Genomic DNA, 140233 nt, shown 5'->3' on the forward strand with positions numbered 1-140233 from the left:
GAAAAAGCCTGAGAGAAGGAAATCATTTAATAACCTGTGATTGTGAATGCATAAACCATGTGTAAATATAAATTATGAAGACATTTTTTTCCTCAAATTATATTAAAAATCCCTTTTTTCTAAATAAAGGCTACTTATTTATTTTATTGCCTTCTTTTTCACTGCACTCACCTGTCAGGACTGTTGCCAAGCTGCTACGCCCATCCACTGTCTTTGAGAAGACTCTCTCATTGAGGACTATTCCCACTGGTGCCAGTTCATCAGAGATTTATGGCGTCAGTGGTCGTCATTTAGGGGAGCATTCATGTCTGTGTTTATCTGTTTGTTTGGTCAAGTTGTGACTTGTGCATCTGCTGGTCCAAATAACATTGAGCAGTTAAGCTAAAGTTTTTGCTCTGATGGTCCAACATGGGGGCAACATGTGTAAAACCTCTACGACAGTATTGATTATTTCCTGTCAGGTAATTTCATGAGTATCATATTGTTTTTGGAAGATCTATGAACTATTTATGGATAAGGATTGTCGGTTTTGACTGATCCATTGAATTCACAACCTAAGAAATAAAGGTAAATTATCACAACGATACAAAAAATAAACATATGATTTCACAATATTGCCATAAAAACAGTTCTTCTAATTGTTTTGCAGCTTTGGGCCCAATTGTCAATATATGGTCATATCGCTAATCCTGATCCAGGGGTATTAGCCATTTGGATAAAGAAAATTGAAGACACAGTTTTAAATTGATTTATTAACTTCCTCTTCATATCCTGATTGACCACAGACAAAAGTGAATAAATGATCATAAAGCATGAAACAGTTTAACTAATAGCTATTTGAATGACTGAATATTTGAATGCTTTTGACAAGAAAATGTTATCTGTTTATGTGATCTTTTTCATTATGAACCCAAATAACATAAACCAGGGTGTTTAAACATACAGTATACACAAATCTTGAATCTGAAAAGTACAGTATTCAAATACATTTTAGTCACTCAAAAACGTCAGTGGTGCATATTCATACTGGGATTCATTTCCAAGGATCGATTTGAGAAAAGGGACAACTCTGAACAGATTAATGTGGAAATCTCTGGAGTTCTCATCTGACTCAACAACACCACCACCCGACTTGCACAAATCCTTGGTCCCCCAGCTGACCAATGCAACCTGTGCAAGAAATCCTTGGTTAATTAATACAGTCAACAAGAATTTACATGGTCAAATTACATTACGTCATTAATTTCATTTTATTTTCCTGTTGCCAACAGGTGAAACTCATTGGTGATATACTGTTGGATACACACAAAAAAATGTCTGTGTACCTGTATTGTGCGATGCTCATAGTTCTTGAACACAGCGCCTCCAGAGTCACCTGTCCAAACAAACAGAAACACATTGTTACACCCAAAATCCAACTTGAATCCTTGAATACTTGAATCCTTGAAAAAAATGGACATCAGTAAGTGTTCTGTTGCAGGGATATTCCCAGGTATTTAACTAATATACCTTAAATCAGACAAAGATGGTGAAATAACCGTATCATACCTCAACTCAGAGATGTTTATGGGATGAGAAGCAACTCTCTTGAAGTAGAGAAATAACTTGTAATGAAGAGAACATACCGTTACATGTTATATGATCCCTGTAAGGAGACAGACCACCAGTGCACAGGAAGTTATCAGTCACGGCTTCCTTTGGATCAAGAGTTGTTATGCCTGGTGCCTCCAGTGCATGTTTGATGCACTCGCCTCTCTGCATTGGTGAGACAGAGGAAGAACCATAGCTCAAAGTGACTTTTAGGTTTGGAGAGAATAATGAAGACACACAAAAACACACACAAGGCACAACACAGCTCAACTCACATTATCACCCAGCTTAGCATGGGCCTCTTTTAGAGCTACCGTGCTTCCTTTCTTGGTCAGGAAATTGAGTCTTTCCATATGAGTCTTGAACAGAACCTGCTCTGTAATAAGAGAACAAAGAAATACAGTAAATTGAACCTGACGCTGTAGAGATTATTTATTTCCTCTTTTTTATATTTTATGGTAGAATAAAATCAAACTCAGATCTTCCTTTTTTTATTGTAATACTTATTTCCTCTATACTGCTTTGAAAGAACAACCCTGTATGTTTTAAGTGTTAGCCTTCACATCTTGTATGGATTGCCAAGTTGTGGATGCAGTTTTTTTTCTCTCTGTCACAAGTTTTACAAGATTCTTGTTTAAAAACAAGTCAGCTGGAAAATTTGAATCTTCAACCAACTAATCAAGTTAATATTAGTTTAGGCATATAGCTAGCCACAGCTGATAGGATCTGCAAACCAGCATGTTAGTCGAGTTTCCTCACCTTGCTGCCTGCAGGTGGATACGCCAACCAGTTTAAGAGCACCACTGGTCTCCTCAGTGCAAGGTATGCAAATAGGTCTGGACGAGACACCAAAAACAATATAACATGGAGAGAAAAGTACATAGCTTTTAACATCGATTGTTCGTTTATAAAATACAATGGGCCTATAACATTTTCCCGAGGACAGAATTCACCTCTTTACTAGTTTGTGCATGTGTGTTTTATTAATAAAACCCAAGGCAGGACTGACAATGTAACATCAAGATTGACAGGGGGAAAAAATTCTCACCTAGCAATGTTGGAGATTTTAATAGCTTCCTTCAGTTGGACGAGAGCCACATCATAGTCATAGAACTCCTTCACACCAATAGCCACTTTTTTTTTATTATTGTATTCAGGGTGTAATATAAAAGTTTTAACTTGTTTCACTGTAAAAGAGACACAATCAAATGTTTGTATTATGGTTGCTGTCGACAGGAGTGGATTGCAGAAACATTTTGTCAAAAACAAACATTGATCATTACCTCTGCCCTGTCCATCATCAATCTCAATTGTGACGTGCTCAGGTAAATCTTCAAATTTGAAGCAGTGAGCAGCAGTCAAGATAAACTCAGGGCTAACCAGAGAGCCGATGCAGTAATTTGGCGGTCCGTCATTCTTAAAGTTTAAAAGGTAGATACAAATATAATATAGTTTATGACACAGAATAACACCACTTTAAAAAAAAAAATTCTTCTGACGGTCTTTCTCCACTATATTGTCCCCAGGCTAATAACAAATATATTCATTTTATTTGACTGATTGCTGTGGTTAAGTACAAGCAGTAACCATTTTTTGGACATTCTCAAGCCTAAATCATTATGTAAAGGATTGTGATTCACATATTCAGCCGTGCAAACATATTTCAGAGATGAATCATAAAGTTAAATGAAATACTGAAACATTCACCTGGACAGTAATGAATGCCCACCATGGATACATTTTCCTCGTGCTGTCTTTTCCCGTTGTTTCATAGTCCTTGTGAAGACCACATAGACCCTTGACTTCTTTCTCATCTGCATAAAGAAACAACAACAAACCCAACCCAATCAATGTTGCTCATGTCAGTATATTTATATGTTGGTGTTGAATGTGACTCACTTTCTTGTTTGTAAGTGCAACACATATTTTCACAGATATATTTCAACCTTTTTTTATTCAACTGCAAAATCATTAGCAAAAACATGTGGATGTTTAACAAGTCTTATGTTTACCATGTGAGTTTATTAGCTTATTAGCACTAAACATTAACAGATATTTTACATGTTCATAAGCAAAAATACTGGACAAATAGAAGTTTTGACCCTATGATTGCTCTAAAGAAAAAGTGAATATAGTTATTACAATTCATCATGAGGTGAACAAGAATGTGCTTGTGGCACTGAAGTTGATTCAGGGGATCACCATAGAATTCAACCTCAGGGGAACATGAATGTCTAAAATGTCAGGGCAATAGTCTTTTAGCTAGTCTGTATCTCAATGGAGATAGATATACCATACCCTTTATATATATATATATATCTATATATTTTTTTTTTTTTCTTAAACCCTTATCCGCAGCATTCTTCCATCAATTTTAAAAGAAGACTTACCAATTATGTCATCAAAGGTCTCTTGTAAATTTGTAATGTCCTTCATTCTGAAGTAATGCGACTTGCCACCAACCCCTACTGTGAGTTTCTGCAGGTCATTATCAAATATCTCAGCTCCAATGGCAAAAATATAAATGTCTGCAACAGAATGAAATTTAGCAGCAAGTTAGGCCTTATTGCATACCAAGGAAATGTCACTGACAATATAGCATGTGTGCAGCTGAGTGAGGAAAATCTAAAATAAAACTCACCCAAAAAATTCTCTCTTGATTCTTCATCCTCCTGTTGACCAGTGTGGTTCATGTAGACGATGTTCTTTATTTTTGCCACAGTTGGTTCTGGTGATCCGCCCATATTATAAGCACCTGCAATGAAACGATCCAGTGTGTTCAAATTATGTGCAGCAGCTTTATTTGATATTTAATAATGTGTACTGCTTTCAGCTTCTTTCAATGATACTTTAAGTAACTTGCATATTTAAGGACCATGATTTGAAATCAGAGCTGATTTGATTGCACATACATTTTAAATCAAGGGAAGCAGCAGAAATTATAACACAGTAAAATGGTGAATTGATGAATATTAAAGAAATAATGTGACATATTGAGAAATAAATGTATTCGCTTTCTTGCTGAGAGTAAAATGAGGAGATTAATAACCCTTTCAAAGAAAGCAAATAAGCGCTTTTTCCAAAATGTTAAACTATTCCTTGAAAGTACTGCAGCATGAATATATAAATCCATAATTTGCCTTCAGCGCAAGAAATGAGCAGCTTGAAGTAATTTAAAATACAAAGTGGCTGATATTACCATCTGTAAAAATGATAAGGACATGACGATGGTCCTTAAAAACCTTTTCTCCAACTCGTAGCTTCATGATAGACATTCTCTCAAGGAATGTCCTAAACAGGAGGTCCAGATCTGTTCCAGTGTTTTTGTCTTTGGGTCAAAACACAAACACACACACACATACACACACACACATACACACACACACACACACACACACACACACACACACACACACACACACACACACACACACACACACACACACACACACACACACACACACACACACACACATACAGTAAAACATAGGTCAAGCTGTGTATTCAAACAGTATTTTCACACAATATATTTAATTTATTTTACTCACGTCCCACTTTAAATTTTTCCAATTCAGCTATGATGGCTTTTAGGTCTGCTTTTTTATCCAAAAAATTAAGAATGTTGACAATCTCGTACACTTCAGAGGAGAAAAAGACTATTTCATAGTTTGGAGACACAGAAAAGGATGAAATCTGTGGAGAAATAAAGCAAATCAGTTATATGCAAGGCGGATGATTTTCAGTATTTCAGTAATTCTGACTGAATTCTGATTTTGTAAACACAAGCAAACTTGTCAAACTGCTGTGAAATATTTTGTCGATGCAACACCTCATAATGCATCAAACTGCTTATGGTTGTTATTTTGTTGAGTAATTGATTCATTTATCAGCAGAAAGAGAATCCCATAGTGTGCATTGACAGCAAGCCAAGGCACTCATGCCAAGAGGCATCAGTTAAGATTATGACATGTAATTCATAATGGAATCTACTTCTAATGGGCTGTTGTGCTGGCAGCCAAATGGTGTGTTTGTACATGTTATGTGCAGTGTGCCAAATGTGCTTCTAAAAGTGTCTCACCCTCTTATGTTTTGTAAAAGGCTTCATAAGTCAGCCCACACCAAATTGTGATACAGTTTATGGTTTAGAATTTGGAAACCCACTACCAAGCTGTATTATGACAGTAACATATAAAAAGCTAATGCAGTAGAAAATAATAGAAATGTATTTATGCGTGAAGTGTAGTAGTAAAGTAATAAAACTGTCTTCTGCAGATGTATGGGGCCAAAAGAGTAATGCCTTCAATAAATAAATAGGCCATTAAGACATAAATAATAATAATTTATTTGAATAAATGCAGTAAATATATATAATATAGTCATGAGAGTGTGAAATAATGAATTACATATTTCAAACGCAGTTCATTATTATATGTTAAATTGTCATATCAAACTGCTTCTTTTTAAAATATAAATCACTATTTCAAAATTAAACTAAAAGTCTGACAATCAAGAAAAACAGCGCAAAGGGAGCTATGTGATTGGCTGTTGATTTTTATCTGAATGAGCAGCCACTTAGTTTGTTCACAAGCAGAGCATTTGGGTAGAAATTATTTTAAGATATATTTAAAATATCTACATGACATATCTGACCCATAAGTAATACTATACAAACTCTAACATGTCATTGTATTACTTTAAAGATCAAGTGATTGTTCAAATGTCAAGAGTAGACAAACTAACTGTTATATATCCACATGTTATATTTTACATGTTTTAACACCTCAGCAAATTCATTGCCAGCATCAATCACCAGTCAGTACTTTCACCCTATGTGCATCCTCTAAACTGAGCCAATGATCAGCAAAAACAATATTACATCTCCAGTGGCAGCACGATGTTGCTGACTTTTGCAAATTCTGCATTTTTGATTGCACTCTCACTTAAAAGAATACTGTACAACTTTTAACATGTACTGATATAATATCATTTTGAAAAAACTCTCTCAGCTTATATCAAGAGGAAAGCTGCTTGTTTCTTACCTTTGTAATAAGTTTTATGACAGCATCTATTGCTTTATTGACGTGTGTCTCTTCGATGCTCTCAGAAATATCCACCGCAATATAGATGTTAAGTGTCCCATTTTTTGGAATCCTGATTGATCTCCCCGTCTGTATGCCATCTGAACAAATCCACAACAAATGCTGTTATTGGGCCATACATATTAAATTACATTTTCATATATAATTGTTTCTATAGCTATAATAATATATAATATATAATTATAATGCAATGAAAGAGAGAGTTAGATAGATATATAGAGAATTCAAGCAATATGTCATAGAGTGTGTGAATCAGCTTTGATGGAGTTGACTAAAAAGTATAGATCAATTATTAAATACATATTATAAACGAAATGATATATCCCTCATTACAAAATATGCCGTAATAGCAAGACAATATTATATAGCGTTGCTATTAAATAATGCCAATAATTTGATTAGCTCCAGGAACTTACCTATGGGCTCTAAAGTGGTGAGGCTGTCTTTAATCGAGCTGCCAAATGCCTCTGAAACCTCCAAAGAAGTGTCATAGGTGTGTCTGTCTGCATGAAGCAAAAGTCAAAAGAACAGAAATGTGTTGTAATTGTGACTCTGTGAAGTGGTACTGAAAAAATTAACACCAAAGGCCATATTCCCACCACATAACATCCCCTCTGCTTAACTAAGCATCTTATACCGTAAAGCAGGGAAATCAAGGGTCATACAGCAACATCAAACATGTTTACCCAGAAGACCTCACCAGTTTAATTACCTACAATCCCATTCCAGTTCCCACTCTGTCACTTCTAATGATCTAAATAATAATAAATTACAGTTTATCTTCTGCACTCAATACTTTATGCCCTATGGACCTGTTGTTTATAAGAAAATGTATTTTAACATTGTAGTCCGTGGCACTGTGTAACAATGGTTTGTTTACCATCTTGCAGACATGACACATTTTGTTCAGATTCAGAATTATCAGTCAGAATACTCCACCGTGCAACATGGAGTTCCACAGGGTTCAATGTTGGGGCCACTCCTGTTCAGAACTGACCTCCTCCTTCTTGGCCAGTTCATCATTGTTATGCTGACAATACACGGGTTTATGTGTCCACAAAGCCCCCTTCTACTCTCCCCTCCCCTCACTGCCTGTCTCCATGGTATACCAATATGGATGACAAACAACTAACTAAAACTCAACAGTAGTATAACTGAGATACTTCTCATTGTCTATAAATTTACACTCTCAACAAAAAAATATTGCCACCCTCCCCATTGCTGAAGCCACCACACAAGTCTCCACACATGTTAAGAGCCTTGATGTTGTTAGATAGTATCATTTCTTTCTCCGGTCATCGAAACAATGTCTCCTGGATTGTCTTTTTCCATCTGCAAAACATCTCCAGACTATGCCCTGCTCTAACACAACACACTCCATACTCTGGTTAATGCTTCGGTCATGTCACACATTGACTGCCACGATGCAGACCAGAGTGTGAAGGCGATTTGCAGATTATGAGAAATGGTTATTGTGGTGCTTGAAATATTAGTACTCTCAGGTTGGAGCATTAAGATCATCACATTTGACCTTTTGGACCAAGGTATTGACATGAGGTGACGTTAAACATACAGTGGGGGAAATAATTATTTGATCCCTTGCCGATTTTGTAAGTTTGCCCACTGACAAAGAAATGAACGATCTATAATTGTTATGGTAGGTTTATTTTAACAGTGAGAGACAGAAAAAGAATCCAGAAAATCACATTATATAAAAGTTATAAATTGATTTGCATTTGATTGAGTGAAATAAGTATTTGAGCCCCTACCAACCAGCAAGAATTCTGGCTCCCACAGACCGGTTAGATTAGTCCTCTCACTTTAAGAAAGTACTCCGAATCTCAACTTGTTACCTGTATGAAAGACATCTGTCTCAATTCATTACCTGTATAAAAGACACCTGTCCACAGAATCAATCAATCAGATTCCAACTTCTCCACCATGGGCAAGACTAAAGAGCTGTCTAAGGACGTCGGGGCAAAGATTGTAGACCTGCACAAGGCTGGAATGGGCTACAAGACCATCGGAAAGCAGCTTGGTGAGAAGGAGACAACTGTTGGTGCGATTATTTGGAAATGGAAGAAACACAAAATGACCATCAATCGCCCTCGGTCTGGGGCTCCACGCAAGATCTCGCCTCGTGGGGTATCGATGATCATGAGAAAGGTTAGGGATCAGCCCAGAACTACACGGGAGGAACTTGTTAATGATCTCAAGACAGCTGGGACCACAGTTACCAAGAAAACCATTGGTAACACACTACGCCATAATGGATTAAAATCCTGCAGCGCCCGCAAGATCCCCCTGCTCAAGAAGGCACATGTACAGGCCCGTCTGAAGTTTGCCAATGAACAACTGAATGATTCAGAGAAGGCTTGGGAGAAGGTAATGTGGTCAGATGAGACCAAAATCAAGCTATTTGGCATCAACTCAACTCGCCATGTTTGGAGGAAGAGAAATGCTGATTATAACCCCAAGAACACCATCCCCACCGTCAAGCATGGAGGTGGAAACATTATGCTTTGGGGGTGTTTCTCTGCTAAGGGGACAGGACGACTTCACCGCATCCAGGGAAGGATGGACGGGGCCATGTACCGTGAAATCTGGGGCGACAACCTCCTTCCCTCAGCCAGGACACTGAAAATGGGTCGTGGATGGGTCTTCCAGCACGACAATGACCCAAAACATACGGCCAAGGCAACAAAGGAGTGGCTCAAGAAGAAGCACATTAAGGTCATGGAGTGGCCTAGCCAGTCTCCGGACCTTAATCCCATAGAAAATCTGTGGAGAGAGCTGAAGCTTAGAGTTGCCAAGCGACAGCCTCGAAACCTTCAGGATTTGGAGAAGATCTGCAAAGAGGAGTGGACCAAAATCCCTCCTGAGATGTGCGCAAACCTGGGGCCGGTATTTCAAAACTTGTAATCCAGATCAGAATGATCCGGATAACCAAATCCCCCTGTCCTCAGCCACGGATCAACCTGATCTATCCCGGTATTTCAAAACTTTGCTGGATTGGATCAGAGTGATCCTGATACCGGCAGATTGGGATGTCCAAATCCGTCCCGCCCCCTGGATCACAGACAGGAAACAGGAAATGGAGCCAACATTTTACAGAAAAAGGAGAAGCTAGCTCAACTATTGTCTCTGAATTAAAGTATAATCTTAGCCAGTGTTGATGCGTCCTCAGACTAGATGAAAGGCAATCATTATATTGAGTTAACCAATTATGTAAATCAGCACAAAGTTGAAAGAAGAGCTCGGCGATCTCTAATTAAGCAGAGTTCGCGCTAATGCGAGCTAACGCTGCTCCATTGACTCCTGTGTTAAGGAGCTAACAAGCTAGTAAATAGGCTAGCGTCTGTATGTCGCGGTCCACAGTCCATTTGAATGCATTCACTCGCAAGGCATTGTGTGTAGATTTTAAAATGTGTTGTACATATCTTTTTAGGAAACAGTTGTTAACAAAGGGGACAGCCCTAAAACCTTAATATTAGATTTTCTTTACAGATGTCTGTGGGAAGAGACTTGCACAGACTTGCTCCAAATGGCATTACTTTTTGAGCTTTGGCTATGAAAATTAAGTGTGTGTGCTGAATGCATGTGAATAAAAACATACAATGAACTACTGAAGGTGGAAACGGAACGGGCTCAGCAACAAATAATTCTAACAAATGAACAAATCAAACTAACACTTCTTAAACAAGAAGAAGTGAAGTTAAGAATTCAGTTGCTGGAAAAGCAGTTAAAAGACTGAAATGTATACTGCATAGTTTAACACTGTTTGTTTAATAAATCACATTGTTTTTCCTTCATAATTCCTTGTTAATTGGAGTTTGTAATGTCACTTACACGCAGTAGTGTAATGTTTATTCTGTGTTGCACTTCTGACGCCGATTTGTTAAAGCATTGCAGTGAACAGCGTGCATGTTTGCAGAAAAAAAAAAGGAACGTGAAAAGGAAATAAACATTGATCAAACAGCAGTGAAGCTTAGTTGTATTAAACAAAGAACTTTGGGAGCAGTTACACTTCAACTGTTCAAATCTTAACATGTAATCTCCCTCAAATCCACCTCTGAGGTGGGATCAGGGTGATCCTGATTTTTAGGATCAAACTGATCCAGATTTCCCACTTAAGTTTTGAAATACTCAACAGCAGCTTTTAATCCGGATCAAAGGCAGGATTGGATTGCCAAATCTGAATCTGAATCTTCAGGATCAGATTTGCTTTGAAATACCCGTTTTTAGGATCTGATCAGGATTTAATCCAATCCAAGTGGATTAATCCTGTCGGATCATTTTGAAATACCGGCCCCTGGTGACCAACTACAAGAAGCGTCTGACCTCTATGCTTGCCAACAACGGTTTCTCCACCAAGTACTGAGTCATGTTTTGTTAGGGGATCAAATACTTATTTCACTCGATCAAATGCAAATCAATTTATAACTTTTATATAATGTGATTTTCTGGATTTGTTTTTGGATATTCTGTCTCTCAATGTTAAAATAAACCTACCATAACAATTATAGATCGTTCATTTCAGTGGGCAAACTTACAAAATCAGCAAGGGATCAAATAATTATTTCCCCCACTGTATAATCTGTTTCATGTACACAGGGAGATTGCTTCACCTGGCCTGTTTACCACGGAGACGTCTCAGCTGTCTGAGTCACATTGGCAATTACTGACTCATTGACTGTCTTTAAAAAAATGTGGGATGAGTAAATTAAAACAAAAAGCAAACATTGATGCACATTAGTTGTAACTTTTGAGTGTTTGACAGTTCTGGTGACATTAACTCCTGCAATGTAATCCTTTTCATGGCAAAACTCTGATCAAATGACCCAGAATGTAAACTGTTTTTTGTAGGTATCTTTCTTACAGTAGCATGCTGGCTCTCTGCCAGTCCACTGGCCGTTCTCCTGACACACTCTTTCTTTTGACCCAACCAAAAATAGGTTGCCGTTGCAGCTGTATTTCACTCTATCGTCAATTCCAAATATGTCCCCTGTTCTTGAGGCGCCAGCTGGGATACCCGGATCAGCGCAATTGTCCCCTGCTGTGGTAACAAAAAAGACCAAAGATGAGTAATAAAACGATCGCCAATGAGGATGTGTCCCAAACCTTAGTAGATGGCTGTTCAGGACTTACAGTCATGGCTACAGATGGGAGTGCGGCCACTCCACTTCCCATTTGGTAAGCATACACGTTTTGATGAGCCTCGCAATGTGTATCCAGAGTAGCAATCATACGTGGTCTCATTGCCCACAAAGTACCTTTCCTCAGGAGGGTTGACGCTTCCGTACTGCATCACATTGGGGTCAGGGCACTCAACAACTGCAAAACAAAAGGATTTGAGTCATCATGAAGAGCAGGCAGCCTGAGGCAAAGTGAGAAACATCATCATCACATTACTCACCCCTGCATCTCTGAGGGGAAAATCTTTTGGGTACTGGTCTCCAGTTGCCATTAGCCTGGCACAGGCGGGTCAAATAGGGGTGAGGATAGTAGCCATCAGGACAATGGTAGATCAACATGCTGCCTGACTCCATCTGCTTAGTCAGTGTGTAATGACCCCCTTCAATTTGCATTTTATCGTCTGTGCAATTACAAATAACTTCACTTCCTGAAAAATAAAAGGCCGTTTTGAGGCATGGAGGTGTAGTACAAACTTTAAGATATAATAAAACCCCACAGAGCTGAGTAAGACATTGTATAATTGATTTCACAAATTGCCCCTTTAACACTTAAATCTCTATAGCCCCTTCAGATGAAGAAAACAATATTTATGCTGTTTAAAGTTTGCACTATAAACAACACATGAAATCATCTTACATCAAGAAAAATTAAGCAGACAGCAAAGACTTTATGGTAACTTTAAAAAAAAAAAAAATGAAAATCCATTTATAGTAACCGGAAGAACATATTCTAACTGGAGACAAAGTACTCAATGTATTTGTCCACTGGAATTCTACTTTGATAAATGTTTTCAGTAGCAGTATTACATTTCGAATTGTCATATGTATTTTTGTTATTTCCTAAGCTTTTAAAAAATAAGACAAAATAGTTTTGAAAAATTCTGTTGTGAATTATTTCAAGAATAAAAGATCTGAACATTTAGATGTTTATTAGTTCTAACAATTTAACAAAATCCCAGATTGGCTTTTACAGCAAATATAAAGACATGTACATTTTGGACATTTTTGAAAGTATAAATTACATATAATATATAAATTCTACAAAGTAAATGCAGCTCACCCATACAGAGGAGACATGAAAGTGCAGCGAGCCAACTCCAGTGGACCGAAAACCCCATGTTGAACCTTTAACTGGGGAACAATATAAAAGTGGGAAGATTTAGCAGGATCAGTGCATTTATTTCAAAATGGGCAGTGATGTTCAGAGAGAGGGACTTGGATAACAAAGACCATCTGTTACTGATTAACTCCATGACAAATAAAAGGAAATCAATAGTATGTGTTACAGAAACTGTCCCCACAACTTAATTCTCAGTCAACATGACTAATAAAGAAACAAGCAAGGGACTTTTTATCAATGATATAGCAATAACTGATAATAGTTTTTGAATATCAAAACTATAACAACTCTTAGGTTCATACATCCCAATACTTGATTCTTCTGAAAGTCTCTAAATAAATAAACAAATTCAGTTCAGTTATTGACCTTAAATAGCCAGGTTGACTCCTGGATTTTCCACAATGTGTACACACACTGTCACATGTTGCATAAAAAAACAAGAGTTGTGAAAATGCAAACATTTGCTTCATCATTTCCCAAAACCTGCAGTCACTGTTGGAATTTGCTTATTGACACATTTATTCAATTATTGATCGAACAGCCAGTAATACCGGACTGGTTTAACTGATCTTCAGTAATTTGTTCAGCTAATTACTCAGTCAGCAGACTTATTTGCCAGACGTGACAGACTTTTTGTGAAAGTACTTTGAATTTGTAAAAAATAAATATATTTGTGAACTGAAAGATCAACAGGGGACAACATGTACAAAGTAATTTGTATTTATTTTGTGTCTCTTTTTTTGGTCATATTGCATTGCTTTGTGGTCGGACAGAAACAATTAAGAGGTAAATTTGTCTTTTAAGTTTTGAGTTGTGAAGTCAGTTGTAATAAATTAATGATATCTTATTGTATTGAGTAAACTCAGGTCTAAAGGGAAAACATTTTCCATGTTCAACACTCACTGCAGTTACCTGCTTTCTGACTAAAGTTTTAATTTTACACTCACTTTATCTAATAGGCCGAATTCATCCTTCCAAGGATGAACACATACATCCTTTGACTCTCCTCTAACACCACCCTCTGGACAAACCACAACACTGGCAAGGCCTTTTAGAAAAGTGGCCAGTATTTGTTTCATCCAATATATTTGTGGCATATAATACTATAGTCTGTAGGAGGTTTACACTGTTAGGTCCTTAGCCACTTCAAGCGGGGTACCTCAAAACGTATTAAGCTTTGTATCACTGCAAGATTGGCCATTTTGTACATGTCATTAAAAAAAAGGAGTCATGTCATTTTTATTGCAATTCCAGTAACTCCTATTTTTCCCAGATCTAGATGCAGATTTGTTATTTGCTACATCTTTTCTATTATAAGAATAAGACATTTTGAGGATCCTGCAGATGGATGGTTTGCAATTGTATATGTATTAGTATTAGTGAGTATTTATTACATTTTTATTAAAAAAAAAATGCACACTGAGTCACAATTACATTATAATTACAATTTGATGAGGAGCTGTAAAGGGCATGGGAGACTAAACATAAGAAAGAGGATTTTGTATTATTTTGTATAGGAGGCGACAGTGCAGCAAAACAAAGAGCGAGAGAGTAAAACACACGAAGAAGAAAAGAATGCGGAAATGACGTCATGGAGGAAGTCAACGCCGGTAAAACAACAACGCGCCAAATTTGTGCTTTATTCCCTGTTGTCACAGTCGCAGACGCATGAAAAAGTTTGTCTGTGCAAGTATATTTGGAAAACACTGCTGCACAAGGAAGACTGTGCAGGTGAGAGAAATATTTAATAATATAAATATAAATAAATATTTAACTTGACAACATGTTTCTGTTTAACTTGTTTTGTTTCGTTCCTATCATGTGAGTTAATGACATTTAATAGCGCAGTAAACAGTTTGACAGATACACATTAGGCTGGAATATATATATATATATATATATATATATATATATATATATAAAAATGAGTGTGATATGTGTTTGTTATTCTGTGCCAGCCTGACAAGGACTGTGTGTGTTTCTGTTTCCAGCATGGCTGTGCCTTTTGTGCAGGACTGGGACCTTGTTCAGACACTTGGAGAAGGAGCCTATGGAGAGTATGAATCCTCTTCTATCAAATTTGACTATAGCCTTATGTTTTTACTGTAAAAGTTAAGTAAAACTGCTGCTGAACGTCTTATCTGTTTTCCTCACATAACCCCCTTCCACTATTGGTTTTGTCTTGGAGATATATATATATATCTATATACCTACTTACCCAGTTAAAACGAGAAACCTTTTTATACCATATAATGTCTTGTATGCAGCAAACATTTTTGTGACATTTGACATCTTAAAAACACTCACCAGACTTCCCCTCTTTAATGCTCTAATCCATCTTTTTTGTGTGTTCATGGTTGCAGAGTGAGGCTGCTGGTGAACAGACAGACCGAGGAGGCGGTTGCAGTGAAGGTGATCGACACATCTCAGGCCAAAGAGTGTGCTGAAAATGTCAAGAAGGAGGTCTGCGTCCATAAGGTAGGTCATTCACCTTTGGTTAAGTTAGTATGAGATAACAGAGGTATTAATTAGCTTTAACTGCCCATCAGAGTAGCTGAAACACAAGGGATTTACATTTGCTAGTAGACGACACATGATATATTACATGATATATACTTATTGTAAGTCGCTTTGGATAAAAGCGTCTGCTAAATGACTGTAATGTAATGTAATATATGGTGGATTGAGAAAATCACTTCTCGTCCATTACATTGAACTGCTTGTAAGAATTTAAACTGGAGCTTAATTTCGATCTCAGGTGTGAACTTGCACAACTCTACCACAGTGCAATTAGTTGAACTATTGGTAATATTATATGTGTATATATTAACATGTTATATGTCTATATTGTACTGCTATAACCTTTTTAACTGTTAGTTAACTTGTGTGTTAGTGTACGTGCACTAAGTGACATTTGCTACTGTTCTGCTAGATGCTCAACCACGCCAACATCGTACGTTTTTTTGGCCATCGGAAGGAAGGTACGACTATGTATCTCTTCCTGGAGTACTGCACCGGAGGAGAGCTGTTCGACCGAATCGGTGAGACACACAACTGCAGGGGGCAAACAAATAACTGCTTTCTTGAAGGGCTTAACCACTAGTGGTTTTAAACCGTCTGATGAATAAAATATTAGATTAAAGTCAGCAATATACAACTTCATTTTTAAATCATCTCTTTAAACGTAACGACTGTCATGCCAAGAATCACAAGGATTCTGTTTGAGACCCACAAAATAAACTTCAACTCCACGTTGATACCAGACTTTAACATTTAATCTACTATGCTTGATTTATATTCATTGTAAAAATGCCATTAGAAAAGGTGGCAAATAGACTTGATATAAATGAAATGTCTTTGCTTACTCACAGGGACTTTTATTTTTATTTTTATTAATTACAAAGGACTCTCATATGAGAAAGATATTATGATACAACAGCCAATAGCTAATTAGTATTTTATTTGTATTTTTTGATAACTACAATTTAGAGTACACTCGACAATTAGATGGAAGCATAGCTTTATATGTTTTTGCTCCTTAAATGAAAATTGATTGAGATAGCTCAAATGTAAACATGACATACAATACAGGCAGTATGGCAGTATTTGGATGGTGGTTAATCATTTAAGTTATTTCAACGTTCTCTTTTATTTTAGAGCCTGATGTGGGGATGGCGGAGAGAGATGCTCATAGACTTTTCCTGCAGCTAATAGCGGCGGTGGTGAGTGAAGCAAATCTGCGTTTGGCTGTGACCTTCTGCACCCGTTTCAGCTGTTATGTAATGCGCTGTTGGACTTTTACAGGAATACCTCCACGGTGCCGGAATCACCCACAGAGACATAAAGCCAGAGAACATTTTGCTGGATGATAAAGGTGAGGAAATACAATGTGTATCCAGGTGTAGAATGAATAACTTTGGTTTGTGTTTATAATAACCATCATCTGCTGTTGTCTTTTACCTTTTCAGATAACCTGAAGCTGACAGATTTTGGCCTGGCCACCATGTTTCGTTTCAGAGGACGAGAGCGTCTCCTGAGTCGTCTCTGCGGGACTCTTCCCTACGTGGCTCCGGAGCTTCTCGGCCAAACAGAGTACAAAGCTCAGCCTGCAGATATCTGGGCTTGTGGGATTGTCCTCACTGCCATGCTGGCTGGAGGTAAGATCACAAAGTCTGTGTTTACAGAGGAATCGTAACAACTTCTGCAGTCCAATACATCACAAAACCTCTCTATTGTGATGGTTATGATGTTGCGTTGTTGCTGAGACTTTGAGAGGTTCAACTTATTTCTAAAGCTGTAATGTGTGCTCGTGTTGAAGAATATTGCATTGCATTATACAGTATATTACTTACTGTATGTGTGTGTACTTCAGACTGTAACTATGTAAAATGTTGTTTATCAATGCACCACTACTTCTCCCTGCTACCTCTTAGAAATAATAGAAAAAAAGAAGCTCTTTATAAATTCAGAACTTGCCTGACAATCATCACGTTTATAAGTTCTCTTTAGTGTGAAAGTGATTAAGTAATAGTTGTCTGCACATCCATTGGAATATTGTAAACAAGAACTGCAAATAGCAAATTCATTGTTCCATAAGTTATGTCAAATTGCCAAAATGAAAACAAGTATAGCCTTAAAAAATGGGGCTTAAGTTGTAGCCAACAGCTAACTAAGGGGCTACATGACAACATTATACTTCCTGTTAAAATACCTATAGCCCCCAACTTTATGTTCCAAAACTTAAAGCATGATTATCCCCCAAATCCCAGTAGGACAAATACTATGAACAGGACTTAAAATCCATGAATATGAACTATCTTTTATGTTGAACTATCAACATTTCTTTGACTTTAATAAGGAGTTTCTTATAAAGAGGTTTTGAGTGACGATGGTGACATACAAGAGCTCAGCAGAGATGTGATTGGATCCTGATCCAGGGTCGGTTTTTCACACTACATTATTGAGATAGTTAATGTTTAATGAAACAGTCAGACTAGTTCAAAGGCCTCTCCATACCATTTAACTAAAATGGGTTAAAAAAAACTGAAACTATACCATCATGTTTTGTTTTTTTAGAGATGAATATGTAAATCGTTCAAAAGGCTGAATTATCGTTAAAACACAATAGTTATCGCGCATCTGACAATAATAACCATTTCATTAGTGATCTGAGCTCCCTACATCTATGGTAAAAAGTATAACAGATGCTAATGCAACTGTCCTGCAGTAGATGTGTGGAAACATTTCATTCTTTGTGTTGCCTCTTTTTCAGAGTTGCCATGGGATCAGCCGACTGAGAGCTGTCAAGAGTTTTCAGACTGGCTTCAAAAGAAAACATACCTACCTCCTTGGAAGAAAATACAACCAATGCCTCTTAGTAAGTCCCAAATTATACTACAATTTTGTTATAGTCTTGGGGTTACAAAATCCACTAATATCAACTAAGCTTTTTTTAAATTCACATTTAATTTCTCTCCTCAGGTTTGTTGTCCAAATTACTGCTGGCCAGTCCAGATGCACGCATCACAATATCCGACATACAGAAAGACCGCTGGTTTACTCAAGGCAAGTTTAAAAATCAACTTTGTACAATCAATTTAAGTTTAATCTTCATCGGACTGATGTCTATCTGTCGATCTCTGCAGGTGTAAAGCAACCGCCTGCAGGCTCACGAGGAAACAAACAACTTCGGTCAGACGGTGGACTCATATCCCGCACCAACAGGTCAGAGCACTGTGTCTTTCATATTTCAACTCAAGTGTGTGTTTGTTTTTGTGCCTGTAATCTTAATACCATGTTCCTCCCTCCGCAGTGATGACAGGATGCAGTTTTCCAGCTCTCAGCCTGATTTTGCAGCAGGAGGCTGGGAAGCCATGTTAATAATCGGCCAAAGCGAGGGCCAAGTCAGCTTCTCTCAGCCAACCAAGCCGGAGCACATGCTGCTGGGTAGTCAGCTGCTGGGCACACCGGGAGCCAGTCAGGTAATTAGCATACCCAGTGCTACATTGAATAGTCATTTCTTTATATGATATATCTCACAAAGTGTGGGAAGTTTTAGCAACACAGGATCAGGGCAGCCATGATTGATGATGATTTTTTTTTTGTTATTGTCCTGTTTTTCTACACAAATTTATGTTTTTGAAATTCTTCTTCAAAATGCTGCATTAATGCTTACTTCTTCCTTCTGTGTGCAGACGCAGTGGCAGAGATTAGTGCGGAGAATGACTCGTTTCTTCACCACCGTGAATGCTGACGTTTCCTTATCTTCCCTTAAAGACGCCTGTGACGGCCTGTCACTCAGCTTCAAACTCACCTGCACCAAACAGGTACAGATCTGTGCTCAAGTATGCAGGATTCAAAACAGAAGTTAGGAACATTATTTGTTGGCTAGAGAAAAGACCTCCTGCGCCACACAGCCAGGCTACCAGTTGCAGCACACACACACACACACACACACACACACACACACACACACACACACACACACACACACACACACACACACACACACACACAAGCACACAAGCCTCTTCCAGCTGCAACAGACCATAATGCACTTGAGTCTAATGAGCCTCCCTTTGCCTTTAGGTGACGGTGAGCACACTGGACAAACGCAACAACAAACTCATCTTCAAAGTCCATTTGCTAGAGATGAACCGGAGAGTGCTGCTGGACTTCAGACTGTCTAAGGTGAGTTTTAGCTTTTCAAAATGGTAAATGTAGTTTTTCTTACATGAACAATATATTACTAAATTAAAGCTGAGACATAAGTGTGATTACCACTCGAACCTGAGACACTGAAGTGTGATACTGAATGACAAAAAAAAGAGATTAATGGTAAAGGTAAAGCGAAATCCTTTTTCTGAGAGAAAGCAGCAGGGTTTTTGGGAAATGTAAACGATAAAGCAACTGCAATGCAGCAATATACCAGTATATTTTCTTTAAGTCAGTGGCAAGTATATACAAACTCCCTCATCATCTGATATAAATATGCATTTTTCCTTAAAAATATATTTATATGTAAAATTAAGCTGAATCAAGTGACAAACTACAAGGGAAAACAACTTCACTTTTCATTAATGGATCAGTATTGAGAAAAGATAAAATGCCCATGGACATAATGTTTTTGTCAGCAGAAAGGAAAGGTACTTTATGAAATGCTTTTATTTAAATTTTACCCTGTGGGTCCGGTAGAGCCAAAGATTCAGGGTAGAGTCACCAAAACTTTCCAATCGACGATTTACCTTTTGGTCCATAAGACCTCATGATCACACCTCTTAGTTCATATGTAGGAAGTTTTAGTTTAAAAAACAAAATGTACCAGAACTGAAAGACGCAATGTATATTTTTCCCCTTCGGTCCAAACCAAGTGAACTAAACAAACCTTAACTGTGTTTCCAGGGTGACGGTCTAGAGTTTAAGCGTCTCTTTGTGAAAATAAAACAGAAGCTCGGAGACATCATCAGCACTCAGAAGATTTTACCCCCCATGATATGAGCAACCTCTACATACAAATGCACACTGCTATGGACATTGGAGGGAGAACCTGTAGATATTTAGCTGTTCTACAGATATTTAAAATGTACCCTGCTGTTCTCGTCAAGCATGTGTGTGTGGACTCTTGTTTTCTTGCACTTCTATTCTCGTGAGAACCGGTAAAGTGTTTGATGCGAGGAAGGTGGACATTTTTAAAAACTTTAAAGGGTTAAATCGTCACTTCCTTAAGGAGTCGTTTTTTTCAAGGATAGAAGAAAGTGTTTGTGTGTGTGATTTGTTTTGATTATGTTTAACATGATATAGTCCAAAGTCTTGAATAAATTATTTAAAAAAACAACATGGTATGCTAAATAATTTTTGATAAATGATGCATATACTGATGATGAACACTAACTAAAAAAAGAAAAGTTTTAGAGTTGGATTTGGATTCAAATATAAAAGCCTTTTAGTATGAAATAGATGGATAAGGAAACAGCAGGTTCTGTTTCAATGCTAAAGAGAAAGGGTTTCCTTGTTAAAAAAACACTTGTCTGAGCAGTGTACTTATCATTTAATGTAGAATTCAAATGATCAAAGTTATGTATTGAAAGATAAATGTGAGGAGAGCTTTTAACTGTTATTGAAGTTGAGTTGGTAACAAACTGTCTACAAAACTATTAAATTACAACCAAAGAAGTCTGTGCTCTATATGTATGACTACTCTATGATCCTGTAGCTTTGACAGTGATGGTGACGCTGACGGGCTCATTGTCGTCTCCAGGGGGAGGGGCTTGGCTGGCGGTGGGGGTGGCAAACGAGGGTGAGGTGGTGAGGGGGGATGCTGCCCGGGGTAAAGCCAGGGTTGGACCTGGAAAAGAGAAACATAAGGTTCAGCATCAGGACTTATTTCCACAGTTTTAAAAGTATTTTAACAAGTTTTTCTTTTTAAATTAACATTGCTGATGTCAAAGTGAAGCTGCTTACCAAATCGCATTTTAGTACATTCTGCAGCTGCCCTTACAAAATATGTACTATAACAAGCAGTAAGCATTCAATTAAGATATACAACTTCTTCATAACATTGCACCTTGACCTTTGACCCTCTTGCTCATATAATTGCTGCCAAGAGAATTGTGGGTCAGAATAACCATTAAAGCATGTTGGCTTGCAAACTGCAAAATGCAACCGGATACAGTAGAACATCCTGGTATTTCTGGAATACTACATTTCACATGTATGTATTGGGACATACCAAAAAAAGATTCCGGCTTACTAAATAGTCTGGTAGTATGGGTAATGAAAAGTGCATCCACACAACAGAGTTATACTTCCTCAGGTGTTATTAATTTTGCCTGATAAGACTGTTTGCTGGTTCAGATTTGGTTTTTATCTCTTTTAATCGCCTGTTGCACCTGTAACAACTTCCGCTTCTGACCTACACACATGTTTTACACAGAGAAAAATACTTTGCTTTGAATAACAATTTTAGTTTAATATGATTTTTACTCAAAAGTGTTTGTTAAATGTGGAAAATTTCAAAATTTTGACTACTGGACAAACGGCGTCTCCTACTTTTAGTTAAAGGTCTGATCTCAGACAGGTTTTAAGTCCCTGCCTCACTGAACATGACTCATTCTGCACAGTGAAGCTCAAACACTCAAACATCTTTAAGTCTTGTGACCTTTGATGATAGAAATCCTGACAACGCTCTGCCAAACTTCCACCTGAGCAGAGGTCTAATTAACCAGAATAATAAACTCCTGGGTGGAAGTGCAGGTTCTTTAAATTTAACATACATTCTTTACTAGGAGTCAGCTATTTTTACTTCTCAAAAACTCCAAAATTCTGATTTTGTTTAATTTTCAAAGTAAGTAACAGCACTTTAGTTTCTGAAATTATATTCATTCATCCCCTTTTCAGGCAAAAGTTGTCATTTTTATCATAACTGTATTGTTAATAATCTTTAAAAAGGTTTTGATTCACCAAAAATCAATTCGGTAACTCTGACATGTAAAGCCCATCTTTAGGTTTGCGTGAATATGTGTGTGGTGTGGATTCATCTTACCTGGGCTGGATGATCCACTGATCTCTATTCCTCCCTCCAACCCGCCTACCACTTCATCCTCTGGAAAGTTGATGTTTTCCCTCGACTGGCTGTGCTGTCTGAACACAGCAAAAAAGAAAAATATTTAATGGATATGTCTGTACAAAGAAACTGTCTGCCGACATGATTATGCACTGCGCATTCTATTTTTATTGCTGGTATTGTATATAGACAGTAAAACAGATACTCACAAACCAAACAGCATGTCATGTAGTCCTGGGAGAAGAAACACAGAATATTAATGCAACATAATGGGACAATGGCTTCATTTATTCGAGTCATTAGGACTGTGTATGGGACTCACGGGGATTGTTGTTGCGGTTGCGGATTATGTACACAAGCAGCAGCGCTGTGAGGAAGGCTGCAATGAGCATCCCGCCTATAGCTGCTCCAATCACAGCAGGGTACACATTGTAGCGTGGTTCCGCTGCAACACATCACAGTTACACATTGCAAAATAGTACACTTCTGAGACAGTTGTGGCACTTGATGAAGTGTCTCACATTGTTTTTTCTTCATGTTTCAGCTCCTTGTAGTGGTTCTCAACCCATGTCAACTCAGTTCTTGTACAGTTATTTATTGCTCGGAGATGTTATCTTCACTGAAAGTGTTCAAATATAATAAAGTTCTGAAAGAGGAATTCACATTCTTCTTCTTACAAAATTAAAAATAGAATTCATAAGCAATAAAATGGCCATTACTCAGTTTAATATTAAATGTGGTTTTGCTGCTGCAACCTTATTTGGTCTGGTATGACCGGTAGCTTGTGGTGGCTAATGTTAGCAAACTTTTGCTGTTTAACTGACATTACTGAGTCAGGTCACAGATTTATGACTTTTTTTTAAACTTGTGGTACTGCTACACTTTGTTTTGGCATTTACAGTGATCCTATAGGCTAATTGTCACTTCTGGCCACCATTTCTGCTGTTAATCAAAGGTTACATGCGCTCGCTTTTATGTTGAATTGAGGGTAGTTTTGGAATAACTGAAGCACTGACAGTACAGGGGTTGAAAACCACTGGCCTATCCTTCCCTGACACCTGACCTACAAGCCTTTCTACACCCTAAACAATCACCTGGCTTGGTTAAAGCAGTCAAATCCTTCTATAGATGAAACAATAAACACAAAGAATACACAAGAAGAAGCACACAGGTCCAGTTAAAGCAAAGGTAAGGAGCAGAGCATGGAAGAAGGTAAACAGGAAGTGAGTGAAAGGTGTGAGGCTGTGAGGTGTGTGTATAAATGTATGTGTTGTTATTTGTGTATGAGTTTTTCACCTAAATGGATAACAAAAAACAAGAAAAAAAATGTTAGACAGCCAATGTTCAGCAATCCCAACAAGACACCAGCATCAACTATGTTTGAATAATCACCTAACTCACCTGTCACCTTTTTAAAATGTCTTTTAAAACTTAAAACAAAACTTTTTGCTTCTCCTGCCTTTTCTGCTTTAATAATTTATAGTAAATCATCCCTAACTTAAGCACCTGTCCTTTGCTCAGTTTTCTGCCAAAAGTTCCCTATCTGATCTAACTTTTCCCCACTCCATTCACTCACTATACCTGGGGTCTTTGCTGTAGAAGGATGTCCGACGGTGCGGTGGTTGACAGGTGTGATGCGGAACTGGTACGTAACGGTCGGTGTCAGTTTCCCTACTGTATGCCTCCTCACTTCTGGGTCCTGGATGATGTTGGAGTACCAGACCGGTGGACCGATCCTGTCCTCTGCGTCCTCCTTTGAATCATTGTTGGTGCCTCTCCTCCCTGGTCGCTCTGACACCCATATGTGCTGCAAGATAAAACCTGTCCAACCTCCTCCTTCTTCGTTCTCTACATGCCACTCCAGCTCCACCTCGTTACGCTGTCGGCTGTTGTACATCACGTTGACCAGGGTCGCATTGGGCGGCATGGGGTGCCCTGATAGAGACAAAACACAACCAGTAAATTAGTCTGTTAGGTAAACCCCTGTATAACAACAACTTGATGTTTAAAAGTTTGGTTTTGCTGTTTTCCCTTGTGTGTTTATGATTATCAATCTTCTCGTCTAACTAAAAAATAAAAAATAACTTACTCTTAACCACTAAAGTGACATTGATTTCAGTTCCTCCCACTGCGTTGGAAGTGGAGCACCTGTACTCTCCACTGTCATGTGACTCATCCGTGTCTCTCACAGTCAGATTGGACCATGCAGATGTTTGCAGCAGTGCGTACTTGGAAGTGTCTCGAACACCCACACCCTGATTGTTAAACCAGGTAATTTCACTGACGGGAAGGTAGTTGTCTCTAAGGTTGCAGGTGAGCTGAACATCGCTCCCCTCGTATACGGACACAACTCTGCGCTGCGTCAGCAGTACAGGAGCCTCTACAGGTGACAATGTATACATGAGTTAATTAACAAATCACATCTGCTATTTTCCTGTTGTGTGTGTCTGATAATGTGCACTGACCCAGTGTGAGCCTGCAGGTTCTGGTTTGGACCAGAAGTGGATGCTTAGCATGGCAGGTGTAGGGTTTCCCGTCGCGGGCAGTGCCGTAGCGAAGGATCAGGATGTTGGAGCTTTCTTCTCCACCTTTGCCCTGGCCACCCGGGCCCTCCCACCACACCAAGGCTTTTGGGGCCCCCCCATCCCAGGAGCAGGACAGCATCAGATACTGCTTATTGTTAGTCACATAGGCAAAACACACCGGCTCTGCAGGGGGAATATCTGGAGGAGGGGAAAGGGGTTTAAGTGAGATGTGGACAATGTGCACAAAATACTTCCTGTTATTCTTTCTGTGACTTACATGTGCGTGTGCTGCACTCTGTTGATTGTTTGAGGGCCAGGTGGGAGCCTGTGCAAGTAAACAAGCTGCTGTTGGAAGTCAGGCTTTCAGACGGCAGCAAGATGGCGGTGTTGGTCAGTGGATTTGTTTGCTGCCCTGGGTCAGCCTCGTCTTTTCCGACTTGAGTCAAGGGTCCGGTCCAGTGGAGGGAGGGGGAGGGTAATCCACCGGGCCAGGAGCAGAGCAGCCTCAGAGAGGTGTGATTCAGAGCCGGCTCCACAGAACAGGAGGGGGAGCCATCGGGTGGGTCTGTGGGGATAAGATACAGCGTAACGAGGCAGTGATGTGCACAGTGGGGTTTACGTGAGGTCATCGGCACAAGAGTAAGTGCCAATGGGATTCCAGTATTCAGGATGTTGAAACATAAAAAAATATCATATATATCATAAAAAACTTAGAATTATTATCTAAATGTTATTAAATAGATTTTTTACATACAACCTTCTGTTGTGATAGAGCTGGATGACAAGTCAGTACTACAAAGCCTGTTTTCTCTAATGTGAACGATGTGAAATGCTCTCTATCTCTCTTGGGTGATGCATAGGTAAGACACATCGACTGATTATCTAGAAGAAATGCAAAAGAAAACAGAAGAGTAGAATGACAAGCATTGGTCCTCTAGCCAACCAACACTTGCCATGGCTGTGACATCACAGCGAGGTACCTGCCAGAGAGTTCCTTCAACTTCCCAGACGCCCCGAACAGGAGAATAGGTCTGCAGCACTTCCACACTCTGCTGTGTGTGTTGGTGTGTCACTGTGTGTGTATATGCATGTTCATTTGCAAGCTTTCTGGTCTGTCTTAGTGAGTCTAAGGAGGTTGAAATATGAGAGATAATGCAATAAATAGAGTACGGGTGAGTAAAACAGAGGAAGCAAAGGCAGTTTCTGCATAACACTGAAAACAGGAGAGGTTTAGTTAAAAGTGAAATGATCAGGGAGTTGTGTTAAAGTAGGAGATTCAGTGTTAATGAAGATGAAAATCAAAGGCGGTTCAATCTCTGGATTTGTGTTTTCTTAGTCTTGTGCTATAAATGTCAAATCTCGTCTGTTTTACACTCGTTGCCATTTGCAGCACCAAGACAGAAGAACACAGGTTAGGACTGAGTGGAGAGGTTCACAGAGGAGCAGGGACTTATGGCATGGTCCGAGGTCAGAGGTCAGAGGTCACACTCACAGTAGACAGTCAGACTGATGGTTTTTTTGGAGCGGGTGTTGAGGTAGGTGTTCTGCGCCAAGCAGGCGTAGTCGCCAGTGTGCATGCGGAGGATCTTGGTGATGGTTAGCTGCGGCCCGGTGTAGACCTGGGAGTTATTGTAGAACCAGACGTACTGACTGGCCGGGTTGGACTGGGCTTGACACAGTAAAGAAACAGTCTCTCTCTCCAGGGCTGAATATCCCCGCTCTGTTATGCTGTACGGAGTCACGTCTATCTGAGGGATGTCTGGGCCGACTGAGGAGAAAGGACATGAACACAATCAAGATGTGAAGGACGCGGATATGTTACATACACAGCTGACAGGAGACATCTCCTTCTTTTCTGCACTGCAACAAAATATAATTTATTTTAGACTTTATTTGCCAATATGAAGGTCTAAATGCTGTTTCACAAGCCTTCTCAGCACCAATGAAAGTCAAAATTTGAAGAGGAAATGTATTTTTTTAGATTTTTTGTTGAATTAGAAGCAAACTAATTTAAATATGCTGTGGTCTAAAAGTACTGAAATGAGTGAAACAAAATTACCATGCATAGGTTGCTAAAATCTTTTGAAAAAATACTGAGGTCATGACCTCCTCCTCAATGGTAATTCCTGCCCTCTTTCTGTGCCTCAAATTCATACCACTGAAGTTCAGGTATTAACATAGACAGGTAAAAGCAGGTTTAGAAACACAAGCCAAAGCAGAAACAATACGTCTTTCAAATGCCAAGAGAAAAAATAAAAAAATAAATGGATGTTTGAAGCAGACAAAAGCTGACCTATGACTAAAACATGAAACAGCGTGAGTAATGATTTTTCAAAGTTATCATTCAACGCATGTTACATGGTGACATTTTCTGTGTGTGACACATAGCCTACTGAAGATGCATGTCATCGCAGTTTATTGATTACTCACATCAAATGCCAAAGAAAAGAAAGAGACATCAAGGATGAAAGGATTTTAACATTAAACTGTTGTCATGGTTTTGATTGGCATTTTAGGGTTGTTAAATTTGACAAAACCCACATTCTACCCCCAAAATACTCACAGATGGTGTCAAGCCATAACCGGTTGGAGCTCTCACTGTTGACGGGGTTGGTGGCCACACAGCGGTACCAGCCGGTGTGGTTGCGGTTGACGTTGGTCACGTTGATAACATTGGTGTTTCCCTGTGCAAAGGATGAAATGTTGCCGCTGCGCGTCTCATGCTGCCACACATACTGGATCGGTCCAGTCCCATTTTCCAGATTGCAGCGCATCCACATTGTAGATCCCTCCACTGGAGACACATCACTCATCAGGAGGTAAGGCTTACTGACTGGAACTGCAGACAAAGACACAAATGTAGGAATCTTTACTGTCTAAAACCCCACCTTCTAGCTACGCCCCTGCCTAAAGGAAAGTGTTTCAGAGTGCAGGAAGTCTTACCTCGGACATTGAGGTGCACGTAGTAGTAGAAGACCTTTGGTTCCTGATCTATGTCATAGAAAGCCTGACAGGTGAACAGGCCGTGTGCAGTCAGAGGCAGGTTCTCGATGCTCACAGCTGCACTGTTTGAGATGATCGTGAGCTGTCCGAGCGTCTCGGCCAGCTGCTGGATCCTCTGTCCTTTCCCCAAGTTATACACCACAGCCTTTATAGCATCAGTTCCAGGTTTGGTGAAGCTCCATATGTACATGTCTGGTAACGTGGTGCCGCACTCCAGGATCACCGCTTTGCCCAACACCCCATACACACTGGTGTCCCAGTACACAACCTCCCAGTTGGGATTGACCTTCACCTCTGGAAGAGGGAGAGGATACACAGAGAAGCAAACGTGTGTGTATGTGTGTGTGTGAAGGAAAAGGAGATGGTGGTGTCGTGTGCCCTGCCAGTGTTCAGTTTCAGGATTGATTACACTTTAATTTTCAGACACGCTGTAATAGTTTAATAAGGGATTCCAAAATAGTTAACCGGGGAGTCAAAGTGCTTTTTCCATTTAGTTTATCAACCATGTTTAAAAAGGTTTAAAAGAAAAAATAATTGGTTTTATTTATGATTATCTTAGAACTGATAAATTGGCCAGGCTGATGTATCCAATAATATGAGCTAACGGCAGACATATCGGTATCAGTGACAGGACATTGCAGCACAGAAATGCCAAATATATGTCAAATTTACAAACATTATTGCCAATATATGTTGTTTTTTTTCACAGAAAAGTTATTGATATCAATTGTAAATATCATGGTCAAAAATCTAAGTGATCCTTCTCAAACCATTTTGTTTATGTTTTCTTGGCATTCATAAAAAAGATAATTGATATTTATTGTTGTAAAACTAAAGTCTAAAATATCGTTATCACCCTCCAATATCAAGTATGTCATGTTATACTTCAAATCTTAAATTTGACCAACAGAATTAAAACAGATTCTACAGAAAGTTGATAAAATATAAAGGTTTTTTTTGTCCAGCCACCCTCCCTAATTTGTATATAATCATCATTTAAATGACCTTATATGGAAAACCAATTTTTAACTGCAACTGTATGAATCCAAAGGCAATCCTTACCTAGTGTTGTTGAGGTGACCAGGCTGGTAGGTAGAAACAGAAAGGCCAGCCCTAGCAGTTGGGCCACCATGGTATCATGATGATCTTGAGTCCAACAACCTCTTTACAAAAAAAAAATGAGGAAAAGGTAAAGCTTTTTTATGATCACAAAACCTGTCTTTTATCAGCTATCCTCAGATGCCCGAGGTCGCATCTTCTCCTCTCTCCGACACAGAAGTTTCTTGGAGAATCCAGTTGCAGGCAGTGACTTCATTAGACTGAGAGTAGGAAGGGACGGAGGCTCACTAAACTGATTTGGGCTTAATTATTCATGTGTTTTTCCTTTCTCTCTATCCCTCTATTCTTCTCTTTTTTTTCTCCTGCAGGGTTAGAATAACACGCTGATACCGAGCTCATCTATTATAGACGCATGGGCGGACAGGTAAGCCTTCCATACACACATGCACTTATGCACACACCTGCACATTAACTCATACAGGAACATTCCTCCACAAAGGCCTTTCATTTTTATCTGCACGTAAATTGTATTTATTCATATTCATGGTGTGCAAATTGTGAAAAAACATTTTCAACTGTTACTGTGGTGTTGTGTGACAAAAGTGGGAATACTGATAATGTTTCATGCAGATGTAAACAGTCATGTATTACAGACACACCAAAAAGAGGGATTAAAAGGGGTTTATATCATCTAACACTTTCTATTGCCCTTTGTTTGTTTCTGTTATGACAACAAGATCATATAGGTTACACAAACAAAAAAATTGGTTATATTTCCTTCTGTCTCTTGTCATCTTGAGTTTGTAAAAAAAATGAAAGGCTCCAGATTTTAATGTAAGAGGTCACGTGAGGACCGGAGAGCAGAGTAAACGCTACTGATGGGATTAGGATTAAAATAGATTTAGAAATCTGGCATCTCTCAGCGATGGTCTGTGTTTCCTCACAGCAACATGCTAAGACCACAACCCTCTGCAGACCAACATTTAAAGATGAAAAGTCGCTGTTAATAAGATGCGGATCCTGCATATACACACAATGAGGAACAATTATTATTATTCTGTGTTTTTAAAGAATCCTAATGTGAGTGATGTGTTTATAAAAGAGAAAAAAGAGCAGGAGGAACTGTTAAGTGGAGCCATGAGTATGTAATGTGAGATGTGTGTCATGAATGAATGAAGGACAGAGATCAATTTTCTTCACCTGGCAGAACCCTAACAGACACTGAGTCAGCCACAGTTTGAGAAGGACTTAGTTTATAAGCCATATACATATAAACAGCAATCAATTCACATTACATAAAGATGAAAAAGTTATCAGTTGGAATAAAAAGATGCAGTCAAAAGTATTTCTATTCAGAGGTTTATCATACTAGAATGCAAAGGAAGTCCCTTTTATTCTGATTTAATTTACATTAAAACCATAAAAGCAATGTCATATTTTCTTCGCTTTGTATTTTTAATTAATACATATTAAGTGAAATGTCAACAGTTAACAGATCGGCATTTATATACTGTTTGTTGAAGAGCGCTAATGTAAATGTTATGCAAAAAAAGAGGCAGGCTGTTTGTTCAAGCAAGATATAACCAGCAACTTTCTGGTGCACCATGAGGCGGCCTAATCCCTCTAATAATGATCCAACACTCCCCAATGGTTTGAATACAAAGCTCACTGTGCCATGGAAAGATGCTGCTAAAGAAAAAAGGATATGACAAAAAGGGAAGCTCGGGCATGCTGAGCTGGCAGCTGAAGCCAGAGCTGAACATCAAGGCTGGAAAGTCTGCGAGCGCCCCATGAGAGCTGGATGTGTAGCAAAGCGTTTGCTCGGGGAGTTGGGGATTCATTGTCAGAGATTTCATCAGCACACAAATGCAACATTAGACACAAAAGGGCAGCCTGGGACTCTGATTGAAACTATATATTATCCCAGTTTTGTAACACACAAAAAAGCATGCTTTGGGTTGCTTTAAGCTTGTAGGGTGGGAAAACTAGAACGCTGTAGGACCAGTAATTCAAACTTTATTTCAAACCTGCAGTAACTGATTTGTTTGACAATTTGGGGTCAGCAGACAGAAGCTGGAAACAAATCTGACATATTATCTCCTTATAAAGTTGATGTGGCAAACTTGCAAACATCTAGTCGCTTATGTATGCTATATTGCAACTTCAAATCTAATATTCGCTCTCCTTGGTTTTGGTCTCCACCAACTCCTGAGGGAATTAAATATCTGGCTCTTAAACTGCTAAATGCTCCACTCTGTTCACCAGCTAGTGACTAACTTCGGTGCTGAGCAGGTGGTTTATATTTGGGATTTTAGAGCAGTTTTGCTGTGAGACTGATCCAAACAGTAAATTTATGGGCCTGAAAAGCTAAACAATGAGCTGAAAGAATCTGTAACGCTCCATAAAGCTGAGGGTAACTGCTGTCAAGGTTATTTCTCTGTCAGTCAACTACAAGTGAACTATTTCACAAGGGTCATGTGTTCCATTATTGATTTCAAAATGATTATAGCCTCTCTAACGTTCTCTGAAGCTCCCATACTGACTTTTACCCTTTGTGAAATAGTAGCTAATAATAAAAAACCTTCCATTATGTGTTTTATCTATGTACCTTGCATTTCTTTACATCATCTTGAGCAACCAACTGTATATTAAATAGTAAACTGCAACAGTTTCTGTCTTACACTTATCAGTTTGTTTGTTCATCATATAAGCTGTAACCTTTACAAGTCAATATGATCTATAATGAGAACTAGGCTAAACAGGATGATCCAGGCTGCGCTGCTTCAGGCAGTGGACGGTGATTTTTGAAATCCATGAAACCTCAGTTAAACTGTGTGATGTGACCCGATGACTAGGTCAGGGTATAGCAGATTATATTTAATAGAATAACAATTAACTGCTTACAAAAAATGGTAACTATAATCCTGAATAATTAGTGCAACAAGGCTGAAAGTCTCCAGTCAAGCTAGCACCTCTGTGAGCTCACTGCTAACTTTAGCATGCTGGTATAATGTTAAACATATTCACCACTTTGGTTAAGTGTGTAAGCATGCTAATATTTGCTAACTGGCACAAGATAAATGAAAAAGGTCCATGGCAACTCATCAAATAGTTGAGATATTTCAGTCTGGATCAAAATGGCCATCAGTTGAGCGCTAGCTGCTAGTGAACAAACAAAACATAGTAGAAATAACTCTGATTAAATCACCAACAGGATCACTCTAAAACATTTCTGAGGAATAAATGTACAGTATATAGTTTTAATTGTTATTGAATGTTTCGTAGAGAACATCGTAATGCTGACTTTAAGATAACAAATACTCTTTTAGAGTAAAGAAAGAGAAGAAGATTTGTATTGTTTTGTAGTTTTCAATCACTGTTGATACAAGTTTACATGATCATTTTTATTTAAATGCTAAAAATTCAAGGCTCATCCAACAACCAGTGTCAATGAATACTTAAATCCACAAATACCACAAATAAAAACATCAACTTCAACAAAATGTCTTCAGTAAATAAAAATGTTTTTTTGATTTTTCTCCTTTACCAGAAAAACATAAACGATACAAAAATACAAGCACAGCAAAAGTATTAACAGGAGGTCAAACCAAAAGGTAAAGGTCTGCTGTTCCTCAGGGAAATGATTTTCAGTGTGTACGACGCAGGATAAAGAGCGGGCATTAGAGATAAAGTGGGGAATTATAATATTTTTTCTTTTTGTCTTACAAAATGATACAATAGAGGATACAATAAGGGGTCAACCACATCAGACATCACGAGATAATCCTATCCATTTAGTTTGGAGTATTTTTCAATCAAATGTTATACATCCATGCAATATCCTTTCTTCCATGACCTCCATCTAGCCTAAACAACTGAAACATGGTTCACAATGTTCCCTTTTCAGAGAATAGATAACACAAAAAAGACCAACCCAATGAAAAAAATGTTTCAAAAATTTGTTCAACAACAAAGTTCAACAACAAAAGCTGAATTGTCTTTTGACCTCCAGAGCCGTCCACAATGACGCAGACATCGTAGAAACCTTGCCTGATAGTCCAGGGTTAATCACATTTCCCCAGCCTCCTCTTAGGAATCAGTTTACATTAGGTTGTTTCATCTGAGATCGCTCGTGATGTTTGAGTTTGTGTCAAAGTATCGCTTCAGACGTACTGCTCTTTGGGAAAAGTGTACGCCGCCACTCCCGGGGGAGGAGAAGACAGACCTGGTACTGAGGGGTATTTAAAGATGGCAGTGGTGTGTGAAGGAGGAGAGAAGGTGTTTTTTGGCGTGTTGGTGCCGCTGCTACTGGATGCAGTGGGTGGTAGTGAAGACTGGTAGGGCTGTTGGGGCAGAAACGAGAGAGGAGGCTTGATGGGGGGGGAGTAGGGCTCCGGGTAGTCCTCCTTGTTGCAGGCCAGTCTGTAGCTAACATAGTCCGCCGTGTTTGGAAGCTCTTCATAAAACCGACCTGAGTGCTGTGGAGAAATGAGAGACACAAAGATGTACCCAAGTTAGAAACAAACAGATGTACTGTACATGCATGCATATAGTACTTGTACTTGAAGGTGTGCAATGTTTTTATGAGTTGGTCCGCCTCTCTCTGTTTCCCTCATAGGTCAGCACTGTTCAGATGGTTTAGAACTGGCCAACACTGCAAAATTCACATCCATGCAAAGCACTCTACAAACAAATGCTTTGATCTCACAGATATCACTGAAGTGAAGTGATTTCAAATAACATTTTGTAGTTGTAAACGCTGTTATCACCGAAGCCCTTACATAAGTAAATTATTAGAGTTGAGAGCTGTTCACAAAACTGCTAAGACCAACTTTGAGTAAGGAAGAAAGTGAGGGGTGGGTTGGTCTCGATGCTATGAATGACATCATGTTTTTGTGAGTAGACTCACTATGTCCACAGTGATTGTTTAACAGGTGACCAATCTGCATCGGTGAATGTGAAATAAAATATTCATCAATACACAGGACTCAATTAAATAAAATTTAGATAGAGAGATACTGTTGTTTTCTGTTGTAGTTTAGCATTATGTTTTATTATTATCAGCTATCAATGACTGCTGTATTGTACAGCTAAGACCGCTTCAACCAGCTGGCAGTAGCATTAATTTTTTTTCTCTATTATACTATATTGCAATTTAGTGTGGACCTGCCAAAAAAAATACCCACCTCAATTTAACAAAATGTGAGCAAACATTATTTCTTCAATTTATCACAATGGAAATTCTTTGAAAATTCAATAAGTTAAGGTACAAACAAAACCAATAGATTACCTGGATATCATCTGCTGGTCGTTTCCTTATCGGCTGGGACAGTTTTCTGGACGGAGAGTCATTTCTGAGCAAAGACAATAAAGGTTAGGTTGAGGACGTTAATAGAGGATGCAAAGCATGTTTGGACGACGGAACATTTACGTACGAGGTGTTGCCTTTTTTACTTCTTATTTTGAGCACCAGTACGGTGATAGTTATGCCCATGAGAACTCCAGCAGCCAGTAGTAAGGCGACTACGCTGATGACATCACCAGTTGCGATCTGCGGTAGAGGCTTTTCTAGAGAGAAAACACACGCAGAATTCAAACAAACACATTTCTTGTTTACAGTAGCTTTAGGGTGATTGTGAAATCAAATGACCCCAGACTCCAGGTAAACATACCTATAATGCTGACCTCCACAGAGCCTGATCGTGTCCCGATGCTGTTGGTTGCATCACACACATAGGTGCCCTGCAGGTCATACGTAAGCGGCCCTTTAAGGGTCAGGACGTTGTCTCGGATCTCAGCATTGCTTGGTATGGAGCCATTAACCCTGCAGAACATACAGATAATAAAACTCAAGTTCAAAATCAAGAAGTTCCCACGAGTTGTGAAACATTTTGTCCATGTGAATAACATTTTCAGCACTTTGTGGTATTTATCCCATTTCCCAGAAGATAGAATTAACAAAAGGGAACAGATAACAACAAAATTGTCTTACAGTTCTGATGAACAAGCTACAATTGCTACAAATTGCAACCTATCCATGTGTGACTGTTGCAGTATACAGCCAATTCAAACCAGTCAAACATAGAACAATAAGCCCATTGTATGTGCAGGAAGCCATCCATATCACAAGTACAGATGTCTAGGAGTTAATTGGGGGAAAAAATCAATGATAGAGGCAAAAAAATACAACTTTAAGTACAAACAATTCACAAAAAGAAAGGCAAGCAGAAGATGTGTTATTTGCTGGTTCATTCCTATAATTGAGGGCACTTGTAAAATAAACCCAAAATAGATTCTTGCTTAAGAAATGGCAAACAAAAGTTGCTGGGAAGGACAGAAAAAACAGATTTTGTTATATTATCATGTCTGATTTAAGTAAATGTGAGTGAAACACAAGCAGAGTTGTACTTACAGTCTCCACTGGTACAGAGAGACGGCTGGGTTGGCATCAGCTTGGCAGCTCAGCTGGACATTTTCTCGGTTCAGGTACCAGTTTCCATCAAACCCATCCACCGAAACATCTGGCTCATCTGGTGTCAACACATACAAATAACAAAAAATGAGCTTGTAATTACCTATAAAGTCATGAGCTCATGGGCCTCATTCACAACCTGTTTTTATGAAGAAATTTCTTCTTAAAATCTAATTAAAAAATAATAGTTTTTCGCATTTTGTTCATTTAATGTCGGCTCTTCCCATCATTGTGAAGCTGAATTCATCAATCTTAGGATTGTTAACGGTTGTTATGGTGTTCACTTCTTTCAGAAGTACCTCCACTTCTGAGCTATTGTAGTTTTTCTTTTTCATTTGTAGTCTGGTGTTCCACCCGCTTTAAGACTTTTGTTTGGGCGTTTCACTTTCTACATGCACACACAGCCCCAGGGCATTTACTGATTAGATTAGTGCACATTAACTTGCAAGTGCTTTCAATTTACGAGGACAATGGGATTCATCATCATAAGAACACAAGTACAAAAAATTATACGGTTTGCAAACATGTCATAAATCTGACATTGATTTTTCGTCAGACCTTTTTCAAGAACAAATTAAAGAAAAAAGCCAATTGTTTTGTGTGAAAATAGACACTTACACTGGATATCGAGGGTGACGCTGTCAGTGAAAACCTCCTCGTTGTAGCTGGTGACGCAGGTGAGCGTCTCCTTGTGTGTTTCTCTGCTGGGCACCAAAACATAGTCACTCTGAACAGTGAACGTCCCGTCTGAGTTCTTGTACTCTCGGGTGGTCGCTTCTCCTGGTACCCTCGTCTCCCATCTATGGGCACAGAGATACATCCATGTAGGCTGCTTTGTAGTTAACTGGGGTTCAAACAACTAGGGCAGCTCGGTACACATGCTGTAGTAAAACTCTTAAAAAGGAAGGGGGAATTCTCAAGAGAAGAATTCTCAAGAGAGAAAACTCTTCTTCTTATACTACAGCACACACACACGCACCTGATGGTACCGGCTGGTTTTCCGTTGGCAGAGATGCAGGTGGCCACCGGTGTTTTCAGATTGGATGAACGAGCCACAAGCGTCGGTGTGGACAGACTCATCTGAGTTGTTGGGCGGACTGAGGGAATGAAAATTAAAAAAAAGACATTAATCTGGCATTAGAATGTTTTTAAGCATGATAATAATATAATGTTTAACTCACGACAGCTGTACGAGGTGCTGACAGGTTAAACCTTTAACTTTGACTCTACAGTAAATATGAACAGTAGTCAACAACCCCTCTGAACTTTATTTAACAAAATACATTTGCACATATTTTAGTATAAGCTAATTTTAAAGTCATCACAATAAGAAAATATTTCTGGATTCAGAAAACTGTAGACAATATTTTTTAAAGTGTGAAAGTTTATTCTTGACCTGGGAAAAATGCAGTAGTTTGATAAATAAATAAAAACTTAACTAGTTCCTCAAATTAAACATTGCTAAAGTAATGAGGAATGTATTTGTCATTCAACACCTTAAATGAGACTTCATTTACATACATACATATACATACATTTTTGTAAATAAGCGTACTTGCTTTACATGCCGAGAGTTAAATTAGAAGGTCAAAGGCACTCTAAATCTACCAACTAGCACCCCTTTAAAACGTACTAATTAAAACGTTATATCTTGAATGTTTAGTCCGTACAACAACTGTAATGTCACATTTAACATCCTCCATCATTTTTGAAAAGGAAAATCTGTATTTCACATCAGGATCACATGATCACAAATCAGTCTTACCGTAGACGGTGAGGTTTACAGTGTTTTCTCGGTTCCCTGCAGGGAACGTGGTGTATTCACAGATGTAGGTGGACTCGTCTGAGAGGCGGAGCGAGGAGAAGGTGATGGTGGTGTCTTCCAGAGTCGGAGTTCGACGCTTCACTGCTACATTCTTGAAGGTGACACGGTCCCTGTACGGCGGGGCCACGGACACACCCAGGGACGGATTGGCGATCGCCACGTTCTGCTTAGTGCCGTTCACCAGCTTCTGCCATGTTACCTTGAGAAAGAAGAATGGATGACATGGGAGAAGTACATGATGAGAGGAAGCGTGTCTGATATGGACCAAACACACCTGAATGGTTATGAAGACAGGCAGTGGTCTCAGCCCATTAACTACATTGCATATTGCATATGAATATTTAACTATTAATGGCCATTATCAAAGGCAAACCACCTATTCTATCTGACCACACAGATGATTATCAAACTTTCATTTGTCATTGTTAAGCAGTAATACAGTTCGGTGCAGGGATTTTTCTTGATTTTAAAGCCTCACTGAAATTAAATAGAATTCCTCAACAGCGGGAAATCATGTCATTAGGAATCATAGCAAGTAATAATAAATATAGATAACTGGCTTATACAGGCGAAGTGCTGGAATGATCCCTAAAATGTATTCATCTTTCTATCCTGGGACACGTTCGATGATTTTGAAAGTGGCCTCTGTTTAGAGAGACTTGTTGATATTTCTTTAAGGTTAGGGCAGAACATGTTTATGTGCACTTAAATAGGTTGTAAATGATTTAAATCAATTTTTAGAAGGGTTATGGTTTGGGTTGCTCAATACCTGAGAGATTTTGACAGGCGGCAAGCTGTTGATGAACCGACATCGGAGATCCACCTTTGAGCCAAGATACCCCCACTTCCCATCATCCATTTCAACACTCTGGCCATTTATTCCTGAAGAAGAAACACAAGAGGTAAAGACGTTAAAAAAACTTTAACTTACGCTGGGCATACGCACGTCGTACGCACACATACACACGTTGGCAGCATCAGACATACGTGGTCTAAGCTGTTCACAGTCAGCACCGCATATCGGACTGATAGAGTGAGCTGAGCTGTCAAAGGTGATAGATTTCAGCAGCGTGAGAGGTGTGCTGAGGTTAAAAGGTTGTGGATTAAAGTGAGGTATAAATAAGCGTGATTTGTTTGGTTACTGTTCCCACTGACTTACTGATCCCCTTCGACAAATCCACAGCATGTACACCCACTTACATGAATCACGTGTGTTTACTTTTGTTCGGCAGATAAACTGTAGTAACATGTGTATTCTGGTAGGTTCATTAGGAATAAATGTATTGTTATTCATGAAGGAGGCTTAATAAATTGAACTAAACAGCTCAGAACAATGGGTGCTCTCATTCTCATACACACATGGGTGAACACACACACACACACCAACACACACACAAAGATACCTTTCATTCTAAATATCTCAATCACTATACATTTTTAATTAAACAATCAATATGTCTTTATCAATGCTCACCTTTTAAATGATGAAATCCTTTTACTTTTTATAGTTATTTGATTTTAAATCCCCTGTTCCTCTTTGCATGGCAGCAGCCAAAAAGTATATATTAAATATTAATAGAATAAAAGATAAGTTCTGAAGAGATGGAAATGCACTCATCCAAGTATAACTTTGGCATAAAGTTTCTAAGATATAAAGTAATTTCATCATATGTATTTGAAATGTAATCAGTTTTAAAGACTTTATTTGTAGGGTTTTTCAATTTATAGGGGAAAAATATACATTGTTAATACAGTCACATCTTTCATCCCAACATACTTGAAACCTGGTTAATACTGACTCATAATACCAAAATAAAAGCGTTGCAACATATAGAGAGGTGAAGTCCTGCCCCTTTCGATGGACCGCCATGGGACCTAATTATGGAAAAAATGAATAGAATAGTCAACAGCGAGAGAAAAATTATGTTTTGATCCCCTTAGGATTGTTCCATGAATTACACAAGTTTAAGAACATTTTGAAAGTCAATAAAGTCACATTTTGTCGTGAAACTGTTTAATTATAAGACTGTAAAAATACATAATTAGAAAGACTACACAACCAAAGTCGTGTAGCTGACTTCTCTCACTGAAGCTATGATGCCTTTGTGTTTCATACCGTGATGTACTAACACAACGACTGGTCTTGCTCGGTCTTTCGCTCCACGGCTGATAAAAAAAGTCGCTCGGTAAATGACATCCGGTAGAATAATGTAACAATTGTGCATGGATATAGATAATATAGACAATAAAGTCCCATGGGGGACTTAACCTCTCTGTAGCAATCACACACATTACCTTCACAAATGAGATGATCATGTGATCTCTTTTTTTGCTCCCAGGATATATTTGGCATCCCCTTTTGATAAAACAATAATGTAAAGTAGGCATCTTATCAGAGTCCCACAACGGGGAATGAAAGACAATAGGTTGCATATATAGAAATATGTAAGTGATGGAGCAGTAAAATGTTGGCCACTCAATAAATGTCATTATTGAAACAGCCATTTCTGACATTACTGTAAAATATGCTGTTAGTTTAGTCAGCTGGTCACTTTTAACTGGACTGGAAATGAAACTACATGAACACAAAGCTGAATTAGACGGTATGAGTGTAACCCATACCCAGGGGTGATTTCTATGTTTGAAATATTGTATTTTTAAATAAGCTGACACAATAAGGCACTTTAGTTCATGGTTCATCATGTAATCCAATATTTCTGTGTTATTGATCAGTCCATCAGTGTTCTCGGCTCTTTCACAGAGGCCACCGACCATAAACATCCTGGGCTGACAGCCTCAAAACTAAAGCTGTTCATCTCTCTGACACGGTCCTCTTGCTAAACAGGAAGTAATGCTTTCACCATAAACTTTGTTTTGGAATCCTAGTATTTCATTAAAAGCTGTGTAGAGGTTTATTATCAGGAAGTATACCAGTAGCAAATACATCATATATTTTTATGAAATATGAATTACAGTTACATGGTTTTTTTTCGTAGTTTAGCATGATCCGTCTAATGTTTTTCTTGTTTTGTTTCCCTTTGGGTATTGCTGGAATAGTTTAAGTAGGCTGAAAGTTACATGTAACATGACTTTTCATAAAAAATGCAGCAAAACGACATATGTTCACGTTTAAGTGACCGAAATGTCGGCAGTCGGGTTTCGTGTAATGTAGGCGGCGGGTATTGAAAAGGAAGAAGAATGTGTGAAATAAAAAAACACAATATCTCTGGTTCTGCTATATCCATTTTGATCCTTTTCTTTTTTAAAGTGTCTATCGTGAGTCCAACAATAGAAGTGCGATGCTAAATGTAAAGTAGTCAGATGATGAAATTCTAGATTTCTTTGTTTAATTTGAATAGCTTGTAAATAGCCTCGACAACAACACCATCAAACTACAGTATGTTTCCTCTCTCACTATCGTCACTATCCATGAGGAATGTCTGCACAACCAACACTCTCTCTACTGACAAAGCTTCATGTGGGGTGAGGGGTCAATTCTGGATCCTATCCTGTTCTCTGTGTACCTGATATGCCTCGGCCACATTGTTTCTTTATATTTTTTATCATTGTTGATGACACACAGTTATATCTCTTATTAAATCCCAAAGCAACCTTAGCGTTTCAATATAAATATAAGAAATGTAAAATTGACCCAGATTTTGTTAATATATGCAGAAATACCCAAACTTGACTCGTCCCATCACTCAAAACAATAAATCTACTGTTACAAATCTAGGTCTTCCTCTGAATTTTGAGCATAGTCGGAATTAATTTCGTCAGCCCAGCTTCTTTTTAGGAAAGTAACTTTACAATGCTTTTCCTTCAGCCTAAAACTTAGAAAAAAAACCATCCATGATGTTACCACATCACAGCTCATAACACCTGATTCACCTACTGGCTCGACTCCAACTGGTCCAGGTCTCTGCAGCAAGACTTTTCACAGGACCAAGACGTATGCCATACATTCCATTGATTCTTTCAATTGCCTACCAATTAGTTAGGATAGATATTTTAGATTTTAGTATTTAAATACAGGCTATTACAATACCAGGGCCCTGTCTACTTAAAAACCATTGGAACTGCTGTCTTTATATTAATCTTCCCTCAGTAATAATTACATCAAATTAGATTTTTAACTCGTTACACTAGAGAGAGACTGAGAAGAAGTCTGCAAAAATGTTAGATGAGAGCAAAAAGTTTGTTTAGATTTAGATCTGTAGACCATGACCTGCTCATACAGGGGTCTTGGGATCTAATGCAAGAAGTGGCATCGAATTCCTGAATCACATAAGAAAATCCTTCCACAATGAGCCGAATAAAGGTCGACTACAGTCTGAGCCTGTGCGAGAACAGAAAGCCAATCAGCACTGAAATAAATTGAAGAATTGAGATCTTTGCAAACTCTCGAATCTCTCTAAGCACTGGGCTGTAGATTGATTCATATAATTCAATATCCATAAACTGGGAAAGGTCAAACACCTGGGGAATCCGCAATTTTCTCACAAGACTGTACTTGTAAATTACAATAAGTTAAAATTGTTTTACTTGAAGCTGTCTTGAAGTTTAGTTCTGACAAAAGTAAACAGAACGCTATAGTTAATACTGTTTATTCTGTGCAGTTTGAATATCACCCTGTGCTCTTAAAATTGCAAAAACATTGCTTTGCTGCCACCTGCAAAAATAAAAATTATTTGAAAGAATGAGTTGATGATTTTGCTGGTTTCAAAGGTACTGAGCTATAAAAGATTTCAAGAAAAAAATACAAATTCATCTGATGGCAGACTTAATAATGACATTTATTCTAAATTGATTTTGAGACACGAAATGCACAGATTTACGGTGAAAAGGCCTGAGAAACACAACACGAAAACAAAGCCTCAATTAATTTATGATGATTAGAGAATGTATTATCTTCTACTTTAATAGATTTGTTTTGGCTGGTCTTATAATATGAATCTGTACAAAAACATTTAATATACAAAATCGTATTTGGTATATATGGAGCATGTGTGCAAGTTGTATGCATGCAAACATGCACACAAAAGCTTAGAAGTGTAGACAAACCTCTGAGGACCCATCTGCGCTGCTGACATCAATCATCAAAGAGAGCACAATCTGAGCCTCATGTATTTTGTTATATTAATGCGTTTAATAGTTTTGTATTAGAGCTGCAGTTCACCTAAAAATCATTGTGTGTGCTTGTGAGGGTCGTTGGGAGGGTAGGAGGCCAGCAGTGTGAGTAGATTACAGCATTTAGGATATTAAAGTGCATCTGCATCATAGTCCATTTGCTGCTATACATATGGACAGCTCCCTATTTCAAAATGTTTTTGTGGAAATACTTTGAAGATTCAGTCGTAACAAATAGGTTCTTGCATGTTTTTAAACCTCCATGCCTATGTGATCATCAGTGATATTGTTGTCAAGACAACCATTTAAAACACGTTTTTCTAATATTTACAAAAAAATTCATAGGAGTCTATTGTTAATTCTAGGATTCTGATTGTGCCACAATACTACATAAATACTTCATGTGAATCAAGTTACATTTTAGAATATAACTGAGAGAAGAGTTGCTGTTATGAGAGTCTGTGAGGCTCAGTTTCATCAGGTTCAGCCTTTTATTTAAGTAGTAATCTGCTACATTCTCAATTTGCTGAAAAGCAATCTTTCAAACTGTCCTTACTAAAACAGGAGATGGATGAATTTTTTTTGACATCTGTTAAAGATATAGTTTCACATTTTTGATAAATATGCTGAAAAAACATACAATATGTTTGAAGTTACAACCAGCGTCTGTTAGTTTAGTTTGGCACAAAGACTGAAATCAGCCTGTCTCTGTCAAACATTAACAAAACCTGCATGTTAGCATTGTGAGATTAATATGATAATTAATTAATATGGGGAAACATAAAAACATGCTCCGTAAATACAGATAACCCACAAGACAGTCTGTAATTTCTACCAGTGCTGCTTTATATCAGTTAGGGAAAATACCTTTCACTTAGGCCTGATTTCTTTGTCTTAACCGTATACTTAATACACAAACACACACACACACGTATCCCACTGAGAGTCCCCCCTACTGAGTTCACTCGCTGAGCTGATTATGGGCTTTAGATGGTAACTGAACAGACAGAGAGCCCCCTAACTATGACTAAAAATCACACACACACTTTCATATCTCGTTCTTCCCACATCTCTCCCACCTTCCTCTTTTCCACTGTGTCCATTGACATTCTTCTATTGTTTAGACGATGGGAAATGACCTCAGCCCTCATGACAATAAACTATAAACAGCAGCACACTGGCAGGAGACGACCATGGGAACGTAGCAAAACAATAGCAATATTGTTTCACACTTGAATGTGCAACATGCAAAAACGGCGGAGCATCACAACGTGGTGTTGGGCATTTTGTTCGTATCCTGAGTGGATATCCTCCATCTTTCTTCATCATTCTCATTATATGAGGAGCCATTTTGAACCTTTTCTTGTATGTGTGAGAGTTAAACTGAGAGCCAGTGGAAGGTTTTGTTGTAGGCTTTTTGGATTAAGAGTTAACAGATGCACCTATACAAATTAAAGATATGATCATTGTTTTATTTATCCTTTATTTAAGCAGGAAAGCCTCATTGAGATTAGAAAAATCTGTTTTTGTCAAGAGTGTTCTGGCCACTGATACATATATAAAAGATTTTACCCTGGAAACAACCTAAATGGCACCTGAACATCTCCGTTAGTTAGAGCTGAATGAAACTAAAACTACTGCTAACATGCTCCTCATTACAATGCTAACATGCTGATGTTAAGTAAGAAAACTAAATTCACTAAACTTTGCTCATTAGCACTAATAAGAAGTACAGAAGAGGCTGAAAAGAACGTCATAAGTTTTAATAAGTATTGGACAAATTTGTTTTTTTTTTACTTTATGATGCCACTACATCTAAGTCAAGTGGTCACTAAAGTAACTAAAATTCATCTTGAGGGGGACATGAATATGTAACGTGGAAATCCATAAAGTAACCCAAAAATTGGAGACCTGAAGTGTGGAGCTGGAGGAAAAGTCAGGGGATCAACAAGGTCAGTGAGCAATCCGTTAAAAAGTTGAGATATCTCAATTAAAGTGACCTAGACACAGGCACAAATAGACAAACATTATCATCCATAGACATTTAAAACTTGCCTTAAACAATGAAACTAACACATCTAGATCCCAAACTATCACTTAATCAGCAGCCATAGAATGTATTCAGACAGAATTAAGAAAGAATAAAGGCTTTTTAAAATGTATTCTTCATCTAAACACGGTAACCTACATCTAAAAATGTTTGAGAAAATCAAATCAACTGTTTTGGCACATTGGCACCAAACCAGTATTTCAATTATTTGCAAATATACCTCTTAGACTAAAAATATGAGGCTGACGTCATTATCCACAGTGGTGGTGTTAATAAAGATCATACCATTAAACTGCAAGGTTTCAAAGCTGAACACACTCACATTTACCTTCAGCAATCAAAAGGCCACGGATTTGAAAAAAACTGAACTCATGCGACAGACTAGAAAATGAAAAACCCCAGAGAGAGAAAGAGGAGAGCACAGATTAACTGTTTAATCTTTAGCCTTTCAAATCTGTGATTGATCGGGGATTACACACTGTGTTTATGTCTTTGGCCTTGTGACTTTGTACAATGTAGGGGAAACTGAAGCCCAGCGTAGACCAACTGACACACAGGCACAAAACAGACACAATGCTCAGACTAAAACTTTGCTGTTGCAAAACTACGTGCAGCCTGAAAGTGACAGAGATTTAGAGGCTTGTGATACGTCTGTATGCCCGTTTCTGCTATTAGGCTTTCATTTCACAAGACACATTGCAGTGAAAACAGGGGAAACTGAATTTTGGATATCCACTTTGCCAAATCATGTCTGCACCTCTCCATTTATTAAGATATACTCTGATTTTCCCCTAAATTGATTATGATCTATCATTGTTTTTGATTGGGATCTGTCTGTACATGCATGGATGCGTATGCGTGTTTGTGTGGGTGTGTAATCTCTGTGGCACTGTAGGAACGTGGAGTGTGCACTTGGCCGGTTTTCAGCGGGCAGCTCACAGGATTATGATGACTGTTGCTGCTGGGTCTGTTTTGGGACAGGGGAGGAGAATAAAAACCCAAGAGAGAGAGAGAGAGAGATGGAGAGAAATAAACAGAATGTCTGTGGAGAAAGATCAACTGATTGAGGGACAATGAAGAGTGTGGGGGGGGGACTTAAAACGGGCCGAATCTAGAGAGGGAAGTGCACAAACAACAGACAAACAAAAGAGGAAGAGGACAGAAGGGCTGTGTGTTTGTGCTGGATTATTTCTGTAGAGTAGCGTCTGTGTGTTCCAGCTGCAGATAGTGGATTATGCTAAAATTCACGAGGATGCCTGTCTGTCAGTCTCAGTCAGCCTTTTTTCGGGTCTCTCTGCGATGGAAGACTGCAAACTTATATGTGAAAACATCTCGATGATTGCCTGTGACAGCACTCGCATCACCCTGCTGGGGCACCCGCTGACAGACTCTCAGTCTGCACCTCCCAGGAAAAGACAGACACACTGCAGAGCAACAGTCAGCGGCCTGGGACTTGGCAGCGATCATGTTGTCATAGCCTTCCTGCTCCCTGTGTAGCTCTAATCCACTGCTCTGTCCTTTAACATGACAATCCCACACATGGCCCTGGCCTCACACTCAGAAATAACACATACACACATGTATGCACAGCAGCAAATTACTGCTCAACTATAGCACAGGGGAGGTGGTTTACCACTGACTGAGTGAAAAAAGCAATCACAGCAGATGTCACAGCGGCTAAACGCATCCATATGCTGCCACAATCGCTTTTGTCATTATGTAATATATATACCATCACCCCCCTTTTATTACACAGCCACAAGTTTGATGCTAGCTGCATGTTTGCCCCCAGCTTAGTGTGATTACACAGCTGCACCTGTTACAATGAGGCAAGAGTTACAGTCATTCAAACAAACACACACACACACACACACACACACACACACACACACACACACACACACACACACACACACACATAACAATGTTAGATGAGGGGATGCCATCTGCAGGGGCGGCCACATCTTAGTGTGATTACACCAGTGCACCTGCTGAAGGCGAGTTTAGTTTGACAACTGCAAGCGCCTGCTTTGACTTCTGCACTGATCGGGAGCCAAAGTCACATTGTTTCAGAGTTAAATAATTTGGGTATGAAGACGTTATGAAGTTTGATGTTCCTAAAACCAGCATAGTGGCTCTGAATTAAGCAAAATGGGTTGTAAGATGCTGACATGAAAACTGTAAAATTCACAAAAAGAAATTCAGGCACCTTATATGGGGTTTATAAACCGTAGCTATAGCTTTGGTTATCATTCATAAATCATTAGTTGATACTTCATAGATCAGTTGTAATAATAAGAACTATATCCCAAACCCAAAAGTTGTTCTTATTAATGGAGTGAAACTACAATAAATTATTTGTTAATACTTAATTCATTCAATTACAATCAATCAGTTACAACATATACACCATATGATTAATCAGAAAGTAACAAACCTTTTTTTTTGCCTACTGTACTTAAATGAAAAAAAGTCTTGAAATAAATATTTATATATGTAGCACTAATATGAAACTGACATAAGACACTATTAAGACTCATCAAAATAAAAGCCTAAATCTAAATACAACAATATAACTTCCATGCTCATAAAGCAGCAAACACCAAATTAAACTACAACAATTACGTTTTTATAATTATTATTCTATGATTTGAGTGTAACGTTACTCCCTTCTTTGTAATTGGTTTGGATTTGATACAGATAATTCTTTCACCTTGATTCACATGTCACATCACAATTAATTAACAGGTGTTGAGAAAACCAGAGCAACCTACCTGAAATAACACAAGTAGTTATCAGGAATATCCAAAATCCAGTGCTGTCCATGGCCAGACCAGCGTTGCCAGCTTCTCTCTGTGGTTAAATTCCCAGTGTGCAACTTGTTTTTACGCGTCCTGCCTCCCGGACTGAGCAGCGGGTTCAGCTTCAGGTCCGTCTGTCAGGGTCCGCTCAGGTCTCCATGAATGCAAAAAGCACACATTCCTCTAATTCACCATCAAATGTCTCTCAAACTTGACTCCGCACCCAGTGCCACTTTTTTTTTCCTTTTCTTTCTCCCACTCTAATACCGACTTCCCTAATGAAGCAGCAGTGTCTGTCTGGCTGAAGCTCGGCGGGGATAAAGCAGCTTAACGCGTGGGCAGATTATTTCCGAGATAGCCTTCCCCCAGTCCCGACCGACAGCTATCCTTCACTGTGTGAGGGCTGAGCCGACAGAGGGGGGGAAAGGTGCAGTTAGGTTCATTTAAAATGAGTAATATACTTAATATATGCAATTAGGGGCCCAGACAGGGACGTAGATACAGAAAATAGGTCCCATGGACTGAAGCCCCCCCCCAGACATTGTGGTGTTGAAGATATTATGATACCGGAAAACATGTGTGCAAGATTTAATAATTTTAGTGAGATAACATTTCTGATTGGGGCATTTGACTTAGGATAATATATATTTTGCCTCCGTCCCCCTGGGCAGGAAACGCTTCTGGCACAGCATATTCAGTCAGTAGGAAAATTTGAAGAAAATTTAAAAATAAACTTTTCCACAAGACTAGTATTACTAGGGGACCTCATGTTATTTAAAAATCACCCCCTACATCTGGGTTGTACAGCGCATAGTACTAGCGCATACTCAGATTTATTGACATTATGCCCCAGCTAAAATTCCAAGGCTCTAATTAACAATCCGCTTATATCAAAAATATTATACTATTTAATAATATAAATGTTATTATATTCTATTATATATGGCTATGTATACTCACGAAGACAAGTGCAAATGAGTCTCTGTGCTGATGAGGCTGCTGAATTTGCATCCAAATTGCTGTCAAAACATTCATTTATAACTGCCAACACAGCTTCCATTATTTTTGACCAGGAAATAGGCAGCAAAAAAAAAAAAGCTTGCCAAAAAAATTAAAAACAACCCCTCAATCACGTGATGCAAAAGTCATTAATTGTACCTAGAAATTATGTTTCTTCTCCATTAGACATCCCTGGCTCTGTAGATAATAAATGGATGGATGGAAAAGTCAATGAATACAAATTATAAAGCTGACACTTGTAGTCTATGTGGACAAATGGGTGTATTGCATGAAATTGTCCAAAATATGTTGAAATATCCAGCAATGTTGTATACAAACTGACATGCATTGAACAATTTACATGAAAGACAACATTAAGTGAGTATACTGTAAGAGTTTGACATTCATATGCACTGAAAACTACTGGTGAAAGGACATATGATTGCAGAATGGTTAGATCCTATAGCCTGCATGTCCAGGGGTTAGGTGATTTGAAGAGGAGGCGACCGCTGTAGGCAGGCGAGAAATGAAATGTGAAACTATAAATTTGCAGAAAGCTCTGGTAGAGTAGGAGGGAAGAGTCTGAGGCTTTGTCTGAATGTGCCTGAAGATGAAAGAGATGACATATGCGGCACCATGACAAAACTATCTGAAGCTAAAGAGAAATGTTTTCATAGCAGCATTCATTTTCCACACAAACATGTTGCTAATGCAAAATAGTTGCATGTTTATGACCATAATTCATATGAAACATGGTTATGATATCACTGGGGATCAGGGGAAGCAATGTTGTTAAAGGAAGCCACACAATATTCTTTATATTCACAATAAACTGAATAATTTAGCTGTATTTTTATTTGTTGAGGGAAGGATTACAGTTATTATGCTTTTTGAGAATATTGTATAAAAAAAGCCTTCTGTATCAAATTTGTCCCAGACAAAATTTTAACTTTTTAAATGGTATTATGTAACGTAATACTTTCAAAGATGGAGTTTACATGTTATCCCTTTGTAGGTTTCAGCAGGTTACTTATTCAGGCCACAGGCTGATGGTATTTTTGTGAGCAATCCACCTGAGTTATACTCTAGATTAACAAATAACCTGTCCAGATGTTTTCCTGCCCTCGTCTCAGAGCATTCTGGGAAAGGTGCAGTGCTCTGTGAGTAGGGCAAAAAAATATCTAATTGCTATTATTTTGACTGATATTTCCATTTTGATATGTTTGTGATATAATAGAGAATTATCATTTAAAAATAATTATTAAAATATTCATTATGGTGTCATTTTTAGTAGGATCTGTACCAAACAAAGATGTTTTCTTAAGTCTGTAGAATATTATGTGTAGACCAGGACATCTCTGCAGAAAGACACATTTTTTTTTGAAATGGTATTTCCACACACATTTTGCCTTTAATAAATATTGTGCCTCCTGAGATTTTAACATTGCACAAGGCCATATTGCGGTTTTAATAACATTTTGATAAATTTTGCAGCAATAAGTGTTGCTGGACTTATTTGAAAAATGCACGATAAATGAGGAGTCATTTTTTTGTAAGACATCATACGAACTGTTATATGAGGATACATTAAGGGAGTGATTACATTTTCCTAAGATTATAGGAAATACATATAATGTTCGACTTTATTCAGACATTTCATTACTTTTTTTTCCCAAACATATTTTTCATCTGTGTTGTTGTAGTATTTAGCTCTCTCACTTTCAAAAAAGTAGACTCTCATTGATGATTTTAGTAATATTCCTCCACATACAGCAACCGCTGAACTTCTCATGACCTACAACTGGCACCTTGTGATGTGTGCTGTGAATCTGCATCCTTCTTACTTTGTGAATTCCTATTACTGGCCTCAGGGTGGAAACACTGAGCCATTTTTACATGAGTCATTTGGTATGACAGTGCTAGAAATTTCCAGGGGATCACAAATTCACCCTGTGATGCATGCTTGTACTGTGCAAACAGTACAAAATCTCTTTATGTTCTCTAAAAATAATAATGTAAGGAGGTTAAGAGTTGTGTAGAGTTGGGTGCTTAAAAGACCACTCTAATCTCATTTATATTGTATGAGAGTAGCTTTAAAATTGGAAACCTGGGGGTAGCTACCACTTAAGGAAACATAAGGGAAAATCAGGACAGGAGTGGAGCTCCAGAAATGAGACAAAAGTGAGGAGAGGACCAGAGAGGAAAGGGAACAAGGTCATAACATGCCGCCCGTGAAAATGATGATGCTGACAGAGTTTTGCAGCCCTCCTGCTGCCCTCCGTCAGGCACTGCAGAGGAGCAAGACGAATCAGCGTTCTCTGGTCTCAGCCTCATCCCGCCCACTCTCTCCCTCCACCTCCCTGTTTCGCTCCCTCCTTGTCTCAGAAGTGTGATACTCTGCAGTGCTGCACACTGAAGCCACCAGCTGTTTATCCCCCACGCCGGACAAGAGCACGCAGGCAGGAGCTGCTACATCATCCAGCCCTGACAGGAGGTAAGACTCCTCACAGATGTTTAGCTGCAGCTCGGGGAATAGATATGAGTACTAGGGTCATATCAAGGAGACAAGGAATATGCTAGAACATTTTAGGTACGCATGGCATGACAACAGAAAATACCCACGTGAATTGTAAACATTAGCCTATGACTTTACATTTAAAACTCATTGTATAATATTAGACTTTTGATACCGATAGATGCAAAAGTGTGTAAAGGGAATCGGAAAAATGTGAGGAATAGAATAACAAGTGAGCAGAAAGAGAAAACATCTGTGCCCTCTATCACCTCGAATCATGTCCAGTCATTGGATTGGGCCACAGTTGGGCTCAGATCAAGTTCTGGAGGCAACTAGACGGACATTTAGATCAGATCATCCGAACAGTGTTAGCCCGAAATACTTTTTTGCTAGACCAAATTATGTTTTATTTATGTATTACTTTCCATTGGTATCTTTTTGTCCTTTTTCTTTTTTGTCTCCGTGCATGAGATTACAGTAAATAATATCATGACCTCAAATGGTTCATAACTCAATCTGGCGTCTCACTGCACCACAGCGGAGTGTTTCATTTCGTTTCTTCTAGAAGCTCTTTGTAATTTGCTTTTCTCTTTTTTTTCAAAGGTGGATGGGTGCTTTTCCATCATGGTCAAGTCACTGTTTGTGTTTGGAGTGCTGGGAGGTGAGAATTACTTACTCTTTATTTATTTTTGTTTCTCTGATACATGGAGACTTCCACTTATGCGCAAAATACTTATAATATGTTAGATATATCTTGTAACACTCTTTACCCTCTGTGTTTCTCATATGCTCTTCTGTGTTTTGCCCAAGTGTTGCTGATCCCAGCCAAGTGCTACCAGATATCCGTGTGCCTTGAAGACGATGAAGAGCTGAGAGTAGACTGTCTGACTGTCAAGCCCAAGTCCAACATGATAGACAGCTATGAGTTCTCCTGGTCCTTTGGAACCAAAGAATCCCTCATTAAGACCAATGTGTCCGGTTCATCGACAGATGGCCAGTTCAGCGGCAAAAGCTCCGTGGAGGAGCTGAAGCCTCACGGCTACAGAATGACCCTGAGCGGCTACAAAGACCAACTCCAACCCAACACCACCTTCATGTGCAAAATATCTGGGGAAGGTGCCAGTATCAATGTGGTGAAAGGTAGGAGGATTGTGTGTGTGTGTGGATCTGAGGCAGTGAGCATAAGAATAAGTGAGTGGGTGACAAGGTAAAGAGAATTTTAAAAACTGTTTTCTCCCCACTCTTCTTCCTCTGTAGATCAACTCCTCCCGTGTTCAGCCGTGAGCGTATTTCTGAAGAGCTCCTGCTCCTGGATCATTTGTCTCCTGCTCTTTTTCTATCAAACACACAGCTAAAAAAAAGCATGCAAGCTTGTGCTGGCTTATCCATATCTAACCACGCATCTGTCTACATCAAACATCAATCAAAAAACACCCACATTTTGATAAGATGTTGTCAATAGCTTGCAACTGTCTCTGTCTTTCTTTTCTTTTCCTCCCACTGAAATAATATAAACATGTTTTCATAACTCTCTTTGAACAGAAATAATGAAGATGACTCAACAAAAATGTTAAGAGATGTGCTTTTTGCTGCTGAGGCACACACAGCTGTATGTGTATAATACACTGAGTAACTTGTCATGGAAATATTACTTTGTAAGCTGCAGCATTTGTTTTCAATAAAGGGATGCTATTTAAAGTGAAATAGTGATTTGTCGTGAATTCAGTGTTGTTTATAGTGGGACATAACTGGGACACAGATTGAAGTAATAAGGACGGAGAGGGGAGGTTAATTGTGGGAATTCCCACTATTGTTATATAAATCTGTATTGTGGGAATGCTGAATTAGCAGCATTCCCATTATTGTGATCTGAATCTTTCAGGTGTATAGCTTCATATAAAAATAATTGTTTACTGGAAGCATATCATTTAATGCTGCAACGGCTACCATTAAGCTACGACTACTACTGCTACTGTTGATACCACTAGTACTACTACTGCTGCTACTATTACTATTACTACCGATACTTCTACAACTACTTCTACAACTAATCCTTCTACTACTGTTGAAACTAATACTATTAATAATACTGCTACTGATAAGACTACTGCTACTACTGCTGTCGTTATAACTATTGCTAATACTATAACTGTTGGTAGTCCAACTTCTATTACTGCTTCGACTGCAAATCCTGCTGCTGATACCCTGCTGGTTGTGGGGTAGTGGAGAGCAAGGTAGTTCTCCAATCAGAGGGTCAGTGGTTCAATACCCAGCTTCGGCAGTCGATGTGTCCATGGGCAAGACACTTAACCCCAAGTTGCTCCCGAAGTTCTTGCCATCGGTGTGGACTGGATGTTGCATGAATGTTAGTTAGAGTCTGATGGTGGCACCTTGCATAGCCTGTCATCAGTGGGTGAATAATATGTAATATATACTACTGATTGTAAGTCGCTTTGGATAAAAGTGTCTGCTAAATGACTGTAATGTAATGTAACTACTACTAATATTGCTATTCATTCGACAGTAAAACTGTTTAGCTTACAGCTTTTCATACCCAAATATTCAGCTCTTTTAGGACATGTATGCTTAATCTTTCTTGTTTCTACCTCTTATACTTTAAGAAATATTATTCTTTTTTTAATATTATCCCCCTTAACTTATTGTGGGAATGCTGATTCAGCAGCATTCCCACTTTAGTAAAGTTATCAAGTCACTTACTTGTTCTGGCTTATCCATATCTAACCACGCATCTGTCTACATCAAACATCAATCAAAAAACACCCACATTTTGATAAGATGTTGTCAATAGCTCGCAACTGTCTCTGTCTTTCTTTTCTTTTCCTCCCAGGAGCACTGAAATAATATAAACATGTTTTCCCATTATTGTGATCTGAATCTTTCAGGTGTATAGCTTCATATAAAAATAATTGTTTACTGGAAGCATATCATTTAATGCTGCAACGGCTACTATTAAGCTACGACTACTACTACTACTGCTGCTACTATTACTATTGCTACCGATACTTCTACTACTACTTCTACAACTAATCCTTCTACTACTGTTGAAACTAATACTATTAATAATACTGCTACTGATAAGACTACTGCTACTACTGCTGTCGTTATTGTAGAGGAAAAATTATCATTTAATGTATGACCTTTGTATTAAGAATGACTCTCTGTGTTATACTGTTTTTATGGCCTGGCATGACCGGCTCCCTTATCCGCTTGAACTATATTTGAACCCCTGATGTCTGGCTTTCTTTCCTTTTTGAACTGTACTTGCTTTTAATGAACTGTCCTTGTTAATACAATACCTGATCTGTATACCACACTCATTGAGTGTCAAATGATGGAAGGTTGAAATATAGCCTAGCCTGCACATTAACCGTTTCATGTGTGTCTGAGACAAGAGTGTGCCTTCATTTGGGAAATTTCCTGTTCTTTATTAAGCGATGTCTCTTTGTTCTATATTAAGTATGTCTATCACTTCATTGAATGTAACTATTGACTCTTCGTTCTTATGCATATAAAACCCTGGTGAAGATGTACTCAGTACAGATTCCTCGGCAGTCAGTAGCTGACTGTCACTTTGTTGGTTTCGGTCCTTTTGCGCAAAAGCTTTATAAAATATATACAAAGATAAATTTCTCTTTGTTGGTCTCCCTTATTCGGTCAAACTCCCACCACAGTTATAACTATTGCTAATACTATAACTGTTGGTAGTATAACTTCTATTACTGCTTCTACTGCAAATCCTGCTGCTGATACCCTGCTGCTATGTCTACATCTACTTCTACTGTGGCTGCTGCTACTCCTATAATTACTACTCTTGCTACTACTACAACTACTGTTACTACTACTTATAATACTAATATTGCTATTCATTTTACAGTAAAACTGTTTAGCTTACAGCTTTTCAGGCAATTCATTTCAGCTCTATAGCTTTTTTAGATAATGCAGTTCAGCTTCCAACTCTGCCAATTTAACAATTCAACTACCAGGTTTTTGAGCAGTGCAGTTCATAGCTTAACATGTTTTTCAGGATAGTCAACTCTCTTCTCTGAATGTTAAGCAATGTTTGCAGTTGAATTCAGCTGTCAGCATCCCGATGCATTCTGTGCAGGAAATGCAATTTCTGGTTCTTCTATTTCTTCTGTACGTTTTTTTGGTTGCCAACTACTCTGCATACTTTCAGCTACTGTAACTGTTCAACTATCCAAATGTTCAGCTCTTTTGGGACATGTATGCTTAATCTTTCTTGTTTCTACCTTTTAAACTTTATGAAATATTATTCTTTTTTTAATATTATCCCCCTTAACTTATTGTGGGAATGCTGATTCAGCAGCATTCCCACTTTAGTAAAGTTATCAAGTCACTTACTTATCAAATAAATCAATAAGAATTGCAACAAGTATGTAATTCCCCCCCAAGACATTTTAATTCATAATCTCAATTTTCATGACCGTAAAGCTGTCACCACACGACGTCCCATTCACTACATTATGTTGTCTGTTACAGTCATATTAAAGTGAGAGTATTACTTACTCTTTAGCGAAGCTTCTCATTTGACATTCTTGACCCTCGGTGCTAGCCGTAGTTTCCGACAACATAACGATGGCCGCTTCAACGAGCAGTAAAGGACCAGAGCTATCTAAAGCTGAGTACCTAAAACGTTATCTATCCGCTGACGAAGATGCTAAAAAGTCAAAGGGGAAGCTTAAGAAGAAACGGCGTAAACTTCCTGAGAAAGGGTGAGTCTACAGGGACGATGTGATCAATCTGTAGCCATGCAGCCTGTGTGTGTGTTAGCTGTGAAGCTAGCTGAGGTAGCTCCGCGCTGCCTTTTGCACTTCTTGTCTTTGAATGAAAAGTGTGTGTGCACTTAACTCGCTTTTACTTTGTCTGGTTCAAGACTTAAAATAGTAGACGATGACATAGACTGGAAACAGATGGTCGTGGAGGAAAATGAGATTGAAGAAGACGAAGAGGAAGCTCCAGTGGTGAGAATTAATGAAGTTATTAGTTTTCTTCTTTATGAAATATTCTCATTGTATAAAGTATTTCTGTAATTGTATTCTGGGAGTCACGAGTATGTAATGTGGTTTGTTGTAAAAATCAAAACAAAAGCATTATTTTGTTTGTGTAAGTAAATGTAGAAAAGTGCAATCTTTTTCTGGAAAATCCAGGTTTTTCATCTGCTAATTCATTTTTCAACACTAACTGTAATGCTGTAATTCAAGCAGAGGTATTGAAGAGATAGATGCCATGCATGGCAAAATATATCATGGTTGTCAAATATTCCCCAAACCTGGCTTGAAATGTCCCCCCTGTGTTTGTTTGTCTGCTTAGATCGCTGAGATGATTGATGATCGACCAGCAGAAGTGAAACAGCTGGAAGCCTTCAGAACTAGCAATAGATGGAAAGTAATTGGAGGTAATTGCTATTTGTAAATACAGTAAAGATATGTATTTTTTATTTTTTTTGTCTGAACAAGCTCATTAACTTTGTGTCTTCTCTCCCAATAGCTGATGAAAATGAAGAGAGCGAAGATGTGGAGGGCAGTGACCTTCAACAACCAGAGCCTGTTGAATCAAGCAGGAGTCGCCATGACTCTCCAGACACATCACCCCAAAGGAGAGTTCGTCATGACTCCCCAGACGTATCACCCCCTAGAAGAACTCATCATGACTCTCCAGACTTGTCACCTCCTAGGCAACGGTCAGGGAAAAGTAAAGATGAGAAAGGTAAATGAGAACACAACCAGCAGAGGACCTTCCAACATAGGAAGGCAGTATATCACCATATTTTTTTCGGGAAATATTTTGGAAAGATACATATTAAGTTGTTCATATCCATCAAATTTGATTGATGACTGAAACATCTTTTTCATTTTGATGGAATTTTACTATTTTACAAAAGTCATTATAAGAAGACTTACTTATTGATTGATTTGAAGTTTCAATCTGGAAAATTCTATTGTTTATTATGATTCATGGTAATAAAAAAAAAAACCCAATGATATCATTACAGTAAAATGTGATAAATGATAAATCAACATATATACATACAATGGTCAGTGTGTTTACAGTCATCACCTCACAGTCCAACTGGCCTAACAACTTCTTCCACACGAGAAATGACTTTTTTTCAAGAGTTTAGTTTTATAAACACTTCACTAAGCAGTTGATTATTTCTTTGTCAGATCCGTCCCCTGCCAGAAGAAAGCCCATTAAAAATCAAGGGTCACCACTGGCAAAGAGGGCTCAGAACAGGCATGATTCCGACTTTGACCAGTCACCTCCACGGAAAAAGCCACTAAAAGGAGAAGCTTCAGACTCCGACCAATCTCCTCCCAGGAGGCAATCGAAAACAAAACGAGGCTCTGATTCTGACCAGTCGCCACCCAGGAGGCGGCCACGAGGTGAAAAGGACTCTGAAGATCTTTCACCACCCCGTAGGCCTGGCCAGTCACAGGTGAGCAAAGAGAAGTTCACAGAGTGATATTAAGTCTTATTTGCCCTAAATTGCTGTGGTAATGCAATGTCCAATTAATCATACCCACGCCATTCTTCCTGTTTTCTTCCCAGGGTCCGAGGATGCTTTCTGGTGGGACGGCAGGTCTGGTTTCTGTAGATGTTTTAAGAAGGGAGCAGGAGGAGAATCGTCGCAGAGAAAGACACAACAAGCCACTGGAAGGTTGGCTTTTCTTTTTTTAGGATGCCTTTCCTTCACAGCTGTTGACTACAGAGCTCACAGGACTTTCCATCTCATATTCTAGCCATAGTTGTGATTTGTTCTTTTAAGTTGAATGATGCAGTCCTCAATCAGATGACATTTTATACCTATTCTCCTGCTAGATCAATCCCGCAATGCCGAGACGGTGTTCCGAGACAAGAGTGGTAAAAGGAGGGATTTGGAAACTGAGAGAGAAGAAAAGAAGAGAAAAGCTGGCGAAAAAGCAGCAAAGGACGAGAAATACGCTCAGTGGGGTAGAGGGTAAGTGTGCATACAGTTTCAAACATCAGAGAATGCTACAGAGTGGCCTTGGAATCACATAAAGATTTTAAATGAATTGTGTGCTGATTTGTTTCCACGATTAAATTCTAAGTGTGTTTCTAGGTTGGCCCAAGGCCAGATGCATCAGCAGAAACTTGAGGATGCAGTTCATGAAGCCCAGAAGCCTCTGGCACGTCACTGCGATGACGAGGATCTAGACCGCATGTTGAGAGAGCAAGAAAGGGATGGCGATCCAATGGCTGGGATGCTCAGACGGAAAAAGGAACGCAGTACCAAGACACAAGGTGAAAAATGTGTACCTTGTTCCTGAGTTGACTGATGCCAAATGGTTGTTACCACATTTTATAACGTAAATCATCTTACTTTTGTTCTGCAGACAAACCTCGATATAAAGGCCCACCCCCACCTCCAAACCGCTTCAATATTCTACCAGGCTATCGCTGGGATGGATGTGACAGGTAGTGTGTGTGTGTGTGTGTGTGTGTGTGTGTGTGTGTGTGTGTGTGTGTGTGTGTGTGTGTGTGTGTGTGTGTGTGTGTGTGTGTGTGTGTGTGTGTGTGTGTGTGTGTGTGTGTGTGTGTGTGTGTGTGTGTGTGTGTGTGTGTCATTCATACAGTTGACTTGCAGTAGCCTCTTCATTGAATTGAACATGCTGGGGAGCTTTTATTGGAAATTTGCTCTGGTCCATCAAATCGTAGATGAAGTTGAGTCTGTGTTCTCAGAAATAACAGTAGAATTTGTTTTTTGTGTGTCTCACAGGTCAAATGGTTTTGAACAGAAACGCTACTCTCGAATGGCAGATAAAAAGGCCGTCCAGGAGGAAGCCTATAAATGGAGTGTGGAGGACATGTAATGGCAATCAGAAACTGATGGCTCAGGAGCAGAGCTGAAGAGCAGGACGGCTCATCCGTAGAATTAGACAGAATATCTGATTCTTGATTCGATACTGTACAGTGGACTTCAGACTATAACAAAGTGATTAACCATAAAAATAATTGTACATAGCAGTGAAGTGACATCATCTTTATTATTTTGTAATAATTGAGTCAATGTGGAGCCAAAACAAAAATGTTTTTCACTGTTTTATTAAATAATGTTTTTGTAAAGAAAGTTGTCACAAGTTTTCACATACATCAATTAAATTTGTGAATTACATGAAAATGGCTGACATTCAGTCATTTTAAATTATGAGGCTGTATATTGTGAAATACTGAAATATTTCACACTGAGGACATTTAAAAGGTTTTACATAGTAAGTGAACCTTTAGTGGGGATGGTTTGGTCAAACTACTTTTTCAAGGTCATGAATGAACTCAATGCATTACTTTAAAACCACTATGGACAAGTTCTTAAAGTGCTACGGATGAAATCATACCAGCTACGAGCTCACATCTAAGAAAATAGATCTCCATAACAACTGACCCAACTCCAAACTCAGTGGGCTTTGAGTTGGGACAGTTGATTGAAATTGCATTTCAAATAGTGGACTAATTGTATTAATAATAAAGCCTTTTTAACTACAGGATTCCTATAATATGTAATATATTGGTTTGGGCAAATATATTAGAATTAATTATACAAAAATGAAAGTGTGTGCTTGCACAAAGTAGTAAAGGTTTGATCGACCGACATCTGATTAATATATAGCACTGAAAACTGGGGACGGTGTGAGTGATTTCTGCAACATAATTAACAGAAATTTGAAATAAATGTGCATTTGTCGTTATAAACGCACAATTATAAATGAAGGTAATTATCTTAAAACGGCGGGTCTCTATGAATAGCCTAAACTAAAAACCTCTGCAATACAAATACACTGTGCAATACAATAGTTATAATAGTTTCTGTCTGTATATATAATATTTCAGTTACTGTGGATACTGATGATCTTGTTTTTTTACTATGTCTCTTGTTTGCACTATCCTCAATGCTGCTGCAATCCACTTATTGTATTCATATTAGTTGTTGCACTTATTATATTCGTATTAGTTTGTTGCACTTATTGTATTCGTATTAGTTTGTTGCACTTATTGTATTCGTATTAGTTTGTTTCTGCACTGTACTTTTGCTCTGGTTTATGCTCTTAGATGCTTGTTTAAGAAAGGAGATGCACTTATGACTTCTGGTGACTAGTAGTTCTCTTGAATACCTATGTTGAATACACTTCCTGTAAGTCGCTTTGGATAAAAGCGTCTGCTAAATGACTGTTATGTAAAATGTAATGTAATCCTGTAAATTTCCCCGCTGCGGGACTAATAAAGAATTATTTTATTTTATCTTATCTTAAATAAAAGTGACTCAAATCATAATCGAGTAAACAGGAACCTTTAAAACGCGAGAGACTCGTTGCACTACGGAGTGTTTTTGTTGATGCACACTACTGGCAAGGTGTAAACTTCGAGCATGATCTATGGGAGTTTGTAGCGAGTTTGTCAATGAAGTAACGACCTAACCGACTAGAAACTGTCGTGTATTGAAGAAGGCGACCTCTGTTACTTAATTTCGGGCAACAATGGCGGACTGGAGTCCGATAGCGAAGGTGTACGACCCGCTGAAAGCCGGCAGCATCGACGGCACGGACGTGGAGCCCCATGACCGGGCGGTGTGGAGGGCTATGGGTGCCCGCTATAAACCCAACAAAGGCGTGGTAGGAGACCCGCATCTCACCCTGTTCGTGTTCAGACTGAACCCCCTCACGACAGAGGACAAACTGCACCAAGTCTTCTCCAAGTACGGAGACGTCCAGCGGCTCCGGCTGGTCCGGGACATCGTCACGGGCTTCTCCAAAGGATACGCCTTCATTGAATACAAGGAGGAGCGGGCTGTGGTCCGGGCCCGCAGGGACGCCAACAAGCTGGTGGTGGACCAGCATGAGGTGTTGGTGGATTTTGAGCAGGAGAGGACACTTAAAGGATGGGTCCCCCGGCGGCTCGGAGGCGGGCAGGGAGGGAAGAAAGAGTCCGGACAGCTGCGGTTCGGCGGCAGGGACAGGCCTTTCCGTAAACCCATCAACCTGGCGGTCGGGCAGCTGCAGGACCGGGGAGGAGGTGGAGGTGGAGGTGGAGGGAGGGAGTGGGACCGACAGGGGACGAGGGACAGGGAGGACCGGGACCGACACAGAGAGCCCGAGTGGGGCGGCAGAGGGAGGAGAGATGAGCGAGACAGAGGCAGAGAGAGGGATGACCGCAGACAGGGAGACAGGAGCAGGAACCGGGACAGGAGATGAGATGACGCCCACATGTACAGTACCAGTGAAAAGTGTGGACACACCTTCTCATTCAACTACTTTGAAGAATCTAAAATATAAAACATATTCTGGTTTGTGGAGCATTTGTTTGTTTACCACATAATTCCATATGTGTTCCTTCATAGTTTGGATGTCTTCAATATTAATCTACAATGTAGAAAAAAAATGAAAATAAAGAAAAAACCATTGAATGAGAAGGTGTGTCCAAACTTTTGACTGGTACTGTACAAAAACTGGTCTCAGCTCCCTACTGATCGCATCCGGTTCAAATGAGTTTTGATCCAGAGACTAAGCTGCCTGCCTCATAGGGGGGAATGTATTACCCAGGTGTGCAAACTCTCCTTCTCAAAAAGTGGAGAAGCTGGTCGGTGTAAACTGGGGGTTTGCACACAGGGTGTGGACTATGGACTATATGTATTTACATAAAAAATGACTTTCTTGTGATGTCATTAGTTCAGAATGACACATTTCCTGGTTATTTTCATCAGATTGCACCATATGGTAATGAGATGTCAAGGTGGAGCTGTCATTTTTCAGATGGTTCTCTTGGGTATTTCAGAAATCTGACATAGCAAATGCTCCTTCAGTGTAGATTTAGCATCAAAAACAGTTAAATAGTTCACTATTTAAAAATGTATCTGTACAGAATAGGCAACTAATTCTACAACATTTCTTCATTTTTATTATACATTTACAAAATACATATAAATAAAATTGAATCTGTTACACATTCTCTCTCTTCATAAGTACAACGATTCATTTCTGACACAGTCAATGTGTATTATAGTGTTGAAACACTGTGATAGTTCCTAAGGTGGGCAGTTTAACAAGGTATCCTCTCTTTGTCAAATGTTTTAACCAGGACTTTTAGAGCATCCTACTTGGTAAAAGTCACAGGTTTGTGCAACAATGACTTTATACGTGAGGGAAGAAAACCAAATAAACCAAAAATGATTTTAACACAATAGTGTCACTTTCCTTTTTCTTAGACAAAAATAACCAAGATCTTTTTCCATTGTTATTATGGGTTGCATTTCAAAGAAGCCATTAAATGTAATTTTCCCCTTTTACAGCTTTGTTACAAGCAAATTTGCTGTGTAATTGTAATGCAAGAAATAAAGATTCAACCAAATATAAAGGACTCCAATATCTATTTTAAAACAATTCCATTAGTTACCATAAAAACATTAAACTTAACTTATTTCTTGTTTTTGGTAGCCAATGGCTGCTCCTGCCCACTGAAACAGATCCTGTTTTAGTTATGAGTCACTGGGTGGATTGTTTTCTCTCAAGCTGACCTCAAGTCGGTCTGAAGTCATCAATATGAAATGTAAAAGGTCTGGTGGTAGCATTAGTTCATTAAGTCATATCCAGTAACTGCACGCACCAGTCACTTCCATTCATTAGCTTATCAGACTCCTGGGAAATTCATCACTTGTTGCCTAAGAAGAAGCTAATGCTGAGAAACGAGCTTGTGCTGAAAAGAACTGAGTCATTGGTAACACTGACATAACAGAGTTAACCAAGGCAACTGAAGAAGACTGGAATTGATGCAAGGTCACACATAACTTATAAAAGCTCTCAAAACTGGCATATTTTCAGCGGTTTATAAAATCATATTTATTAGTTTGCACTATGATGATGGCAAGCGACTGATAAACATTTGAAGTATTAATACATTTAGTGCAGTCAGGATAAAATCATAATATTATATAGACTATATTTGACCTTTATTTATTAATGTTTGATTTGTCCAGATGAGGCCGCTCTCGGCCTCCCAGCACACCTGGGATTCAGGATGGGCCAACCAGGGAAATTCTCTCTTTGCACGGTGCTAAAGTCGATCCTGTGAACCAAAAACACACGGACAATGATGATCTGCTCCCCACATTCAGCTGTAGTACACTGTGATATTGACTCAGTCGCTCTCACCTGAAGGCAGGGTTGATGCCGATGTTGTCTGGCTGTGGGAGGGCAGGTGTTCGCCTCCTGCGGCAGGAGGACGGAGGAGGAAAATCCGTCTGATACTGAGACTGCATCTCTGTCGTATCTTGTTCATTTGTCACTGCTGTCTGATCATGGTCGCCTTCTTGCTCCCCTGGTTCACAGTCCCTGCTGCTGTTTCCTCTTCCTGTTTGTCTTGAGGAAGTGGGATGAGACCGATGGAACTCCTGCTGTGTGTCCGGGGCAATATGGTCTCCTGAAGGGTAATTATAACGTTGGTAAAAGTTAAGTTTCATACACAGTAATGAAATATCCCATAAACAGTTATTCTTTCTGTCTATAAAGTAAACATCTGGACAAAATAAGGCATCATTTTAACTGTCAAAGGAAAGTCAATCTTATTTACCCATTGTCCTTAGTCCCTCACTTAGGATGAGGATAATTAATGAATTACTACTTCAGGCAAAGCATTGTAAATATGTTATTTTGTGTTAATTTAAGCCTGGAGAGAGCCATCTTTAGTTTCAATAAATGTTCTATTTTTCGTCACACCATTCTTATTATGACCCTTTCATCTCACATCTCAATAGCTATTTTAGACTTTTACGAAAATCTGCATATACAATACAATGTAATAACATCATTTTTCCATGAAAGCTTTTATGGATGTCTTTTATATTTGTAGTATAACTCTATTATTATTATTCCATTACAATGACGTATGGCTGACTAAACATTTAAATAAAGAACTCATAAACTCACTTTCCAATCTCTGCCCTGACACACACACACACACACACACACACACACACACACACACACACACACACACACATTCACAGCCAATTTTTTTTCTCCGAAATCACACAGACCTGCTAAACACCACACACTGCCTGACATGGCTATTTTCAGAACTGAAACACATTATGTCCACACATACACAAGTCTCTCAAGGCTTATCTTAAAACAGATAAAGTAGTTTAATCTCTAGGTTGAGATAAATCTGCAGACCTTTGCCTCTGTCTTGTTGTGAGACACGCCTAAAGCAGAAAGCTTCTCGTGACGTGGTCTCCATCTTAGTGGGAATGTCCGGGTAGAGGAGAAATCCTGGGGAAGTCAGGACATACCAGAGAGAGTAAAAAGTGTGTTAAAATAAGATAATCCTTTATTAGTAACGCAGCGGGGAAATTTACAGGATTACAGCAGCATAGGTTATAGTGCAAACAAGAGACATCGTAAAAGAAAAACAAGATACAAAAAACAAGTATTATGAATAAGCAATAAAAACAGTAAAGAATCCACAATAACTGAAATATTACATATCCAGACAGAAAACTATTATAACTATAATTGCACAGTGTATTTGTATTGCACAGGTTTTTAGTGTCATGTGTCTAGAACTTTGAGTAGTTCAATTTAGTTAATGTTTTCAGATTCCTTTCTTTTTAACAAACTACTTTGGTGTAATTCCAGTTAACACATAACAGCTGGAGTAACTTCACTTATCATTTGCTGAAATCTTTCCTGTCGGGTATTTTTATACTAATGTTCAAGCTGGAAAACCCCCAAGACAATAGGCCAACCCTTTTAAATACGAGATGTCAGTTGTAGCTCATTTAGGCCCCTTTTAATTTGATTCTGTCCTGAACCACAATACATTTTATCAACAAAATCACATGAAAACACAATAATTTGGGTCTATTAAGTTGAGAATGAGTCATCTCAGAACATAACTCTGACCTTTACCTGCCACTGTCGGCAGCTCCCCCCTGTAGGGTCGACTGCGCAGAAAGAATTCTTGGTGGCGACGGGGGCTTTGTAGGTTGGCATTTTTTATAAACATTTTGTCCGTTCCTGCTGGGCTGTGCTCTTGTCACCACCAGCTGCTCAGAATGTTTTGGTGTCTACAACAAATGCTGTAGAAAGGACCAAAGGTTTGGTGTATTCAGTAGCAGAACGTACTATAGTAGAAAGTAGGAACAATTGCTGCTAGCCTGGAAAATATTGCAATTCCATTGTATTTTCATTGTATTTAAAATGACAACTCTTAAGAAAGTAAGAGACTGTGTTGCTTACCTTGCTTGTAGAAAAAACACAAGCTGTGGTACAGTTCTGCATGTACTGTCGTCATTTCTCTGCACTGTGTGTATGTGTGTACTGCTATACAAAGAGATACTTAAAGCTTGTTTACTGCAGTAGTCATGGTGTTAAATACTTCTCCAATGACTGACAGATACAGTAGTTACCAACTCAGACAATAAAGTGGTCGAGCCACCAACAGAGAGTTGAAACATGGTCCAGTATGAAAGGTTTTGAAGCAGGGCTGAGTTAACTGGACAACAAAACAAGTGAGACATGTCTCAGCGAGCCAGAGGTGCTGACCTGAGCTTTTTACCGAGGTCACATGTCAAAAACATCATGTCTTCAGTGATTTAAGTAAGATGTGCAGTAGTGAGTATAATGATTTGAAATACATTTACAGCTGTGTTTAGACACTCACATAACACTGTCAAAAAAATAAAACATCTTGTCTATTCATTGGTTGCCCTGGAGCATTTGGCCGGTACTCAGCAATGCTCTGTGCCTCCCAGTGTTCAGCTGGCATGAACCCCAAATATATTTCTTTCACAGTAGAGGGCCTGTTTTAGCCTGTAACTTTTCAGTAGGGAGCTTTAAATTTGCTCACAAACAATTTGAATGAATATATTCCAAGGTATTCTGTGTTCCTGCAAACCTGCAAGTCACTTTCATTCATAATATGGTCTACAGACTGCTAGTTTATGTGTGTTGTTTACTTTATCTGCAACATCTCATATAAGATAAAAGGTAAGATTCATATCTTATCTTTTACTAAAACAAATCTCATTCACATACAAAAGACTCTACACAAGATTGAAAATAAAAAACAATTTATATCAATTTTACAAACACTCATGCATTTGAATAGTTTTATGTCTGACTTACATTTTTATGAAATTTAAAAAAAAAAAATTAACGGAATCACCCTATGTTTATAGGGTTTATAGTCATATAACATTCCTGTACATTCTATTATTATAGAACAATATAATTATTATAGATAATATACTATTATTATCAATGTTATAATAATAATAATAATAATAATAATAATAATAATAATAATAATATGCATAAATTATATATTATTTTTTTAACGGAATCACCCTATGTTTATAGGGTTTATAGTCATATAACATTCCTGTACATTCTATTATATAGAAAAATATAATTATTATAGTATACTATTATTATCAATGTATAACAATAATAATAATAATAATTATTATTATTATTATTATTATTATTAATAATTAGTAGTAGTAGTAGTTGTTGTTGTTGTTGTATAAATATATGCAGTCAATGTGTTAAATTATATATTATTTTATTAGGACGAATTTTGCAAACTTTGCCCTGATTTCCGCTGGCGCCACCAGGAGTCTCCCGTTCCCATAGTAACAAGCCTTCAGCGGGTTGTATTGCTGTCTGTATAGAGGAAAGGTTACCGAGCGGTCCTAGCGCCGTTAGATTGGATGCTTCTCTAAAGCGGTGGGAGAAGCAGTGCACAGTTCTCCGCGTAGCCGAGTCCGGAAGTTCTGAGGGGGAAAAGTAGGAAAGGCATGAAAAAAAACAAAAACTTCTGAGCAACTTCCACAGAGCCCACTGGCACGCTGGTTTCTCCCGCAGGTCGGGTCTTACTTCAGGTATCTAATAACCAGCACCGTGTATCCACAGATCCATGGGTCTGCCGACGCTGGAGTTCAGTGACTCGTTCCTGGACAGTCCGGAGTTCAGAGAGCGGCTGCAGTGCCACGAGATCGAGCTCGAGCGCACCAACAGGTTTATAAAAGACCTCATCAAAGATGGAAACATGCTCGTGTCTGCCCTTAAAAGTAAGTGCACGGTGATTAATATATTGTTGGTGGTAAAAGTCTGAGTACTCAACCAGTTGTCTGTCTGCAGCCCTGATAACAGAGCAACCCCAAGGCCATCAAACCAAACAGAGCCAGAGCTGTGAGTGTATACTGAGTCTACATTAGGCTGTAATAGATAATGCATTGATTTTTTTTTTTTCCCCAATTCAATTCAGTTGATTTTGTATAGCCCAGAATCACAAATAGAAAATTTGCCTCAGAGGGCTTTACAATCTGTACACATGTGACATCCTCACATTCACAGGAAAAAAAACCCCTAAAAAAAAACCCTTTAACAGGGAGAAAAAAGGAAGAAACCTATGGGAGAAAGGACAGAGGGATCCTTCTCCCAGGATGGACAGAATGCAACAGATGTCAGGTGTACAGAATGAACAGCATAACAAACATACAACACATTCAATGTATATGACATAAATGATTCATATAATAAGAGTAGTAAGTAACGAAGGAAAACAAATTAAGACTACTTATAATAACAGCAGCCATTATTATAGTAGAATTATAATTATGAAATAGGGAATAGTAATAGTAATGTGACTAATAATAATAATTGAAGTAGCAGTGGGTGTCAGCCGGGTCACAGCAGGAGGCACGACTACGGTCCAGGTACCACAACAATTCATGGAAACCTGCAAAGCGAGAAAGCAAAAAGGGCTTCAGGGTGGAAGCAAAGCTAATATGCGTAATGGTACAGGTAATAGTAATAGTAATGTGACTAATAATAATAATGGTAGTAGCAGTCGGTGTCTGCTATGGCCCATAGCAGGATGCACGACCACAGTCCAGGCAAAGCCACGATTTATAGAAGCCTGCATGTGTGTGTTGAATGTGTTTGGATGTTGTGAGCAGCACAGTTAGGTATGTAGTTAGGGTATTATGTATGGGCTATTAGATCTTTTGCTTATTTTACCATGATAGGTTAGACCTTATGTTTCCATGTCTGGTTTTATATGCTATATGCAATAGGGAGTTACAGTTTTTTATGAGTGAAATGTTTCTATTTGCTTGACCGTCATGGTAGCTATTAATGATTGTATTATAAATGTCTTGTGCCCCTTAAGTAAGTGTAACATAAAAAGTACGAAAGGTCATATAGTGTTTATTTTCTGTCCATACTGAAAGTCAGCTTTCAAAATGAGGTATCTGGGCTGTCACATAACTAATGTAGAGAAAAAAATGCATTACCAAGAGGGCAAAGCAGACATCTGCATGTTTCAGGTCCCCCAAAACCTGCAGACTTAGGTTTCAGTTTGACATCCTCAGATTGCTTGTTTTGTCCGACTTGTAGTACAAAACCCTCACATAGTTGTCAATACAATGATGTTAAAAAGATAAAAGTGGTGAATCGTTTATAAATTACTTAAATGATTAATAAACCATTCAAATTGCTGATGGTTCATATTCTTTAAATCATCTTATTAATTAATTGATTAAGGGTTTCAGCCCTAGTGTTAACTGACATGTAAAGGTCCCTAAAGAGTTTGATGCTTTGGTACCTGATCTTGAGTACCTGTCTTGAGAAAGTTCCCTATCTCAAAATGTAGCTTAAGACTTTTATTAGTTTGTTTGATACCTTCTATGACTAAGAATGTAAAATTGGCACACAAACCAACATTTGGTTGACAGGAAATATATCATAGAATGCACAATTGTATTTATGCTGAATGTTGTATAACTGTTTAACAGTTTGTCATATTCATATATCATCAGTTAATGAAAACTTTAAAAACGCAGGCACCTCCCATTTGTCGGTAGTTTCCTTTGATCATTTCCAGTTTAAGATCACACCTACGCTTTGTAGCTGTCTGCGGTTTCTTTGGCTCACCCGCAGGTTGAGGTCATTGGCGTGAACACTGCTGCTGCTTGTCATACTCACACGCACTATGCTGGTTTAGTTTGACTGTGTACAACTGGGGTTGAAACAACCTGATCACTGCATTGTTTCCATTAATAAGTCAAACTGTGTGCAGAATCACCAGAGCCACCATAAAATGATATTACCACAATACGTTCATAATTGAAGTATGCGTATGCGGTAAATACACCTTTCTGTCTTCCAACTGACGATCAAAATTACAGCCTGCATTTTCATCTGTGTCCACAAACAGCAGGGATGTAAACAGACCTTTTACAGCCCCAGGAAAGCTTTAGTCCACACCTTGTGCTTTTGGATAATAATATGTGAACGCAATATAGGTTTCCAGCATAGAATAAAAATGTTCACTGTGCTTTTGTCTTTCATGCATTGAACTCGATCACTGTTCTTTTTTCTGATCCCAAGCCATCAATCTGCTATAAACTGCTAGTAAATTACATTTTAATGCTTTTTTATATGAGTGTATAATGTAGTGGTGTGATTAAAATAGTACCTTACATTGTCTGGCATGTTAAAGATGTGTGAGTGAGAGAATGCAGCTCTGTGATGCCAAGTATTTGTCCACGTCAGAGAATAAAAGGTGTTATTAAGGTCTACTATTAAAGTGTTGTTTTGACACATAAACAGAGTTTGTTGCAGGGTGAAGCCATTTGTTTACAAACAGACTTTGACATGTCTTGGCAGTAGATGATATTCAAGAGTCCTGCAGGAAACTACCTTAATAGTTTAATTGGGAATAAGTAATGCAGTCTGTAAGAGAATGGGAGTATTATAGGGTGTTGGACCAATAATGGCAAAATGTAAACTCATGCCAAGAGCATTCTTGTCCATAATATGGAAATAGTGAAATTGTATTAGTTATGGCAATAACACAGTTGTTGTACCTGCTTTAAATGAGTGAACTTTCTGTTTTTCCACAGGTCTTTCTCTTGCTGTTCAACGGTTCTCTCAGTCTCTGCAGGAGTTTCAATTTGAATGTATTGGAGACGCTGAGACTGATGATGAAATCAGTATAGGTAAGAGGATCTAGAAAACAAGACGTTGAGACTGCAAAATATTTCAAACATGTTCCACATTTGAGGTGTAAAATTTATTTTGCAGCTCAGTCCTTAAAGGAGTTCTCTCAGCTCTTGAGCACCATGGAAGAGGAGAGAAAACGACTGGTAAGAAGATTTGTGTGTGTGTGAGAGAGAGAAAGAGAGAGTGAATGCAGGTTTATGCTGTACATTTTTTTTTTTAAATAGAAAAGTAAGGAATGTTTAAAAATTGAGGACATTCTGTTGCCCTTGTGACCGTGAAAAGAGACCATTTTAAATTAATGGTGAATAGTATACAGTAAATAGGTCAACTAAGTATATGTATGAGTCCATTGTACTTTATACAATGTAAAGCTTTGTTCCTATTAATTAATGAGATTTAGAAGTGTGACCTTATTTTCTGTAGAGATACTTATGTCTTTTTGAAAAACAGTCTATCAACAACTTTTAAATCGATATTTGCAAAATTATCTTCTATTAATGTTTTACTTTTTTAAACTTTTTCTTTGTACGCCATCCTTCTCTACGTAATTGACATCGATAAAAATGCTTGTGATTCATATTTGTTCAGGAATAGAAACAGCAGACTTCTGAGGGGCTTTAGAAAGAAATAATGCAGAAAAGTTTCTCCTCGTTTTAAGGCATCTTGCTTCTTGCTTGCATCTTGTGTTCGCAGCTTCTCATAGTCTGAAAAGTAAAGCAGATGCAGAAAAGCCTTAAACTTGCATTCTTTCTGATTGCCAGCACAGGGCATCTCCTCTGGTTACAAAGAAAACTCTGATTGTATAGAATTCCTATGAGAAAATGACCCTACTTATCACATGATTTATTACCTTAGAAAACCTTGTAAACATGAGTTTATGATCCAAATCACAAGTTTCAAATCTTCTTCAATACAGCATGGTGTTCATTTGGTACCTGATGGTTCAATTTAGAGTGAAATATGACAGTAAAGAAGGTTATGCTTTAGGGTGTGGCTACCTTGTGATTGACAGGTTGCATCCGCTTTTTCGGCTTACTACCTTAGCCCTTTCACAGTGTGTTTTCAGTTCATGAAAGCTAATTGTAACCATTTTGGTGGCCTTATTCAGTGTTAGGTTGTACTTAGCGTCAAGGTGAATAAGTCCAATTCTTATAAACAGTCTATGTCTGAATGACTGATCTGAATACAACATTAAAACAAAAGCCCCTTCTAAATCAAATTGTTATCACCATAGTTTCCAGGATTTCAGTTTAAAAGTTACAGTCTTTGTTAGACATTTCACTTGGTGCACCATTCTGAGTTCCTCAATCCTTTTATCCAAATATGGTTTTCAACTAATCATGAGTGACACCATTGTTGTGGACTTTGTGCCAGCGGCTGTGTGTGCTCCATGGCGATTCGGAAAAACATCTTCTGACTTACAGACCCTCCATCAACCAGAGGGCTTTGTGTGGGAGTGATTGGAGTCTGGCACAGTCTGTGTGCAGGCAAACCTCCGGGCATGTGCAATGTATGTGCATAGTACGTTACCTTATGCATAGCTCTCTGTCTGTGTGTGTGTGTGTGTGTGTGTGTGTGTGTGTGTGTGTGTGTGTGTGTGTGTGTGTGTGTGTGTGTGTGTGTGTGTGTGTGTGTGTGTGTGGCTTTGTGGCTGTGTGCATGGTCTGGTTACAGAATAACCATGTGGAACCTATTCTGCCAATTCCCCTGTGAGACTGTGAGTAGAGGCCTGACTGCCTGGGAAAGTCCATAAAAGGGTCCTCTGTGTGTGTTTGTGTGTGTGTGTTTGTGTATTTGTCTGCTCTCTTTCTTTCTTTTTGTGTGTGTGTGTGTGTGTGTGTGTGTGTGTGTGTGTGTGTGTGTGTGTGTGTGTGTGTGTGTGTAATTTAATTGTATGCTTTAAATTGTATGCTGCAGATAGGTCTGAAACTCTACTAATACTATCATTATTGAGTACAATGGCAAATCCAGCGAATGTGTTTCTCTGAAATACCTACCCGTTCAACCTGAAAGGATTAGTATTACGTTCCTTTCAGTCTCCTAGTGTTCAGTTTCATCCTACATATTGTAATGTGGTGAAAAACGAGACCGTACAAAGAAAGGAGACCTTTCTTCAGGTGCTGGCGTGGTACTAAACTGAAGTGAAGTGAAAGTAAAGTCATGATGCAGGGCTGGGAAGCTATTTAAAGTCTAAGGCTTAAATCAACTAGACAGTACAAAGCAAGAAGTGACCGTGACTTTAGACTCATGCCTGAAGAGGGCCGAGACTTTGTATAAACACCAGAGCTCTGATAACGGCTCTGTAGCCTTGTTTACTGCTTGGCTCCAGTCTCAACATCAACCACAAGTTTCTCATACATACTGTACGGACAGCTGGAAAGATATTAGGTTTTAGGGGAAATTTGCACGTGTGATCAAATGGAAATACATTCATACGTCATTGCCAGAGAATGTGTTGTAATAGCTTGAGTGATCCTCTGGATTTTTCTTCTTGCACCATCATCTTGCCTTTTGGTTTACAAGTAAATAATTGCTTAAATAATGAAATCCCCATCAGCGTCAACTGTAGCTTGTGTCTAGTGCTTATTGGCAAATATTAGCATGCTAAAATGTTTTTCAATTTTCTTAATTTTACCTTGTACTTTTTCATTACAATCTCATTATTACTTGATGCTTTGGCAATATTGTCCTTGTTACATTCATGCCAGTAAAGCATATTGAATCTGAACCTGGTAAACCTGGTAAACATGATGCCTGCTTTGCATCAGCATGTTAGCATTGTCATTGCTAGCATGTCAGCACTACACCGTGCCTAAATGCAGCCAAAGTCTCAGCATGGCTTTCCGTGACTAATAACCTTGAGCAAAGTCCATCAAATGCTCAATGATCATGCTCATAATGTTGGATAATGAGCCGGTCATAACTCGCTCATAGACTGACTGTAACTGAGGCTTATGCAGGGTGTTGCTATGATGTTTTTGGTACACAGTAAGTAAATAAACCATGTGCGATATATCAATTGAGAGAAAAATAAATCCTGAGAGTGGCTGTTTGAACCCCTTTCCCGAGCAAAAATATTTACATACAACATGTTTGTAAAGTTTGTAATACATTGAAGGAGCAATATAAGACATTCGGTGCATTAATATAGCATCAAACAACTATTTGCTATGTAAAGATATAGTGGAGTTACAGTATGTCTACCTGAGCAGAGAATGAAGAAGCTCTCCATCTGTGTGTGTTGTAATCAAAGCTTCTCTTTGCCTTGTTGACATAGCCGGGCCGTCTGCACATGGTTTTAGTGCACGTTCGAACACGCATGTTAGCCCCACTGATAAGCTCTGCACCGCTTTCATACAGCGTTATGTTTTCCGTCGACGCCGTCCCAATTGACAGCGTCGTCGGAAAGGCGCAACACCCCACCTCAGGTTACCCTTCAGGTAAACACTGTTGGCTCTGTTGTTGTTTGTACTGTTTGTACTGTTTGTACTGTTTGCGCCGTTAGCTACGAGCCATTTGCTCAGGTGTCGCCATGTTGAGAGCCGTTTAGAGGCAATTGAAATGCTCTTATCCTTTAATATCATATTGATGTCTGGATTTGAAATATTTCTAAATCCCCTAAATGCAGCCCAGCATGATTCTTAGTTGTAGGATTGAATTTGACCTTTTTCTCAGTGTTCAATGGCAACATCTACTCTCAAATGAAGCAGAAGTGTCAAGATATTTGTCTCATTTGCACCTAATTGTCCTAAAAGTGACACTGAAGCCATCACTGTTTTTGCCTGTCTTTATTAGTATTTACTGTTATGACACACTGAGCTGACTGTTTTTCCTCTCTCAGATCCAGAACGCAGATGACGTGTTGATCTCGCCGCTGGAGAGATTTCGTAAGGAGCAGATTGGAGCTGTTAAGGTACTTTTGCTATTGTTTGAATCAAAGGCTAACGAAAGCTGATTAGATTATTAATACAAAGTAACTGAACCAGCTAACTTTTCCTTTTACTCACCGGTTATATTCAAAACTTCACACAGTATCTGCTAAGGTTTTAAAAAGTCCAATATGTGAAGCTAAGTTTATTAAACCGGCTGTGTTGGTTAGTAAACAAACACTGAAGAAGATGATCATCCTGCTCTGGTCTGGTCCCAGTCAGTGGTCAGAGAATCCAATTTGTTCGGACAAGCGATGGATCACGGTCCAGTGTCAGTAACAAGGTCATGGGAACGGACGCTGGGGGGGAAGACCGGGAGGGCGTCACAGACAGAGAGATAGTTGAAGACAGTATAAACACAAAGTGAGTCTGGTGTCTGGTTTCAGCAGCTGTCTCAAGTCTTATAATTCAGTTTATCTCGTTTTTTTCTCTTTGCTCTCTCTCAGACCAAAAGAAAAAGATAGCAGTGGCATGCAGTAGATGGGGCTTCAAAAAATAGAACTGGTCACAGCTCTGACTAACCCTGAAAGTGAAATCACAGCTCATTTCTCTGTGTTTATCGAAGCGCCTCCGCACCCTGTAGAATGTAGCAGGAGTGTGTGAGCAGCACAACCTCAAATGTCGTTGAGCCAGAAAGAGTGGTTGGGCATGTGGAGTTTGGAGCTGCAGCTGTTTTTGAAAATAGATGTTGATCAAAATATTTTGGCAGTCTCTCTCCATTTTCATTATTAATGGTAGCAACCTTACAGGGGCCTCAGTGATATGAAGCATTTTGGTACTTTGAGCCAAGCTACAGTTATGCCGATCTGACGGTCTGACGGTCAGTTGGTTGGACATGATGATGATGTAAACATTCACTAGTTTGCTTTTATTCATTGCTAATGTCCTCTCTACATCCCTGTCTTCTTAAGGAGGGAAAGAAGCAGTTTGACAAGGAGACAGAAAGGTACTACTCCGTTCTGGAGAAACACCTCAGCTTGTCCTCCAAAAAGAAGGAATCACAGCTACACGAGGTAAATCGTCTTTCTAAAAACATACAGTTCTTCCAACATGTGTTAGGTTATTATATTATTATATTAAAATGATTATATTGGTGTTGTTTTTGTTTTTGTTGCAGGCTGATTCACAGATCAGTAAGGACAGGCAGGTTTTTTATGATGCATCGCTGCAGTATGTCTTCAAGATCCAAGAAGTGCAGGAGAGAAAGAAGTTTGAATTTGTGGAGCCGGTGAGATCACTTATATACATTATCATAATGCTCATATGCAACTTTACACAAACTAAGCATGCTGCTGGGCCTTCACAGCTCTGACCAGTAGAGGGTCAACACACAATGTTTCATCGCAGGAAAATATGACTGATGAGTCTATTGTTTGCTTCATGTAAACAATGAGGTTAACATGAAGAATTAATTGCAGCCAAAAACAGCAGTGATAGTGAGTTTGCATACAGACATGATTATGGAAAAACAGCCAAGCCAAGTTCTGAAAAACACACATTACACACAATGTTTGGCCGGTGATGAAAACATTTTAACGATAGATATCAGTAAAGCCCACTTCCTGTTGCTGTAGAAGCACTTCCTGCATGGAGATCTCTTCTGACTGACAGAGAGGAAAAGTCTTTGTTGTGTAGTTTTTTTTCTCCTATAGCAATCTCGATTGATTGAGCAGATGACAGACATTCATGCTTTTGTAATCCCCTCATTGTACTCTACACTCCCAAGCGCCCAGCTAACATTTTTCCTGCTGATTTCTCCCTCTGATCTTCAGTTACTAGCCTTCCTGCAGGGTTTGTTTACGTTCTACCATGAGGGTTACGAGCTGGCCAGTGAGTTTGAACCCTACAAGCAGCAGCTTCAGTTCAACCTGCAGAATGTAAGTGTTTATGTTTACTGCAAACCTGTAAACCGAACCTTGACCTAATATCACTTGTTTGATCGTGTCTGAGCTGCCATTTAGAAAGGGATGTGAAAGTCAGTTTCGGATGCATCAGGCATTAGCTGTCCTAAAATGGAAACCTTACACCCCCGATACTCCTTGCATGTTGAAACAACTTAAACGGACCAGAAGCTTATTATACAGTCGTGAATCCAATATGTTCAGAGTTTTTTCAAAGATATTCTGTTGCATATAAATATGTACGCAAGCCTCCTTTCAATGCAGTTTGTAATGTATTTTGATTAGGCTCGCAATAACTTTGAAAGTACGCGTGCTGAGGTTGAGAGGCTGATGAAGAGGATCCGGTCTGCAGAAGAAGACTTCAAAGCCCCCAGTTGCTTTACCATGGAGGGATATCTGTATATACAGGAGAAACGTGAGCAACACAAAAATCCCATTCTCTCTCTCTCACTTATGCTGTGACTTTAGTCTGTTAAAATAAACACAATTGTACCTAAATTAATGTGTGTTGTGTATTTTAGGTCCATTGGGCAGTGTGTGGACCAGATACTACTGTACCTTTGAAAAAAGCTCCAAGATGTTCACCATGAGCAACACAGATGCCAGACCAGCCAGCAGACAGGTGAGCTGGTAGCACAGATGAATAACCACACGTTAAATGTTTTTCTTCCCATTTACAAGCATTAAAAGCGAAGATCAACTTATACAACCCTGAGATACATTATTGTGATGTGGTAATGTAGTTATATGCATGTAAAACAGTTCTGTTTAGCAGGTAAAATTCAAGTACTTGAATGCAATAGCATGAAAGCTTTCAAAACTCTCTGAAAACTGCAGTATCGTGTTAAGTAGCTATTTATCCAACTTTGACAGACTTTGATTACAAACCTCAAGCTAGTGTCAAGATGTTTTGATGCAATTGAAAAGTAGGAAGTATATTGTTGAGATGTTAAAACATGAAAAAACACCAATAACGGTCCTCACAGTAGTAAGCAACACCGATTCGATAATATAATATCAAAAGCTCACACTTTCTGTCTCTCTGTTCACAGAACGGCATTGTGAACGGTACACCTGAGATGTTCAAGCTGCGCTCCTGTGTCAGAAGGAAGACAGATTCAATTGACAAACGCTTCTGCTTTGACATCGAGGTGGTGGAGAGGTGAGAGGGGAAAAATAACACAGAGAGTGTGTGTGGGCAACACGACTGTCTGTGTGATAAATACATTAAGATATGTCTGCTGATGGATTGTGGTCAGATAGAATGATCTCTTTCTCTGCAGACATGGCGTCATCACCCTTCAAGCACTCTCTGAGTCAAACAGGCGGCTGTGGATGGAGGCAATGGATGGAAAAGAACCTGTATGAATAATTCCACCCTTAAATAAATGATAAAAATGATACAGTACCATCAATGTTTAATATCTTATACTGCCATACTAACAAATGCATCAACCTTTTTTCTGCCTTTGTTCAGATTTACACTCTGCCTTCTTTACTCAGTAAAAAGGAGGAGAGTAAGTACCCCAATTTATGCTGTTCTTGATTTAATTCAAAATATTCTATTCATTAACATTTATCAATGTGTTTTGCAATGTATCAGATATAAAGGTAAAAATGTGTTGTTTTTTTACAGCATTTCTCAACGAGGCAGGCCTCAACTTTGTTAAGAAGTGTATTGAGCTGGTTGAAACAAGAGGTATTCCTCCTCCTTGAAATGTTCATACGGGAAAATTTATCCAAGATTTATCCATTATGTTAAAAACATATTTGTGTGTTATGTGTGTATGTAGGCATTACCATCGTGGGACTGTACAGGACTGGGGGAGTCAACTCCAAAGTGCAGCGGTTGATGACGAGTGTGTTTGGTAAGAAACACCCTGCTTTCCACGGTACAATGTTATTTTCCTGTATGGGGGAGATTTATTCAAGCACAGTGAACATTGCTAAAGATAAATATTTTATTATCTACCTTTCTCTAGCATCCACAGCTCCCACTGACATGCAGCTGGATGCAGATGCCTGGGACAACAAGACCATCACCAGTGGTCTAAAGAATTATTTCAGGTAACATAAGGTACACAAATTTTGAATAACACTTCTCATGAATTATTCATTCATTAATTCTTATGTGTGTGCAGGTGTCTGGCAGAACCAGTACTGACCTACAGGCTGCATAAAGAATTCATCAAGGCTGCAAGTAAGAGCCCTCACTGCCTCTTATACAACACAAAGAACACCAAGTGTGATAGACACAAACTGTTGTTATTTAAATACTTGTTTGTACTGAATTCACTGCCTCCTACATTGTATATCATGTAAACAGAAACACATGATGTCACCATGAATCATATCTCTTCCTCTGTGCTCTTTCCTTGTTTCACAGAATACGACGACCAGAAGTATAGAGTGAGAGCAATTCATGCTCTTGTACACAAACTACCAGAAAAAAACAGAGCTATGTTGGATATCCTGACCAACCACCTTCTCAAGTATGTAACACATACTGTTCTTTGATTGTCCAATGCCTTGAAATGCCCCCTTGGTTGCTTTGAGATCATCTTATTTTCCTGAAAATATATATTTTAAAAGACTTTATCCAGTCATATTTTTCTACACTTAAAAGAGTCTTTTAGCCGGGGGGGTATTTGCAGTAATATCTTCATATTTCTAACATTCTGTCAAACAATTTGACAAAACCGTCATCGTCATTCATCTCCATCGATTGATTTGTCTGCAAGTAAGGCAACATATAAAACAATGTTTTGGTTTGGAGTATAATGCATTCATGAAATGGTTACTAAGGTAAGATATTCCAAACTGCAAAGCTGTAAATCTTTTTGGGGGATTGCAGTTAAAATTGACGCCTTTTAAGAAATGTTTATTTGATTGAGCTGCTTTAAGTAGAGGCCCAGATCTCATACAAAAATATCACAAATAACTATGATTTAAAATACATTAATATTGAGGTATGCTGATAGCTAAGCTAGCAGGAGTAAATGTACTGAAGTTGGGTTGCAATTGATTTAAAAAAAAAAAAAATCGAGTTGCCCATGTTTTTTAATGCTTTTAAACTCCTTTTCTCTCTTATATATATATATATGAGAGAATATACATGCTCATCACCTGTATCTGTGTATCTGTGTGTGTGTGTGTGTGTGTGTGTGTGTGTGTGTGTGTGTGTGTGTGTGTGTGTGTGTGTGTGTGTGTGTGCGCGCGCAGGGTGTCCTCTCACAGTGACCAGAACATGATGACTGTGTCCAACCTGGGAATGATCTTCGGCCCCACTTTGATGAGGTCTCAGGAGGAGACGGTGGCCGCCATGATGAACATCAAGTTTCAAAATATTGTGGTGGAGATTATCATTGAAAACCACCACAAGGTACGCTGACAAATACACATATACATATACACAAACACACACATTCACACACCTAAAAGAAATATATGTTTCTGCCAGATATTTGGTGAGGCTCCAGACCTGTCGGTGCCGTTACCTCCGGCTCCATCCTCTCGGTCGACTCCCCGCAGGAACAAAGCCATCTGTCTGTCGTCTGGAAAGAGGAAGGCCCGCCTCTATCCTCCGGCTCTCTGCCTGGCAGACAACGACAGTGAGTCTCTCTGCAGCTGACAGCTCCTTTATCCTGTCACTCATGACAGTTATTCCAAAATATGTGTTTGACAGTTATAGCTGTGAGTTACTTTTCATATATTTGATAAGCTTCTGAAATACAACTCTATTTTATTATTAAAATTGATAATCAGGCTTTGTGGATTGTGAACCTTTACAAAAAAGTTGTCTCCAAAAAAGATGTCGATAAGTCAGTAGTAGTTCCAGCAAAGGGTGATTTCCAATCAGATGGTGTCATTTAGACAACCGTTGAAGGCCTACAGAGATTAAAAAATATATATATATTTTATAAAAAAAGAAAATATTAAACAGTAATTAAAACCATGACTACTAGTTTGAGTAGAAGAATTCAGTTTATCACCTCACGACACCTCAGATTTGACTGCTTGATCGTAATATATACACAAATCAGTTAAATAGGCTTATAAAATAGCAGTGGGACAGACTCATGACTTTCATTCAGTCTCTTTATCATGTGACCTGATTCCATTTCTCCTTCCAGGTGACACCTTCAGCAGCAGCCCCAGCACGACTCCGATGGGCAGCCAGGAGTCTCTGTCCTCACACTCCTCTGAGAAGAACGGATTGTCTCCGACCTCTCCTCCGTCCTCTCCTCCTGCCGAACCCGACTCGTCCTCCACATCACCGGTGTCTCCTCATGCGGCTTCCTCCTGCTCCCTGTCCCACAACTCCTCAAACGGGAAGGATCAGAAACACCCGACAGACAACACGGCCTCCTCTCACCTTACGCCTCCCTCTTTCCGGACTTCCTCCCAGACCTCTCCGGCCCGGCAGACTTTCTCTGTGTCCTCCTCCACGTCCTCTTTACTCTCCACAGAGAGGAGTCTGTCCGTCAAAGGAAACTCGACTGCCTCCTTGTCATCTGTTAAAGAGTCAAGATCTCCCTCCGTAACCTCCTCGTCCACTGTCTCCATCCAGCACTCCTCGGTGGATCGCGCCTCCTCTCTCAGGGAGGGTCGACCTCTTCAGAGAGCGTCGTCTGCCTCCTCTCTGAAGAGCTCTCATTCAGTCGATCAAAGAAATGCGTCCAGCGCCACCTCCACTGTCACAGAAACCAAAGCGACTACCTCTCCTGCTCGGCAGCACAGAAAAACGTACATGACTGCCTCCTCCTCGTCTTCCTCCTCATCTTCATTATTCCCCTACCAGCTTTCCACATCTTCCTCTCTGACCTCCCTACACATCTCTGAAGGTGTGTACATCTTTGTAGGATCCAGAGTGATGACAGTGAGAAAAGTTTAAGTATTTGGCACTTCCCTGTTTACGTTTAGTGGTAATTTCCTGTGTCTCCATCGCAGATTACAAAAGCTGTCACGGATCGGTACAGAGTCTCATGTCGCTGGACCCACAAGAGGCAGCACAGAGACGTAAACCATGCCACACTCGCTTTGGCTCCGATCTGACCACGAGACACTCTGCAGCTGCCACATCCAGCAACGGTTACCAGAAACCTGGATCAGTGTGAGTGTCTGTGAAATATATATTTATATCTGGGACATTAAGGTCCTCTACAGCACAGCCTTTGATCTGTGGTGTCAGAGGAGCAACAGACATGTAGATCTCATTGGATAGTTTATCACAGGAGATAACAAGAGCACAAGGCTCTGACTAAAGAAACAGCCATGTGCTTGACTGGTTTGATTTTAATGAAAACTCATGGCATTACAAATGCTGGCAGGTTACATTTTTAAAAGAAATACTTAGATGAAGAGTGATACTGTAAGGAAAGGTCAAAACATTTAACAAAAAAAGTTCAGTTGTTGTGAAAATTTAAACACAGATCAGTCATCTCTGGGAACACGCTGGTTGGCTTCACTTCAAAGGGATACTTTATTTTTCCGACTGGATTTGGGGAATTGCAAACTTGTGTTTGTGTGTTACAGATTATCTGTCAGACTACCGCAGCGTGAGAGTTCAGTATTCTCCTCAGCATTAGACGTGTGTTCCTCAGGAAGGTATGTTGATTTTGAGCTTGTTTGAGGATCAACCTTTTCCACTCTTGAAGCTATAGCTTGTCAGTAGTAAGTTATTGAAGTTTGCACAATTCAACTAAAACATATTGATAAAAGAAGTCCTCCTTAACTCACTTCCTAAATCTCTCTTTCTCCTAGGGATGCAAAAGCTCTTTACTCCTGTGAGGCAGAACACAGCCACGAGCTCAGTTTTCCACAGGGGGCGCTGTTCTCAAATGGTAAGAAAAACACTCACTGGGTTTATTTCCTGAGGAAACTTTGGCCCCATTTACACCTGGTATTAACATGTGATCTGAAGCTGGATTTGTAATTTCTATAGTGACATCTGATACACGGGTCTCTGCTTTTACACGGCTAATTGAAATGACTTTGATTTAAATAACAGGTCTAAATGGGGTATTAGATGTTCAAAAATCATATTTTGATTTAGCTTTAAATGTAATCTCAAGATCATTCTCCATGTAATGCTTCTGTTTTGCTGATTTATTCCTTTAGAGTGAGATCTTGTAATCACTGTTCTCTCAAAATCCTAAATGACTTGCCGGTTAGATAGAACCTTTTACCCACTTCATAATAATGTAACACAGATGTTAATCTGGCTTCATGTTAATGCATTATCCTGGAATTCATTATTAAATTACTTTTGTGTTTGCAGTTTACTGTTTGCTGTAGGAAACTCAATTAACTAAAGTCTAACATGTGCTTAGAAGTGTGTAAATGGGTTTAGATAATGCGTGTCAGTGTGAGTCATTATATAAGATGTAAATTGGTTAATTCATATATGAAGGTCTTTGTTTTGACTCGCTGACTTGTTTGTGTCTGCAGTGTACGCTTCTGTGGAACCAGGTTGGCTTCAGGCGACGTACAACGGCAGAACAGGCCTCATACCTGAAAACTACATCACATACATGTGACAGACCCCGATGATGACATCACCACATCACTGAATAACACAATGATCTGACTTTGACTTTAGGGACCTACGGTGCCTACAGTATACTCTGTGCTGCTAGTCAGAGTTGTAATATATTCACCATGTAACTGTGACTGTTATCACTGAACTACTGGGGCTGGATATGAACGATACATGTACTGTATGTATATCTGACTACTATATGTGAACCATGTTAGGTATTTTTAACCAGTTTATAATACAGTAGATGTTAAAATCTTAAATTTTAAAGACTTTTCCTTCATTCATACATGAAGGTGTTACTTAATCAATGTTATCATCTCCTCTTTTATGTTTTTCTTCAATGCTATACTTATATGAAATTTGTCTGTAAGGTACACGGAGACAGTATTTTTTCTATTAATCCTGATAATTTATGTGTTGACTATCGTATTAATGTTATAGCTGTGAGTCCAGAGAAAGTGTTAACACCTCTGTGCCTTAAAAAGTATGAACTAATGGTGTGAGACTGAATCCTGCAATAGCACCCTCCCTCTACTGTCTGTCAGTATTTATGCAGTCTAAATAAAAGACAAATAGTTTACATAAAAACTTGTAGTTGAAGATTAATTTTATCATAGTTTATCATATTTTTCCCCCTCCAAAAAAAGATTTTTGAGTTGGCCACAGTTTGCTTAGACATATCCTAGTTATACCGTATACCACTGTGCAACCTTATCATTCTTTATATTCCAAAACAATCGGGGAAATCATTGTATGTTAGTTTTGCTAAGGTACTTTTTTTTTTACTGAAAATGATATGTATTCATATCCCTTAATGTTTTAACTTGTGTATCCATGTGTGTGAATGTTATATGTTCAAATGATAAAGATGGACTGTATTCGGTAGGGGATGGATCCCATAATATACCCTGTTCTTTATGTGCATTATAAACATATAAACACATAATTATGCAATTCACAAAATACACTTTAATCTTATGTCATACACTGTACATTCTTATTTTATGTTATCAATGATTTGTCACCATCGCTGTGTATCTACATTCAACGACTCTTTGAGCTGAGCAGGTTTATGGCAGAGCTGCTGAAGGTGTGTTCATCTCTCCCAGCCTCCTCAGCAGTCCGTCCAGTGTCTCTATGTTCTGTGATTTCTCCTCCAGCAGCTCGTATCGCAGACTAGAGATGTCCTGCTTGATCTCTTTCAGTTCACCTGAGGAAAAACACACACAAAGGCATAAAGGGAAAGTGTTATTTCAATAAATGGAAAATCAAGAGAGAAAAACCCCCAGAATTTTGACAAGAATAGCTTTATTTGTATCCATTTTTAAAATGGATACAACGATTGAAACTTGTTCTGTTTCAGCATCATTGTGTTGATTTTACCTTCGGTGATCTCGTCACTCTCTTTGTCTGCTCGGGCTTTGATAATGTAACGCTTTATAAGACGCTTCATGATCTTCTGCAACCAGAGATGGAAAAAAGTGCTCAAATTCTTTGAACATGTAGATTGTGTAATACTATAATGGGGGAAAAAAGAATGTTAGATAAAAGTCCCACATTTCAATTCTCAATTAATTATTTCAGAAAATGGTTTTATTGCTGTTATAATGTGAAAAATACTCACATTTTGTAAATGTAACAGTTTGGTTTAATGCTGGGTAGGAATAGTGTAGCAATTTATCATATTATATCAGCTTTTCATTATTTTCTTGTAAAAATTAAATTCTAAATTCTGCAAAGTAGAAATAAATGTAGTGTTTTTTTGTCTGAAATTTAGTGAAATACACAGAGGTACATACCTGATATCTGGATTTGCTGGTAGAAGCACCAAAACCAGAATCTTTGCCTACTCCGAGCTGGAAAAATGAAGCTGAAATTAGCTTCACTAAATAAAATTGTGACACTTCTCATGTTAAACTCTGTGGTGCAGCAGTAAAACCACTGGGAGGTGCTCAGGCTCTGCCTTTAAAGCTCCAATAAGTATCGTGGTTTTATAAATATCACTGTTCAAGCTGACTAAATGCTGTCTAAATATAATGCACATGTCCTTATAGTGTGGTACCTGGTTGAGCTGTGTCTCAGTTTTCTCCTCACTGTGTCCTGCCACATACTTCAGCAGCAGGGTCTTGATGGCCGTGGTCATTCCCAGCATAGATTTTGGACTGGGGACCAGGTTAAAGGGCACAGGGAGCGTCCTCCCTTCCTCAAAGTAGGAGAACCAGAGTTTGGCCCGAGCAAACTTCCACTCCACATCAGCATCATCCTAAAGAAACAAAAGGCAGAAAGGAGGTTAACAAACAGGTTGGAAATAGAAAAACACACCATCAGCACCACTATAGCTATTTGAGTCTGAAAGTTTGACATTTTGAGAAATATGCTTTCTTGCCAAGAGTTTGATAAAAAACATTCATAACATTGTGAGTTGGCACAGTTCACATGAAGCTACAGCTGGCGGGGGATTAATTTATCTTATCACAAAAATTGGAAAAAGGGGAAAAACAGCAGTGCAGCACCCTGAAGCTTACTAATTAACATTTGCTCCAAAAATCAAAGTTTATAAAAGAAAACTATTTCTTCACCATTGGTTGTAAAAAAGAAAGTCACCACCTCAACATTGTGCACATTTGAATTTGCAACACAAAAAGCATTATCAAAATAATTAATCAATTGAAATGTAATGTTGTATGAAAAGTTTTTCATAGATAAAAAAAAAATTAAATAGATATGATAGAAATAGACAAAACTGGGGACCATTTTTACTTTTAATTCATACTTAGAGACACACCTATTATTATTATTTATAATAATATTATTATTAATTCATTTTATTAATTATTCCTATCAAAAACTGAATAATCTCAGGCCACATTTGTGCCTTCTATCTGAAGTACATGATGATTAGTATTTTGATGACGAACCTCGATCTCCTGGAAAGAGCTGTTAATCATGGCAATGAGCATGTTGAGCAGCACGATCACCATGGTAACGTTGTAAACCCCGTACAGCACGTAGCCAATGTTCTCAATGAATTTGTGCCCATTATTGATCACGACGGACCTGACCTCAGACAGTCCAAATATAGCCCAGAACAACGTCTTGAAGCTCTCCTCTAGGCTAGATGGACGCACAGAGAGGGAAATGTAGGGAAATGAGAAGAAAGTTATTTTTGAATTCAAACAAACCATTTATCATCAGGACGGAGATGTTAAAGATGCTCTGTGAGAAAGCGGAAGAAAAAGGTTTTAGGTCACTTTCCTTCCGCGTGTACAAGAATAAGTTGTTTTAGATGGCCAATCCATTATATTTTCTTTGTTTTTCTTATTCTAACTATTTTTACCTCTTCCAGCCTCTAAAATCCTTCAAATAAAATAATCTGAAAAGGATTTGTTGCACTGCTGACAGCTTGTGTTCACACTAATGCCGTAACCTAAGGTAAGGAGTCCAAATTAGATACTTTAAAGGGTGACAAGCCAGAAAATGTTGATTTTATTTAAATATGATCTATTATCCATGATGATTTGAATACCGAATAGCAACTTTTCTAATGTAAGTAATAACTAGAATGTGAATTATACTTTTAATCCGACCATGTTTCCAAAGATCCAACTTCGATCAAGACCTGAAACTGTTCTCTGAAAGCGTTTGGGAACAAATGCAGGTAGCTCACGTGGTGAAGGCATCATTCTGCTTCGCCCCCAGATAATAAGAGTACAGGTTGAACATGCCGATCATGAAAGCCAGAAAGACCAAGATGAAGATGACCATGAACTTGAAGATGTCCTTGACAGTCCTCCCGAGAGAGATCTGCAGTGGACCGAAGCTCTCGTTGGCTGGAAGGATGTAAGCGATCCGAGAGAAGCTCAGCACCACCGCCACCGCGTACAGGCCCTCCGATACCAGCTGGGGATCTGACGGCAACCAGTAGAGCCGTGCTGCAGAAAAAAAGAATTGTGAATCAGTCAGGAGACTTTTGTACACTACTTTTAAAAAGGAACGTTTATTAAGTTGGTTACATTAGGACACCATTAGCAATTTCACGGAGAAAGTATGTCAGAAGACACTGGATCTTATTCTGATTATAGGAATAGAAGCATATTTTTGGGGGGACTTTTCTGAAATCTTTGCTTTTCTTGAGAAACATTGAATAGTTTTACCTTTTTTTGACATCAAACCATTATCGAATACACCTATGAAATCTGTGACTGAGGGGCTACAAGTAGACTTTTTTGTATTTTAAGGGATTACAAAACAATTTGGCACTATATTGGCCTGTTTTATCCTGCTCCCAATAACGAAAGGGAAATTCACTATGTTCAAAGCCCAAAGTCAACAGACAGTTATCTCTGCTACAGTGGAATATAAGTTCATGTATCTACCGCCTCATACTGACTCACTGCAACTGTTTATACACATAGTAAATGATGGTATTTAAAGAATGGCGGTCTGTTAGTGAGACCATGTGTGTGAGCGGGCTCACCCAGTGTAAAGTAGTGTATCTCAGGGGGCAGTGTGACATTGATCAGTGTCGTGTAGTGTGTGTGTACATAGGTCTGGGCTAAATCAGCGTGTCTCAGGGTGGAGAAGCGACAGCTGAAGGAGGCGAGGAAGATTGCCAGCATCCCAAAGTCCAGGAAGTTCCAGGGTTCGACCAGGTACTCCCCTGGCCCCTGACTCCAGATCTCCTTCACCTCAGTCCAGATCATACCTGCGGCGACACAAGTCACATGACTGGATGTACAGGAGGACATGACTCTTCCATCGTGACTGTCTGATGCTCACCCATGACCCATGAAATGATGAGGATCTCCATCCACGTGAAGGGGGTCGTGGTCATGCGGTAGAGCAGCAGCGGGTCATAGTTCAGTTTGAGTCCTCCCGGGTGATTAAGGTGGGTCATGTTTGGCAACAGAGTGGTGCCTGCAAAACGGTCTGCGGCATTCAGGATCAGAAGACCCAGAAAAATTGTGAAGGATGACGCATGGGCCACAAACTTCATGAAGGGGCTTCGCATCACTTTCCCCACCTGAGCGAAAGAGTTTAAACAGTAGGAGGATGAGAGAAAACCTTCTGCCAGGAACTAGTATGTATAAGTTATGTGAGTTACTTACTCTGCTGCACGGAGCGATCCAGTAAGCCACAGCCAGTCCAGGCAGTCCGATAGCCACCGCCAGCACCACCAGCAGTTTGATAGCAGTGGTTTGTTGTCTCAGGCCGGGCATATTCTCATACCAGATACTCAGCAGCTGCTGCTGGCAGTTAGGATGTGCCACAAACTGAAGGGAAAAGACATTCTAGAGTATACAGGATATAAAGGGTTGAACGTACAGTAAATAGTCTCCTGTCTGAACTCTAATTTGATCCTTTTATCATAAGAGGAATGGCACACAGAAGCGCCGTGCATCATAATGCAAACAGGTAGGGATGAAACAACTATTGTCATTATTTATATTTTCTTTAATAAAAAATACCAGCGCAGATTACATTTGCAATGTTATAAAACAGAAAGAAGCAGCAAATCATCATATTTGAGAGATGGAACAAGAGCGAGTTTGGCATTTTCCTCAATAAATAACTTAAATTGGCAAAAGACTGATCAATTAATTGTTTGAAACTGGTCTCTTATGTAGGTATGAAAGTAAGACGAATGAGTTCGGACTCAACTCAAAGCTTTTTTCAAATGTTTTTTATAAACTATAATGAGAATCAATTTTCAATTTAAAGAAAACTATATCATTAGCTTTGTTTTCTGACCTTACAGGCGGCCCTTTTTTTACTGGAGTAAAATAGAATGAGGAGTGACAGCTGTCACAAAGTGCCGTTTTTTATTCAAGAGTTTACCAAATACACACATCATCCTGATGACAAAATCAATGTGCCACCGGCACAAATGAGAGGGGAAGAGTGTGTGTGCATTAAGAATAGAGGGTTTAATGTCCTTCTCCCCCCTGCTTTAACTTGTCGTCTCCCTCTATCAGCCCCACTCAGGTGTTCTGTTCTCAACAGGTGTAAGGGGGCGTGGCCGGGCAAACAAAGCGGAAGAGAATTATCTGGGCAGTGAATGTGGATTTAATTTGTGAGGAGAGACCGAGGAGTAAAGCTGGAGCCTTCTAGGGAAAATAATCAAATGTAGCTCTTTTTTTCATAATAGGACCGCGACCGAGTGATGACAGCAGGGGAACACGTCTGTATTAAGGATCATTACATTTGAACAGCAAAACTTATTTTTTCCCACCCCGACATCCGGTGAGTTTGATAACTTTTTGGAGTTTCTTTTCATGGTTTATATGTTTGCATTTTAAAGGGCGGACATTGAACCTTTATTGGATTATTTGGTTGCATTAAGGAAGACTGTTTTTGAGTTGGACAAGTCTTCTGGACTATCAGGTGGACGTCTCATTTGATTATCTTGTACTCTTATTTGGGGCGGGGTTGTTTTCTCATTCTTAAGTTACAATTAAGTTTCTTCTGATTGTTATTCTTTTGCGAGAACATGAGGGATTTAAAGGCATCCCAAATTCTTTCAATAACTCTCTTACCCAGGTCATACTGCCGCAGTAGCCCTTGAACTTTACTTAATTATATACTATTCAATATAATTAATTTGGCTTAATATTGAAGCTGATTGTTGTGCTGATTACTCGCTCAACTTGTTTTTGTCTTTTTTAACTGCAAGTAATATTAATTTAGTGTCAGATTTTTGACAGCAGGCACTAAATCATTATTCGTCACCCAAGTTGTATTGCTTCATAAATAAATAACTTTAATGAAAAAGATTAAAAAGTTGACTTCGAATCTTTTCAAGTGGCTGGCCGGATACTTTGAAATAAATCTTGGATAATATTTCTTAAATGACCACAAACAGCCTCTGTATCATTGCTTGTTTGTTGGCAGACTGACCTTTTTAAGTTCGTATTTGATGGCTAATTTGAGCCGTGTGAGGGAGGGGCGAACTGGTAGATCATAGCTGTCTTCAGAGTCAGTTTCTCCGCTCAGTATGGCCTCCACCTCCTCCGTACTGCGACACAGATCCAGAAGGCCCACCACATAGTCCTTACAGTGGTTCGACAGGCAGCAGTAGTCATTCTACGAACACAATGAGGAAAAATGGACATCAGTGAAAGGGATTGCAGGAGATCTGGTCTGATGCTGAAGTTAAGATAAAATAAGATAATCCTTTATTAGTCAATTCTGGAAAAAGTCTGCAGACCTCAAAATGTATTAGTTATTATAGAGAGACATAAAATTGCCTCTATACCAAGAAAAGGGGGCATTTGTGTGAGCAGTGCATTTGCATTGATTTATTGCACTGTACCTGTAGTATACTGTCCATTCATAATTATAGTTGTTATGTGTGTCTCTTACTAACAATGTTGACAGTGGCTACAAGATCTAGACTCCATCTGTTTCTGCTTCCTCTCTTAGGGCTCATAAAATTAAACTTGTTTTCTGGCAGCTTTTACTGGCATCTGGTTGGCAGCAACGTATCAAATATAATTTTTGTGTACGTGACGAGGAGCTGGTTTTCAGAGCACATGCATGGTAGCACAAACAGGATGTGGACAGTGATTACAGAGTCTGGTGGCGATTTTTTTTTTTTTTTTTCTCTGCAGGATCTTTCATAACATTCGTACCTTAAATTCCTTCTCAATATTAGCCAGCATGGCCAGTTCGTTGCTGAGCTCCAGGGCTGCCAGCACTGGGTCCTCATTGGACAGGGATAGGTAAGCAGGACTGGCGAGTCCTCTGTAGGCATTGATCCTCGATCGAGAGTGGCTGAAGGAGTCAAACTGCTGCTGGTAGTTACAGGAGTCGCAGTCGCAGAAGTAATCATGAGGAGGGTCGATGCGCGCCCCTTTACTCAGCAGGGTGTGAACTATCTCGTACTCTTGGCAGTGCGCTGCAAGGATCACTGGAGTGACGTCATGAGAAAACCTGTGGGGATGCAACCACACAAAAACATAAAGACAAATACATTACATATATCTTGTTCCATCAGCTAATTACCACCGTTTGTAACCAGAGTTCCTCTTCAACCTCTCCCTACCTGTTAAGTTTAATTTTTTACTGTTTTATGGGTAGTTATTTCTCAAAATATTTCTTGACCAGGACCTGTTGCCAGGCAACCAGTGTAGACTTCAAGAAGATGGAAGTCTCTGACTCTGTTGCATGCATGCAGCAAGCACAAAACAGAATTCAGGAGGTACCACATGTCAGGGCGTTTCAATATTTATTGTGCCAGTTACGCTGCTGCACTGCTGTAAGAGGGCACAACATTTTTTTGTGATGCTTCTGCCTTCATGCAAACTGCCTTACCTCGTCCCATCCTCATCATAAGCATAGAAGTCATCCAACATGTCTGCTTGAGCAGGGCTCGCTGTTAGACGATGGGCATCTTTAAACGCTGGGTGACACAACAGGGCCTCTGTGATACGAACATAACCTTTACCTACAACACACACACACACACACACACACACACACACACACACACACACACACACACACACACACACACACACACACACACGCACACACGCACACACGCACACAAACACAGAGCAGTTGGTTGCAGTTGGTGGTTTGTTTCCTTTGACAGGCTTAGTACTATTCTGTTGTTTTTTTGTTTTTGTTATTGTTCATGACCTTACAAAAAAGTAGTAAAGTAACAGCCTTGAAGCTTTTCTCCAAATTCACTCGACAGCAAACTCGTTAATTTACAGCCAAATAAATGGAGGTTTATGTTTCTAGCAGTTAATCCTGCCATTATGTTAAATTCTTTGCTTTTTTTTGTGTTTATACAACTGGTGGCAAATCTGACAGATTTTATCTGTAGATGTTGTGCATGCATGTGTTTTATAGCTAACCTGTGTGTTATCTGGTCAGCTGTGTCTTTTTGTACATTGTTATAAGTAAATTATTATTTGAATAAACTAAATAAACTTAGTAAACTAAATACAACCAAATATTCACTTTCATTAGGTTAGTATCAATGTTAGTATTTATTTATGTTAACTGTAGGAGTTATGAGATTTGGTGGAGGACCCCATTAAATCATGAATTTAATTGAAAATGTAAAGCCTTATGGACAATGTCACAGTAGGTTTCACATGCTATGGCATCTTTAAAAGCTGTGAACCCTGGGGAACAATACAGTATGATTAAAACTGTAAATATATTTTTGGCCTTTTTACACAAATGCATCTTACTGATGGCTAGCAGGAGGGCATCACCCACTCTGGACAAATCCGTCCTCCCCAGCAGCAGCTCCGTCACCTCCAGATGTTCGTTGGAAACAGCCAGCTGCAATGCATTCTGGCCCATGTAATCCACTGCGTTGACGTTCAAGTTGGGCACTTGGAGCAGCATGCGCCGCACCTCTGGTATGTTGCCGTATTCAGCTGCCTCCAGGAAACGCTGCTCAACCTCTGACGGGCTGACTGAGGGAGCAGAGAACATGTAGGCCGGACCACGAAGAGCCTGGCGTCGTTTAACGACACTGATAGGAGCCATGAGTCTCTCAGAGCTGCTGTGAATGTTAGAGAGTCAGGGGGACATAAACGTAGTATATATTATCCACATGGTCATTTATATACACACATAAAACCTTTTGAAAACAAAACTTTAGTTACTTGTTCCCAGTTTCATCTCAATTTCACATTATGCAGCTAAAATGTTCGCGTTTTAGTGACTTAAGATGCTGTTAATAGGATTTAATGATGAATTCTACGTATGTGTTGGTTATACCAGAAAAAATACAGCACTCGCCTTTCCCCCAAAAAAATAACACCAGAGACAGAGTGGACAGGCCAAAGTTGATATGGAAATGTTATGCTTTCAACCCTGATTTCACATGAATGCAACAAAAACAAACTGGAGACCCAAATCACATCCTGATGGACCATTTGTTGATTGACAGAAAAGTATAATCAGTTTTTTTTCCCAGGAAAAACTTCAAAGTTTGAAAGTAAACTAAAGTAATGTAGAGAATAGCCACAATATAAACAAAATATATCAATTATCTGATATTTTATTGCCCATGGGTTTTCAGAGATCAAACTGAAAAAGCTGCTGTCTCATAGAGTGAATAATGCAGTAAATAAGATGTAATCTCTGTAACATCACAAACATAGAAAATCCTTTACACCTCCATCAAAATCAGCCAGACATGTTGAGGTCATTATAGCTTTAACTGGATTAATTGAAGCTTTTATCTAAGGGACTTATGTTATGCTTCTTTATCAGTGAACAACAACCCTAATTAGTCATACATGGCTGCCATACATTTATGATGTACAACATGGAAATCCACCACCATAGTACATCTTATGATAATACAACAAGTCCTTCATGTTATCAATGTGAATTTCACTGATATATGGACATGCCTATAATTTACATGATAATCAAACATGCTGGAATTAAATGAATGTTGTAAAAATACAAAATGTTATCCATAATCCTCCTGTTATTTCATCAAAACCTCTGGCTGAGTAGGGTATGTAAATAAAAAGACTCACCCGAGGCATCGTCCAGAGCAACAGTTTTCTTCCCCCAAGTCATCGTACATCAGCAGGTTATCGCGGCTCCGAGCCCTGGGCCTGTCACTGTAACCCGCAGGCCGGCTGCTGTGATGAAGAGCTGGCGGTCTGTGGTTCATCCCGGAGGTGGTCAACAACAGAGGGTCCTGCTTCATATGAAGAAGCAAACAAGTGTCTGTGGCATGGCTCTCTCTCTCTCTCTCTCTGTCGCCCTCCCCCTCTTTCCCTGTGTCCTTGAGAAAGAATGTATCCTTCTGGGTCCCACTATACTTTTATTTACACGACTTGTTGAACTATACAGATGTGGAGGGCAGCTCAGTGTTATGACTGAACGCACTGAGGGTTACTGGTGATATATGGCTATATTTGTCTCAGATGTTTCAGCTAAATCTTCCTGCTGATTTTCTCTGAAATGACTCCCTGCATCAGTTTTGAGAATACGGGCAGATTTGCAAAGATTAAGGAGATAAACAGGGACAGAATATTCTCTAAATATTGGGCTTTGCCAACATGCTCTAAAATGCTATTTTAAACCGCAGTGTTTAGAGTACATGTTGAATTTTATCTGTCTGTGTGTGTGTGAGTGTGCGTGTGTACACTGATGGCTGATGAACAGCAGATGAGATTCCTCAGGGTTTAAATTCCCAGTAGACTATGCTTCCTGTGAGCTTCCACTCTCCAGTGATCTATGTCAAAGTGTGGGAAAACGACTTCCCATCCTACACAATCACAATAACACGCACGCGCATATACAGTATATATGTGTTTGTTAATGTCTGCGATTTGAAGCATGCATACAAGTATTTTGAGTCACAGTACCCAGTGTTTCCATTACACAAACACACACACAGTTGAATGCATTATTTCTGATGATACAATGTGTTCTTCTTCATTATCTGTCTGTTTTCAAGCTGACTTTCACATTAAACACCCCATTACATCACAGCAACACGTCCACATGCAAACATCTGATAGAGCAGAGTCTCTGATCTACGACTGTAGCAGTGAAAATTGCCTTTTAAGGCCCTGATTGCTGAAGGTTAGTCACTTTGAACGTTTCATGACGTCACAGCATCACATTTCACGGGAAGGATGGCAGGGTGAAAAGGGGTAAACCAGCACGAGTTTTTGTTAAGAAGTCCTCCTCAGAACAGCACGGATCCTATATGTAAACACTGTCAACTCAAACATACACACTCTTTTTTGGGGGAAATGAATGGGCAAGCACCTGGATAGTCATTTTCTGCGTATGTGTTTTGTTACAACTGATACTGTTGATAACATGTTAGGAGATCTGGCTCTTTGTGTGGTCTGGTATGTGTATATTGCTAAAGTCTATGAACCCATACACACACACACACACACACACACACACACACACACACACACACACACACACACACACACACACACACACACACACACACACACACACACACACACACACACAAATCTGTGTGTGCTTCTGTGCAGAAATAAGAAGATGGGGGATTGTAGAGGAAAATATTGGTGCCACAAACGAGCATCCCGTACTGTGGAATAAACTGTGGCAGTAATGGGACACTCTACATATGCTGTTTGTGAGCCCATTAAGCTAAAATCTGCAGACTTTGCTCAAAGAATAACCCACATTGCAGAGCGTTGTCACGTTAAAAAAGCTATGACAGTGGAAAAAGCATTTGTCACAGCAGGCATTTTAACTGGTGCAAAGGTGTTAATGTGAATCAACTCTATTAAAGTGTCCCAATTCATTAATAGTTGGCAGTGTGACAGTTAGCCAGCATGCACAATATCAGGACCCTGAAACTGACAGCATTAATGCAGTAATAAAATAGAAACGTAATATAAAAATATGAGAAATAAGTTAGACATTTTCCATTTTAGTTACTTTTATGATGACATGATAGTGAGCAACAGTAATAACTTGAATGGAAAATGTCATCATGCTAATTTCTTCCATGTTTTATATTTAACTATGAATGATAACAGATGAACATTCTTTTAGAACACAGAGAGTTCTAGAACTCATTGTTCTGTTCTGCAGAGTTCTCATCTCAGACACTGTAGATTTATTATCCACAGTGGATTTACAGAGAATAAAGCATCTGTACTTAACTGCAAACATTTTATCACACGAGAAAAACACACTGACTAAACCTTAGGGTCTCACTAAGAACAGAGGAAGAGCAGAAGAGACAAAACAAGTAAACCCAGCTCATCTGAAGTTCTCTGAAGAGAGAGAGGTAAGCAGGTTAAATGCACAGAAGCATCAGCAGTAAGTTTGTTTAGAGTTAACAGATGAATTTGCACAATTTAAACAGCACATGACAGATGATTGAAAAGTGGTTACATCAACTAAAGCATGCAATCCTAGAATATACTTGTTTAACACAGGAAAACTTACAGAAAGCATCACGAAAGAAATGTGACAGCACATTTTTTAATAATGATTGTCGTAGTGGTCTTGTTCAGTAACATGTTGTACAGATTAAAATTCTGAATGCAAGACATAAATACTGTTGTACTTTTACCTTGATGTAAGAAAAGGATCTGAATTTTTCTTCTGTCACTGCTTATATGTTTGTGTTTCTCCACCAGAATACAACTTTAAGTACCATGTACAAAGAAAACCGAGAACATGGAAGAGATTTTGGAGAAAGAGAGGAAGTCTTGACCAGTATGGCGAGATTCACTTACAGACTTTCCACTGATGCAGTGAGGACAGTGCGTACCACTGATACTGCCAGCGAAGCCAGGAAACCTGTTGGCAAGTAAGATTTCCAGGACGAGGTGAGAAGTAGGAAATCCACAGACTTTTGTGATGGAGTTCTAAAGACTGCAGACACTGAGGGAGAGGCGTCTACCTGACCTAGCGGACAGATGCTCTCAGTCGTGTCTGAAAACCTTCTCTCGCACTTTCATGGCCCAGATAGTTCAAGTCTTGCCCTTTTGAAGGCCAAGAAGAATATGAAAAGACTGAAGCTGGCAGACAGACCACAAAAGTCCTCTACAAACAAAGATCTTGGAGAAAGAGGCAGAAGATGTCAAAGAAAGCGAGGACGTCTGTATTCCTGAGACAGGATCAACCTCCAGGCTCTCCAGTCGATCAGAAGAGGGCAGGTGGGCGTCTTCCTCTGCTAACTCTTTGTGCACAAACTCAGCCGTCTTTGGGATAGCGAACAAGGTTGTCCGCCAAGTGATTAAGCAGGCTGACACGACACTGGAGTTTATTGATTTTGATGGCAAGGCTGAGAGGCCAGCCAGCAAGACATATTTCAAAAACACAAAGAGGCCAGCGGTTGTAGTGTTACGTGCGCACCCTGAGTAGTTTAATCCGGCACATATTCTGGCTGAACGAAAAATAAGCATTGTTTAGTAAACTTTAAAGTAACTGGTTGAATTTGTGTCAAAGCTAAATTACTGATTCTAACAACTTGGGTCAGATTTTTACAGATAAGTCCATAGTTGTGGAATTGCAACATTACAAATTCCTGCAGGGATTATAATGCATAGAGTTGCTGCAGACAAGATGACACACGTTTGTGTGTATATTTAAGTCTCAAAAAACACACCATGTTGAGAGAGATTCACAGCACCACCTACTGGCGTGGGTCAGTATTTCAGGTTCACCTGCTGCTGCCAGTCACGTTGTAACTTCACAGTACAGATTTACTCAGATTGAGATGCATTCATAGTTGCTGCTTTTCATGCTTCCCTTTTTAATTTCTAAAACAAGAATAAGGGATGGGCCTGCACTTAAGGAGTGTTTTCATCATTATCTTGCATAATTCTTTTTGAGTATTGAGCGAGGCAGAAGTCAGCAGAGGCTTTACCACCTGTCGGGATCTTTCTGACAGTAACACAATATATTGCCAGAGCATAGTTGGTGTAATTGTTTCTAGGAACATAAGCTGCGTACATTTACCAGCTGTTCCTAAAACCTTCGGCTGGGTGTTTTCCTGCTTTGATAGAATTGTTTGCCGTCTACAGAGAACTTTGGATCAGATGATTTTTTTTTAAGCTTTACCTAATGGTTTTATTAAGGGTTAATAAATCATTCACTTGACGACCTGTGACTCATAAAACAACTTGGCATCACAAAAGCTGCTTCTATTTATACCTGATCAATAAAGCATTAGTAAATTATTCATCAACCATTAATAAAGCCATCAGTTATAAGTTACACATTTTAAAAAGGGTGTCTTAAAAGAAAATTGTACCAATTTTTTTGCTACTTTTGTTATTATTTAGGTATTTTTTGTTGTTATAGATTGCATTATAATATAAGACATATTTGACCTCAAGAGTCAAAGCAAAATCACCTTAAAGGAATCATTTCAGAGCGGGTGAATTTGTTACAATGTGGGGAAACAATGAAAAGAAGATATCCTTTCATCCTTCCATCCTGTTTTATTAGAACTTCAGGTTCAACAGCGATGCAGTGCAACTTATACAATATGTGCTTTCCTCCTCTCTCCCTCTGCTTCTCCTCTCTGTCAATTATTGGTTGCAATCCTCCTAATCTTCATCGTGACAGATTTGATGGCGTGAGGGACTCCGTTTTGTCTCCAGGTGTCCCACAATATGTGCATCCTCTGCCCCTGGTTCTGCTCTGCATCTTCGGGAGAGCCGTTAAGGTTTGCCAGGCCGCACTGGTTGAACCACCATCCTGTCTGGTTGTGCTGGCTGCTGCAGCTCTCCACTGTGCGGTTGTCGATGGAGCAGGAAGGATTACAGCCGTCATTGTCCACGTCCGAGGCGCTGAATGGAGCCGTGTCCTGGTTCTGATCCTGGTCGTAGCCGCGAAATGCATCACCTGAACACACACAGGTATGCAGAGGTGCACATGTTGATTGTTTATTGTTATTTATCATCATTAATTTTTTTGAGTTTGCATTGTGTGGGGAAAAATAATGAACAATGAAGTCTTACCTGCGCTGCCTGCATATCTGCCCAGGTGTATACCGAAGAACTGGGTTTCATTGTCCAGGTCGAAATCATCATATGCTGCATAAGAGGTGACGTCATCTTGGGACACCAGAGCGATGTGAAGTTGGAACCGAGTATCTTTCTGGTTTACTATATGAAATGCTTTCTTCAGGCCCAACCAGTGTTCTCCTATACACACACACACACACACACACACACACACACACACACACACACACACACACACACACACACACACACACACACACACACACACACACACACACACACATGAAAGAGTTATTAATATCTTAGTGGGTATATATCTTGGCAAGTGCAAAATGATGTCCAACTTTTGTATGGTTTGTTCAAAGTGAGAAAGCTGAAAAATGCATCTTAAAGATTTAAAAATCTTCTAAAACATTAATCAATATCAGGTAGCCTTTAATTTGTTTTTTCATAATCATGTTATGTTGTTGCATATCTTGTAGCACTAAACAAATATTTACTATAATATATAAAAAATCGAAACATTACAAAACCTTTTTTTTAATTTGTACTTAAAATGCAGCAAATTCATGAAAAGTAAAACAGTATACGCATCAATATGTAACGATAATGAAGTATCAAATCAACGCATTGTGTTCTTGGAAATGTTCATTTTACAGCTTACAGTTTTGGGAAGGCTCTTTTTTTGTTTCAACATGACACTGATCCTGTGCACACAACCTGGTCCATAACAATGTTTTTTGCTAGTTTAATGTGGATATTGACTGGCCTGCACAAGGGCAAAGACCTCACTAATGCCAGAAAGACAATAGTCAACATATTGTTGAAAAGTCTTCTCAGAAGAACACTATTCAACAATCACAAATGGATGTAATACTTTAGGTCATGTGGTGTGTGTGTTAATGTTAATCTTACAAACTGTCAGTGTGTGGGTCTGCATGTTAACTGATGCTCTTGAGCAGCACACCTGGCATACATTAGCTGTTGTTCTTAACACCTCAACTTCCTCCGTATGTTGGTTTTAAAGCCTATAACAGGAAATGGGCTTATGTGACTGTCCAAAGTAATTTCACACAACCTGCAAGGTTTCCAAAGCCGTCGACATAATCAGCCCAGACTCGTTTGAAGTCAGTTAATCCATCAGTCCTCCGCTGCATCACCGTCCATCCGCCTCCCATGTAGTCCATCTCACAGAAAACCTGCAGCACAGGTTGTGTTTTGACTGCCGATCAAATGACAGACTGTGAATATACGAAGTATTGGTGTACATCTACCTCAAAAGAAGAGTCCGTATTCTCTGGATGGACGATGTAAATACCACTCGGGATCTTGGGGACGACTGACAAAAGATTGTCCTTGATGTCGCTGCAGTCTCGTCCTAATCAAAGCAAACACACTCTCTTTTATCATCAGGAAGAAAATTAACATTCACTCAAGGATGGATTCATAAGAAAGGATGTATTTTTTTGTTACACATTTTACATTATTGTCCAGTGAATAACATATAGTTGGCAATTTAATCTTTCAGACATAGTGAAAGATTAAATGCTCCTTTATGGATTGAGGAATTCTCTCCTACTTAGAAAGCTCCTCCAGAGTCACTCCTCATGACTATCAAACCAATATCGATGTGCAAAATTGGTGAAATTTGTATGAATGAATGTTGTGTCATCACAAGTGTTTGTATGATAGTTACCGTGGGATTGCACAGGTTTGATGGCGTACAGCTCAGTGTTGCTCCTCTGAACTTCAGAGCTGAGCGTCTGCACTTTGGTCATCAGCTCTGTGACCTGGAAATGTGACACTACTGTACATTCAGCCAGCCAATCACACGCTTACAAACTCTGTTACTAAGGGAGGAAAAGAAGACTTCACATTACCTGACCGCTGAGGATGTCCAGGGCTCTCTGCTGCTCCTCCATCACATCCCTGATCAGCTTTCGGGTGCTGCGTCCAAACGCTAACAGAGACTGCTGTAACTGGCCTACACACACACACAAGCATACACACACACACACACACACACACACACACACACACACACACACACACACACACACACACACACACACACACACACACACACACACACACACACACACATACATACATAGACACATAAACACTCGTTCTAAACAGCAGATGATGATGGAAGACGTAACAATAACACCAGGAAAGAGATTTATTTTTACCACATATTGAATGTTTCTCATCTCGTAGAAGCTTGACAGTGATGTCACATGGGATGGAGCATGTGTCCCGACCTCTGACCCCTCCGGAAAGTTTCTGGCCTTTGACTGGAGCATCAGAGAAGTCCTCATTGACTGCTTCTGATTGGCTGAAATAACTGCTATGTCCTGTGTCCTGGCAATCAAGAGAGAACAACAGTGAGGGTTTAATCCACAGGTGAAAGTCTGCAATTATATCATGCGTTAATTGTAAGTAAACTGGGATCTATACTTCATAGAGCAGGATTTATAGTCCTGACTAGCTTCTGTTTCTAACCTCTCTGCCTCAGCGGACGCATGGAAATATTAACTCTCATCTTGTTATCAACCAAGTTTTAGGTCAGACATCCTGGTTGGCTACAAAAACACACACAGTGTAATTGTAATATCCTGTCTTTAAATCCTGCAACAACAAAAAAACAATTTGGAACCAGCGGTAGAAAGTAAGAAAGCACATTTACTCAAGTACTGTACTCAGGTTTTGAGGTACTTCTTAGCCCCCTAGATTTGTCTTTGGATTCTGAAAATTAAAACTCTCCAATCTCCATCTTATCAAGTCATTTACGTCTGGAATTAAGTCCTCAGAGTTTCATATTAATGTATAAACAAAAACAAAAAGAATATAATACCTGCCAGCTTAATATAGTTCAATGCAAAACAACTTGTTTCAACAACCACAGACCATAACAAACCTGCTGTTCACACATTAATGTATCATTGATAATAATCCTATACTTTTCTTAGTTAAGTGCATTTTGCTGATAATACTTAATTGCTTTTGCTTTAATACAATTTTGAGTGCAGGACTTCTACTGGTATTTCTACCGGCAACTATTTTTTAACATTGCAGTATTTATCTGAATACTTTTTCTAACTCTCTTTAAGGTCTTTATTTATACACACAGACACAAACACATACAAAGCAGTGTTTTCATGAATTTTGGGAACATTACATTGACTTACATTAATTTCCCGGAGACTTACCCTAACTAAAACCTTAACTGCTACCAGCCTAACACCCAACTTAGTCTGACCTTAACCTAAACTTATCCTAAAATCAAGTCTTCACCCTAAAATGAATTCCATAATGGGGACGTGCAATTTGTCCAGAAAAGGAAGGTGATTCCCTACATGTAAATTGATTTTATGTTCCCACGAGACGGTTAAAACACAAACACATCTAAATACTTTCCCTTACTCTGTTTGCAATCTTTATTTACACACACACTCACACACCATTGATGATGGTGTAAATGTTAAAAACAAACAAAAGAATAGAAAGATTCTGCATTCATGATTCCTCCACCATACTTAACTCTAAACCCTTGGATCTCCTTGATTTCATCAGCATTTCTGGAATGTTATACTCATCTGCAAAAAAATGCTTTAATACAATTATTCTTGCCGCAGGTTTAAATTCCACCAAATCCGACACGTGGCCTTTTGCTGAATGTCGTCCCCCTCTCTCTTCCCCTGTCCTGTCTATATCTGACTACATATTAAAGGCCAAAAAAGAATACAATCATTCCTGATACATTTATGACATGCATATCATACATACAGTGGAGGAGAGCAGATGAGGCACAAGCAGCAGGATGACAGTTGGCATCCACATCATGTCAGTGTTGTCCCACTGTGATTATCTCCTGAATGTCACCAGCAGACACTCCTTCATTGATGCTTTATTCTTCCTCAGTCTGCTCTTTCCCCTCACATGTCCACCCGTCTTCAGGGTCTTGTCTGTTCTCCGTCTTTATTGTCAAACTTCTCCCTGCTTTCTCCCTGACTACCTCACTCTCTCCACCTCCACCGGTCACTCCCACTTTTTCTTGTTAAATTCCCATGACAACATCCCACGTAACAGCGGGTCAAATTTGTAAATGGGCTGGTGATAAAAGTCTGGATGTGCTTCTGACAAGCAGACTGGCTGAATGTGCTGATTCCATATTTGTGGTAAGGAGCGATTGCCTTTCCCCTCAGTGTGTCTTATTTCCAAGCATTTTTATTTTTACAGGTTATATCCTGCCACCAGCATGAGAAACAGATGTGGGGAAAGGGATATGGGCAGCTTGTTTTAATGTAGGAACACTTTCTCTCTGCTTGTGTCTTAGCATGGGAGCTGCCTCTTGTGCTCATGTTTCCTCCCTCTTTACTTTATCTCTGAACACTGACTCATCTGAAAACAGCCTCCCAGAGGGGCAGACCAATTATTTCTTAACAGGGCAGTTAAACAGTGTGGAAAGTGGAGAGAGCAACAGCTCATTCATGTTGGGGTCCAGCTGGAGCCGGTCAGCCTGTCGCGTCCCTGGAAAACTTTGCTGTGAGAGCCAAAGAAAAGCTTTGCTGTTCTGAACCTGTGTGAGTTAACGGCCATGGTCAGTGAGAGGAATGTGAAAAGCCTGGTGCCCCAGCCCCGGGGCCCCCACATCTGTCCTATGTTACATGCTCTTGTAAAGCGGTCTAGGCATGTGAATGACATATTATATCTTCCAGGCGAGATAATGAGGACATTCAGACAAGGCTGTGTGGTGTCTCTTGATCATAAATCCTACTGTCCTTGTAACGGTATGATACATTAAAAACAGTTTGATGGTTGAAAGCAATGACATCCACGGACGTTTGCTTATTAACTTTCTTGTTCACTTTCTTCTCCGTCTGTAAAATATGAAGCTAATGCTGAGAGAAAGTTAACTTAGATTGGCATAAAGACGAGAAACGGGGAACCAGCTGCTGGCTTCATATTTATCAAACAGATATAAGAGTGTACAATTAAAGCAAATAATTTTGTTTCCCAAAATGTTTATGGGGGAAAGAGCTTGCCAGTCTCTGTCCGAAGATAAAGAAATCACTAATCAACACATTACATCTGTTTTGGTCGGGAACGCAACTCCTTTTGAAACCACAACTTTGTTTTTTATAAGTGTTAGGAAGCGAGCAGTAAGACAGCAGTTCTGGATATCAAAAAGTGGGGTTTCATTTAGCAGAAAATTGCTAAATTGGGCCCTAAAAGAGTTCAACGAAACTGAACTGCCGCACAGTAACTCAAAAGAAAAAAGCCCAATATCAGTCCAAGTGATAAACCAGGATTTATTGTTACAGCACTAAATTTCATAAATGTGCTCGCTTCAATTTGAAATTATGCATATAAAAAAAATGCTAATAAACCTAATTTGCTTGTAACTGAATATAAACCGAAATGAATAAAAAGGCCAAGTTAAAGTGGAATTGAGTGTCAATTACATCACCAAGTGTTTGTCTGCTGATGTGGATGCAGCCACCACAGCATGGATCAACATGGTAATTTGTGAGATATAGAGGAGGAAAGACCTCCTCCTGCAGAGATAATAATCACAAAACGCAGATACATTAGAAACAGTCAATCTCCTCCCCAACATCTGCCCCGTCTCCACTGCATTAAAAAGTAGCTGCATTTTTTTGTGAATCGTTATGAAAGCATTGAAAAAGAAAAAGAAGTTACACAAGTGTTAAAGTAGAACAGTGCCATCTGCTGCAACTTGGTTTATATTACATTACAATTGTGTTCATGTTGATGTTTTTTTCCTGTTGTGCGTCTGTTTCTAATTACACGGAAACTAAAGATAATTTCAGAACAAATAGTACATATTGTCTTAACAGTGATGACTGAACATCACTTTTACTGTGTCAGAGGGGGAACCGTACCAATTCCTTTGTTGAATCAACACAATATTGAGAGGAAAATACATTCTTCATGTTACTTAACACAGAATGAACTTCAAATAAAAGTATTGGTACACCAAAATTTCAACACAAAACCCAAGAGAGACATGCAAATCATGACAGTTGACAAGTTGATTTACAAATATTGAACCAACTGGTGAAATCTAAGTATAAATAAATTAAAGATGTAAAAATATTATCTCTTTGTATTCCTTAACATTCACTTTTCTCCTTGTATTTCCCCTCAAGCAGCTTGTTAAAATCCCTTTATTCCACACTGTTTGATAGCATATCAGCTTAGATTAGATTTGTCTTGCAAACAGTTAGAACAATTAAATGCTGTTTATCACCTAACCAGATGCAAACAGTAGCACATATAGAGATATACAGTAAAAAGATGAGCGAATGTGAAGAATGACACAGCAGTATGAACTCTGAGAAGGAATGTTACTGTGATCTGTACAAAAACAAAACAATATACAAAGTGTGAAGTGAGATCCCTGCACTGAAGCTTTATTTTACACCGAGTTAAAAATATTCTAACCCAATACAGAAAGTTGTTATGGCTGCAACATTCTTTCACATGTAAATAATCTAATTCTGTCCATATTTTTTTCCATTTTTATCTTATTGTCTGATTAATATCCATTCATGCGTTTTTACAACCAATTGTCAAACTTTCCATGTCCACTCTATCTATATCAACTCTGGTGGCTTATGATGACTAAATAATAGAATAAATGATTTGAGTACATAGAGGTTAATAACACCAGTCCAGACAGACTTTTTTTTTTCTTGAATTCAATCTGTCGGCCAGCTGAGCTCCGGATCACTGTGCGCATGTTTTCCACTAGAGGGCAGGACTCTGTGGCTGCGTGACTGCATTCACAAACAGGCTTCTGGCTGAGCTGGCCTCATCAGGGGCGGATGTTTTCTCAGTGCAACTTCCCAATCCCCCCCCCCCCCAAAGAAAACAGACCCAAAAAAAATACTCCTATCCTCATTTCTCCTCTCAGTGTATCATCCTCGGCTGTCTCTTGCCACCTCTGTCTACACTTGGCTCTCTGCCTCTCTTTCCTTCTGCAGGAGAAACCGCACAAACTGGAAAATGTACAGAGGGGAATTAAAGCAAATACCAATAGTTGACTCTAATACCACTGATTTTCATGCCATGTTTTTATGCAGCTGTGAGAAAGAAAAAAAAAATACATATATAAACTTGTGTTGATGGTTTATGTCTGCTCAGAGTGAAATATTTCCCCCTGCAACTACTGCGGCGGCTTTAAACCCTGCAACCCCGCCCCTCAGCACTATCACATGAATCTGGACTCAGCAGTGGATGTGAAAAAAAAAAAGTTTGGAGGTCTCGCTGGGATCACTTTTCTCCAACTAGTTGCACATTGTGTGCGTGTTTTTTCTTTCACCACTAGAGAAGACTTCTAAGGTCAACGTTTGCATTGGAAATCTATGTGCGTCTGAGCGGTTTTCCCCGGCTGTGATTTTTCCAATTTTTATTTTCCCTGCAGGAATAACGAGAGAGAGAGAGAGAGAGAGAGAGGGGAGGGAGAGAGAGAGAGAGAGAGAGAGAGAGAGAGAGAGAGAGAGAGAGAGAGAGAGGGAGAAACGGTCTGGCTGCTTGAAGGTATGTGGGAGGCATGAAACGTGTTGTACGCTGTTGAGTTTGATTTCTTTTTTGTCAGCGATCACTGCTGTAAACTTGCGCTTCTTCGACTCCTTTACCCGATGATTGAGTTTTGCGTCACAGCTGATTAACTTCCGAGATGTAACAGTTTGAAACAGACAAGGACACAAAAGTTCAAATGGGGTGGGGGTAGGGGGGGGGGGGGGGGGGTTAAAAGTGTAAACAAATCCGATCATAACTGCAGCACCCGGGCGCGTTTGGTAATAACTAGTCCGTTTGTTTGTTTTCCTGTTTGTTTGTTTGTGTGTTTTGAACTTTTTCGACAGATTTAAGTTTCGACACCGAACTTTCTGGCGACATGGACGCGCACCGCGGCGCGCCTCCGGCCGGGCAGCAGATCGTGCACGTCCGCGGGGACTCGCAGACGGAGCTGGAGGCCCTCTTCAGCGCCGTGATGAACCCCAGCAAGTCGGTCAGACAGCCGCCCTCTCTGCCCATGAGGATGAGGAAGCTGCCGGACTCCTTCTTCAGGCAGCCGGATTCTCGAGGCCACTCCAGACAAGTACTGATAAATGCTGCTTACTGCACCATGCTGCTTTACAGAGCAAACACCAAAGAGTCCAGATCACAAACTACATGGAGTACAGTAGCCCTGAAATATACACTGAGGGACCAGAGTAACATAAATCCTCTGAAATGCAATCTAACTCTACCTGCTTTGTGTTGGTAGTTATTGGTGTTGCATAAAAAAGTATAAATATAGGAAAGCAGTTTCTTAATCCTATATTGTTCACCTCCTTTCTCATACCAGAGAAGGACGAGACATTAAAAAGCCCCCAATCTAATGAAGTCCTGAAATAGATATATTTATTTATCCACAGAATTAATAGATAACTGCTTAAATTGGGGCTTAAATTTACAATTGATTTCACTATTGCTTAATCTGCAGATTTGTTTGGCTTGTTTTAGTTTATGAAATGGTGGAAAGAATACTGCAGTACAGTACAGTACAATTTTCCCACAGCCCGAGGAGAGGTCTGCTTTTAATCTACCAACAGTCCAAAAACCCAAATGCATTCAATACACCATCATATATGACAACGAAAAAGCTTCAGATCCACACATTTGAGAAGCTGGAACCAGAACGTATCTATTATTAAAAACATGCTTAAAAATGATTCAGCGATAATCATTTTATCAAAATAGTTGCAGTGGTTTTTGGTTCTGGCTCTGTAAATATGAGAGTCTTCTGCTATTCCCTGCTTTATCGTCCCTGAAGACTGTCGCCTTAGGCTTGTGGAAATTGTGGTGGACATTTCTTACTGACATTTCATAGACTGCATAATCAATTACAAAAATAAAAAAAAATGAAGATAATAACCGATAATGATAATAATCAATCGTTACAGCCCTAATCCGTTTGTCCTCAGCTGCAGCCTTTCCTGCAGGGCTGCTTTACTGGATAGTTTTATATTTGTTTTATCACTGAAAACCAATTCCGTATTTGTGCTGAGGCTATAAAAAATAATGTGGATGTTTGAGTGAGGGTTTATCTTCGACCCACGTTACTCTATTTTGATTCAGTTTCTCTGATTTGGGCTTATTGTTTTCTATTTCTAAGACTTTCCTTCTTGCCACAGTAAACTCTTCTGTTGTATTATTGACGTATGCACCAACAGTTCAATCAGCAAACAATCAAATATGCCCAATATTGCCTCAAATACCGAAATTAAGCACTTAGTTTAATCAGCTGCTGGCTGGCAATATTTAGAGGTGTTTCTGATTTAAGAGTTTTCCCCAAGAAACCCACTCTTCAGAGATTGTAATTATGAATTGGCATATTAATGGGTCTCACTAGATGTGTTTAAGCGTCATCTTCTCATGCTTTTCATAGATATTCCAATGCAGTTTCACTCTTTCGGACCACTTTAATTTCAAGTTAAATGGGTTAAATAGTTTATTTGTTTCATGACCAGCATTACCCCTTGATTCTTTCTCTTTGATTTGTAGATGTTGCTCAAAGATGCCTAATTACTGAAATTTAATGAACTCAATTATCACAAAAAATCTGGTGAATTTGTGACTGATCCGTTCACCAGATTTCATAGAGAACTACTTAATGTAACTCTTGCAAACGGTATGAACAGGGAAAAGTTCTTGGTAGAATAAATACAACGATACTCTAATGTAAAGAATCCAATTTTATTGTTCTTCCTCTAAGCGTTTGTTTTTGATTTTTTTTCTGATTGTGGTTTGTGGCTCATCATGGGAGTTGTTAACCCTGATTGTTTCTTGTCAGGCCAGTTCGGATGGAGGTGTGTGTGGCTCCCTCACTCCTCATCACGTCCGCGCCCATTCCTCCCCTGCCTCCCTTCCAGTTAACTCGCTCTCCACCCAAGCAGCAGATGTAGCGGCAGCACCGATCATACCTGACGACGTGCCACTCCCCCACGGTTGGGAAATGGCCAAAACGCCTACCGGCCAAAGATACTTCCTTAAGTAAGGCCTAACCTCTGTTTATCCTTGTGTTTGGTCACACTGTAGGTTACTTGAAATGTTCCTATTCATAATGACCCAAAGAGCCAGCTCCACTTTGTTCTAACATCTACATTTGAAGTGGTCAGAAAATAGTGAAAATACCCTTTCACAGTTTCCCACAGCTGAAGGCATTGTTTTCAAATTTGCTTGCTAATTGTCCATAAATTAAAGAGGTTCTAATAATAATCAATTAAACTCAGAAAAGCTGCAAATCTTGAGATTTGAGAAGCTGAGAGAAGCAAATTTCTGCATTTTTTTATTTGGATAAGCAACTGATTTAATATTATTCAAATTATCTAGATCATCATAGGGATTTAATCAACCAATCATTCCTTTGTTTAATCTATTTTAAATGCACCAGGAGGAGTTATTTTAGATTTTATTTTCTTACTGGATCTCAGTCCTGCTACAAAACATATCCTTATTAAATATTCTGCTTGAGAAAGCATATAATAAAGAGTACATTGCAAGAGTGCAGATATAACTAGGACTCAAACAGTCATTTGCATGCAAACAGAAAATGTTTAAACTAGTTGTGCAATCCGTGTGGTTTCAGTCAGTTTCATTCATGAAAGCACATGGCCCATCAGATCACACTCCTGTCAAAAGCTACTGGTAGTACAGGTAGAGCAGGTCTGAGGTTTAAACGTGCCTCACGGTTCTTATCCATCAGGTTGCAGTGGTTTGACAGATACAGATACGTTGAGACTTGTTGTGTGTTTGCAGTCACCTGGATAAAACAACTACTTGGCACGACCCTCGACTTTCACAGCTTCAGTCGGCTGCAGCTCAGCATCCCATCTCTGGCACTCCGGTCCACGCCCACTCCCTCAGCAACCCAGCGCCCACTACGCAACCACAGAACATCAACCCAGAGACAGGTATCACTCAGCTTTCTCCTCCCCCCTCTCACCATCCAGTTCCTTCTAAAAGCACAGACCCGCTTTGCATGGTTCAACTCCATCAACTGTGGGCAACGTCTTTGCTGGGGGAGATTTCTTCTAGGTTTCTTTTTTGGTCCTATACATCTTTGGCTCTGGTGACTTTGGTGGGAATTATCAAATTCATTTTTCTTAATTAAAGCCTGAAAAAACCCAATGAAACTGCTATAAAACTAGACTCTATTTTTCCACATGTTTTTTCTGATTTAGAAGCAGGTCCGATAGCTTTTTGGACTAATGTTGTCTTTTTGACAAATTTAGTAATATAATTTTCTTTTTTTAATATACAGAAAACATTTTCTTATTCTTTTTTCCCATTTTTTAATTCCCATCATAAATTTTTTTTATAAAACAGAAACAATAAACAATAAAAATGTGAGAAGACAGACATGACACATTTGCATGGTCAGCATCTTTAATGATGGTTGACAATTTTTCATTGTCTTAAAACAATAGTCAGGTGCCAACATGGACATGGAAACATGTTTTGCTTTCTGTACTGATTCCTCCTGTTCATACTTGATATTAGTAGATCCCTTACTAATGCACTTCCAAAATAAGTGATGGGAGATAAAAATCCACAGTCCTTGTCCTGTGAAAAAAACATTCAAAACCTTATCTGAAGCTTAGATGAGTCTTCAGCTGTCCAAATTAGCCAAGTTGATATCTTTCAATGTTACAGTCGTTTTACTGTCCCTCCCCTGCAGCTCAACAAAGAAACAATGTCTGGGAAAAAAAATTCCAGCAAGCAAAAACTGTGACAATGTTCACATGGGTACCTGATTATTGTTTTAAGACTGACTTTTAAAAAATCCTTAAAACCCCTGGGCCAGGGGACATACTATGCTACAGAACATACTATGCTGTCACTATTTACCCTCTTAACCTTCACTTCTATTTATAAAACCTCTATAAACTAGAAGCTACGCAGACATTAAAGGGCGTGGGCCAGATTTTTACTTTTATACTCTCAACACTCCATGCTCTCCATCCACCATTTGCCTTCTCACTGTGTACTTTCACTGCTGTTCAGGTCCAGTGCCTGAAGGCTGGGAGAAGGCTGTGACTGCAGATGGAGAGGTGTACTACATCGATCACATAAATAAGACCACCGCATGGGTCGACCCGCGTCTAGGTAGCACACTATCAAATTTGTGTCTCCTGAATTGACAATTCTTGTTTGTCAACGAGAAGCATTTTGTTCCAATGTCCACCATCACAAGTTGCTGTTTGGCAACGAAAATAAGAAAGATCGCACAGTTTTGACATGTTCTCCTCATATTTTTGTCATTTCTGAAATGCTTTTAACTCGTGGAAATATTTACTTAATCGTCAAAATATTCTTTTCCTGTGAATTTTATGTTCCAGCCCAGAAGATGAACCCTGGCATCCTTGGCTTGGCACTGCAGCAAAGACAGGAAAAGGAAAGGCTCAGATGCAAACAAGGCCTCCCTCCGCAAATCACACAGGTCAGAGGTTAATAAAACTGTACTTGGAAGTGCCGCCCCAAAAAAATCTAATTTAATTTTAAATCCCTCAACACCAGCTGTCTTACATTAAAGTTATCTCTTGTGATATCTGGTTGTATTAGGCTTCATATTTAGCTCAGATTTAACAGTAATTAAATCGTTGTTTCATGTGAACAGAGCTGGAGCTTTATTGAGTGTTATTAAAGCATGTATGTGTGTGTCTGTCTTGTAGGAGGCAGGAGGAAGGAACCAGATGCCTGGTGGGATGGACCATGACAGGAACGCACAGACGCTTGTTCCTTCGCTGGATGTCAGGATCAGAGCATCCAATCACGAACCCACACTTAATGGGTGAGTTCATTTTTAATATTATTTTCATGTACTGTAGATCTCTTTAATTGTAGTATTATTTGTTGATTATGGGACCATATTGGAAAAAGTATTCATGACCTTTGCTTAAAGTAAAAGCAGTAACTGGTGTAGAAATACCATTTAAAAAGCTAATTTTTCTGAGTAAATTTATCTAAAGAATGGCCACTTCCAGAATGTTACCGAAATAATCTATCTATTAATCTTGCAGCAAGCAGTTTTTACAATTTTCTACGAGTCATTCCAGATTTTTAACAAATGTCATTCAGATATAAAGGAATGTTTACGTGTGTGTTCTTGTGCAGCGCTCACTCTCGCAACGAGAGCACTGACAGCGGTCTGAGCGTCAGCAGCTTACCCCGCTCATCGGACCACATGTTGAGCTCTGTGGATCACATGGACACTGGTAACACACACACACACACACACACACACACACACACACACACACACACACACACACACACACACACACACACACACACACACACACACACACACACACACTAAAGTCAGAAGGATAGTACCACTCTTTCCAAAGTGGAAAATCCCATCACCATTTATAAACATGTTTATTTTTATCTAAGCCAAAGTTATGATGAACACAGTGTCCGGATGTGACATCTGTTGATCTAAACTTACTTTGCAACCAATAGGAAGCTGTTTATTTTGGGATCATACAGTAGTGAGTCATAAATTTAGCCGGTGATGATGCAGTGATATTGGCTTATTAAGATGTAATACTTACAATTATTTATCTTAGAACTAAGAACTATGGCTTTCTTTAGAAATTGGTTGTAATTAAAATGTATATATTGCCTTTGGCAGTAACCTTTCTAAAGACGACGCAGAGTAATTTGAGATAATTTATTTTTGAATGAACAAAAACAGCGTACCCAAGTGAGTTACTGTAGTGTGAACAGTCAATATGCTAATTAAATGCACAAATACACACATTTAATGGAATAAAGAAAACAGAAAAAAGCCTTTGACTGGCAGCTACTTGGAATTGAAACACTTTTGAACTTTGCTCTCTTCCACAAGTAGCATCCAAATGATGCCTTGATGATGCCTATTTATGTAATTTTGTATTACATTTTTATTTGGGCACACATTTAGTGTTTTACATTTCTGTGCAATCAAAGGCTCCCCTTATTTATTTGTTAATTTTTTTTTGTATATTAAACAGAAAATAGAAAACATGAAAAAACTGCAAAGAAATTACATATTTGGTCCAGTTGTAGCTGTTTTAAAGAAAATGCTCATCCAAATTCTGAAATTCCTCCCAGCTCACCGTTCTTCTTCTCTGACTTTTTCCAGGTGACTCCGGCGAGACTTCCTCGATGACCGTACAGGAGTCGATGTCTGTGCTCCCAATGTCTGATGGTGAGGAGCTAATGCCCTGCATCCCTGAGGGTCTCAGTTCAGACCTTCTGATGGACATGGAGACCGTTCTCTCTGGGTCGCACATTGACAGAGACAGCCTGCTCACCTGGCTATAGACACACCCAGCCACAGCCCCAAATATGGTTTGACATCAAATCTTCATGAAATGACTGAGAATTCTGGAGAATCATTGGCTTCAGTAGTGGTACAGAACAACGTTACAGAGAGAATGTGCTGAATGATGGATCCCTAACACTACTCGCATCCTGAGGAATGGCTCTCGCAGAAGGTGGTAAGCTGCTGGCGTTCTCCTCTTTTTGGGCTCAGTTTTACAGAGATGCATGACACAGCATCCATATTTTTCACAACACTGTACAAAGAATACAGAACTTTAAAAAACACAGTGGCAGGTCAATGAAGTTTGATGCAACAGTTAAATAAATGTTTAAAAAATACGACGTCTTCAAATAACATAGAAGTTGTTCAAAAGATGTCATATCCACATTGGCCTCTGTTACCTCATATAGCTTGTGGGATAAATTAGCAACATCTAGTGCTGCTACCTCTAAGCAGCCTGTCATTTGTGATTTCAATGCTCGTAGTTGTCCAAAACATATCGTCTTAAGAAGCGTCAGGACTAAGAGCAAAAGATGAATTTAAGAAATGATCTGAATTAACACTACATTGGTTCCATAAAACCAAATAACAAAGCTCACATTACCACTGCTACACAGAGAGGCCGGTAGAAGATTAAGAACACTAACAAGAGTTCAGTTGAAATGCTCCAAAGCCAAAAAACAGTATTAAAACCCTCCTCAGTCACTTATAAGTCTGTATTTGAAATCTTTTAAGTTTTTCGTCCTAAAGTTAAGGAGGTTAAGCTTTATCTTTGGTCACAGTGAAGACTTATTTCCTAACTAATCAAAGCCTGTCAAAACCCTTCATTCAGAGAAATAACATTGGGTACTAAAACTTAAAATAATGTGTATTTTAGGACTTCTATTTGCAGAAAGGAATGCTGGAATATAAAGAGGATATCTACAGTGAATGAACACATTTTCAGTCTAATGCAATCAAACACAAAACAGGGTTTTCTCCGGGAAACTCTAATCATGACACATCCGGTCTTCTGATCTATTTAGTTAATAGTTTTATTACATAAAAGTGTGTTAATTAAATTACATAGGCCCAACTCCACACTTAAACCTGCACCAGCCTTGCTATAATATGGCTTTTTTGAAGTTACTAATACCCAGGTTTTGTTAATACTGTCTTATTTGTTGTATTGGATTGCATTTTATTTTTAAGTGTTCCATTCATTTTTTTCCACTCCAGCATTGAATATAAGCTTCACAAAGGTAGTATTTATTGGAGATTTGTTTTATTTGATTGCATGATATTGTACAGTTGTGATATTATTATGTCCGCCCCTTGTTTAAGAAAATGATGCCACAGAATTGCAATCAGGGCCTTTATGTTGTCTCTCCTTAGGGTGCAGCAGAGAATTGAGCTCTCAGCAGCTTCTAAACTGGCCCTGGTCCATAAATGAAAAAAATTAAACTAATCTTTTTTCCCCCCACTTTTCCCAGTATTGGCTGAATACATTCCTAATAATTTAATTTTCTTCACATCTTAAACATGTTTACATTATGTGGCATCATAGGTTTGTTTTTCCCACAGAAAGACATTCAACCAGTAACTTTTTATTTCAGCTCGTTAACTACAAATCATCTTCCCATTTATTTCGAAAATCATTTAGCAGGCTCTTGAAACTAATTTAAGTTATGTAATCGTCTAATGTGTTTACATACATTGCATCTATCGCGGATCACAGTATCACCATCCCTTTTTTTAAAAACCCCACCATTGATCAGTTAGTTGGAAGAGAAATATAAATATCCATCAATACTGTACAGCATAACTTTAATCAGAATATTTTACAGCAAATACAATCATTCATTTTCACCCTTTAATGGATATTTAGGTGGAATATCAAAACAAAACAGTAAACTGTAATCCCTTCCCCTCTTCATAATTATGTGTAAGTCTAACTAATTTAAATGTCATGTAATGATTTAAACAACAGAAGAAAGTTTCAAGATCCTGTTAATAGATGTTTTCTAATATATATATGGGCACATTTTAATTGCCTGGAGCAGTAGAAAAAAAACATTCAAGTGTCTAAAGCAGATCAACATGGTTTGCAAAATACTTAGCAGTGATGTAAATATGCACTAAAACATGCAAAATCACTGGTAGAATCCTTTTTAAAATAATCCTGTCAGTGTCATGAAGTTATTAGTTCGCTACCACTCTATAGAGTTATAATATCCTCTGTCTTTGGCTCCAGTTTTCCACTCTTAAATAGCCATTTTGTAAGTGGGAACGAGGAAAATACTGTGCTTTAAAAGTGGATTTAATTGGGAGAGTCATAGGATAAGTCAAGGACCTTGTTGTGCCTCTTCAAAAAAGTGGTATATTTTGTTCTAACTGCAAGTGCTATCTGGTGCTGTACGACAGGTGGCAGTCATCAATAAGGGGAGCTCTTTAATTCTCCTTTGTTAGTTACACTATATAATAAGTATATAATCTGTTTTTTATCCGCTGGGTTGTTTCTGCAGTGTGTTTATATTTTATCTGAATTTGAAGCTGAGAGACTTTCTTCTAAGCAGCTTCCTTTTTTATATATACAGTATTTAGAGGTAAAGACTTTTATTCACAACAACCCCAAATAAAGAGCCAAGTCACCTGACCTTTTCTAAATTAAAGTACCATGGGCCGGGAGCAACTTACAGTTCAAACACATATTGCAACACACTACCTAGCCTTTTATTTATCTTAGCATGCATGACACTTGCTATGTATGTTACATTATAATTGTTTTGTTATCCTATTTACAGAGCGTTTGGAGGCAATCAGACTTCTTTTTTTTTACCTTTGTATGCATGTGCTTTATATAAATATATTTCTTCTTACTCTCACTGTAATCATTTTAAAGGAGTTTCTGTTTAATAAAAAATGTAATACACCTGGCAATTAGTAGTTTCTAGTGTGGATTGTCTGCTGTGTGGTAAGAAAACTACACCTTGATGACTACACAATTTGTTAATTTAGCGTCATTGACATCAGGTGGGTATGGCAGGAAATGGCAGCTAGTGCAGTACAGGTATTAATTAAATGGGCAGGGTATTGTGATACGTTTCTACTATTTGTATACCAGCCTGGATTTGCAAGAGCCCTGGATTTGGTATAAATATACATTTTGGCATAATCATCACACAATCAAGATTCCTGTCATACATATTTGACTATAGATTTAAAAGCTTTTGGATAATTCCCTGCTCTTGAACGCAACATGTTAAGGTTGTAGGGCTGTCCAAGAGATATTGATCTATGTGACAATAAAATGTATCTTCATAATTGCTTAAACTCAATCCTAAAAGCTGAGTTTTTAAGCACTTCAGTGATGGAAAACTATCTGAACTTCATCCTACATGGGACACAGGTAGGACACTTTTGAAGAGATTACAGATGTAGGTTGAGATAATATATACAACCCATTTCAATGCACTGTGAGGCATGTTTGACACATCAGTTAGGGGGAGTGGTTATGAGTCAGGAAACTAGGGGAACTACCACTGACAACATCGTGTTCTAACCCAACCCAGTGAACATTACATTCATGTGACTCTTTACCAACTTACTTGTCTCAAACAACCCTTTTATGTAAGTATCCTGTCTATTCCTTGTACCATTTATTTTATTAATATTGTTATATAATCTAAGTGAAAGACTGACTATTATTGTTATTTCTGTACTTAAGACAGTATCATATGTATGAATATTAGCAGTGTTAAATCTGTAGTAATAGATGTAAATATATACATATAAAACATGTACAGTGGTGGAAGGTATCTAAGTACATTTACTCAAGTACTGTACTTAAGTACATTTTTTAGGTACTTTAGTTTTACTTTATGCTACTTTTTTTTTATTTCAAAAACTATAATAATATAATTTTCTGAAAGAGATCATTTTTACTTGGACTTTAATACTTTAAGAACATTTTGCTTTTGACATTTTTGTACTTTTACCAAAGGGAGATCTTGAATGTAATGTGACTATTACTTGTAATAGAGTATCTTTATAGAACAATATTGCTACATTTACTTAAGTAAAAGATGAGTACTACTACTACCACAACAAATGTAGTCATGTTGTATTAATATGTGTAGGAAATTACGATAAATTCACAAATGTCGATATTCACACAGGCTTATGACTGGTTTTCATAAAAATTGCAGTTTTTATTATTTTATTTTTTTTAGATTTATGCTGGTTGCTTGAATTGTTTAATGTGATTTTACACAACAAATGGAGGTTTTTTTTATTGATTTATTGTGAATACAAAACCATATGAACAAGTGAATAACATTGATTTGATGATCACAGAAGATAAATGTCTAAGTATTATATGAAGATGATTACACAGATATATGGGTTTTGAGAATTGTTGGTCTCCGTTTTCTATTTCATGTTATTTATTTATGAAATAGATTCTTTGGTGTTTAAAATAATAATAATAATAATAATAAGTAACAGTTTTGGTGTGGGTGTTCTTAACAATAAATAAAATAAGATAATCCTTTATTAGTCCCGCAGCAGGGAAATTTACAGGATTACAGCAGCATAGAGTAAAGTGCAAAACAAGAGAGATAGTAAAAGAAAAACAAGATAAAATGAAATAAAAAAACAAGTATTATAAATAAGCAATAAAAACAGTAAAAAAAAATCCACACAGTTTTGGTGTGGGTGTTCTTAACAATAAATAAGATAAGATAAAATAAGATAATCCTTTATTAGTCCCGCAGCAGGGAAATTTACAGGATTACAGCAGCATAGAGTAAAGTGCAAAACAAGAGAGATAGTAAAAGAAAAACAAGATAAAATGAAATAAAAAACAAGTATTATAAATAAGCAATAAAAACAGTAAAAAAAAAATTCCAACAATAACTGAAATATTATATGTACAGACAGAAAAACTATTACAGCTATAAACTGCACAGTGTATTGTGTATTTGTATTGCCCATGTGTCATGTGGTCTGCAGGAAGCAGAGTTGGTTGTGCAACCTGACAGCTGGAAGGAATGCATTACTGTTACATATCATGCTTTTTATGATTTAACTATGTTATGTAATCCATCCTAACATAGGGACTGTTTTGGTTTTACCCTATGGCATGCAGCCGGAATCCAGTAAATCTCTGACACCCAGAATTAACCAAATCTCACCGATACCCGGAAGCAGACAGAGGCGGTGTGACGTGTCGACGCTGGGACTTTCCGTATTGACAGGATTCCGAAACGGTAAGTCATACGACTGGAAATGACCTTTACTTTGTTGCCGTATTTAATGCATCTGGTGTCGGTGCCACTCAGAGCAGAGGGGTTATTTTCCTCAATGCTGCTGCACAGATGAATGAGAAACGAAAGCTGGAGTTCAGCATGTATTCTCGTTAGCAGACGATAGCTCCAGCAGGCTAATGCCCGTCGATACTACCCTCACATTATTGGGCAAATGCTAAGATAATTGTGGGTTTTAATGAATGTTTTACTGCAGAAATCAATGCAATGCCCTCCTTAGTGTTAAGCAGCATTGCTATGTTAATGTAAACTAAAGGCATTGATCCAAAATATAACCAGAGGTGAAACAGGAAGTGTCTGCAAAATAACCTAATTTAACCCTAACTCATGTTGTGGAAAGTACCTGCTACACCCTGGTGGGGAAAAAGAAACCCAGCAGTCTGTCATGATGTAATTGACACCAAAGAAATGGCATAACTAAGGTTATTGAGACAGTGGAAATAGTTGTTGGCTGTATCTGATGTGATGACTCTACTGTGTCTGAGGAAAAACCCGACTGTGTCATGGGGTTATCTCCAAATGTGACCTGGAGAGTCAACATTCATAGCAGAAAGTCTGCATTAAACACAGGTGGCATGAAGTTTGAAATGCGTAGCAAATCTAACAAAGGCAAGAAAACAAAATAATATGTTTTACTTGCATTATCTTCAATGTAGGAGCCAGTGAAAAGGCTATCTCGGCCTCTGTCGCTTTGAGTTTGACCATTCTCTTTAGGATCGGTCTCCATTTTTGTGGAAAAGAATGTACAAAGTCAAAAGAGTAATGCTCCAATGTGTGATAATTCCTTTCACGTTATTTGTGAAGCAAAATTGCCAAATAGTTTGTGTTTCTAGCTTCTCAAATGTGTTGATTTACCACATTTTATATCAATATTACTTGATTGTCAAGCTTTTTAAAAAAATAAATAAAAAAACAACAACATATATCTATGTCATAGTGCTACAGAGATATATGTTTTTTTTTTTAAATTGTTGTATGTTAATGTTACTTTTTATATGTTTTATTGTCATAGTGTTATAGAGTTTTATGTTATTTTTTGTTATATGTATGACGTCTACTGCGTAGATGAATGATGCTTGCCAAGTCGTAAGAATTTTGCTGTGCTGAAGCAATTTGGTACATGCAATAATAAACACACTTTGACACTTTGACTTTGACTTTTGGACAGTTGCTTGGACAAAACAACCATGTTACCTTGGGCCCTTGGGAATTGTGTTACACATTATTCACTATTTTCTGATATTTTACAGAGTAAATTAATGATTTAATTAATAATACATAATTGCCACATTTATTGAAAAAGTAATTGTTGAAGCCCTACTCACACTGCTAATTGTAAAGAGTAACCTGGTTTAGGGTCTGTGTAAAGTGGTTAAAGTCCTCCATTAGGAATTTCTAAATGGACATAATTTAACGTTTTTCTGACTTTGTTTTTGTTTTTTTCTACAGGTCCTGCGATTATCTAACAAAAGAGCAACATCTGTTATCCTCACCAAAGAAGGATAACATTTTTCTTTTTGTTTTTTGAGTAGTCGATCATGGCTGCTTAAACGCCTACAAAAGGGATGTCCGAGATGGGGGGAGGGGTTTGAGAGCACATATCCCTTGGTCTGTGTGTGTGCGTGTGTGTGTGCGCTTCATTTATTAAGTTTATAATGTTTGTACACATAATCACAAAACACATGTTTAAGTTTGTATGTTTAGAAAATATATTAGACATTTCTCATCTAAATGTTCAATATAATACAGTGTATACTGATCCTGGGTGATAGGATCACAGATTTAAGGATGCATTTTAATCACACTTTTAAAAATAGCCCATCCTTTTTTACTGCACAGGATGTGTTTTGTTGGACCTAAATCCACTGGGACTGAAGAAGAAATATTGAAATTTCAGCAGTTAAATGCTCAGAGGTAGTACTCTCTACTAGGTACAAGCAAAGTGGATCCAGGTGTAAATTATAGCCTTAGGCTAAATGTAGGGAATGGGATGTTTCAGGAAAATGAATGACACAAATGTAGCTTGGGCATGACATGCAGTTTGAATCCAATACTGTGTGATGATGGTGTTGCTGGACGGGTAGTTTTGTTTCTTCTACACTAAGTTTAGCAATAAGCCAAGCTTTTTTTTTTACTGTCTCTTCATTGTTTCCTGTCTTTTGAGTTAAGCTCCTTTTCCCCCTGGTCCATTTAAATATTTTCTGTTGCAGTATGAATGAGTTTGTGGGTGTGAGAAAGTGAGACCATGGGTTTTCTCAAACCCCTTTCCCTTTGAAGGACATCTCTTTTGCCCTTATATTTCTAAAACTAAAAAAATGGAAACTCTTGTTCAACTGAAAAACAACCCGTTTTTGATGGGTTTGTGTCGCAACGGGCCTCCTCCTGACCTGCAATACAATAACTCCTCAGGTACCCATATCTTTTATTCTTTCCCTTTACCATATATATTTAATTATTTATTTTTTATTTCAATATGATGTTGTTTCATCCCCAGAACTCTTCCGCATTTCTACCTTTGCTCGATTCCCTGCTTCGGGAGTCACAGAGCGTAGTCTGGCGAGGGCAGGTTGGTTCTACACCGGCGTGGGCGACCGGGTGCAGTGTTTCAGGTGCAACGTGACGGCAGAGGGCTGGCAGGCTGGAGACTGTCCAACAGAGAAACACAGACAGCTCTCTCCTTCCTGCTCCTTCATCCAGAGCCTCCCGTCTACAGCCAATCTGCTCTCCTCCTCTCACTCCGCCTTCTCCCCACTACGCATTGCCCCGGCCATACCAGTAAGATCTCTGGAAGTTTCTTTAAAGTAATACGAGATATACTTTATAGAAGAAAGTTGCCCATATGTTTTGGAACAGTTTTGTTTTTGAGGACTCTGTTTTTGACATAACAGAGAGCAATGAGTATACTCCAAAAAGAAATCACTACTGAGGTTGCCTTTCCTAGTAGCATTAAGCTACCTGAGTAAAATCTTAATATTTTTTGTGTCTTTATCTTTAAGATTTCTGGTCAAGGCCTAGCAGCTCCTAACCTGACAGTAAGCCAAGGTGAAGAGGCAGTTGGCTACCTAAATATGGGCTTCTCTGCTCCACCACCCTCCAGCCCACTCAGCTCTCGTGGTGTAGAGGACATGTCCCACCAGAGACCAACATGCCACAACCCCAGCATGCGCAGGGAGCAGGACCGCCTGGACACTTTCCACCCCTGGACGATCTCCATCATAACTCCAGCTGAGCTCGCCAAGGCAGGCTTCTACTACCTGGGCCCGATCGACCGAGTGGCCTGCTTCAGCTGTGGTGGACAGGTATGTGTGATCCCAGGAGCTTGAACCCAGCTGCTCTGTGGAAGCAAATAGCTGTAGAGGTATTATCTTATTGTATCTCTGGGCTGTTACTTGGGATGTGCCCTTACCTGAGACCTTTTTTTAGAGGACTTTGAGAGACCAAGCTGGCAAACTCGGTGCCCTCTTCTCAGTCACATTTAAAAACACACATTTTAGATTTGTTATCAATTTGATTAGATTTTCTTCCTTTTAATCTATACATTTTCTCGTTTTTGTAGCCCTGCTCTACATGTTTGTTGTATCACTAGTATTGCCAAAACTATTACTTATGCATTTCCTCTTTATGTTAAGAGTTTCTTATTTAAATTATTCCTCAAGCATCTTGTTAATAGGCCTTGATAGGAATACACAAAGAAGGGTGTATTATAAAATAGTTGACAGAAGTTTTTGTTTTTATTTGCAGCTGAGTAACTGGCAGCCAGGTGACAGAGCCGTATCCGAGCACCAGAGGCATTATCCAAACTGCAGATTTGTGCGTGGGGACAGAGCTGACAACGTGTCGCTGGCTGGAGCTGTGTCTCAACTGTCTTCAGGAGCTGCAGCCCTCAGTAATGTGTCTAACCCTGCCATGCAGCAGAGCGACGAGAGGCTGCTCACTTTTGTCAACTGGCCTTCTCGTATCCCTGTCAGGCCTGACCAGCTGGCTAAAGCTGGCTTCTACTATGTAGGTAAGGACAATATCGAAGAGACAAGCTTATCAGAGTTTCTCCTTATCAGAGAGTTACCTGATAAGGAGAAGCATGATGAGGAGGGTGAATATTGGACTTAAATTCATTAGGCGTCCGAAACTCTAAGCTTTCTAAATGAAAGCTAAAGTTTTATTTTCAGTTTTATTATAAACTGAATAGGTTTTTCCGCATATGTTTATTTGCCCCTTCCCTGAAAAAAAACATAAATTGTACAAAGTCTGAATGCATTTTAGGACTCAAACACAGGCTATTCCCCCAAGAAGTCCCCCTAAGCCCTCTTACTTTAAAGCAAAGACTTTCAGAGGATAGTGGTGTTATTTTTCTTTCTTCTTTCTGAAACAAAATTCCTAAAGCTGTGGTTTAAAAGTTCCTACAAGTCTTACACAGCATTTACTGATAAATGCAGGTTAAAATGAAATTATTTCTTTCCCCTTCCTTGAAACAGTTTCAATTCCAGTAATTGTTGTTCCCCCTGTATGGGGGTGTCCACTGCCAACGGGTATTTATCAGAATTAGTTTTTGTAAAAATGTTTTCACCTGAGCTGGAAAGTCCTGAATGAAATCATTTTAGGGACAACTGGTTATAAACATTTTAATACTTAGTATAGCATTCAAATTGGAAGATGAGAAACAAACCTGTATCCAGATTGGTTTCAAACAGTCATCTTCATTAGAATAACAAAGGGTTACTCTTTCTAGGAAACCCCATCAAAACCACTAGTCACACTGAAAGCTCTTTGTTTGCCCACTAGGCCGCAACGATGATGTCAAGTGTTTCTGCTGCGATGGAGGCCTACGATGCTGGGAGTCGGGAGATGATCCATGGGTGGAACATGCTAAATGGTTCCCTAGGTAAATACTGCTGTTACAATTTACGGGTTTAACTCTGTGTTTAAAATGTGTTGTCCTGAGCAATTTGTACTGCAGTAAAAAAAACAATATTCTCATGGTCTTTTTACACGTCTATATGTTTTTATGAATGTTTATATTCTTGTACCTCTGGTTAATTGCAGGTGTGAATATTTGCTCCAGGAGAAGGGACAAGAGTTTGTTCACCAGATTCAGGCTCGCTTCCCTCGGCTGTTTGAGCAGGTTAGTAAAAAGCAGCATAATAATCTGATATAGGTTATTGCATTTATATTATTAGTTATATTGCAAGTATTTTTAAAAAAATGATTATTTTTCTGTTTTCTCCCCAAAAGCTTTTAACAACTAGAGACAGCAGCTCCAGAGAGTTTGTGGATCCACCTGGTGAGTTTGAAACAATGTAAACTTAAGAGAAAGACATTGTGCCTAGTAGGATCAAATGTTAGGAACCTTCACCCATCCTGACGTATTTATACCTTCCTCCCCTAAGTGGTTCACCTCGGTCCAGGAGAGGAGCGATCCGAGGACGCTGTCATGATGAACACTCCTGTGATTAAGTCTGCTTTAGAGATGGGCTTCGAGCGTGGTCTAGTCAAGCAAACAGTCCAAAGCAAGATCCTGACCAGTGGAGAGAACTACAGAACAGTCCAGGAGCTGGTTTTAGACCTGCTGAGCGCCGAGGACCAGAAAAGGGAGGAGGAGCGAGAGATGCTGGCGGAGGCGATGGCATCAGGTACAAGTGATGGTGGAAATATGGATGTCTCTAGGTTGTTTTGTCCATTAAAATGAATAACCATGAATTCCAGTGTTAGTTGTGCCATCAGTTGCTCTCATGCCAGTAAACTTTTGAATTAATTTCTTTGTTTTCTCCTTTTGTTTCAGATGGTTTCACATTTGTGAAGAGACACCAGGCAGCGTTGGTCCAGCGTCTAAAGAGTGTGGAGCCAGTGCTGGAGCATTTAAGAGAGCAAAATGTTTTATGTAAGTTTCTCTTTTGCCTGTATTTTAACCTGAATAAGTTAAAAAAAAGTATAAATAAGTACAAATACGTGTTACCGCATCTTTTAAAAGTTTTGTAACTCTACTAGCAGAGAGGACAGTTAATTAGTTACTTTGGGTTACATGATTCAGTTTTTAAACAGTTATGAGAATATACTATTTCTGATCATAACTGAAAATTGTAGAAATAAAGTGAATGAACAATTCACTTTATTCACAATAATCATGACTGACAAGCAATTATTCAGCTAAATTAAATTCTTTATAGAATATTTGGATTATATAGCTGTAGCATCTAGAGTTCAGAACTTCTTTATTGTGAGTAAATCTTTACTGTTAACCTGCAGCTACCGAGGAGTATAGCAGTCTTAAGGCCCAGACGTCGCCCCAGCAGCAAACCGCCAGGCTGATAGAGCTCGTTCTCTCCAAGGGAAACGCTACAGCAGAGGTCTTTCGCAACTGGATCCAGAAAAATGATGTCCACCTGCTCAGAGATCTCATGGGTACGTTTTTTCCCACCACACCACCTTTATGTTTGTACTTGTCGTTCAGTATGTACTCAAACTGCATACACTTAAGTAAAAAACATATGATATAGTTGGCCACTAAGGAGTTGAATTAAGCAAAGCTTAGACTCTGTGTAACAATCGGCAATTCAAATAAAAAAGTAATCAACTAAGTACATTTAGGCTACTCTAGTACTTTACTTAAATATCATTTTGATGTACTTTACTCTAGTAATTCCATTTTATGTAACTGTAGTCCACTACATCTCAGAGGGCAATATTGTACTTCTAACGTCACTTAATTTATTTGACAATATTAGTTACTAGTTGTTTTGCAGATTCAGATTCGTAATACAACATATATTTCACCAAAAAACTATGATGTATTATTAAGTATATAAAGTAGTTAAAATGATGAATACATTAGTGCATCAATTATAATCCAGTGATATAGGTGTACCATAAATATATTATTTGAAATTGGCCATTCTGCATAATGAGTGTATTTTGATGCCAATACTTTTGAACTTTTACTTCAGTAACATTTAAATGCAGAACTTTTACTTGTAAACAGAGTATTTGTATACTGTGATCCAGTAAATCATTTACGCACAAACACATTGGTTGTATGAATATGAAGGGTCATTAAACGGCAAAAAGGTCACATTCAGCCAGCCCTCTTAACCATGCTTTGGTGTATAATATCTCCAGTTTATTATGAAACTGTGGCGGGACAATTAGCCTTTGGCGGGCTGCCACAGTCCAGTTAATTAATAGAAAAACACTGATTGTGCATTAACCCAAGCTGGAGCTAACGACATGTTTTCTTTCACATTTTCAGCCCAATCAAACGAAGCTGCATCACCAAGTCAAGATCTTTCAGGTATTAAGACACTCTTGAGCATTAGACAGAAGTTACAATCTTGCCAATTTAATGTTTTTTGCTTTAGTGTTTTAACTATGAAGCACTTTGTAACTTCTATCGATTTCATATCGACCCCATGATGGGAAGATCCTAAATTGAAATGTTACATTAAACATGTTTTTTCTGCAAGTTTGTAAGTCAGTTTTTCTGTGTGAACTGCAGGTATAGCCAATAATACTGTGTGGCGAAATTTTACTTTTAATGTAGGGATTGACAGTGATATTATCAGTATTGAATACCGTGGGTCATTTGACACCTTCTAAGAATAATACATTTTAAATAAGATATGCAGGAATGTACTAAAATGTTGGATTTTAAGAACAAATGAATCTGTTTGCAGACCTCCCCATGGAGGAGCAGCTGCGGCGTCTGCAGGAGGAGCGTACCTGCAAGGTGTGTATGGATAAAGAAGTCAACATTGTCTTCATCCCATGTGGACATCTGGTGGTGTGCAAAGAGTGCGCGCCATCACTGCGAAAGTGCCCAATCTGCAGAGGCCTGGTCAAAGGCACGGTCCGAACCTTCCTCTCATAACCAGGATCAAGACGCATTCCCTCAGTCTCACAGCGATGTGATCGAATGTAAGCAATATGATACAGGTTTATATACAGCTGACAGACATAACATTATAGGGACATAGACATTACATAATTTATATTACTATTACTGCTTCTATTACTGCATTTATCATTATATTATATTATATCCATTGCTGCTATTGTTAGTAGTAGTTGTCATATTTTTGTTATTATGACTGCTGTTGTTATGGTCATTCTAATATATGCATTATATTATGCTGGTACTACTCTTTTCTATGTTTCTCTGTTTCTTTCTTTCTTTCTTTCTTTCTTTCTTTCTTTCTTTCTAGGGATGTTCATAATTATCATAATTAATTATTTAACCCTTAACCAACAATGATCATTTTGACCAATCAATGCTATCAGAAAAGCAGTTAAAATTATTATCAAATTTAAAAAAGAAACCTGACCGAAACTCAAAGAAGGCTTGTCACTTAAAGCAGATTAGCTGGTTCACCCTAGAGGTCAGCCCACCTTAAATAAGCCTTGGCCATTGTCTTCCCTAGCTTCATGGATATCTCCCTTCACATCAGCAGGGGGCAAGCAAACACAAGAACTTTGCTTGGGTCATGAGGAGGTGTAGCATTTATTTGCCGACAAATAAACTTTACACACAAAGTAATCTAAATTGACATCCCCTATCTCTCTCCGTCTCTTTTTCTCTCACTTTCAACCCAACCGGGCGAGGAAGATCGATAACTTCTGTTATGATTTGACGCTTTATAAATAAATAGAATTTGATTATTTTATCTGATAGAGATGTAAGAATGCAGTTGATTGGAATGTTCAGTACAAATCTCTGTTTAATATCTGATTTAATCTCAGATCATAGAACATTATTTAATCATTATTATATATTATTGTTTTATTACAACTGGGAAATGTCTTTGTTTAAAACTAGTGCCATACTGTTAATGTATGTTTTCAGTAATGTATGTTTTCAGTAAATATCACAATATGGAAAATGTATGAAAAATCTCATTGTTCAATTCAATGAGCTGTGTTCTGTTATTCATTACATAATACGCATACATTTTACTTTTTCTCTCAACACATGTAACAAGAACATCAATTATTTTATTCTGTTAAATGACACAAGATTGACTTATAAAAACATGATTTCTTTGAAAGTCTTTAACGGCAGCACAGCTTTATTATGTCGAAAAAAGTCATAGTATAGCATGTCGAAAAAAGTCAGTGTAGTATAGCCAAAAAAGTCAAAAAAAAAGTAATATAAAGTCAGTCAGTGTAGTATAGCCAAAAAAGTCATAAGAAAGTCATACCATAGTATGTTGCCAAAAAGTAATATAAAGTCATAGTATAGCATATCCAAAAAAAGTCATATTATAATATGTGTAAAAAGTAATAAAAGTCATAGTATAGCATATCCAAAAAAGTAATATTATAATATGTGTAAAAAGTAATAAAAGTCATAGTATATTATGTTGAAAAATGTAATAAAAAGTCGTGGTATTGTTTGTCGAAAAAAGTCATAGTATACTATGGCCCAAAAAGTCATAAAAGTCATACTATATATATAGCATGTCGAAAAAAGTCAAATTATAGTATGGCCAAAAAAGTCATGAAAAAGTCATAGTGTAGTATGTCAAAAATAGTTGTAGAATTGTTTGTCGTAAAAAGTCATATTATAGTATGGCCAAAAAAGTCATAGTATAGCATGTCGAAAAAAGTTGTAGATTTGTATGTCGAAAAAAGTCATGAAAAAGTCATAGTATAGTATGTTGCCAAAAAGTAATATAAAGTCATAGTATAGCATATCCAAAAAAGTCATATTATAATATGTGTAAAAAGTAATAAAAGTCATAGTATAGCATATCCAAAAAAGTAATATTATAATATGTGTAAAAAGTAATAAAAGTCATAGTATAGCATATCCAAAAAAGTAATATTATAATATGTGTAAAAAGTAATAAAAGTCATAGTATATTATGTTGAAAAATGTAATAAAAAGTCATGGTATTGTTTGTCGAAAAAGTCATAGTATACTATGGCCCAAAAAGTCATAAAAGTCATACTATATATAGCATGTCGAAAAAAGTCAAATTATAGTATGGCAAAAAAGGTCATAGCATAGCATGCTGAAAAAAAGTCATGAAAAAGTCATAGTGTAGTATGTCAAAAATAGTTGTAGAAGTGTTTGTCGTAAAAAGTCATATTATAGTATGGCCAAAAAAGTCATAGTATAGCATGTCGAAAAAAGTTGTAGATTTGTATGTCGAAAAAAGTCATGAAAAAGTCATAGTATAGTATGTTGCCAAAAAGTAATATAAAAGTCGTAGTATAGCATATCCAAAAAAGTCATGAAAAAGTCATGGTATAGTATGTCAAAAATAGTTGAAGAATTGTTTGTTGAAAAAAGTCATAAAAAGAACGTCATACTATAGTATGTCGAAGAAAGTCATGATATAGCATGTTGAAAAATGTAATAAAAAGTCGTAGTATTGTTTGTCGAAAAAAGTCATAGTATAGTATGGCACAAAAAGTCATAAAAGTCATACTATAGCATGTCGGAAAAAGTCAAATTATAATATGGCCAAAAAAGTCATAGCATAGCATGCCGAAAAAAAGTCATGAAAAAGTCATAGTGTAGGATGTTGGAAAAAAAGTCATAGTATAGAATGTAAAAAAGGTCATAAAAATGTATTATATAGTTTGTCTAATGAAGTCATACAAAGCATGTTGAAAAAAGTAATAAAAATGTCAGTATAATATGAAGGAAAAGTCATATTATAGACTGTTGAAAAAAGTATTTAAAAAGTTAGAGTATAGCATGTTGAAATAGTCATAAAGGTCATAGTATAATATGAGGGGAAAAGTAATAGTAGTGTGTCGAAAAAAAATCATAAAAAAGTAATAGTATAGCTGTGGTGGAAATTTATTTCATTAATCTCAAATATGGCTAAATATTTTATTGAGCAGACACTTATAATAATTCAGCTGAATGGTCAGAGGTCAATCCCGATGGCTGTTTGGGATTGAGTATATATGTTTCACAAAAACTGAACTGCATCTTCCAGCTGCACATTATCTCCACACACCCTTCAACTAAGATGTTCAGGCCTCGTCAGATGCAGCTGTGTCTGCTAGGTTGAGAATGGAGGCGTAGGTTGCGGCTGTAGTGGGCGGCTGTGGCTGTGGCAAGTGGAGAGCAAGGTAGTTCGATACCCGGCTTCGGCAGTCGATGTGTCCTTGGGCAAGACACTTAACCCCAAGTTGCTCCCGAAGGCTTGCCATCGGTGTGGACTGTATGTTGCATGAATGTTAGTTAGAGTCTGATGGTGGCACCTTGCATGGTAGCCTGTCATCAGTGTGTGAATGAAATGATATGTAATATAAGCTTTGAGCTACTGATTGTAAGTCGCTTTGGATAAAAGCATCTGCTAAATGACTGTAATGTAATGTAATGTAGGTTGCGATCTCTCACAGCAATCAGGATTACAGCAAGTTACACATATGATACATTTGTTTGGTCCAAAACTAAAATTAAGACCAAAGACATTGCAGCATAACAGTTGAATTATGGTCTTTCGCAACATCTGCATGCACACAATATTCAGAATTAAGCGATACAAGTTACATAAAAAAGAACAAACTGATAAAATACCACCACAATGCCCCCTTTTGGCCAATCCTATGGCCAATTATGTATTTACAATTTATCGAAACATCAAGACATATTACCCAAAATGGTTTACATATGCACATCATTAATCGTTCAGGTAAAATCATTAGCTGTTTTTCTTGTTGTATTTAATTCCATGTTGTAGCAAGCTAGGAAATGTTAATATGGTATTTCAACATGGCAAGATTTACGTAGCTGAGGTGGAACACAGACATCAGACCTCCATCTCTGTTGAACTGTATAAGGAGACAAAATGCCTGTGAGTTTTGTAACAAGCAATAATCAAACAACTTAGACAACTTGTAAGAAATTCAACCATCCAAGTATTTACATTATTCTCACAAACATCAAGAATCAACTGTCAATATAATTGATTCCTTCATCAAGTAAAAATAAGAAAGCATTCACTATTTTGTGAGATCAGATCTCTCAGCTAGGTGTGCCTAGTTTGAGATCCACTGACTATAATATGGTGGAATTTCTAAGAAGCTCATCATTTGTTTCTTATTTTGTCGTTTAGGCACAGTTTCAATTCCCTGTATTTTCTTGGGAGGGATGGTTTTGCCCTCTTGGGAGGGATGGTTTTGCACCCCTCACCAATCCTGTGTCCTGTCTCCTCTAGGTAGAGCGAATTGCAATTTTGACAGGCTAGCCTACTGACCATTTGTAAGTAGAAAAAAAAAATGTAGGACAATTCTATCTTATCTGCATGCTTCTTCTGTGGGACTGCAAATTACGATATCATTAACATATTTTAACAATATTGGTAAGTGTAAATCAGCCAGATTGTCTCTCAAGGCACTGTGAAATACCCCAGCGCTTTGTGAATATCCCTGGGGACAACGGGTCCAGGTATGTCTTTGTGCACAGGTATGGAAAATGAATGCATTGGCCAAGTCTATGACGGAAAAACGGGTTGTGTCTGGAGGGATAAGTGACAGAACGGTGTGTGGATCAGAAACTTGAGGCGGGTGCACCAAAGCATTAACTGCTTGTAAATCTTGGACAAATCGCCACTCAGTTGGTTCCCCCAGGTTTCGAATGTCCTTTATCAGAAAAATTTGGCGGTGCAACGGTGAATCATCACACTCGACTATTACAACAGCCTCAAAAACAGATGTAATACCATCAATAGCCTCTCGTTTCAGGGGATATTGCTTCATGCATGGGTGTAAATCAGACTTTGGGTGAACCACCAGAGGTGTCGCACCCCTCACCAATCCTGTGTCCTATTTATGACATAGGACTGTGTGTGTTGATCAGACACAAGTTCAGTAACTCTTTTTTTACTGTTGAGATTGATGTACATCTTATTTTGTAAAGCGTGAGTGGTGTTGGTCTGATTTCCAATGTGTGTACTGCATGTAAAAGTCTGTAACTTCTCCATCTGCTCCAATTTCCAGGTTAATACAAAATTTGTCATTCTTACGACGAAATGATTTCTCACTGGTTGGGATTCTTTTTTCACAATTCTAGGATCGGAGCGGAAATCTCGAACCCTGTCTGAGGACAGCCTCTCCACTTCCAGGAGGAATCAACTATTATTTGCAAGCTTCTGACATCAAAAGGAGTCCAGATTACTCTTCTGATCCCATCCTCATCGCCAAATCATAGAATAGTATGTTGAAAAACATCATGGTACAGTATGTCCCAAAAAGTCATAAAATAGTCATAGCATGTCAATAAAAGTCATATAAAAAAGTCACAGTATAGTGTGTCGAAAAAGGTCAGTAAAAATTCATAGAAAAGTATATCAAAAAAGTATATTATGAAAAGAATCAGAAAAAAGTCATCATATAGTATGTTCAAAAAAATAGCTCAAAAGGTCATAGTATAGTATGTCGTTAAGACTCCTAAAAAAAAGTTCTAGTATTGTATGTTGAAAAAAGTAAAAGTATAGTATTCCTAAAAAATATCTGGAAAAAAGTCATAGTATGGTTTGTTGAAATAAATCATAGTATGTTGAAGAGTCCTAAAAAAGTCACTGAATAGAATGTCAAAGTATTTTGCAAAAAAGTCCTCAAAAAACATTAAGTAAAACAAATAAAAGTAAAGCACGTCAAAAGAAAGCCATTGTATAGTATGTTAAAAAAGTTATGGAAAATAGTTACACTACAGGAAAAAAATCGCGCTATTTTAAGTTTAAATATAGTGTCAAATTTGTAGAAGAAAGTCTTCATTGTGTTGAAACGGTCCTCAAAAAAGTCACAGTATAGTATGTTGAAAAAAATCATAGTATAGTATTATGAATGAAGTCCTATAAAAGTCTTAGATTAGAATGTCGAAAAGGTTGGGGGAAAGTCAAACTATAATATGTTGAAAAAGACATATATATAGACTTATAATTTATAAAAAGAAAGATGGTCTAGTAAGTCCAAAATAGTTATAGTATGGTATATCAAAAAGTCATAAAAGAAATCTTGGTATAATATCTTGAAAAATAAGTACAATGTATTGTAGAGTATTTAAAGAAAGGCACATTTGTCTTAAAAAACAACTTTTTTGACTAACTAGTAATTTTTTAGTGACATGCTATACTATGACTTTTTAAACAAACTTTTTTTGACTTTATTATTGCACACCAAACTTACATTTGTGTGATACTTTACTCTCAGTTTGGATGTTTTTAAGATTTTCTATTCCATAACTTTTCCAAAACTGTTTCCTAAAAACTTGAGACATTCATTAGGCGTTTAGTGTGTCACATACATATATTCATTTTTATTAGACGCAGCCTCACAAGCTGCAGAGGTTTGATTAATTGGGCTTAGGTCTTGATTCACATTCTGTAATGCTACAGTTACAAATGTGGTACGGGAACTCTTTAAGTGGAAATAATGGTTTTCAGCCCTTACCAACTCCCAAAAAATAACCAAGTTACATAAGGATTTAACTTTACCTCTTTTATTTTAACAACAGAATTTTCTGTCATTCTGCTGACTCAAAAATTGTAACTATAAATGAAGACATTGTAATTTTCTTTTTGAAAAACATGAGCCACTATACCAAACTATCAAATTGGCCTGACTTCTGAATTACTGTATACCCTTATGGTAATCATCTAAAGCAAACATGGCTATATTCTGTTGCTCTTTAGTAAAAGTTAACATGTACTGGTCTATTTTCTCAGTCTTAGTGACATCTGGTGATACTCATGCTTTTCCCCCCAGTAGCTTGCACAACAGAAATTAGCAACATTGTGGTCTAAACTTGCTGTTTTTCATACTGTGAAAGTAGGTACAATTAATAAACTTGGTACCACCATGTGTTATACCAGATCTACTGCCACTCTAAGCATGCTTAAAGTAGGTCTACTGTAACCCCTAGTTATTATTAAGCAGAACTTTTTTGATTCCATTTCAACAAGTCCCCCTCCCCAATACTAACATTATAAAAAGGGCTTTAGTTACATCAGTGGCAAAATACAGCAAGATGGAAACATTATTGAATAGTGCTCAACCTTTACATTTTGAGTGGAAGACCAAAAACAATAGTCTTGTTAATTAAAACTGATTAAGGACAAAGTTAAAGGTCCGAGTCTGAATGGAAGCACTGATATTGTTTTAGTAAACAGCATAATCGTTGTTGGGTGAAGATGAATGCTTTCAGAAACAATGTCAAACTGAATTCTCACAGCTGAAAATTCTTACATGACCTGAAAAATGTCAATACCTCAGAGGTAATGGTGGCAAAAGCATGCAGGCATTGACAGTATATATATCAATGTGTGAAGACAACTCACAAACACACAGTGACACTGAATCAGTTGTAGTTTATACAAATATTTATTCTTCCACAAGTCTCTTCAGCCACAGTTTAGATGATGCCAATCTGTACGGAACAAAAAGGACACAAATTACTCTTATGTTCATCAACACAGTGAATACATCTGTACCTGCACTCTCTGGCATCAGTGGTTCCTTTGAATGCATCATTAACATTCAGACATTATAAAGTTAACATCACTTGCACAGGATTGACAACTTCTGAAAACAAATACAACCATAATGTTGACTTGAGTTCAAAACACATTACATCTCCTTCCCCGTTAAATGATTAAAGACTCACCTTGTTAGCAACATCCAACGCATCGTAATCTGGTGCGAGACGAACGTATGCCTTCTTCTCACCATCGGGCCTAAACAATGAAAGAGGCTTAATTAAAATCCATGTAATCCAAGTTTGTATTTGCAATGTAAATTGCTGTTTGTGGACTTATGTTAACATTGAATTATTATATGAAAATTTGTCATAAACCACATGTAATGTCTAAACATGTATATCCAGTCTCACAATCAATCACTGAGACCACTCACTCCTGAACCCAACTTAAACTACTTACAGGCTTGAATTAGTAACATTATATTAAGGAGTGCACAATAGTGTCACCAGTCCAGTAATGAAATTTCCAGCCAGACATCATGAAACAGGTATTCAGGTCAGACAGAATTAAGTTTTATACCTGATGAGTGTGTTGACTTTGGCGACGTCAATGTCGTACAGCTTCTTGACTGCGTGTTTAATCTGGTGCTTGTTTGCCTTGACATCCACAATGAATACAAGTGTGTTGTTGTCCTCAATCTTCTTCATGGCAGACTCTGTTGTCAAGGGGAACTTGATGATGGCATAGTGATCCAGCCTGCAGGAAAAGATATACATTAGGCCAGTAATGTATAAAGCATCACACTTTTCACAGACCTGTTCATATCAAGTTTATTACATAAGAAAAACAACACCATTGTTTGTTGTAAATCTTGTATGAACATTTTCTCTAGGTGCATCAGTTATTTATAAAGTTGGAATCATGGTTTTCATACTTTGATCGCATTACCATCATTTGCACCAGTTTTATCCGCTGCATTTTTCAGCACTGTAACTCACTTGTTCCTGCGAGGAGCACTCTTGCGGGGGTACTTGGGCTGCCTGCGCAGACGCAGGGTTTTGGGGCGACGGAAGGTGGGAGAAGTCCTGATCTTCTTCTTCCTCTGGCTGTGTACGCCCTTGAGCACAGCCTTCTTGGCCTTCAGAGCCTTTGACTTGGCCTCAGTCTTGGCAGGGACAGCTTAAATAGAGAAACACAGTTTATTAGACTTTTGGTCAGCAGTCAGTACTCCTCCAGTCTGTCAAATGATAATAAACCACTTTAGGGAAATTATAGTCCCTTTCTATCTCAATTTGCCATGTTGCACTTAACAGTTAAATCAATTACAATCAGTTCTTCAATGAAAAGTAGAGCTCTGCAAAGTTTACTTCTCCCTTTAAGAGGTGTCATCAGGTAACTATATTTACAAGTTAGAGCAAAAAACAATTTTCACTTCTTTATAAAACTACAAACGACATCTGCCTGATTTACATAGATGATTAGTGTGATCTAATCAGTAAAAAAACACTTAAAAAGGACAAATGACATAGTTTCATGATCTGTTAGAGGCAAACAGTATGCAGTTTACTCCACTGACACATGGCTTGTATTTCTACAGCAGCTTTAACTTCCAAAGGTAACATCACGTGTAGCTTATGCTGTTAGCAGCAGATGCTAACATCACGGAATAGCTAAGACCTACACGTATTACATAATAACTACTAAGACGTGTTATATATACAGAGCTAGCCATGCCAGTAACAGACTAAAATATTAAATCAATGAAGTAATAGTTGTAAATAGGCAGCGTCTGTGTGCACAGTGCACGCTAGCATTAGCTTAGCATCACGTTCTAGGATACATGCCGGGGAGATGGTCCGTGTTATCTACCGATTTAGACAGTTACGAGCAATATCCTGACATTATATACATCACTGTCAGTTTAGCCTTGTATTTCGGTGACATCTAAAGTATATTTGAAGCTATGTTGGTGCTAAATTGTACGAATAATTCATTAAAAATCATAAGATTGACAAACCTTCCTTCTTCACCTTCGGTGCCATGTTGAGAAAGGAAGGCTGAACGGGGTCTCTTGCAGTATAATGCATGGGCGAGATCTCGCGTCAGACGTATCGCGATAGTTAAGAAAGCTGAACTGAATGCATCCACCCCATAGACTGGGCCATATCAGAGTTTATCAGCAAGGTATTGAAGATAGATTAACTTATTTATTATTTGTTAAACCGTCTGTATATCAAGTTTTTGGTGGTGGGGTGACCTTAAAGCAACTAGATGAAAAATATATTTTCTTTGAACTAATAACATTTAAAAACATTTTTAGTTGGAAATTGCTTTGAATAGAACTATTTGAATATAACACCACATTTGGTTATGTAAAATGTAAGAAGGCTTTGTTAGCTTATATTTTGTTATTTGTTAGATATGGCACAGTATATGCTGAGCGCTTCAGATGCTCATTTGTGCCCACTGCCATCAGACTGTACAACAACACCCTCCCCCCCATTTGGATATACTGTACTTTTTTTAATTTTATTGTATAATATGTTTTATTTATTATCTTAATCTGTTTATCTGTTTCTCTGTAGTTGAGCTGCTGTAACACCCAGATTCCCCCCATGGGGATCAATAAAGGAATATCTATCTATGCACACAATGTATTGTTTTGGGTTTGTTTTTACCCATCTAAAAGAGTGAACCATCATGATCTTTAAAACAGGATCATATAGTTATAATGAATAGCATTAAATGTAAGGTACCATTTTGAATTAAGAAAAAAATGTAAGAAATATTTTTAAAGCTCAAATCATTTCAGCCATTTTCTTATTCTAAATGACTGATTTACTGTGTGTATGAAAAAGGGTATCAGTAAGCTGTAGTACCATCCAAGTCAATTATTATAAACATATGAAGTATAATTTATCCTTTCAATACAGTGAATATTAGGCCACTCTAATCAGGTTTAGTGGGGTGTGGAGGGTCAAATTATGCAACTGTTGGGTTATGTTTCCCCATCTCTCTCACAACTGCCTTCAATAAGTTTCATTTTCATCTTGTTCAGTGTACAGGAGTCTAGCTTGTTAGTTAAATATAATCATTCATCACTCATTAAAGCCTTAATACCTTGAGGAATGCTTGTTAAAATGTTTAGTCTGTCACAAGTTGCAAGTGAGCCAATGAGCCGTAATAGAAACAAAACATATATAAACTGTTTATTTTATCCTCTGATATTACAAAGCACAAAAGTGAAAATTGGCAGTAAATGAAAAAAATGGACGTCCTTCTTCGTATCACTCTTGTACCGCTTTCTTCTGGTCCTCTTGTGGCTTCACTTTCTTCCCCTTTCTCCTGGTAGACAGTTGGAAAAAATGGTGTAATGTCATATCAGTAAAGAACAATGTCAGATAAAAAGACATTTTTTGGTTCTGGTTTACAGGCTTTTAATAGCATAAATATATATAAATACATGAGGGTTTTTGGAAATTACACAAACACCTTCCTTACTTTTTTAACTTGACTCCAGAGGAAGTCACCGCCTTCTGCAAAGCCTTTTGGGGCTTTTCACTTCCCCCGTCTTTCTGTGTTTTATTTCTTCTCTTCAGCTCCTGTCCTTTTGCCTTCTTTTCTCCTTTCTGCTGCTGCACCGCTGTTTGAGATCCCTTTCCCCCTTTCTGCTCTCCACCCGCTGCCTTCTTCTCTCCTTTCGGTCCTTTATTGGGTGCTTTGCCTTTCGTCTTCATTAAGAAGCGAGGAGTTGTGCAAATGGTGCTCCTTGTGGGGGGTTTCTTCTCAAGTCTCCGTTTCTCTTTACTAAAAACAGACAAATACAGATGGAACCGACCAGATTACAACCATATTAATAAAATTCATCAATTTACCAAGAAATAATAGATTGAAAATGTCTTTAAAAGGTTAATGTGGAACTTCAGTATCATCATCCATCTGATTTACCTGTGTATTTTTTTGAAGCCAATCATGTAGTCGGGTACAGGACAGCCAGCTTGTTTTATGACATTAGCGATGCTGTTAGAAAGAGATGCAAAGAGAAATATATTCAGAGAAATGTGAAAAAAACTTGCAAAACACATTACATTTTGGGAGCTTGCAATATTAACTGTGTCTGGACTCCCTCACTCCTTTCTGCAAGCTGCTCATGTCCTGCACTTGTACCCAACTTGGGTTGGATGTGCACACTGTTCCGCTTCTTTGCTTTTAGCTACTTGGCAAATATTGTGAGGAAGCTATCACTGCCTGCCATTAACTTACCTGACAGTTGTGATCGTAGACATACCATAATGTAACCATAAAAACTAATATCCAGAGTCAAACACACAAATAAAAGCTATACATATATCCAGGTACCTGCGGAGCAGTGGCTTGTCATTTTCTGTGAAGAAGGTGATGGCCTTCCCCTGATGTCCAGCTCTACCAGTCCGACCTGAGGAGCAGCAAAATGAATAAATGAGGGAACTGATGAGCAGACATGAAGAGAAAGAGGAGAAACACATGAAAGACGCAACACAGGATTAAAACCGCAACTAACGCTTTACCTATGTTGTTATTAGTCGATTAATCATTTAGCTTGTAAAATGTCAGTTGCAAGACTCCGCCAAACTTTATCAAAACCCAAAAAGGTATTGAATTCAGAATTGAATAAAATGAACAAAACAAGCAAATCTTTATTACATTATAAATCATGATTTATCATTAAAAAATAATGACAGTGGACAAATAAAATAAATCTAACTAATCAGTAAATGGTTTCAGCCCCATATAGGTTGATTATACATAAAAGCCTACCAATGCGGTGGATGTACTCCACAGAGCTGGTGGGGAAGTCGTAGTTCAGCACGAGGTTGACTCCTTTGAAGTCGATTCCTCTGGCAAGCAGAGCCGTGCAGATCAACACCCAAATCTTACCAGACCTGAAACTGTTCACTACGTTGTCCCTCTGAAACACAGAAGCAACAGAGGAGGATAAATACAGTCGCACTTCAGTGGCACAGAGAGGAGCCCTAATACGGCGTATTAAGTGTCTGTGTGTACCTGCTGCTGTGTGCGGTCTGCATGGATCACGTCTACATTGATGCCTTCGTACACCAACTCATGGAAAAGCTCCCGTGCTCTGTCTATAGACTGCACAAACACCAGCATGGGAGGCAGGAAACCCTGAAAATAGCAAGGCGGACAATCTCAGTTTTTACAGAAACAGAGCTTGTATTATTAAAATTCCTTTAACAAACTTGAACAAGCTTGAAAAGTAACTTTTCTGGAGTGTTCTTACTTTTTTGATGATATCCCTCATGGCCACCAGTTTGCCGTTCTCCGTCCCGACAAACAGCAGCTCCTGTTCCACCGATTCAACTGCCGTATTTCTGAGAAGATGATAAATTAATATTATTACGTGAGAAAGGGATTTTATATTTAAAAAAAATTAAATTTAAAAAAAAGACGTAGTTCTACATGTAGATTATCACCTGTGTCCAATGTTGACAGACACCAGGTTGTCGAGGTTCAGACGGCACCACTGCTCTACATCTTGTGTGCACGTGGCGCTGAAGAAAGCCCTCCGCACCTTTGATCCAGAACAGGCCAGAAAAACTGCGGCTAGCTGCTCTCTGAAGCCGGTCCTACCGCCCTCAAACAGCTTATCGGACTCATCCACAACCAGCCACTCCACACTGATCACCAACAAAAGACAACAATTAATCTCCCATTTCCCCCCCCCCAAGATTTGCTTGTGTGGCATGTTTAAATGATTTGCTTTGCATGTCTTAAGAGGAAGCAAATGCATTTTTAAGGTTTACATGAAACATTTACGGGGCACCTTTAAGAAAAAAACATTAATATTCAGTGTTACCTGCTGAGGTCGAGAGCTGGAGGATCCTGCTTGAGAAGGAAGACGAGTCTGTTTGGAGTACTGACTAGGATATCTGCACAAAAATGTAAGGGGTAAATAGTGAGGTAAAGGCCATTCATGTTCCAGATTTGAATTCTTTCGTGAGAACATTTTCCATTTCTTACCGTATTTCTTGTTTGACTGTGGTCCATACTTCTTGGCTGCCAGAGAGGCTTTGTCTATGATGTGAACTCTAAATCCTACTCCCTCTGACATGCGGAGCAGCTCTCTGTAGGTCTAAACACAAAACAACAAAACTGACTGAAAAAGCAGGCAAATGTGTGTGATCATTTAACAAAAAGTAGGTGAAACTCCCACTGTATTCACTAGGGATTAAAACCCAGAAGCAAGTGTCTTCACATCTCCGTCCTTGGTATTAAAAGACATGCTAAATATCAATAATTTAAAAACTGGACTGGACAGCTTATAATGGAAAATTCAACTGGAATATTAAAATGAACACAAAAAAGCGGGGGTAATAGTAAACATGGCGTGTTGTGTACCTGGTTGGCCAGTTCTCTGGTCGGGGAGATGACCACAGCTCTGAAGCCCAGGTTGGCCGGCTGCTGCAGTTGGGCGAGCAGCGGGAGACAGAAAGCCAAAGTCTTTCCTGATCCTGTGGGAGCGCAGGCCAGGAGGTCCCGACCCTGACCGAGAAACAAGACACACGCAAATTATCACTTAACCACCGTCTGTACGTTACTTAGCAACCACTGGCTGTGTGTGTGTGTGTGTATCTGCACTCACATGCATCATGAGCGGTATCGCCTGCATCTGTACGGGCGTCGGGGAGTTCAGGCCTGCCTCTTTGAGGTTCTGAATGACACGTGGGTTGAGACGATACTCGGATTGGAGGTCCTCAAACGTGCACACAGGGTCAGGTACGTCACAGCCGTGCACGTTTATCCGGTGTTGAGAGCGAATACGATTGACCTTAAATCAAAATAAAGAAAATTACATTACACAGGATATGAATATGATTCTTACATTTGTCAGAATCACGTAAAATCTATTTATCCTTTTCTTGTGCTGTAAATTGTTCCTTTATGGAAACCTTTTCCTGATGAAGATGCTTCAGCCTCTTCAGTGAGGATTTCTCCTTCCCATCACTCGGCAGAGTTTGGATGGTTCTGTCTAATGAGGAGGTCCAGGTGATGCCGCTTCCCCTCATGTCTTTCAGTTGTCCGCCAGCAGCTTCAGTCAGAGAGAAAACAGCAAACAGCAGTCAGTCTCCAACATGGACAGCTATATAATGTTTGTTTTGATCACATACACACTGTTTGATTTGCAACAATGCCCACAATGGACAAATACAACAGTGATGTTAGAACGACCTCTGTATAAACATGCAAAAAAAAATG

General features: G+C 38.6%; 14 protein-coding genes and 1 non-coding gene across 21 annotated transcripts in view; 7 read left to right on the forward strand and 8 right to left on the reverse strand.

Annotated features, from left to right (window-relative positions):
- Positions 1-734: 734 nt before the first annotated feature.
- On the reverse strand, positions 735-13052 carry LOC129113155 (complement factor B-like). The gene is made up of 18 exons (XM_054625328.1): positions 12945-13052; positions 12106-12312; positions 11838-12023; positions 11569-11745; positions 7106-7192; positions 6630-6769; positions 5139-5283; positions 4790-4918; positions 4232-4345; positions 3981-4118; positions 3298-3404; positions 2874-3006; positions 2639-2777; positions 2350-2426; positions 1866-1966; positions 1626-1755; positions 1326-1375; positions 735-1170 (listed from the first exon to the last, which is right to left on the reverse strand). Exons 1-18 carry the CDS (start codon positions 13000-13002, stop codon positions 991-993), a joined length of 2298 nt encoding a protein of 765 aa, XP_054481303.1. The 5' UTR covers positions 13003-13052; the 3' UTR covers positions 735-990.
- A 1537-nt stretch (positions 13053-14589) lies between these two features.
- chek1 (checkpoint kinase 1) lies at positions 14590-21149 on the forward strand. The gene is made up of 14 exons (XM_054625841.1): positions 14590-14735; positions 14996-15061; positions 15368-15482; positions 15937-16045; positions 16662-16726; positions 16809-16878; positions 16973-17161; positions 18277-18381; positions 18486-18569; positions 18650-18728; positions 18817-18985; positions 19199-19330; positions 19593-19694; positions 20406-21149. The coding sequence occupies exons 2-14, from the start codon at positions 14997-14999 to the stop codon at positions 20499-20501; spliced, it is 1380 nt and encodes a 459-aa protein (XP_054481816.1). The 5' UTR covers positions 14590-14735; position 14996; the 3' UTR covers positions 20502-21149.
- A 53-nt stretch (positions 21150-21202) lies between these two features.
- On the reverse strand, positions 21203-29226 carry LOC129113879 (V-set and immunoglobulin domain-containing protein 10-like 2). Its single transcript, XM_054626362.1, has 12 exons — positions 29157-29226; positions 28035-28388; positions 27655-27930; positions 26584-26859; positions 25369-25656; positions 25032-25289; positions 24656-24946; positions 24148-24501; positions 22889-23011; positions 22776-22800; positions 22546-22643; positions 21203-21348 (listed from the first exon to the last, which is right to left on the reverse strand). The coding sequence occupies exons 1-12, from the start codon at positions 29224-29226 to the stop codon at positions 21203-21205; spliced, it is 2559 nt and encodes an 852-aa protein (XP_054482337.1).
- Positions 29227-32593: 3367 nt separating this feature from the next.
- On the reverse strand, positions 32594-47641 carry nectin1a (nectin cell adhesion molecule 1a). The gene is made up of 10 exons (XM_054626424.1): positions 47405-47641; positions 38220-38332; positions 37391-37649; positions 36605-36722; positions 36244-36425; positions 35566-35683; positions 34826-34977; positions 34589-34721; positions 34444-34507; positions 32594-33631 (listed from the first exon to the last, which is right to left on the reverse strand). The coding sequence occupies exons 1-10, from the start codon at positions 47454-47456 to the stop codon at positions 33317-33319; spliced, it is 1506 nt and encodes a 501-aa protein (XP_054482399.1). The 5' UTR covers positions 47457-47641; the 3' UTR covers positions 32594-33316.
- A 3172-nt stretch (positions 47642-50813) lies between these two features.
- On the forward strand, positions 50814-52688 carry LOC129113989 (uncharacterized). The gene is made up of 4 exons (XM_054626487.1): positions 50814-50924; positions 51549-51606; positions 51756-52085; positions 52203-52688. The coding sequence occupies exons 2-4, from the start codon at positions 51570-51572 to the stop codon at positions 52298-52300; spliced, it is 465 nt and encodes a 154-aa protein (XP_054482462.1). The 5' UTR covers positions 50814-50924; positions 51549-51569; the 3' UTR covers positions 52301-52688.
- A 2834-nt stretch (positions 52689-55522) lies between these two features.
- On the forward strand, positions 55523-59080 carry bud13 (BUD13 homolog). The gene is made up of 10 exons (XM_054626211.1): positions 55523-55699; positions 55861-55948; positions 56298-56382; positions 56475-56693; positions 57152-57423; positions 57537-57645; positions 57807-57945; positions 58069-58250; positions 58343-58424; positions 58726-59080. Exons 1-10 carry the CDS (start codon positions 55563-55565, stop codon positions 58817-58819), a joined length of 1407 nt encoding a protein of 468 aa, XP_054482186.1. The 5' UTR covers positions 55523-55562; the 3' UTR covers positions 58820-59080.
- A 1254-nt stretch (positions 59081-60334) lies between these two features.
- snrnp35 (small nuclear ribonucleoprotein 35 (U11/U12)) lies at positions 60335-62272 on the forward strand. The gene has a single exon (XM_054626438.1). It carries the CDS (start codon positions 60479-60481, stop codon positions 61190-61192), a length of 714 nt encoding a protein of 237 aa, XP_054482413.1. The 5' UTR covers positions 60335-60478; the 3' UTR covers positions 61193-62272.
- A 4323-nt stretch (positions 62273-66595) lies between these two features.
- On the forward strand, positions 66596-83429 carry arhgap42a (Rho GTPase activating protein 42a). Of its 4 annotated transcripts, none has more exons than XM_054625220.1 (24): positions 66596-67068; positions 69907-70002; positions 70088-70149; positions 73848-73919; positions 74847-74948; positions 75053-75163; positions 75708-75812; positions 76122-76251; positions 76358-76458; positions 76889-76998; positions 77120-77198; positions 77314-77353; positions 77473-77535; positions 77630-77728; positions 77819-77903; positions 77978-78036; positions 78223-78328; positions 79059-79218; positions 79297-79447; positions 79970-80680; positions 80787-80949; positions 81372-81443; positions 81600-81679; positions 82287-83429. In XM_054625220.1, exons 1-24 carry the CDS (start codon positions 66915-66917, stop codon positions 82373-82375), a joined length of 3000 nt encoding a protein of 999 aa, XP_054481195.1. In that variant the 5' UTR covers positions 66596-66914; the 3' UTR covers positions 82376-83429. The 4 variants fall into 4 exon arrangements, with proteins under 4 accessions (XP_054481195.1, XP_054481196.1, XP_054481199.1 ...); XM_054625221.1 differs by having other exon boundaries at positions 77630-77704; positions 82287-83428; XM_054625224.1 differs by lacking the exon at positions 75053-75163.
- An 18-nt stretch (positions 83430-83447) lies between these two features.
- On the reverse strand, positions 83448-93034 carry trpc6a (transient receptor potential cation channel, subfamily C, member 6a). Of its 2 annotated transcripts, none has more exons than XM_054625226.1 (14): positions 92895-93034; positions 91584-91900; positions 90691-90823; positions 90009-90309; positions 89275-89460; positions 87486-87650; positions 87157-87400; positions 86855-87082; positions 86045-86309; positions 85296-85491; positions 84440-84640; positions 84177-84233; positions 83761-83836; positions 83448-83587 (listed from the first exon to the last, which is right to left on the reverse strand). In XM_054625226.1, the coding sequence occupies exons 1-14, from the start codon at positions 93032-93034 to the stop codon at positions 83448-83450; spliced, it is 2649 nt and encodes an 882-aa protein (XP_054481201.1). The 2 variants fall into 2 exon arrangements, with proteins under 2 accessions (XP_054481201.1, XP_054481200.1); XM_054625225.1 differs by having other exon boundaries at positions 91584-91903.
- A 4251-nt stretch (positions 93035-97285) lies between these two features.
- Positions 97286-101856, reverse strand: angptl5 (angiopoietin-like 5). Its single transcript, XM_054626461.1, has 8 exons — positions 101643-101856; positions 100046-100217; positions 99734-99837; positions 99550-99643; positions 99128-99231; positions 98932-99052; positions 97848-98033; positions 97286-97731 (listed from the first exon to the last, which is right to left on the reverse strand). Exons 1-8 carry the CDS (start codon positions 101697-101699, stop codon positions 97412-97414), a joined length of 1158 nt encoding a protein of 385 aa, XP_054482436.1. The 5' UTR covers positions 101700-101856; the 3' UTR covers positions 97286-97411.
- A 3235-nt stretch (positions 101857-105091) lies between these two features.
- LOC129113852 (transcriptional coactivator YAP1-like) lies at positions 105092-115161 on the forward strand. 3 transcript variants are annotated; one of them, XM_054626330.1, is made up of 9 exons: positions 105092-105422; positions 105749-105984; positions 107722-107921; positions 108687-108841; positions 109935-110036; positions 110270-110370; positions 110603-110721; positions 111045-111145; positions 112060-115161. In XM_054626330.1, exons 2-9 carry the CDS (start codon positions 105781-105783, stop codon positions 112239-112241), a joined length of 1164 nt encoding a protein of 387 aa, XP_054482305.1. In that variant the 5' UTR covers positions 105092-105422; positions 105749-105780; the 3' UTR covers positions 112242-115161. The 3 variants fall into 3 exon arrangements, with proteins under 3 accessions (XP_054482305.1, XP_054482307.1, XP_054482308.1); XM_054626332.1 differs by having other exon boundaries at positions 105092-105249; XM_054626333.1 differs by lacking the exon at positions 109935-110036.
- Positions 115162-115810: 649 nt separating this feature from the next.
- On the forward strand, positions 115811-126426 carry birc2 (baculoviral IAP repeat containing 2). The gene is made up of 14 exons (XM_054626250.1): positions 115811-115851; positions 117371-117491; positions 118998-119957; positions 120043-120323; positions 120545-120847; positions 121290-121554; positions 122328-122427; positions 122589-122667; positions 122778-122826; positions 122933-123175; positions 123325-123423; positions 123789-123944; positions 124789-124830; positions 125213-126426. The coding sequence occupies exons 3-14, from the start codon at positions 119864-119866 to the stop codon at positions 125404-125406; spliced, it is 1905 nt and encodes a 634-aa protein (XP_054482225.1). The 5' UTR covers positions 115811-115851; positions 117371-117491; positions 118998-119863; the 3' UTR covers positions 125407-126426.
- Positions 126427-132859: 6433 nt separating this feature from the next.
- Positions 132860-135078, reverse strand: rpl23a (ribosomal protein L23a). Its single transcript, XM_054625681.1, has 5 exons — positions 134994-135078; positions 133975-134155; positions 133556-133732; positions 133162-133231; positions 132860-132924 (listed from the first exon to the last, which is right to left on the reverse strand). The coding sequence occupies exons 1-5, from the start codon at positions 135061-135063 to the stop codon at positions 132910-132912; spliced, it is 513 nt and encodes a 170-aa protein (XP_054481656.1). The 5' UTR covers positions 135064-135078; the 3' UTR covers positions 132860-132909.
- On the reverse strand, positions 133868-133937 carry LOC129114100 (small nucleolar RNA Z17). The gene has a single exon (XR_008532421.1). It is a non-coding gene; the product is annotated as a small nucleolar RNA Z17 (small nucleolar RNA).
- Positions 135079-136184: 1106 nt separating the features above from the next.
- The window catches only part of ddx52 (DEAD (Asp-Glu-Ala-Asp) box polypeptide 52), a 5052-nt gene continuing 1003 nt past the window's right edge, over positions 136185-140233 (reverse strand). Inside the window, exons 3-15 of the mRNA XM_054626020.1 lie at positions 139927-140066; positions 139620-139805; positions 139376-139519; positions 138998-139109; positions 138834-138906; positions 138451-138654; positions 138258-138348; positions 138020-138142; positions 137774-137924; positions 137336-137411; positions 136925-136996; positions 136478-136783; positions 136185-136321 (exon numbers count right to left, since the gene is read on the reverse strand). Coding sequence (XP_054481995.1) covers positions 136264-136321; positions 136478-136783; positions 136925-136996; positions 137336-137411; positions 137774-137924; positions 138020-138142; positions 138258-138348; positions 138451-138654; positions 138834-138906; positions 138998-139109; positions 139376-139519; positions 139620-139805; positions 139927-140066 — 1736 coding nt within the window. The 3' untranslated portion in view covers positions 136185-136263. The remainder of the gene's footprint in view (positions 136322-136477; positions 136784-136924; positions 136997-137335; positions 137412-137773; positions 137925-138019; positions 138143-138257; positions 138349-138450; positions 138655-138833; positions 138907-138997; positions 139110-139375; positions 139520-139619; positions 139806-139926; positions 140067-140233) is intronic.

This window comes from Anoplopoma fimbria, chromosome 24 (assembly GCF_027596085.1).
Source record: "Anoplopoma fimbria isolate UVic2021 breed Golden Eagle Sablefish chromosome 24, Afim_UVic_2022, whole genome shotgun sequence".
NCBI lineage: Eukaryota > Metazoa > Chordata > Actinopteri > Perciformes > Anoplopomatidae > Anoplopoma > Anoplopoma fimbria.

Excerpts from the sequence above, each read along its gene's own strand:
- angptl5 (XM_054626461.1), bottom strand. The coding sequence starts at position 101,699 with ATGATGTGGATGCCAACTGTCATCCTGCTGCTTGTGCCTCATCTGCTC. Across the intron at positions 99,644-99,733 it reads TGGACATCCTCAGCGGTCAG|GTCACAGAGCTGATGACCAA; the intron begins GTAATGTGAAGT and ends TCACATTTCCAG. Across the intron at positions 99,053-99,127 it reads ATACGGACTCTTCTTTTGAG|GTTTTCTGTGAGATGGACTA; the intron begins GTAGATGTACAC and ends CCTGTGCTGCAG.
- arhgap42a (XM_054625220.1), top strand. The coding sequence starts at position 66,915 with ATGGGTCTGCCGACGCTGGAGTTCAGTGACTCGTTCCTGGACAGTCCG. Across the intron at positions 77,199-77,313 it reads CAATGGATGGAAAAGAACCT|ATTTACACTCTGCCTTCTTT; the intron begins GTATGAATAATT and ends GCCTTTGTTCAG. Across the intron at positions 79,219-79,296 it reads TCATTGAAAACCACCACAAG|ATATTTGGTGAGGCTCCAGA; the intron begins GTACGCTGACAA and ends TGTTTCTGCCAG.
- LOC129113852 (XM_054626330.1), top strand. The coding sequence starts at position 105,781 with ATGGACGCGCACCGCGGCGCGCCTCCGGCCGGGCAGCAGATCGTGCAC. Across the intron at positions 107,922-108,686 it reads GGCCAAAGATACTTCCTTAA|TCACCTGGATAAAACAACTA; the intron begins GTAAGGCCTAAC and ends GTGTGTTTGCAG. Across the intron at positions 111,146-112,059 it reads TGTGGATCACATGGACACTG|GTGACTCCGGCGAGACTTCC; the intron begins GTAACACACACA and ends GACTTTTTCCAG.
- snrnp35 (XM_054626438.1), top strand. The coding sequence starts at position 60,479 with ATGGCGGACTGGAGTCCGATAGCGAAGGTGTACGACCCGCTGAAAGCC.
- LOC129113989 (XM_054626487.1), top strand. The coding sequence starts at position 51,570 with ATGGTCAAGTCACTGTTTGTGTTTGGAGTGCTGGGAG. Across the intron at positions 51,607-51,755 it reads TGTGTTTGGAGTGCTGGGAG|TGTTGCTGATCCCAGCCAAG; the intron begins GTGAGAATTACT and ends GTTTTGCCCAAG. Across the intron at positions 52,086-52,202 it reads CAGTATCAATGTGGTGAAAG|ATCAACTCCTCCCGTGTTCA; the intron begins GTAGGAGGATTG and ends CTTCCTCTGTAG.
- LOC129113879 (XM_054626362.1), bottom strand. The coding sequence starts at position 29,226 with ATGGTGGCCCAACTGCTAGGGCTGGCCTTTCTGTTTCTACCTACCAGC. Across the intron at positions 25,657-26,583 it reads CATCAGTCTGACTGTCTACT|ACCCACCCGATGGCTCCCCC; the intron begins GTGAGTGTGACC and ends TTATCCCCACAG. Across the intron at positions 22,644-22,775 it reads CATGACATGCTGTTTGGTTT|ACAGCACAGCCAGTCGAGGG; the intron begins GTGAGTATCTGT and ends TGCTGTGTTCAG.
- bud13 (XM_054626211.1), top strand. The coding sequence starts at position 55,563 with ATGGCCGCTTCAACGAGCAGTAAAGGACCAGAGCTATCTAAAGCTGAG. Across the intron at positions 56,383-56,474 it reads TAGATGGAAAGTAATTGGAG|CTGATGAAAATGAAGAGAGC; the intron begins GTAATTGCTATT and ends CTCTCCCAATAG. Across the intron at positions 57,646-57,806 it reads ACACAACAAGCCACTGGAAG|ATCAATCCCGCAATGCCGAG; the intron begins GTTGGCTTTTCT and ends TTCTCCTGCTAG.
- birc2 (XM_054626250.1), top strand. The coding sequence starts at position 119,864 with ATGGAAACTCTTGTTCAACTGAAAAACAACCCGTTTTTGATGGGTTTG. Across the intron at positions 123,176-123,324 it reads GGCGGAGGCGATGGCATCAG|ATGGTTTCACATTTGTGAAG; the intron begins GTACAAGTGATG and ends CTTTTGTTTCAG. Across the intron at positions 123,945-124,788 it reads CCTGCTCAGAGATCTCATGG|CCCAATCAAACGAAGCTGCA; the intron begins GTACGTTTTTTC and ends TCACATTTTCAG.
- LOC129113155 (XM_054625328.1), bottom strand. The coding sequence starts at position 13,002 with ATGGGGTTTTCGGTCCACTGGAGTTGGCTCGCTGCACTTTCATGTCTC. Across the intron at positions 6,770-7,105 it reads CACCACTTTAGAGCCCATAG|ATGGCATACAGACGGGGAGA; the intron begins GTAAGTTCCTGG and ends GGATTTGTTCAG. Across the intron at positions 2,778-2,873 it reads TGATGATGGACAGGGCAGAG|TGAAACAAGTTAAAACTTTT; the intron begins GTAATGATCAAT and ends TCTCTTTTACAG.
- rpl23a (XM_054625681.1), bottom strand. The coding sequence starts at position 135,063 with ATGCATTATACTGCAAGAGACCCCGTTCAGCCTTCCTTTCTCAACATG. Across the intron at positions 134,156-134,993 it reads ACCGAAGGTGAAGAAGGAAG|CTGTCCCTGCCAAGACTGAG; the intron begins GTTTGTCAATCT and ends TCTCTATTTAAG. Across the intron at positions 133,733-133,974 it reads AGTGCTCCTCGCAGGAACAA|GCTGGATCACTATGCCATCA; the intron begins GTGAGTTACAGT and ends CTTTTCCTGCAG.
- trpc6a (XM_054625225.1), bottom strand. The coding sequence starts at position 93,034 with ATGAACCACAGACCGCCAGCTCTTCATCACAGCAGCCGGCCTGCGGGT. Across the intron at positions 90,824-91,583 it reads TGCCCTCCTGCTAGCCATCA|GTAAAGGTTATGTTCGTATC; the intron begins GTAAGATGCATT and ends TGTGTGTTGTAG. Across the intron at positions 87,651-89,274 it reads TCAAATACGAACTTAAAAAG|TTTGTGGCACATCCTAACTG; the intron begins GTCAGTCTGCCA and ends TTTTCCCTTCAG.
- chek1 (XM_054625841.1), top strand. The coding sequence starts at position 14,997 with ATGGCTGTGCCTTTTGTGCAGGACTGGGACCTTGTTCAGACACTTGGA. Across the intron at positions 15,062-15,367 it reads GGAGAAGGAGCCTATGGAGA|AGTGAGGCTGCTGGTGAACA; the intron begins GTATGAATCCTC and ends TCATGGTTGCAG. Across the intron at positions 18,729-18,816 it reads CTCATATCCCGCACCAACAG|TGATGACAGGATGCAGTTTT; the intron begins GTCAGAGCACTG and ends CTCCCTCCGCAG.
- nectin1a (XM_054626424.1), bottom strand. The coding sequence starts at position 47,456 with ATGGACAGCACTGGATTTTGGATATTCCTGATAACTACTTGTGTTATT. Across the intron at positions 38,333-47,404 it reads AACTACTTGTGTTATTTCAG|GAATAAATGGCCAGAGTGTT; the intron begins GTAGGTTGCTCT and ends TTTCTTCTTCAG. Across the intron at positions 37,650-38,219 it reads CGCCTGTCAAAATCTCTCAG|GTAACATGGCAGAAGCTGGT; the intron begins GTATTGAGCAAC and ends TTCTTTCTCAAG.